General features: G+C 40.4%; 1 protein-coding gene and 1 long non-coding RNA gene across 2 annotated transcripts; both read right to left on the bottom strand.

Moving 5' to 3' along the window:
• Nucleotides 1–75185: 75185 nt before the first annotated feature.
• Nucleotides 75186–138490, bottom strand: LOC136863155 (hemolymph lipopolysaccharide-binding protein). The gene is made up of 4 exons (XM_067139505.2): nucleotides 138368–138490; nucleotides 111240–111372; nucleotides 99826–100107; nucleotides 75186–75438 (listed from the first exon to the last, which is right to left on the bottom strand). The coding sequence occupies exons 1-4, from the start codon at nucleotides 138473–138475 to the stop codon at nucleotides 75284–75286; spliced, it is 678 nt and encodes a 225-aa protein (XP_066995606.2). The 5' UTR covers nucleotides 138476–138490; the 3' UTR covers nucleotides 75186–75283.
• LOC137503051 (uncharacterized) lies at nucleotides 127101–134123 on the bottom strand. Its single transcript, XR_011019026.1, has 3 exons — nucleotides 133671–134123; nucleotides 132907–133160; nucleotides 127101–132466 (listed from the first exon to the last, which is right to left on the bottom strand). It is a non-coding gene; the product is annotated as an uncharacterized lncRNA (long non-coding RNA).
• Nucleotides 138491–144179: the final 5689 nt, after the last annotated feature.

Below are 144179 nucleotides of genomic sequence, written 5' to 3'. Positions count from 1 at the left end.
AACGGAAAACCAATAGACTTTCTTACATAAATGTTACCTTTAAATTAAATGTGATCGATCACGGATAGTTAAATAAATTTTTTTTAAAAAAAAATTAAGTTAACAATTATTCAATAAAATGAATCTTCAACGCGGTCGCTTCTCATAATTACCAAATTTGAAATCGTTCAGTTTCCACCAAGGACAGTTTCCAAGACAAACAGAATTTTACGTTAAAATACCTCCTCACGCGGGCAAGGAAATGGAAACACAAGGTAAAAGGAGGAGAAAATAAATAAATTAATTTAAACAGTAAACGATACACTCAACCCCGAAATGTATATAATTCAAGATCCACACAGGCTCAACACGCCAGACAACTCTTGACCCGACAACAATACACACACGAACCGTTGCCAAGGTAACCACTAAACAAAGCAACGCCTCCTAAAACACGGAGGAAACCAGGCTAGAGAAAAATAATTCACCCCAAAAACCCCAGAAGGGGGGGGGGAGAAAACATACCAAACAAATTAGAAAACAAAACACAGGAAAGCAAACAGAAATCCGAAGAAAGGTAAAGCTCGGTACCTTGGGGACTGTACCTTGGTTTACAAAAAGGTTACAATTTAAGTGCCAAAAGTAGATCAGTAAAATTTTAAATTAATAATTCCAATTTAGTTCATGGTGAACCTTCCACATTACTGTGATTAGTTGCCGAAACTGTTTTTCAGATTTCCGATACCACACACACGAATTGATATTAATTTAACGACGAAGTCCAAATATTTATTATTATTATTATTTTTACTTTTCCAGAAATCTCCGAAAGTATCAAAATTCTCTTCTGGTCGACGTTTAGAATGATTTCAAACACAGGTACATACCTTTGGTGATGAAGAAAATGAGAGGAATTTTAACCTGACATTGTTGACGAAGAAATGCAGTCACGCCGCCGGCATCTAGACCTAGTTGTGAAGTATCCAGATGAAAAAATAAATCCAAAAAATGCTCAGAAGAAAAGGCAGGAGGTTTTCAACTAGTTCGTACGGGGAAAATCCCCGTTAATGGAGGTATCACGGGGGGTTTTCTAGAAGTCCACCTCTCCATGGTGTAGCACTCAAATACACAAGCACGCGTCATGGCTGACTGAAGCGAACTGTCTCGCGTCGGCAAGCGAGCAAGGAGCCAGACTGCCTGGAAGTAGGCCGGCGCATGCGCAGTTATGCGCAACCAACACCAGGCCAAACGATGGCCGCTGCGTACAGTAACTTAAAAAATGGTATGCTGGCGTAAGCCGTTTGACACAAATTATTCTAGGCCGCAGGGCCAGTTCAAAATGGTTATAAGGGGGAGGCTCACATTATTTAATACTGTCTCAGTTACCCACACCAGGATTACTTGGTAAGTACTCTGCCGCAAGATCTTGATTTGTTAACATGATCGACGGCTATTTATTTATTTATTTATTTATTTATTTATTTATTTATTTATTTATTTATTTATTTATTTATTTATTTATTTATTTGTTTGTCTGTTCTTATGCTCAGTCCTCAGCCCGAAGGCTGGTTGTATCCTCAACAGCTCAGCCATCAGCTGTCATAGATGACCTAGACATCACTAAAAAGGCGTACTAGGGAAATGAGAAGTGAGGTAGTTTCCCGTTGTTTTCATTAACGAGCCAGACGTTGCTACTACATATCAGTCCGCCTAGCCCACTGAAAAGCATGCACGAACTGACCCTATAAGCAACATTTTCACACCATTCATAAGAGGGACTGGCTGCATATGGAATGGATCGAAGAAACCACGTTAATCCCACGTTGGAAACGACGTTCGATGCAGCAGAATCTCACAACACTTTGCCAAGATTTCCTATGTTCTTTTAGAGATAAAATGGTGTTGAATATGTGACTTAGAATATCACAGTCTGTACTACAGTATAATTTGTAAGTCAGGTGAATGATGTAAGGACTTACGATCGTCTTCAACACGGAAAACAGTTTTTACACACACATACAGTTTATGGAATTAGGATTTAACACTGTTACAGTTCATAAGTCACTGATTATGTCTGAGGTTCGACCGTAGAATAATCATCACACTGGAAAAAATGTCATTAACAGTCTCTACAACAGTCTGTGGAATAATACTGTTCATAGATTAAGAAGATTTTATGACTGAATTTGCACAACACAAGTTCGTACGACTTAATATTGTCATAAAAAGTTCTTAATATTCAGTTAGTTTCTCGTAGTAGTGATCGAAAGTTCGATTAAATGCACGAAAAAGTAGTCACTTCTAGCCTAGCTATTTGTTGAATGTTTAGTGGAAAATGTCTCACACAGTTCACAATTGTACTAGAGTAGGAGAAATTTGTCTCAGAATCATTAAAATGGTCACTAATTAAAAGTTTAGTTTATCACACGCAATGTCTTAGAATACTGTCACAGTCACTCACAAAGTTCAAAATTACGTGAAAATGACAAAGTCCACAATATTGTTTAATGATAAATGAAATACCTAACACTTCAATTCACAATTTCTATTATACTGCACTCGTTTAACACACTTCTAAATATTATATAACGACGATTTAGTCGGAGAAAATTTTTGAACATTTCCTTCGTCGCGACGCGGCAGAAACTTTACTTGCGACCTCTTTGCACAATTTCAAAATGTTCGAGTGTGACTTCTACGTCCTCGCGGATCGTGACGGAGCATACTGTCCTTCTGTCATCATTGCAGAACACACACACTGTCTGTAACCTCAGTGCATTGACCTATTTATACCTGCCTGCGAGCAGCGCTCGGAATCAGGTGATGAAAGGGTGATAATAAATTCCAAATTTTAACTTGTTATATCTTGAGAACCACTGGACGGATTGATCTTAAATTTGCAGGGATTAACTTCTGAAATATTGACTACAATTTAGTGTTGGTCTCATGTTAATTGATTCAAGCGTTAAAAAGTTCAAAAAATGGTTTTGAGAGAATTCTGAGGGGAGGGAAGCTACAGGCTGTGCTGACGTCACTTGACCTTGCTTCACTCATGTGGTCTCCCGCACGCAGTGCAGTGAGAACGAGAACATTCTCTCGCACAGTTGTTCGTGTATCGGGACTTGGCCGTTTGCTCATGAATAAAGATTTATAACTCGTATGTGCAAGGGCCATTGCCTTCCTGGTACACTATAAAAGCTGGGAGTTCTTGGGCCATGTTGTATTCTTCATCCCTCCAGTCTAGAGTACATACGTTAGTGGAGGCAGAGGAGAGCTTTGCCCGCCGTCGAGATGCCCTCTAGCTCAAGGTAATGGCAGACATCTTTGATAGCTCCAGAAAGCTGACTTGAGGGAAAGGTTTCAAAATTCATTATTAACGTAAATTTCTAAAGTTTCACATAACCGTTTAAATGCAATGTAACTTAGGGAATTAAGAATGTTCAACCTCTTTTAATTCCCATTCAACTTAGTATGGGGTTACTATGATTATCTAAAACTCTAAATTTCTTCGAAAGATTTTTGGGAATTCATACTGTTTGCCATCTAGTCACCCTCTGTAGTATAGGCTTAGTCTCTGTAACTTAGAGCCATAAGCCAATACAGGATTTTAAGTATTTCAGAAGGATTGCAGTGGTTTCACTTCCTATTTTGTTTAAGGCCGATTTCTTAAACCTTTTCTTTTAACCACTAAGGACATTTAGAATGGGCAATTATTGTCTCTCTTTTTACAGTGCCATTCGTTACAAATGAATGTGTATAGACTGTCGAGCTGAAATGCTCTTTGTTTTACGTCGCACCGACACAGATCGGTCTTATGGCGACGATGGCACAGGAAAGGCCTAGGAATGCGAAGGTAGCAACCGTGGCCTTCATTAAGGTACAGCCCCAGCATTTGCCTGGTGTAAAAATGGGAAACCACGGAAAACCATCTTGAGGGCTGCCGACAGTGGGGTTCGAACCCACTATCTCCCGGATGCGATCTCACAGCTGCGCGCCCCTAAACGCACTGCCAACTCGCCCGGTGAGCTGAAATTACAGTGACCTCTGTTTTCAATGTTTATCCAGTGTTTGGATAAGAAAATTGTGCCTTGGAGAGGCTAGATTGTAATAACTTTGGGGCTCAGTCTCCTAGAGTGTAAATTGAATGGAGCAAAAGGTGTTCTTTGAAAATAGTGTAACCTTGGAGCTACAAGCTCATTTTGTACATTATTGTAACTAAATTTCGATTTTAAGTCAATGTTGTGATCAGAACTAATGAGCTCACCATTTGTCTATTCAACTGTGTTTTTGTTGTTGTTCATCAATGTTTAGAACATCCCGCTCCATGGCTAAATGGTTAGCGTGCTCGCCTTTGGTCACAGCAGTCTCGGGTTCGATTCCCGTCAGGGTCTGGAATTTTAACCATTATTGGTTATTTTCCCTGGCAGGGGAACTGTGTGTGTGTGTGTGTGTGTGTGTGTGTGTTGTCTTCATCATAATGCCATCCTTATCACGATGCGCAGGTCGCCTACGGGAGTCAAATAAAGAAGACCTGCACCTAGCGAGCCGAACCCTTCCTGGGATATCCCGGCACTAAAAGCCATACGACATTTACATTTCAATGTTTAGAATCACAAAAAAGAGAAAGAAAAGACCGAGCGAGTTGGCCGTGCGGTTAGGAGCGCACAGCTGTAAGCTCGCATTCGGGAGATAGTGGGTTCAACCCCACTGTCGGTAGCCCTGAAGATGGTTTCCGTGATTTCCAATTTTCACACTAGGCAAATGCTGCGGCTGTACTTTAATTAAGGCCACGGCCGCTTCCTTCCCATTCCTAGGCCTTTCCTGCCCTATTGTCGCCATAAGACCTATCTGTGTCGGTGCGATGTAAAGCAACTAGCAAAAAGAAAAAAGGAAAGAAAGAAACAAAATTTTAAATTTTAGTGTTTTAAATTATGCCCCCATTTTTCTCTGTTCACCCATTCAAGCCCGCTCCGTCTTACACCTCTGAAAAACCTACTCAAACACGATAATAATAATAATAATAATAATAATAATAATAATAATAATAATAATAATAATAATTTTGTTGGTATTAAGATCCACTAACTACTAGGCCTATTTACTATTTTCGGAGATGCGAAGGTGCCACGGTTGCCGTATATGAACTTCTACAAATACAGTAGGGCCCACCCTTGTACTGAACCAGGGTGGAACCTGTTAACTTGAACTTAAAAAGCCAGTCAGAATTAACCTGATATTTCCTTTACGTTGCACCGACACAAAGAGGTCTTATAACGACGATAGAGTAAGATCTAGGAGTGGAAATGAAGCGACCGTGGCCTTAATTATTACAGACTTTTGTGAAAATGGGAAAACATGAGAAACCATCTTCAGTCTTACCGACAGGGAGGTTCGAACCCACAACCTCCCGAATGCAAGCAGACAGCCACGTGATCCAAGCCGCGTCGCCACTCACTTGGTAGTCAGTGTTGATCATGGGAGATTGGATGGTTAATACGAAAGCAAGAAACCTGGTACAAGTAACTGCACGCAATACAAGACTCGGCTAGAGGCCCCATGATCGCTAACCTACGCTCCCAGTTTGAGAGATCCCAGGACTCACGTTTTAGCCACTTTTTTTTTTCTAGAGACAGGGACAGATTATACGCCCCCTATCCACAGCGAGGATGCTTTACGCTGCAAGTATCTTCTAATTGACCAGTCTCTAGGACAGCAAAGAATTTAGCTTTAGCCATAACAATCTGTTTTAACTGGTACACCGCTCAGTAGATGTGAAGGAGGAGCATGAAAGTAACTCAGTAAGTCACATTAATGTTTGATAACCCTCAAACTGTGCGGCAATCACCTGCAATAAATGTTGGTCGCACCCAACTAACTCAGCTGTGTGCTGTGCTCAACAGCCGGTGCAAACTGCCAAATGCGCTGTCAAATGGCGCGGGCAAAGTCCGTGTAATTGGCTGCAGTCGTTACACAGCACCAGCTTACGACAGCCCGAGCGAAAGCACTTCTCTAGCAATATTAACATTTTGGAGGTGAGTGATGATCGTTTATAGGGCGTTCCTAGAACTGTTAGGCAAAAGTTGTGGGTTTATATGTACTCAACCTAGCGACGAATACAACTAAGTACAGAATACACATGGTGGTGCCGGACTGAATGGCTCAGGCGTTTGGGGCGCTGGCCTTCTGACCCCAACTTGACAGGTTCGATCCTCAAATACTGTATGTCAGCTTCGTGTCGGTGGATTTACTGGCACATAAAAGGACTCCTGCGGGACTAAATTCTGGCACCTCGGCGTCTCCGAAATCCGTAAATAGTAGTTAAAGGGACGTAAAGCCAATAACATTATTATTATTATTTCACCTCAGTGGTTCAAAAGGTCACTCATCGTTCTGCGGACTTCATATTTAAGGATACAATCACTCTGTTACCGAGCGAGCGGATGGTTCGCCTTACGTGGCTCTCAGCTCACCATGCTTGCATTCGGGACTTAGTGGGTTCGAACCCCACTGTTATCTGTACTTTAAGTACGGCCACGGTAGCTTCCTTCCAACTCCTAGCCCGTTTCTATCGCATGGTCGCCATAAGACCTATCTATGCCGGTGCGACGTACAGCAACGTGTAACAAAAATATACAGGTACAGGGTTATTCACCTAACATGTTACACGAAAATAACTTCTAAATGATTAAAGATATCGGCATTCTGTTTTCATATTCGTAAATGGTACCCATGGACTTGTAAACCAACGCGCCACTTAGTGTCATGGGGTGATTAATAAGCGAGATATTGATACTAACTCCATATTTTTAAGTAGAACGGCACAAATTCATACAGCTGGACTAAAAGTTCACCAGCGTGCAAGTTCAAATATGTAACTATTTTCAAAATCGGCATGCGCGGTTTTGCATGCCGCATCAGACGGCATGAAGTCGGGCAAGCATATATTGACGCGCAAGCAGTTTCCTGGGAGTGCGTTCAGCCACAGAATGGATACGAGGCATGTAAGCACCTCGTACACATGTGATGGGTTTGTAAAGCGTGTATGACAAGCGAAGTCATGGTAGAACACGGAGGGTTAATGTGTTTAAAAGGAAAAAAGTAAGTACTTTACCTTGAAAGGAACATAACGAAAGCTATAATTGTCACTAGTTTTAGTGTACGTACTACTGTATCAGTTGAGAAATAAGCATAACACAAAACACCGGAAGAGCTCCTTCCAGAAAAGGAAATGAATAATGTCCGAGGTAGACTTCATTGGAAACGATCGTAAGGGCGTAGGAATGGGAAAATAACGTCTCGTCAGTGTAATTGTTATGAGGCGGTCATTTTGGCATTTTGTATGTAGAGACCGTGTTGACAACGAGTTCAGTACTTTATGTGGCAAAGCCATTCGTGGCCAATCGTTGATTGGCTGGAGGCTGAATTATCACAACAATAAAGATACGAGGTGGGTGATGTTTGAATACGTGCGTCTCAGTAAAATATGAAATGGCGTACGGCTTTTCGTGCCGGGAGTGTCCGAGGACAAGTTAGGTTCGCCAGGTGCAGGTCTTTTGATTTTATTTGACGCCCTAGGTGACCTGCGCGTGGTGATGAGGATGGAATGATGATGAAGACGACACATACACCCAGACACCGTGCCAGCGAAATTAACCAATTATGCTTAAAATTCCCGACCCTTCCGGGAATCGAACTCGGGACCCCTGTGACCAAAGGCCAGCACGCTAACCATTTAGTCATGGAGCCGGACTGCATCTCAGTGATCCGCATACACATTGTGTTTATTTAATTATGTGCTCGAAATATTGACCATCAACGGCAATGCACATTTGCAGTCGTGTCGCGAGGGATGTCACAGACCGAAGAGTTTCCCTAGATATTGCAGCACATGTTGCGATGATATGTCGCTTGAGATCCTGTGGTTTTGTTGGAGCTTACGCGTAGACTATGTCCGTGCACGTAACCCGGAGGAAAAAGTCCAGCGGTGTCAAATCAGGTGACCGTGCTGGCCACCTTATGGGCCTCCACGTCCCATCAATCGACCGGGGAATATCTCTTTTAAGACTTGCCGGGCCACAAGCGAATAGAAGGCAGAAGAACCGTCGTGCTGGAACCACATATCCTGTCGTATGTTAAGGGGTACGTTTTCCAGGAGAACAGGGCGGACAAGACCTTCCCCTCCCACGCCCTCTAATAGCAGCTACACTACCTTATCGTACTATTTCCATTTGTTTGCAGGACGTGTGTCATTCACACTGCGATTGCATGACAAAATCCACATTTTCAAACACTAAGTCTACTCCAGAACAGTAATGCTTATACGGTCGCACTTTCAGTAAAGCATCGCATTGTTCGGGTTCTTCTCCAGACGTTCGTGATTAAGACACTTGAAGGGGTACAGAGAATAGTTGTTGTTATTTCATTTCCGGGGCTTGGACATCGTGGTCGTGTAGCCCCATGTGCTTGGGTGTGTGTGTGTGTGTGTGTGTGTGTGTGTACTGTATGTGTGTTAGAATGTGTCTGATCGTCGCCGTAAGACCTATCTGTGTCGGTGCGACGTAAAACAACTAGCAAAAAAAGAATGTGTCTGATAACCTGTGTTATTGTGATGTCTGTAGTAGTGTACTGTATTTGTAATTCAGATGAGGAACTGGGACGGAGACGGCCGTTGTAGTAAGTAAGGAACCATCTCGACATTTGCCTGGAGTAGCGGTGGGAAACCACAGAAACACTTCCAGGATAGGTGAGATGGGTACCAAACCCACTTCTTCGCCGTTTTGCCTCATGGAGCTGAGTGTACCCCGTTCCAGCTCTCCAACCAGAATTAAATGGCTTATCAGAGCCGAAATTTAACCCGGACCACCGCGGCGAGAGTTACGAATGCTAGCCGCTACACGTGATTATAAAACTCGACAGACTGTTCTGCATTCGGGAGAGCGCAGGTTCGAGTCCTGCCTCGCCCAACATGAAAGTGATTTGCATGGAGTCCCATGTTCAACACCAGGCAAATACCAGATAGATACCTTTGGGATAGGCCACGACCGACGGCCTTTCCAAATCCTTCCCATTCCCATCCGTAGGGAAAGACGCTAAACTGAGCGCAGCCTATTACACATGGATGTCAAAACGAAACGAAACAAAACGAAACAAAAACAAATATTAATCTCCCTTCCCCGTTGTGTGTTTGCCAGTCATACAATAACTTTGCACACCCAGGGTATGTTACGGGATCATCAATCAATCAATCAATCAATCAATCAATCAATCAATCAATCAATCAATCAATCAATCAATCAATCAATCAATCAATCAATCAATCAATCAATCAATCAATCAATCCATCCTGATATGCATTTAGGGCAGTCGCCCAGGTGGCAGATTGCCCATCTGGTTTTTCCTAGCCTCGGTACATCACATTATGTTTACAATACATGCCTGATATCCGTTCTGAGGCTGAACTCACTCCCAGGAAACTGCTTGCGCGTCATTATGTCCTTGCCCGACTGCACGCCGTCTAATGCGGCATGTGAAATCGCGCATGTTGTTCTTATTTATATCTCAAAAAGCACTTGTCCGATTTTGAAAATACTTACATATTTGAAGTTGTACACAGTTGAACTTTTAGGCCAGCTGTATAAATTTGTGACGTTCCATTTAAAGATATGGAGTTAGTATCAATATCTCGGTTATTAAGCACCCCATGAGACTAAGTAGCACGTTATTTTACAAGACCCTGAACATCATTTACGAATATGAAAACAGAATGCCGATATCTTTAACGGTTTAGAAGTTATTTCCGTGTAACCTATTAGGTGAATAACCCTGTATATATACACATATATTTCTTTAAAATCGCTCTTATGATTGAGCGTACATGAGGTATGTATTTAATAGCTTCTTCCTAGCCTTTTATCAATTGCCCCCGGTTGGCTCTAACCCATTTTTTACAGCCGGATGCCTCTCCTGACACCAGTCTTATGTGGAGAATTGTTTTGACTACTGCCTGTTTCTGTGATGATTTGTGGTGTAATGTGCTTTATGTAAACGAAGATGTGTATGAAGGCGAACACAAATAACCAGTCCCAGAGATAGAGGAATTAATCAGAAGAAGTTAAAATCACTGACCAGGCTGGGAATCGAATTCAAGATCTTTTGGTCCGGAGGGCACGAAGTGGACTATTCAACCAAACACTTCGATCATGGACTCTATCAAGAATATAGAATACAGAAAGGAACTTTATAGCTCTCTGTTCTGGGCTCAGTGACGGAGACCCAGTCAGCTGGGTGAGCGCTATCAGTCGTGTGATTGTTACATTCAAGAACTGGTAGGTTCAATCCCACCGACGGAATATTCGGAGATCATTTTCCATGGTTTCTCATTTCAACACGAGGCAAATACGTTCAATGGCGCAACTATACCTCTCCTCATTCTTTCCCATTCTGGTGTCGCCAAAAACCAGCCAAGTTATTGTAACGTTGAAAATAGAAGTGGGTAGAACGGATGCCGCAGGTCTTCTGGGCGCAGAGTACGTCGTAATGTGCAGAATTTAGGTTTACTGCCCGGGCTCTCCTTGGCGAATGTCATCAAATCACACTATCTCCATTCTTCATCGATTCGATTACATTTCCTGTGTCTTCAGCCGTATCTCCCTCCATAGGCCAGCGGGGAACAGAAGACGTAAGTGGTTGCACCTTGCGGCGCACAAGTAGCTGAAGATACGGCGCGAAGTTTACGCTTACTAGATCTCAGATTAAGAAAATAATAAGGCCAAATATAGAATCCTCCTTAGCCACTCAACTGACTCTGGCACCCTACGCTTAAAACGGATCATAATGACCAAGGAGTCGAGCACAAGATTTAAAATCACTTATGACCTGTTTTAATAATGATGATGTCATTTTCTTTACGTCCCAATAACTACTTTTACGGTTTCCGGACACGTTGAGGTGCCGGAACCTTGTCCCGCAGGAGTTCTTTTACGTGCTAGCAAATCTACCAACTCGAGGCTGTCGTATTTGAGCACCAAAACATTTCACCGAACTGAGCCAGAATCGAACCTACCAATTTGGCATCAGAAGGCCAGCGCCTCAACCGACTGAGCCACTCAGGCCGGCGGACTTATTTTAACAAGATAATTATTACACCTGTTGGCCTTTTCCAAATTTAACAATAATTGTCACTAAATACCTAGAATATTGTTTGTTACGAAGCGAGATTTTCCCTCTATTTCGAAATTACTTCGACTCTAAATTGTAAAACTGAATTCGGTGATGAGGATTTTTTTCTGACTGGAGGTAAGGCTCCGCTTCTCAGATAGTTTATTTTCCCCAGCCGATGCAGTAAACAGACATCTTCCGACTTATCGGGTAATCTCGAAAACCGATGAGTAAAGGACATAGTTTTCTCTCTGAGATTCTCATTTACTCGCCCTCAACAAACAAACAAAACAGGTCAAGTAGTTGTCATTCAGTCCGCCTCTGTGGTGTAGTGGTTAGCGTGATTAGCTGCCACCCCCGGAGGCCCCGGTTCGATTCCCGGCTCTGCCACGAAATTTGAAAAGTGGAACGAGGGCTGGAACGAGGTCCACTCAGCCTCGGGAGGTCAACTGAGTAGAGGTGGGTTCGATTCCCACCTCAGCCATCCTGGAAGTGGTTTTCCGTGGTTTCCCACTTCTCCTCCAGGCGAATGCCGGGATGGTACTTAACTTAAGGCCACGGCCGCTCTTCCCTCTTCCTTGTCTATCCTTTCCAATCTTCCAATCCCCCACCAAGGCCCCTGTTCAGTATAGCAGGTGAGGCCGTCTGGGCGAGGTACTGGTTATTCTCCCCAGTTGTATCCCCGACCCGATGTCTGAAGCTCCAGGACATTGCCATTGAGGCGGTAGAGGTGGGAAAACCAATCCTGGACGATAAACAGATTAAGAAAGAAAGAAAGAAAGAAAGAAAGAAAGAAAGAAAGTTGTCATTCAGCATTCGGAGAACGTAGCAGTACTGTCAGTGACGCAGTTGGTGTTAAAGCATATACCACTCCTCGTCTTCTAAGAGAGAGAGAGGAGAATCAAAACCGTGCCACTTATTAATAAGATACAATAATAATACTGAACTTGTAACAGAATAATGCCGACAGCATACAAACTTATTTGTTACGAAACGTATTGTTTTGACAGTTCTAGAGTGCAGATGTGAAATATTGTACATCGTCTAGCGATTTTCACCTGTTAGTCTGAGTTCAGTTTTGTTCTGATACGTTCGTTTAACGTCATGTGCATTTGGCAGCTCTTATTTTTAAACAAAAACTTCATAGAGTGTAGATTCATTTTGCCAGCTTCATTCTTCAACCATGGTGAGTTCCGTGTTGATATATTGTGTACAATTACATCTATTTCAATATTCGAAATGATTGTCGAAGTTTCAAACATCATAATACGTAGTGCAACTGACGTATGAATAATAATCTTGTTTTATTGCGTACTGTAACTCATAAAGTCTTTTACACACATTAGAAATGCTCAATATACATGGCTTTCATTTAAAACCTCGTATGCCCCAATGTTCTTCCTATCCATTATATTCCTTAAGACTGATCACGCCTCCCAGCCACATATTTGTATGCAGTCTAACAGAATAAAATTTTCGCCGTGTTCATTTTCCTATGCTAATTTGTAAAGGAAAATGAACCTTAAATATATTATTCTGTAGGAGTGCATAAATTCGCCATGACCGAGCTCGATAGCTGCAGTCGCTTAAGCGCGGCCAGTATCCAGAATTTGGGATATAGTGAATTCGAACCCCACTGTCGGCAGTCCTAAAGATGGTTTTCCGTAATTTCCCATTTTCACACCAGGAAAATGCTGGGACTGTACCTTACTTAAGGCCACGGCCGCTTACTTCCGACTCCCAGCCCTTTCCTGTCTCATCGTCGCCATGTGACCTATCTGTGTCAGTGCGACGTAAAACAACTTGTAGAAAAATCCCATGCAATCAACATCTCAACATCCCTACAATACGGTATGTTGAGGTTCGTTTTCCTTTACACATTAGCATATATAAGTGAACACATTGAAAATCATTCTCACGGACTGCATGTAAATATGTGGCTGGGAGAGGTGACCAGTCTTAAGGAATATAATGGGTAGGATGAGCATTTGGATACACGGGGTTTTAAAAGAAAGACTTCGACATCTGCGCCTTTTGTCACTCCACAAACATCTACTCGACAGTCCATCTCTTCCCATACACGTCCCAACATGTCAGAGGCGGCTCGGATGCGCTGCTTCCTTTCCAGAATATTCACCGGTAGAGGAGGAAAGAAAACTTGATCTGCAACGCATCCCCACAGGAAGAAAACACATTGTGTTAAATTTGGTGAACGTGGTGGCCAGGGTAAGAGCTTCTGATCACATTCCGTTCCACGTTCGATCCATCGTTGTGGTAGTTCTTAGTTTAAAAACGCTCTGACCTCCCTGTGGAAATGAGGTGGTGCACCATCCTGTTGTAGCACGTAAACGTCACTGTCGTCATTCACCTGGGGTAATAGCTATTCTATAAGCATGTCAGGTAAGTCAGCCCTTACACTATCATTTCATTGAAGAAGGACTGGCCATAGACCTTCGTCTTCGAAACAGCACAGACCACATTCCCCTTTGGGGAATCACGCACATGTTCCACATAACAATGGGGGTTTCTTGCTCCTCAAATTCGAACGCTTTGTTTATTCATCTTTCCACTCGCATTGAAGGTTACTTCGTCCAAGACCAACTACAATTATATAAGATCATAACCCAGAAAAAAACCATGGCGGACATCGGTGAGCGACATGGGAGGTTAAGGGGAAGATTATATATTGTACCAGGAAAAGTTGTGGGCAAAGGGCATGAGTAGGACCTCAGGGAGTGGAACTGGGTTTTGGAGCCGATACAGAGAAGGATAGTCTCGCAGAGCGAATAATAGATGGTAAATAATTTTTTTTTCAAAACAATTTATTAATTTCTCACCCTGCGGTATGATTGTTGACTCAAAATTTATATTGAAATTAAATGTTGAAAATAATCTTCTTGAAAAAAAAAATGGCATAAATATCATAGGTTTCAAAATCTTTCATATGTGTGAAAATCCACCTAAAGTCTTTTTAAACCTAAGCACACTTTTATAATGGTAAATGGATATGAGAAATTATTAAAAGTTTTCAGTTCTTAGTTCGTCAATCTCGTTATACAGCACACTTGAAATCCTACAGTCTTTCTACGAGAAATGAAATTGAAATTAAATTTATCACTTTTGAGAAATTATGGAAATTGTTCACACGCGACACTGAAGTTTCACTGTTCAAAATAAATGAAAAAGTTTAGTCAGTTTGTTACTCACTTATGACAAGAACTGTTGTTACCAAATGTCGAAAGATGGACATCTGGAATGTTCCATGTAGAATCAGGATCGGCGATGTTGACGTTCCCGATGAGGTGATGACAGCTGGAACTGTTGAGTTTCGCACACGAAAATTCATTTAGTGCGACTGGTTATCACTTACACTGTTGAACACTATTTATGGCGTATGAAGAATCACAGTCCTTTCTGTACTAAATACTATTTACAGTCGTTATTGAAACGTTCTTAATCACACAGTTCACACTTGAAGAAGAAAAAAAAAAGAAAGCAAGTCGATAAGCACAGTCTGTGAACACAGTCATTAAGTTAGATTTTCTGCTAATCCTGTTATATTAACTCAGAAAAGTTCTTACTTTTTCATTCAAAATATTGATGTGACGTGAATAAAGAAATATAATGCAATACTCGAGAAAAAAAAATAAGTTCTGGTGATTCTTAAGTATTAGGCTCTGTAGAAGTTTAATGTTACTTGACGTTGCCTAAGTCCACACGTAATGAAATAGTTAATGTTTGTACTCCAATAAGTTCACTCGTGTTACAGTCTTAAATGTCTTTTTAGGATTATATTGTAATCGCGACGCGACATACTAACTGCAGTGCGACGTCCTTTATCGGCGATAGAATTTCGCGTTCTGGAGATACGACGACAGTACTTCTACCGTGACTGCGCGAACATACTGTACGCGGGCCGGTCTCTTCACTATCTCACTCACACAGTTGTCTGCTTGTCCTTGTACGGTACTGTACTGTACTGCACACTGGTTTGCGGGCTATTTGGCCTTGACATATATAGATACCAGCGCAGGGAGGGGTGGCAGCTCTCTCTCGGCCATGTGACCGTAATTACGTAATTTCGTTGAGACTTTAAATTGTTATAACTCAACAACCGTTTGATGAATTAATTTGAAATTTACAGGGATTAACTTTTATGATGTTTGCTATAATTCAGCGTTTGTCCCGTTGAAATTGGTTAAGGTGTTAAAAAGCTGTTAAAAGAAAAATTCTTTCGAGAAATATCTCTAGGGGAGGTGAGCTTCGAGCGACAGGTGACGTCACTTGACTCCGCCTAGCGTACTCGTAGGGTCTGGTACATACTGGAACATTCTTTACATGGATGTTCGTACGTCGGTCGGATCTTTAATGCTGGAAATAACATTTCTTTCAATTAATATGGACCAGGACCTAGGCCTTCCTGGTACATCTTCCCCTTGGTTGGACGAAAAGAAAATACGCAGGATTTTCTTTCCAGGCTTTACTCTTCCTGTGGTACATATTGTTTTAAATTGGCTGAGTTATAAATACCCTCGAAAGTGCCGTCCAATCTTACAATTTCATAAGCCCCGTTTCTCAATACAGTGCGGATACGGTAAGGACCTACGAATAGTGGACAGAACTTAGCGTAAATCCTTCTCTCAGGGTTGGAAGTAGCTGGTCTCCGTATTAAAATGAGGTCTCCAGGATTCAATGGTCTTCTGAACTTCCTATTACGCTGGCGTCGTTCTCTGATGGCGGCTGCATGTCTTAACCTGGTCAGCGCGTCGTTGATCTTGACTTGCTGCGGCACAATAGCATTTGGTAGGGCTGGTAATATTCTGTCCCAAGGTCGCTCTGGTTTTGACCCGTGATGTAGGCTGAGAGGAATGTCATTAGTAGATTCATGCACAATAGAGTTCATAATTTTTTGCATTACTGGCAAGACCTCGATCCACTTCCAGTGATGTTCACTGCAATAAATCCGACAGAATTTCGCGAGTTCTCTCATTATTCTTTCAGCAGGGTTAGCTTCCGGATGCCTAATAGAATTCATGATATGTCGAATGTTGAGTTCTTCCAAAGCCTGTTGGAATTCTACGGAAGTGAATTGCGTTCCGTGATCCGTTAGTAGGTATTCAGGCTTTCCCATCTCAGGGATGATGTTTCTTTTCAGCCTCCTTAAGATGTTACCGGCGTTAGCTTTCTGGATAGGCAATAGCATAGTATATTTGGAAAAGACATCCACAACTACAATGACATGTCTGTTCCCCCTGGTCGCCTTTGGCAAAGGGCCGTACAGATCGATTGCCATTATTTCTCCGGGCTTTTCCGGGATCAGCGGTTTGGGAAATTCCTTGAGGAGATAATTATTCGGTTTGATCCGCTGGCATAAATCACAGGACCGTAAAATTCTCCTAATGTCTCGCCTAAGATATTCCCATGTAAACCTCTCTTTAATAAGGTTGAGAACTTTATCCGTACCAGCATGGCCTGAAATTGAGTGACAATGCCATATGATAGCCTTCCTGATTTTAACAGGTGCATAAATCCTGCATTGCGTCTTGGCTAAGTCAATGTATTTCATAAGAATTCCATCCCTTAAACAGAAGTTTGAAGAAAGTCGTTGGAGACGTGGGAATTCATCATCATCGGCGGGAATCGAACCTGATAAAAATCGAATTAATTCCCTACAATTGGCGTCTCTTCGTTGCATCTGGGTAAGGTAACGAAGTTTGCGAAGACATTCTTCGTCATCATCAGTCATGATGTTAACTTCGTGAACTTCGATAACTTCAGCAGGGTTGCGGCTGAGGGCATCTGCTAGAGCATTCTTCCGACCAGGCCTATGTATTACAGTGAGGTCAAACTGTTGAATAAAAAGAGCCCATCGGGAAACTCTCTCATTTGTCATGTCGGATGACAGTATGAATGTCAGAGCTTTATGGTCTGTGTAAATCGTAATGGGATAGCCGTAGATGATTTTTTTCCAATACTGGAGAGAAAAAACAACAGCCAAAGCTTCGAGTTCGGTTATAGTATAAGACTTTTCGTGAGGTCGTAGTTTTCTACTTAGAAACGAGATGAAAAGTCTGTAATCGGGATTTTCAGGTCTCGCTTGATATAGCACTGCGCCTATTCCTACAGAGCTGGCATCACACTCTATGAAGAATGGAAGAGAAAAATCCGGATAAACTAGTTTAACAGAGTTTTTCAACATGTCCTTGGTGGCAAGGAAAGCTCGCTCACATTCTTCAGTCCACTTCCATTTATTATTCTTAAGTAGTAGTTGTTGAAGAGGAGCTACCGTCTCAGTGTAGTCTGGACAGTGTTGAGAAAAGAACTGACAAAGTCCTAGAAACTGTCTCACGTTTCTAATGCGCTGAGGTCTAGGAAAGTCAATGATACTCTTAATCTTGGCAGGGTTGGGTTGAATTCCATCACCACTAATTACATGTCCTAAGAATAATACTGATGTTTGGAAAAGTTGACTTTTCTGGGCATTTATCTTGAAATTCTTCTTCTCCAATTCCTGCAGGACCAGATTGACATCTCTCACGTGCTCTTCGAAAGTTCTCGAGGCAATCAAAATGTCGTCAACATAAATCGTAGTTATGTCCTTTACATCATCTGATAAGTGTTTTTCCAAGGCTCTGATCAAAACAGCTCCCGAGTTCTTAATTCCAAAGGGCATTTTGTTAAAAACATAGGTCCTATTTTCAAATAAGAAGCCTGTGAATAGCCTACTTTCAGCATCCAATTTTATGTGATAGTATGAAGAAGTTCCGTCAAGGCAACTAAAGAAATTCATGCCGTGGAATCTTCTGATAATATCCTTAAGTAGTGGAGGACGGTCATATTCTAAGGTCAGTCGGTCATTTAGGACCCTTGCGTCAAGGCAAATTCTAATACTGCCGTTAGGCTTACGTACTATGGCCAATGGATTCAAGTACTTAGTTACGCAAGGCGAAATTATCCCATCATCTGTCATTTTATGAATTAAGTTACGAACTTCTTCTCGATATTTCTCGGGTACGGGATATGGTTTCTTCTGATAAGGAGACAAGTCATTTACATCAAGATGATATTCATAGTCAGCTATCTCTCCAGGCTTATCATCGAATACACATGCAAATTTCTGTAGAACGTCATTTTTAGCCTCCTCCAATTTTAATTTAATTTCCGGGTCTTCAACCACACTGGCTATTGACATTATATAATCCGGACCTATAATGGAGTTCTCATTGAATATGGACTCTGCATCGTCCTCACTTTGGTCACCCTTTCTACTTTCTGCTACGGCTGGCGCAACCTCGCTCACAGCGGGCTTAATAATGTCACCACCGGCTGCTTCAAAACGGGCTCCCTTCTCTTGAACTTCCAGGTCACCTCGTCCTACCAGCTGTAGTTCTACGGAATTATTCTGTAATCTTACGAGGTTGGCATCATAGTCAATGGTTCCTTTGTATTTGATCATAAAATCTGATCCAAGTATTAAGTTGAAGTTAAGACGTGATACTACCAAAAATATGTGTTCGAACATCTGACTGTTAATTTCAAACTCTAAAAATGCCTGGGATTTACATTTAACAATCTTATCAGGAACTATCCCTCTTACTTTAATTTGAGCTGCAGGTAATAACAAAACATTGTTCTGATCTTTAAGCGAGTCTACAAGCTTATCAGAAATTAAAGAAGCTTGCGCTCCAGAATCGATGAGCGTAATCACCTGTAGGTTGCCTATGCGTACTGTTATGACAGGTAATGAACGTGTAATAATTGGCCTTAGTGTTTGTGCGTCTTCGAATAGTAATTCGGAATCGTCAATATGCCAGTAATTGATAACAGCAGTACAATAATTTGACGTTTCGACCTCATCGTGTTCTATAGTCAATCTCCCTATTGCGAGATCGGCGTTTTTTTTATAGCGCCTGTTGGGTCAGGATCAGGTGATCTTTGTTCTCTTGGTCCGAATTGACGTTGATATTCCAGGGATGTAGCTCCAGGCTCATCAGGATTACGGTTTCTCTCCCTGATGTATTCCCGTGTGTCCTTCCATCTACTTTCGAGTTCTCGTCGTCTGGCCTCACGGTTTCCTTCAGGAGTGCTTTCGCGCTGTCTCCATGTATTCCTAGGTTGGTAAGGGTGTCTATCCTGATTCCTCTGACGTCTAAAATTCCGGAATCTGGTTGGGTTAGTAGGGCTTAATCTGCCTTCTTCACGTGTCCTGGGTTCCTCTCTCTCCGGCGGTTTTATTTCCGCAGAATTCGTATTTACTTCTCGACTCCTGTTAGTTTTCGGACTAGATTGGGTATTAGCCGTATCTAACCTACGCAAAGTAGCGTCAAAATGCTCCAATGTTCTAATGTTGGCAGCGACTAGTATTTCTTGCACATGAGGCGGATATTGAAGTGTCAGGATCTGAATAAGTTCAATATCTGGCAAAGGTGGATCTAAAAACTGGAGCTTCTTTAATTGCATTAGGCAGTAATCTGAATATCGGGAAGTATTGACTGAAGTATTGTATTTGCTAGAGTAAAGTTGCATCTTTACAAGGTGCTGTCTTTCTGAATCCCAAAAGCGTTTAAGAAGTGCCTGTTTAAAGTCGTCATAGTTTTTAAAGTTGCTCTTAAAAGCTATGAACCATGATAAGGCTCGTCCTTCTAGAAGTTTGGATACTACTCGAAGTTTCCTATCGTCCTCTACCCTATTTTCCTCCAGGTAATCGTCGACATTTAACAAAAATTCTCGAGCAGTGTATTCATCACGTCCTGAAAATTTGACTGGTTTGTCATCTGGTACTTTAATAAGGGTTGTTGTATTGTGTATTTCCCTCGACGAACCAGGAATTGTGACGTCAGTTGTCTGTTCTTTAAGTTTAATTTGATTCATTTCTTCGGAAAAATTTTTAATTTTAGAATTAATTGAGGTGTCTAAACTTCTTATTTCATTTCTCAAGTCAGTTTTAATGACTTGTACGTCTTTACAGAAAGCAGCTATCTGGGTATGCGTGCTATCTAGCTGTCCTGTAATACGCTTGTCGAGTTCTCCTTGCGTGCTCTTAATTAATCCTATCTCGCTTCGTAATTTACCCACGTCGCTCTTTAATGCGTCTCGCAAGGTTTCCTGCACCTGAGCTAACTTTGCTTGAGTTTGTGAGATGTTACCATGGGATTCTTGAAATTCAGTTCGTAAATCTTTGAGTTCAGTAGAAAATGCTTGAACGGAAGGAAGAACATTTCTAAGATCTTTGTCTAAAGACTTGACGACCTCTGTCTTTATTTCTTCCTTAATAGACTCTAAGTTTTCAACAAACTGATCCCGCATGTTTTTCAATGTAGCTTCGACTTGTGCACTAGAATCAGTAAGTTTCTTTTCGAGGCGAGTTCCAGCTTCACGGAATCGTTGCTCGATAAGGGCACTAGATTCAGTGAGTCTTTTGTTAATGACTTTATCCGCTTCAGCAAACTTAGTATCCAAGGTCTTGTCAACCTTACTATTTGACTCAGTTAACTGCGCCTGTAGTTGAGAATTAGAGTCAACTATTTGAGCCTGCAATTGGTTATTAGACTCTACCATTTGCGTCTGCAATAGTGTTATCTGGTTATTAGACCTATCAATCTTAGCATTCTGATCATTAATGCTAAGCCTGAGAGCTTCGATTGCTGCAAGTAAGTTATCCATGTTTCCGGAATCTTCGAATAAGTCAAATACAACAAATTCTTTGCAGTCGAATCCTGTGCTCAAGATATAATGACTTGAATCGAACCCTGAATGTTGCGATTATTACAAGTGCATCATTTATTATTATAGCACGGCTTCAAAATCGAGTCCTTGAAATTGCGATGTCATCTATTATTATAGTATGGCTCCAAAATCGTGCCCTTGAAGTTGGGGCGCCATCTATTATTATACTATCCTCTCTGTACCAGGAAAAGTTGTGGGCAAAGGGCATGAGTAGGACCTCAGGGAGTGGAACTGGGTTTTGGAGCCGATACAGAGAAGGATAGTCTCGCAGAGCGAATAATAGATGGTAAATAATTTTTTTTCAAAACAATTTATTAATTTCTCACCCTGCGGTATGATTGTTGACTCAAAATTTATATTGAAATTAAATGTTGAAAATAATCTTCTTGAAAAAAAAATGGCATAAATATCATAGGTTTCAAAATCTTTCATATGTGTGAATTTCCACCTAAAGTCTTTTTAAACCTAAGCACACTTTTATAATGGTAAATGGATATGAGAAATTATTAAAAGTTTTCAGTTCTTAGTTCGTCAATCTCGTTATACAGCACACTTGAAATCCTACAGTCTTTCTACGAGAAATGAAATTGAAATTAAATTTATCACTTTTGAGAAATTATGGAAATTGTTCACACGCGACACTGAAGTTTCACTGTTCAAAATAAATGAAAAAGTTTAGTCAGTTTGTTACTCACTTATGACAAGAACTGTTGTTACCAAATGTCGAAAGATGGACATCTGGAATGTTCCATGTAGAATCAGGATCGGCGATGTTGACGTTCCCGATGAGGTGATGACAGCTGGAACTGTTGAGTTTCGCACACGAAAATTCATTTAGTGCGACTGGTTATCACTTACACTGTTGAACACTATTTATGGCGTATGAAGAATCACAGTCCTTTCTGTACTAAATACTATTTACAGTCGTTATTGAAACGTTCTTAATCACACAGTTCACACTTGAAGAAGAAAAAAAAAAGAAAGCAAGTCGATAAGCACAGTCTGTGAACACAGTCATTAACCCCTCAGCGCCGACCTCTATACGTGGTATAGACCCCTTTTTCTTCCGTAGCCGCCGACCTCTATATGTGGTATAGACCCATACATGGTTTCGCATTTACGGCTATAGCGCGAAGAGTTTTGGTGTTATGGATATGCAAATTGTTTTGTTTCCAAGAAGACATTTTCGGGTTTATCAGTGTTCTAAATAAGTATTGAAAATCGTTAAAGTGTAGCTGCTTTTGCAAGGATAAGTATATGTCAATTATGTCTGAGCACCAATCCCTGCTTTTTTAATAGTCCGTTTGCTTCATTCTTTCCCACAGAATAAAATAAAGAAATGATGATCTGAGAAGTTTGTCTTTTCGTGTGATGTTCTTTGCTCTAATTTTGTATCAAGAGTGCGGTTTATTTATTATATTTGTCTTTATTTCTCAGCTTGTAGTCTTTTCGTAACTCTCTACGAGTACTCTGTATAGGCATCAGTTAGTGCTGCTTTCTGTCATACGACACGAGAAGCAGTTGTGCATGGTATATATCTCGTTTGAAAGACGATGTATCGACCTTTTAATCTGAAATATGTATCCAGTTGTTTTGATTCGTCATAAATGTTATTCCCCTCATTCAGTTTCGTCCTGCCGCTTTCGGTCCCACTGCAGCTTCATCAGCTTGTGTGACGCACCGCGCTCAATGGCTAGCTCCTGCTGAGTGTAGCGTGCTTGAAACATTGTATAATTCAAATGAAAGTTTAGTCGGAAGTAGTAGTGGCAGTATTAGCAGTAGTGATAATGAAATAGATGATGTAGCAGTGGTAAATGATGAGAGTGACGATGAGGAGGAATCAGTACTTGGAAATTTCGTGTAGGAGGCTATAGATATGCATACAGGTCAAAGGGAAGCTTTCAACAGTGAATTATGATTCCTAGATTTTCCAATAATATTTAGACAAGTCACAGGGACAAACATTTAGCAGTTATCTTATCAATTTCAGCTGATGGAAGGTTTGTTTACGTAGTACAAAATACGCTTCTCGGGCGGGAAACGAAATATTCAAGGCCGGCGCGCATCAGATAATACAGTTCCAAGGTTGCAGGAAATACGTTTTATCAGGAAATTAGCACCCAAGAGTGAGAAATCCAAACCTCAGAGACGTATCGCGTGTTAAAAACACGGTGAAAAGAAGACATCAGTGTACTGCTGCCAGGAGTGTGCCTTGGGTCTCTGTCTCGAAGAGTGCTTCGAACTCTATCACACGGAACTAAATTACTAAGGAAATGTGAAACAATTATGTAATTATCTTCATGTACATAGTTCTACCATAAGGAATTCCAAATTTCGTGAATATCGTGCCACTCTTATACTAGTAGTAACGCTTTAAGTGAATCAATGTATTTCAGTCGTGTGTAGTTGAAATCTCATCCGGCCGAGGGATAGGAAGCTCTTTAAACGGCTGCGACGCTGAGGGGTTAAGTTAGATTTTCTGCTAATCCTGTTATATTAACTCAGAAAAGTTCTTACTTTTTCATTCAAAATATTGATGTGACGTGAATAAAGAAATATAATGCAATACTCGAGAAAAAAAAATAAGTTCTGGTGATTCTTAAGTATTAGGCTCTGTAGAAGTTTAATGTTACTTGACGTTGCCTAAGTCCACACGTAATGAAATAGTTAATATTTGTACTCCAATAAGTTCACTCGTGTTACAGTCTTAAATGTCTTTTTAGGATTATATTGTAATCGCGACGCGACATACTAACTGCAGTGCGACGTCCTTTATCGGCGATAGAATTTCGCGTTCTGGAGATACGACGACAGTACTTCTACCGTGACTGCGCGAACATACTGTACGCGGGCCGGTCTCTTCACTATCTCACTCACACAGTTGTCTGCTTGTCCTTGTACGGTACTGTACTGTACTGCACACTGGTTTGCGGGCTATTTGGCCTTAACATATATAGATACCAGCGCAGGGAGGGGTGGCAGCTCTCTCTCGGCCATGTGACCGTAATTACGTAATTTCGTTGAGACTTTAAATTGTTATAACTCAACAACCGTTTGATGAATTAATTTGAAATTTACAGGGATTAACTTTTATGATGTTTGCTATAATTCAGCGCTTGTCCCGTTGAAATTGGTTAAGGTGTTAAAAAGCTGTTAAAAGAAAAATTCTTTCGAGAAATATCTCTAGGGGAGGTGAGCTTCGAGCGACAGGTGACGTCACTTGACTCCGCCTAGCGTACTCGTAGGGTCTGGCACATACTGCAACATTCTTTACATGGATGTTCGTACGTCGGTCGGATCTTTAATGCTGGAAATAACATTTCTTTCAATTAATATGGACCAGGACCTAGGCCTTCCTGGTACAATATGTTTATTCTGAGCCGCCTAAAGAAAACGTCACAAGTCAAACGTCATGAAATGAAACTCAAAGTATGAATAATCATGCATCAAAAGCAACGTTATCACGTAATTATAATTGTAATTTCAGTTGGAAAATAACGAAGGAAGAATTATTTTATCAACGTCAGGTTGAAACACACACACACACACACAGACACACACACCATAAAAATATTTCAGGTATGAAACTCCGGGCAGTAAATAACATAAATAGATGCCATCGAATAACAGTATTAACTTTGCATAAAATACCATAAAGCATTATCAACCATAGTCCATTTCGTAACACGTGCAACCAAATAAATGTCTTGAACAAAATTCAACTATCCACAATCAACTTGAATTGTTAAGTAGGTGCAGTGATATTAAATATCACAAATTTTGCATAATACTCTTAAACATCTAAAGCACTAGTCATCTTAAAATTCATCGGCATTGATGGCACTTCATCCTCTTGTAATTTATATAAAAATGATTCAATTAAATTATTCCTGTACTCGTTAGAATGTTTCATGTCTCAGTCGTAACTCTGAGTCAGGATTTTTCGGATCTTTCCGGGACCGATTTAATTGTGTTGTTAGGTACGTTGGTTGATTGGGGAAAATGCTAGGATAGGCATCATTAGGTAACTTCAGAAGTTTGCGTGGCACCCGAACTGGATCACCACCTATTATGACTATAATGTCTTCCCTAACAATACATTTGGTATCAAAATGATTAATGCACGCAACACCATTCGATAGATATATAGAGGATTTATTGAACCAAACAGGCCTTCGCCTAATACAGAGTTCAAATCCACAAGAATAGCCCTCCACCCAACCATATAGAAATTGAAATCAGGTGGCCAGCGGTCAACACACTGCCGGAGAGCCGTTGGCCCTGTGAGTAAATCTAACCTACCGTTAATAAGTACTAAACATGCTATAATAAGTATAGTGGTCCCCTCACGCAGTGACCACCGCCCGGCGAGGCCTGAGACCACGAGGCTGCTCTTGGTAACAGGGTTGGTTCACCAGGCAATGCCCACCGCGCGCATGAATCTGGTGCTTACCAGACGTGCGGTGATTGCAAGGACTCGGGAGGATGCTCAAGAGACTATAGGAATTATGTACTAATAAGGATAGTTGTAATATCTCCTTCCAGCAGTGCTAACTGCTGAGAGGAGCCGGTGCTGACCAGTTAACTAGGAAATGTTGCGCAGCCTGGTTAGGTTACGTAACATATAGCTGTACAACTGCACAAAGGTGCATGGCTACTGCAGGTGACACCCGACCTTGTTCCAGATTTACTTTGCCTGGGTATGCCAGTCTGGCAATAAAATAACCTCCTATTGAAGCCTGTCAAGATCACGCTTCCCGCTGTATGCACTGACTTACTGCTTACTCAGGACAGTCCTCTTACCATTTCAATTCCTTTAAGTCCCCACTGCACTTACTCAGTATGCTGATCTCTGCCTACCTATCTTACCACAAATGCACTGTACAACTTAAAGTTCCAATTCCACTCAATTACACAATAAGAAGACAAACACCACGTTTCCAACTCTTAATCGCCCTCCACCCAACCAGATTTTCATAAAGCAAATCTTCTTAACTATAAACCCACGTCCAAAACACATTTTTCCATTACATTTACTATACAAACACATACCACCATATATCATCTTAACTGTAAACATACCTCCAAAACATACTTCACCACTAAGTTCACTGTACAAAAACCTACCACCTTGTACCATCAACTCCACCTCATTCTCATCCTCTTTCTAACTGTAAACACACCTCTAAAACACACTTCACCATTAAATTCACTAAACATACACATCTACCATATACCATCAACTCCACCTCATTCTCTTTCTCTCTCTAACCATTACCCAGTAATATTTTACAGTCGCTATACATTTCAGCTACAACATCACTAATAAATACACACACTTCATTACTAATCATTACACCAATTATTCCCTTTTCTGTACTTTATGCTTAATCACTCAGACAGTTACTAACTTTCTTTACTTGATTTCCTACTTCTTGCCACTACGCCCTCTTCCTTTCTGTATTTTTTAAACCCACAACTCTTTTAATCTTATAGTTCTCCCTTTCCTCAAAGTTTCTCCTTGACTAAGTGTCAATTTTAACTTTCTGGCCTTCGCGGTACTTCGCCATCTCCGCGTTCACCTCCGCATAGTCTTCTTATATGCTTCAGTGATAACAGTCCTGAGTGCTGTACTCGGCGACATATTCATCAACCTCTCTTTATCAATGTTTCTGTCCACTCCGTCACTACAAACATTTCTCTTTCTTCCCTCATCACTTGTCCCCTCTGAAGCATTAACTACGTCCTCATTGGACTCTGTTCCTTCCCTTTCCTTATGCCTCTCCTCACCAGGTGGTTTTCCCTCATCCCGCCTTTCTCCCGCACTCATCTCCGTATCTTCCTCCTGTTTTACCTTTTCTAGGTCCAGTAATTTAATCGCAGACCAGATTCTTCTCCACCTGCCATTCGTCTCTACTAATTGCTGCCCCCTAATGAAGGCTCTCAAACCTTGGTGTCTAGCTCTTACCAAATGTTCCTTAAGAATTTTTGCTTTCTTTATCCCTTCACTTCCTATGTCTCTCTTAATCCATATTTTGTCACTCTGTATATTACCCACATTTCTAACCACTATTTCGGCCATCAAAGTGGATAACAGGTTCACTTTGATAGTCCTATTTCTTTTTACGTTACCTATTCTCTCCACATCATCTATGTCTACTTCAATAAATTCATTTTCATTTTGCCCTGGATTAAGTCCACCACTTTGTGAATCATCATCATTTTATCCTCTCTCTTCTCCTCTGGAACACCACATATAAATAGGCACCAATCATCATCACTTTGTACTCTCTCTTCTCCTCTGGAACACCATATATAAATAGGCATTTCTTTCGAAGGTTTTGACTACTGGCTTCTACTTCTGATTTAAGCTTGGACGCTTCCTCTTCTAATCTAATTTTCTCCCTTAATAATGCAACTTCTTCGTCGTTATTTCTCACTTTGGATGATGTATCGTCTGCCTTTTCCTGGAACCATTTCTTCATTTTCTCGAACTCCTTCGTTTGCTCATGTATCATATTTTTAAGTTGCTCGAACGGGCAGACTTCTTACACCACATCTTTTACTACCTAATTACTTTCACGTCTTCCCAACTCATACTTCCACTGGAGGTCGTACCGAGATTCAATTCAACTCCCCCGATCCATAGCATTACTATAATCACCGCCGCTGTCAGCATCATCTCCCCCTTCATTCTCAATTCCATTCTGCTTCGTCCAACTTTCACTTCTTCTTTCTTCTTTCTCCCCTGCCTTCTTCCTATAACTGCCCTGTATTGTTCCACACCAATCATCTTTCTTAAACTCTTCGTTTCTTTCTTGCACTCCCCTCTCTCACTACCGGGATCCTCTACATAACACGTCTGCACTTGTCGCTCGCTCAGGCTATACTGACAACACTATCATTACTTGGTTCGAAGTTTTGCCTCTGAATGCACCTAACCAATTTACCTTAATATTAGGTCTTTTGGAAATCAGAACACTGAAGCCTTTGTTCTGCCCCTATAATTGGACTTACATCCAGACACACAGCACATACAACCCATTTGATTATACTACAAACATACTGCAAAGGTAGTGAAAATATAAAAATACGGGTTCTGAAAAGAACATGAGGAAAATCACCTTATCACCACCGGAATTGTTCGAATAAATGCTGTTTTTTATGAACAAACAGCTTCTTACTGCACTAAAAGAAGCTCTATAGCATTTTAAAAGATATAAATAGCTAAAATTTTCAATGAATAATATTCAAATTTCCGTTAATATTTGGTAACAACACGTTTTACACAAATCCAAACAAACACATGCTAGCACTCCAATTGCCGCCATTGTGGGCAGTTTCGATAGGTTGGTTAAGGTGTGAAATATTGTAGTTGGTCTCGCTTCGTGGCTAAAAACTAGTCTGTCACGAAAACCATCATCTTCTTCACAACGTTCTTGCAGTTCGATACCAAATTTCGAACGTAGGACTATGTGGTTACCTGTTAAAGATTGACCCAACTGTAAGCGATATAGCTTTATCTTCAAGCGCCTTCGCAACACACGCCATTATGTGGTTGAGGTACATTCAGTTCCCTGCTACCTAATGTGGTTGATTTCTTAGAGCTACGGAGATAAGCGCTTCTGACACAGAGGGACGCCCACTGCTTTTCCCTTTACACAGACAACCTGTGTCCACAAATTGGATGTACCATCTGCGAATAGAGTTGTTGGATAGAGAGTCCTTCCTATATTTCTTTCGAAAATGGCGCTGGACTATGGTAACGGTCCGAAATTGATGATATTCAAGAGTATAAAACGCTCTCTTCTTACCACTGACCGCCATATTGTAAACACTGCTCTAGCTGCCATCTGATGGCAACTGATGTCACTGTAGTCGATGCAGAACAATATTTTGAGAGTTTGTCTAACCATCACTGCAACAATAATAGTATGTTGTCCATTGTTCCTAAAATAAAATCACGAAACCCCGGCAATCGTTTTGAATAACGCTGCATTTCATTGCATCCATGGATTTTCCTGTTTTGTAAAATGGCGTACTTATTGCTTACAAAACCCGTTAACTAAAGTACGTGATTATTGTGTAGCCTAGGTGTAATGCTGGGATGTGGCTCGGGCACAATAATTTTCGTTACACAAAATGAAACAGATGTTGCCGCCAGCAGAGTCAGAGGGTAGTAGGGAAATAAAATACCACCGTGAAAAAAAAACTGGTCCCTTGCCAGGGTTACGGCGAAGACTGGTAAATGACCAGAAGCCAGAAAACATCTTGAGGCAACCTGTAGGGCTAACAACCCTAGTTGCAAAAGGATGGGTACCCGTCCGAAACAATGTCAAGTCAAGACGCATGATGGCACAACATTTCAAGAAACATAACCTAGGGGGTAAGTCTTCGGATAAATATCTCGTCGTGAACGCCACTGCACACGAGTCTAGTTCGGATTCTGGGAGAGACTCGACATCATGCAAGAGACGAGTCGGAGCATCTCGGTGTACCCCAAAGAGTCAAAAACTCAGGCCAAAATCCAAAACACAAACTGGCAAGCTGAAAACCATCACCAAAGCTCTTCACGAAAATCAGATATCCATAATGGCCCTACAAGAAACAAGGTACCCGGATGAAGAGATTTTTGAATCTGAAGGCTACCGATTTTTCAAGAGCAAAGCGCAAAAAGGAATCCTCAATGGAGCTGTGATGCTTGGAACCGCGTTTGCTGTTAGAACCAAGATCCATAAATCGGTTGCAAGTTTCGAACCAGTGAATGACAGATTGTCTATACTAACAATTAAATGCGCGAACAAAACCTACGCACTACTTAACGCACATGCTCCGAAAAACTATAAGAACAGGTCTGATCCAGACGAAGTTGATAATTTCTGGGACCTATTAGATAAAAAATTAAACAAAATTCCCAAACACCATGTCAAGCTTCTTTTGGGTCACTTCAATGCCCAACTGGGTCGTGAGCAGAAGTACAAGAAAGTTATAGGAAGTTACCCTGCCTACAAAAGAACCAACACCAACGGCAAGAGGCTGGTGTCCATTTGCGAAAATCACAACCTGCAAGTCATGTCAACCCACTTTCGCCATCTACCCAGAAAGCAAATGACTTGGCGTTCTCCGGTCCAAACTCTGGGAGAGTTCCAAATTGATCATGCGGCAATCTTCAGGAGTTTATGAATGTCAAGGTAAAGAAAGGCATCAATGTGGCCTCAGATCACTATATGTCTCTGATCAAATTCAAACCAATTCCTGCAAACGCAAGGAAAATAGCCAAACAGATCAAACGCTTCGACAACTTTACACTTCGGCAAAGGGTCGAGGATTTCCAGGAGAAGGCTAGATCAGATGACTGTGACTTTAACAGCACCAAAAGTCTCCTTGTTGAGGCCGCCAAAGACGTTTCAGAAATCAAGAGAAGCAGAAAGCATACCTGGTGGAATAGTACCTGCAAATCAGTCCTCAAAGAAAGATTCAATGCGTGGAAACAGTACTACTCTACGAAATCAGAAACTGATTGGGAATCCTACAAAACACAACGTGCCCAAGCACATAGGGTGTTCAGAACTGAGAAACGTAAATACGAAAAATCTCTCATTGATAAAATAGAACAAAACTTTAGGAAGAATGAAAGCAGAGAGTGTTACAGAGCCTTCAAACGCAAGCTCACTGGCTATAAACCCCCATCTCTATGCTTTGAGCGAGAGGTCGGCACACTGGCGACGTCAGATGAAGAAAATTTTAGCATTCTGGCAGACTACTTCAAGAATTTACTCAATTGCTCTGAACCGCAAAGCCCTATTGAGACCAAGGAACCTTTACTCAGGAACCCATATTCCAGACCACCCGACAAAGATGAAATCAAGCGCCACATTGCCCGTCTCAAAAATAACAAAGCGCCGGGGGAAGACTCAGTAGTAGCAGGACTATGGAAATATGCCCCAGAGGAATCACTTGATATCTTGCAAAAGCAAATAGAAGAAATTTGGAGCAAGGAGACCCTACCCGGAGATTGGAAAATAGCTTTGATCCATCCATTACAGAAGAAAGGCAGCATGAAGAACATCAACAACTACAGAGGAATATCTTTGCTACCCGTGGCTTACAAAATTCTATCACTTGCCATCCTGGAGCGTTTGGAAGCACAAGTCGAACATCAAATAGGTGAATACCAAGGAGGGTTCAGAAAAAGTCGCTCAACAGCCGAACAGATCCAAAATCTCAAAACGATCAGCAGATATTTTACACTAAGGTCCAAGCAGTGTGTGTCTGTCTTTGTGGACTTCAAGAAAGCGTACGACTCCATTGACCGGGAAGTCCTGCTAAACATCTTAAATGAATTTGGAGTTGATTTGAAACTGTTGGCATTAATTAGAGCCACACTGACCGATACAAAATCCAAGGTGAAGTTCCATGGATTTCTCTCGCATTCTTTTGACATCAAAACAGGAGTCCGACAAGGTGATGGGCTATCCCCGATACTCTTCAACTGTGTTCTTGAAAAGATCACCAGAACCTGGTGGGTGAGATTACAGGAAACCAACTACAGTCCATTGAGAATAGGAACCAAATCCAAGGGAATCACAACAGACTGCTTAGCATTTACCGATGATATTGCTGTTCTCTCAAACGACATAGAAACCGCTAGAGCTCAAGTTGAAATTTTAAAGGAAATTGCCGAACAAACTGGTCTGCAGATATCGTTTGAAAAAAACAGAAGTAATGACTAACATCACAGAGGTCCCACCAAAACTCCACACAAAATACGGGGACATCAGCCGAGTAGACAAATTAAAATACCTGGGTGAGATCATCATGAAAAGTGGACTGGACAGAGAAGCAGTTCAGGAGCGAGTACGCAAACTGGAAATAGCCTACCAAACATCCTGCGCAATCTACAACAAAAAACGCCTTTCCCAAAACACCAAGATGCTTCACTATGAAACAGTCCTGAAGCCAGTAGTTCTATACGCAGCCAAAACCCTGTCTCTAAATGCCAACAAAGGACTCCTTGAAGAACTGGAGAGAAAAAGAGCGCAAAATTGTGAGAGGAATCTTTGGAACAAAGTACAGAAATGGAATCCATCAAAAGAGATCCAACGAAGAAGTCTACAGCAAAATAGAGAAAATTACTGACACAATCCGGATACGGTCATGTGAAAAGAATGGACGGAAGAAAGTTAACTAAAGAGATCTTTCACTTTTTTTTATTCAAATCCCAAAACCACAATGCCCTGGTTTTGAAATACAAAGAAGACCCGCAAATGCTGCATATCTAAGCAGAAGAAGCACTTAACAGAGATCGCTTCCGCAAGAAAATATTGACGAACGGGCTCAACCTAGACGAGTAACCGAAGAGAAGACACGGTGCCCCTTGGACAGAGGAGCGTAAGCAGGCCCACTCACAAAGAATGAGGGAAATTTGGGCTCTAAAGAAGGCCAAGTTCAGTGTCAAATGCAAGAAGACTTAACGTAGTCCTTGATGGCCCCAGCGAATTATATATATATATAATAGTACACAGAATTTAAAATGATTAAAATGTCGATTGAAAACAATTCTAATAATGACTCCCCTTAACAACGTTATGCCCACGCTACTGTGTCCCTGAAATTACCACATAATCCTCACAGGTAATTAGCCAACAAGCAATGGGATGTAAAGTAGCAGGCATCAGACTAAGCTCTTTCTCGAAAAGTAACTTCCACACGATAATTCACCTAAATGATGCGGTTTCACCGGTGGCCTTACAGATCTTCTGTTGGGATTAAGTTCTGTGGGACAGGCTCAACAGTAATGTCCTAATTGTATTCGCTGTGTTACTCGCAGGTATACTAAGCTCGGTTTATTCTGCATATATCATTCAAGAACAGACTATTAAGGCATACCTATATGAAAAGGATCACCACAGACAGTTCAAAACAATTTGAGCTGGATTCATAAGCCTCTTTTGGCAACTGCAAAATAAAATAATTAGTATACCAGCTGATTCACGGCTCGTTTTACGTCTCTTTGAAAGTAAAGCATGAACGTTAGAAAGAATTAGACTGTGAAGACATGTAAATGTTTAAAGTGTCTCCTTTTTGGGGGCAGGTACTTCAGAGTTAAGAAAATCCCTTATTAACTTTTCTCTCGACTTTTGCTTCGTTAGAAACATCCCTATTATAGAGATGAGCTGCCATTTATACGGGGTTCCTCTCCGTATAAGTTTGCAATGAACAGAAGTAGGAAATTTGACATTGCTGTCGCTACCACAAGCGGTAAGTATAAATGCCCCATCCTGATGTTACGTGTTTACTTTTCGATCTCCGAGGCCTGCCTCATCCATTACCTCCGCCTAGATATTCCATAACCGAAACAGTTGACGGTGCGGTTATGGTCGCGCAGCCGTGAGCTTGCATTCGGAAGATAGTGGGTTCGAGCCCCACCATTGGCAGCCCTGAAGATGGCTTTCCGTGTTTTCCCATTTCCACACCAGGATGATGAACTTTTAAGACCACGGCAGGTTTCTTCCTACTCCTAAACCTTTCCTATCCTATCGTCGCCATAATACTTATCTGTGTCTATACATACATAAACACACACTACTTAACTTTTATGCCTTTCAACGTTCAGTCTGCACTCCTCTGTGAATGAAGTAAATGCTTTCAAATTCCTCTTTTTTAACTTGCTCTATGGCCTCGTTTACTTCTTTCTCTTCAAGAGAAACTCAATTCAATCATCATCGCTTTGCTCTCCCTCTATTTCTCTTACCTTCCATGACTATGCCCACTTTTCACATAGGTAACCTTTCCTCCTCAATTCACCTCACATGACCCCAAAACCGAAGCTAGATTATGAGCACAGTTCCATCCATCGAGTTCAGTCCTAACTTAGCCTTTATCTACTCATTCCTATTACTCTCATGTTAGTATTCCCACCAGTTTTTGCCAGAAATAATTCTTACTTCTTTCATGTCTGTTACTTCTAACTTATGAGCAAGATATCCTGAGTCTACCCAACTTTTACTCCCGTCCAGCAAAATCTGTGTAAAGTAAGTTTCATCCGTGAATGTACTTCTTTCTTACAGAACACTGTTGACCGCAACTTCGAGATCACTGCATTAGCTATGCTGCACTTGATTCAATTTCACTTACTATACTATAGCCTGGGAGAATACAGAATCTAAATATTTGAAATGGCCTACCTGTTCCAGCTTTGTATTCCCGACCTAGCATTCAATCCTCTTAGGTCTTTTTCCTATTCCTTTAGTCCTGAAATGCTCATTTTCTTATAGTACTTATTGTCAAGTTTCAAAATAACAGATAGCAAGATTTTTTGCGCAGTCTGCCGTTAATACCAAGTCGCAAGCAAAGGTCAAACTGCTTACTGCATTTTCAACTAACTACATAAAACCCTCCCTGTCATTTTATACCATTCAGTAAATGATCAGTGAAAAATATGAACAACAAAGTTGGAAGATTATAGCATTGTGTAACCCTGTAAGTACCTTGACCCAGGGATTCATTCTACCATAAATTTTCGCGGCAGCCCAATCGTCAACTTGATGCCTTTGATAACAGTTTACTTCAGACTCAATAGCAGACATTGCTCAACTTGAAGAATCTTCGAGATAGCTTTGATCTGCTCCTCAAGACATGGCTAATCCTCAACAGAGTCCATACTAACTATGGGAGATGCGAATCAATGATGTTTAGTGGGATAATATGAAATTCTCCACCCTGTAACTGTGGTGCAGTTAAGCAGGTTATCAACCATATTGTCACCGAATGTGTTGGCAGGGCATTCGTTGGATCAACACAGGACTTCATGAAGTCTTCTACTGAGACCATAAGAAATGTAGATCTAAATTCTGAATAGACATTTGCTTGAATGATTGTTTCAGCTGCTATAATGTGTATATTTTGTACTGATCGAAGTCTAAAAACGGTCTAACACCGAGGTTAGCCGGTTCGAGTCCCGTTGGTCGAAAAAATTTTCACCATCAGAATGTTGGCCGGCAGGGTAGGGGAGGTGGTGGTATACAATTTCTAATCACTAGATTGCGTGCCAAAAGCCTGGATTAAATTCCAAACCTCTCCGCAGTGCTCATATGGAGTGAGGGCATATGACGCTGTTGATGGTGATTCGTCCGTCGGATGGGGACGTTAAGCCTTGAGCAGACCCCTTGGTGCTATTCGACAGGAGTAGGCTATGTGCCGGCACCGGGTTTCACCCTCTCCCTACTATCATATATCACGTCATTAATTTCATCTCCCATTAACTCCTCTGATGAGGTTGACGTCAGGAAGGGCATCCGGTCATAAAAAAAACCGCCAAGACAAATTCATCTCACCTCATACCCGACCCCGTAGGGAAACGGGACAAGGGTTGGACAAACAAACAGTGTATAGGCGCCTATGTCTGTATTAGTGCTTTTAGTTTATGTATGTTGTTTTGTGTTCTGTACCATACGGTAATAATAATAATAATAATAATAATAATAATAATAATAATAATAATAATAATAATAATAATAATAATAATAATAATAATAATAATAATAATAATAATAAGAATAAGAATAAGAATAAGAATAAGAATAAGAATAAGAATAAGAATAAGAATAAGAATAAGAATAAGAATAAGAATAAGAAAAATAAGAATAATAATAATAAAAAGCCACCCCAAATACAATAATCACTCACAGTGGCCAACCACCTTTCCCTCGGTACTCTGCCATATGCCTTCCCTAGATTTACGAAACATGAACATTCCTCCGTAGCATTTTTCAGTTAATAGGTGGAAATGGAAACCTACAACCTGTTTTCCAGTCATAGACCGGGTCAGGGATGTAATGAATGAAACATACTGTATATAGGCTAGTATTACAATTGGGCCGCCACTCCCAAGGTGATTATTAATGACTGATAGATGCAATTAAATGATAATAAAGAGTGTTGCTGGAATGAAAGATGACAGGGAAAACTGGAGTACCCGGAGAAAAACCTGTCCCTCCTCCGCTTTGTCCAGCACAAATCTCACATGGAGTGACCGGGATTTGAACCACGGTATTCAGCGGTGAGAGGCCGACGCGCTGTCGTCTGAGCCCCGGGGGCTCTAGTTAATAGGTGAATACGGACAATTTCGTCTTGCCAGCACCTCTGTGGTCAGAATTCACACTGGATTTCATCCAATTTGCTCTCAACCATTTATCGTACCCTCCTTTCCCAAATGCAAGTGAATGCCTTGTCTGGGATGAATAAAATTCTTCTATAGTTGTAGCAATCCTTCCTGTTCTCTTGCTTACAAACAGGGACAATTAGCATTCCATCTAATTGGAAGGTACCTTACTAACGTTATATGCAAATGTTACCACTGGAAATGAAATGGCGTATGGCTTTTGGTGCCGGGAGTGTACGAGGACAAGTTCGGCTCGCCAGATGTAGGTCTTTTGATTTGACGTCCTTAGACAACCTGCGCGTCGAGATGAGGATGCAATGATGACGAAGAGGATACACACGCCCATACTCTGTGCCAGCGGAATTGACCAAGTATGGTTAAATTCCCTACCCTAAAGGAAATCGAACCGGCGACCTCTGTGACCAAAGGTCTGCATACTAATTATTTTTCCATGGAGCCGGACAATGTTATCACTCTACTAGCTAAAGTACCCGTTCTTCGTACTAATTTATGAGCAAAGATTAAAGTGTCTTGCAAGTGAGTGTATGTGTCTTACAACAAGCTCTTATAGATAATATTTACGACCTTCTCATAAGAGCACGCAAATATATAGGTTATGTCCAATCAACACTCAAGGGTTCGCCATGTACAGCTGATCGTGACTCAAGCACTGGTTCTCTAGGTGCAGTCTTACTAAATTCAGTGTCTGGACTTGCGACTTGACATCGCAAAGGTCAATCTGATAGGAAACTGTAATCTCTCGCAGCTGTATGACAAGCCTTATAGCATTCGTTGGAAGTGCGGGAAGGAAACACCCTGGCCTGTCGAAGAGCCTGTCAAATTAATGTCCTCAATAATATTCAACCCGATGGCTTTGGCAACCAGTCTGGTGCCATTACACTGTCTGGTTGCATCCAAAGTACGCATCGACCTGAATGGTGCGCCCACTAGATGGGGTTTGTATGATAGAAAGACAGATATTTCTAACGAAGTTAAAAAAAAAATCCGTTGGAAAACTAACTGCGTAGTCATCGTCTATGATGATGTAAAAGGAAAGGAGTAGTGCTACCCCGGGTGACAAATCCATGATCTTCTTATTGACGGAGTTAACGTGCTCATCTTTTGGAACAAGTATCGTCCGATCACACAACGAGTCAGGTGACAGGTAATTGTGGCGTATATCAGGAAACACTCAAAAAATGAGGTTTTCGGTAGAATTGACCAGGGTGTCTAAGTTCGAAGTGAGTATAATTATCTGCTGGCCGTCAGTGGAAAATTTCCCTTCACCTATCTTAAAGAAATCCGCGAAAATGTGCCCTTAATTTGTGTCTTGCAGATGCACCCTCATGTTCTTCGCCAGATTGAGCTTAAAGACACGGTTCCTCAGAACAGATTTTCTCAATCAGGCGTTGATATCATCAGTAGCGGTACCTTGTTGTATGATTGACAACGTCTGTCTTAAGTCTCCGGCCAACAGAATTACCAGGTCTCCCATCAAGTAGTTGTTGGCCGTCAGGTTCCGCAGTGTGCGGTCAAGTACCTCTAGAGCGTGCTTGTGAGTCATGACGGATTCAACCCAGCACCTTACATTGACGCAGCACGTAACCATCGGTCTTAGCCAAATATAGCGGCAGTTTGAAGGTGAAGTGTATCGTTCGTCCACCAAGTAACAGTGAGGACGCGATTGCCAATGACGCTACAACTACGGCAATATCGTTATCTTACCTAACGTGAGCCAACAACAGGTTAATGAAAAAAGTTTTGCCAGTACCCAATAGGGCGTTTAGAAAGTAAACGGTGCCTCCTGACTTAAGATTTTACCAATAATACAGTTGAAGACAACCTGCCGCTCAGGAAGAAACTGTTCCAGATTAATTTATTATACGGCATTATTGCTCTTATTTCCTCAACGCTGGGTTGTTCACCCCCTTGAGGTCTCGGTAACCCAATGTTACGTCTTTCCCACATATTCTGCTCATTGTCAAGAAGTGCTTCGTAGCTGGTCATGTCGTTTGCTTTCACTTCTGACGCCTCATTCCAGAACCAGTTGAGGACGCCTTTAGGCATGTGGTCTTTGAATTAGTCCCAGTGGTTTCGAGGTTTATGGAGGCCACATGAACTGAGGAGGATTGAAACAGCTAGCGTATACCAGAGGATAATCGAATCGAAACCGCTTCTTCCAAGGTGGCGTCTTGAAGACCCTCAGCTTCACACGCCTCCCTGTAGGTCTCTGCAGGTCTTTACGCTTCTCAAGTCTCGAAATGACGTGGGGCCATGCACCTTATGCAAGAGCAAGCGCAGAGAAAATCACTCTAAGTTACTACAGCATACTGCACGACGAGTCGCTATATTTGACATCTGGGCTCTCGTCCACTGGTGCTCCGATTATACGGCGTTCGAACTACGTGTAGACCTATTCAAGTGTAGTAGTGAGGTACCTCACAGCACAGAAGCGACTTGGTGAAAGGATCATTCTCGTAAATTTAAAAAAGTGCTGTGAGTGTTGTATTAGAATGGTCTTGGATCCATTCTTGCACGTTTCCCTCGTTAAAACTAACACGCTGGCAGTTTTCTGGGTGCACACCCAATTATGTAATCGTGGGTTGTCTTACGTATACAGTGAATCCAAGTATCTTCCATAATGTTACTAATATACGGCCCAGACTTCGTCTCGCCGGTTCTCTCGATCACCTTGCCCCTAAAGATTCATGTAGCCTGGTCATTGACCTTGTTGGTGTACTTACAGGTGTACTAAAATATTTCGAAAAATTTTCAAAATTTCACATTTATTTGGGCGTTGAAAATTTTACAGACATGTGGACTGTACGGGAATATCCAGGAATTGTCAATATCAACAGGTCTGTTGCCGATGGCCACCATATTGGCCTGAGACGTGCATCCGTAGTCTGCCTGGCTTCTTCATCGGTACAAAAATAGCCTTTCTCATTGGTCGGAGGTTCTTTGATGAGAGGTTTGGGGTATCCTTTTTTTCACTTGCCCTCCTTTATGCAAGTATAAACATAAAAAGGACCATGGACTACGTTACCAAGGATTATTCCACTCAGGATAGGGTCAATGTTTCATTGCGGTATTTCGCTTTTATAATGTCTTGAAAGTGGTGGGGGTGAATTTTAACTGAAAGCCAAAATATAGGCATGTATATGCGGGAGATAGCGTTTTTGTCGCTCTACTGTGTACATCCAGCATTTGACTGGACAAAAAATTTCACCCTTTGTCGAAATTACTATACATTTTATCACTTTCTGTCGGAACCCTGTTCGTTTTTGGCCTGCCAGCAACTCTGATAAAATTAATGTGCACCTGGGATTGCAAATCATCTTTATACACATGCCTAGCCGTCCATAATATTTGACGTATTCTTACGCATCTTGAGCATTCTCATGCTACAGGCTACTCGTGAATGATGATGGTAAAATGGCAACCTGGCCTAAGTTGTTGGCAGTGGCGGCGCTGTCAGAGGCTGTGGTGTCTTGTACGTTGAAGTACTTTTCAATTTTCCCCTGTTTCGCTTCTCTCCAGCTCAATTTTTGATAGCATGTCAACAATTACTTGGTTAAGGAGCTCTCTGTAACGAATAATAGCGTTAAATTCAGAAGGATGTACCATGTAGAGGAGAGGGCATATAATAGCTTTACAAACACGTTGCCAAGTAGGGCCGGGAAGAAAGAAGACAAGCTGTTCGACTAAGTGGTATGTTCCGAGCTGTCAGTGGAGAGATGGCGTGGAATGTCATTAGTAGACGAATGAGTTTGAGTGGTGTCTTTAAAAGTGTCTTTAAAAGTATGAAACATCAAAATATGAATATTCATTTGGAATTCAAGAGGACAAATTAGTGCAAATATTCGTTTATAGGAAGCGGAGTTAGGGACTGGAATAACTTACCAAGAGGGATTTTCAATAAATTTCCAATTTCTTTGCATTCTTTTAGGAAAATGCTAGGAAAACAACAGGTAGGAAATCTTCTACCTGGGCGACTGCCCTAAATGCAGATCAGTAGTGACTGATGATGATGATTGATGATGACATAAGCATAAAACTCAAGAGTTGAGACTTGAAATAACAATGACATAGCAATTTAGAAACGAGACTTAGAAAGATCCAAGGCTTCAAAATTTTAACACACTTGGGCTATAGCCTCTAGTTTTACAATTTTTAGCTCCAAGCTCAAACTTTATAAAAGATTACAATTTTACATAAAAGGCAGAAATCTCCTAATACATGGAGCAATTGCTCCCAATTTTCAATATCAAGCCTCCCAGAGGCATTCTTACAATACACGAAAAGAGCTGACGCTCTCTCAGTTCTCAAGCCTATTCCAGGCAACACAGTATGAAAATCCAATAATCACTGGCCTTACAAGGCACTACTTACAAAAGCCATCTTATTACACAGAGGTATCTAGTACCCAACCTACGGGGCCTTAGTGAAAAAAGAACAGGTTCAATAAACGGCTCGAGCAAACTGGAATGGAGTCAAAGATTAAATCCACCAAAAAACTTTAAAAACCTATAGGGCACTTGGCTAACGAAAAAGGGGCTAATCCCAAACTACTGAGGTTGCTCGGATGGAAATAACTTTAATACGTGGTAGAAACAAGTGCGGTACCTCAAACCAAGATGAAGGGGTGCTCGAGAGGATAATTCACTCTCTATCCCCGATTACAGTTAAAGATTTATAAAATTTTACAAGAGCCGAAATTAGATTTACATTTTAGAAGGTTTGTTACATAGCTAAGGTTTCGAACCTTTCCCTCGGGCTAAACTGCAGAGCTAGCAAGAAATAAAGATGTTAAACGGCCATTACCTTGCCGAAGAACTGCTGCGTGAAGAAAGAGGCGCCTCCCGCCCCCTGTGTGACACACACACTTAGATGTTGATCAAATGGCCAAGAGCCGTGAAAACCCGCAGTTTATAAACGCTTGGGGAAGGCTCGAGACCTTTCGTGAATAATCAAGACACACCCACAGTGTTTTATTGGTTAAATTTAAGTTACACACCAAATCGAAGAAGAATCCTGTGATAGGGTGAAAATTAATTACAGAAATTAGGGATTGGCTGAATTCAAAACTGGCGGAAAGAAAGATCAATATTACCAACTCAAAAATGAATGAACGAAATTTAGTAAAGATAAAACTTATGAATACTAGGTTTCTTCAAAAGGTTCCTTCACTTCGCACCAGGGTGCATGATCATAGTTTTTTAGCGGTGACATCTATGAGAGAATGTTAAAACTTCTTGATGAATGGAAAACAAAAGCAAGTAGAATTTCACGCAGTTCACACAATAACAAATTTTAATGGTGCCATCTTCAGAGAAAAGGTTTAAATTTGTCTAGTTCCAAGTTCAGTGTTTCTCCTGTAGAGGAGTTCTTTTAGGAGCAAGATTTAAAAGTGCGGCGTAGAGCTGTACCTCCCGGTAAAGTTATTATTATTATTATTATTATTATTATTATTATTATTATTATTATTATTATTATTATTGTTCCGAGGTATCTGTGGAACAGCAGAGGTGAAAGAAGGTGCGGGGGTGAACGGGCCTCAAAATACGAAATTAACGTTAAGATAAAATTTAACAAGGTTATATTTTCTTTTCAAAATCAAGAAATAACAAGCATGGCAGGTACAGAGTAGCAAGGCAACAAGGTACAATTACAGTATTTACAGGATTTGGGCTTCGAGCCCCGAACTCACAATTCTTGAGCAATTAGCCCAATTTTACCCCAAAACAAGTTTCAACTCAGGGGCAGAAAACCCCATTCATGCCCCGGAGCACTTGCTCCAAATTACACAGTAAAGCCTCCTTGAGGCGCGCAGAAAACAAAATTTTCAAGAAAGAGCAACTCGCTCTCAAAATTTAAGCCTGTCAAAGGCCACACCAAATTCCACTTTCAAGTTGTCCTCGAAGGACATAAACACAGGGGTAAAATACCCAACCTACTGAGGCCTATTAAGTGAGAAAAGGTTAATTACATGGCCTCTAAAATACCAATTTGAGAGGAGGCGATCTGCACCTCTAATACATTTTGTTTAAAACCTAATCTGGCTCTAGGCCGCTAATGCAAGGGCTAATCCCATACTAAAGAGGTGACTTATAGAAGGAAACAATTTACATTACGTTAAGGAAGAAACGGTTGAGAAAAAAAATAAGTTCACCTCAATGCAATATGAGTGGGAGCTCGAGAGGGTTAAGCACTCTCTGTCCCAATATGTAGTTAAAACAGAAAGAATTGACACCGAGTGTCTTTACATTATTAAAGGAAAGTTACATGGAAAAGGCTTCGGACCTGCCTTGAGAGTTAAACTGTTGAGCTAGCAAGAAAAGAAGTTATTAAAAGGCCATTACCTTGTGGTTGAACTGCTGCCCGAAGAAAGAGGCGCTTCCCGCTCCCTGCTACGTACTTTACACACTGAAAGATGTTACTGAAGTGGCGCGGAGACCCGAAAATCAGCAGTTTATATACTCTTGCGGAAAGTTCGAGGCGTTTCAGGAATGAGAACACCCTCCCACAAGAACTTTATTGGCTAGGGTTAAGCAGCATATCCCCGTTGAGGAAGATACACCTGATTGGTCATAAATTAATTAAAGAAATTCGGGATTGGCTAAATTCAAAACAAGGGGAAAGAAAGGGTTATACAGCCAACTTAAACAATAACAGAAAGAAATTTAACAAGAAACAAACTTTTGAAATAAAAATTTCTCCAAAAAACAGTTCTTTCACTTCGCACTAGGGCGCACCATTGTAGTTCTTCAGTAGGGTCCTCTAGAAGAGAATGTTCACACTTCTTACTACAGGCAAAACAAAAATACATCGACAACCCAGTTCAGAAACTTCAAAATTTCCAAGTAGTGACATCTTCTGAGAAACTTGAAAATTAACACATTAGATAAAGTTCAGACTTCCTCCAGTAGGGGAGTTCCACCTGGCGCAAAGTTTGAATTAGCGACGTGGGGGTGTACCACCCGGTACAATTATTATTATTATTATTATTATTATTATTATTATTATTATTATTATTATTATTATTATTATTATTAAGACGGGTACACGAGATAGATTGAATAGCGGTTTAACATTAGGATGAATGAAGGTAAGGGACATTAAAATCATAAACATGAAAGACTCACTAGGCTGCTCAAGCCTCGTATTATCAAGGTTGGAAATATAGAATTCAGGACTTGATCAGGGATATTGGACAAGAGAGATTAAATTCCCTGGGTTAAATGGATTGAGACTGCGTTGCTACGGAAGCCGCTATTTCGTCGTTACAAGAGAATTCTGACTCTATAATTGCGTTCTTCCTTTCGACAAGATAGACTTTTGCACCGAGAGAAGTGTGTCACATTTCATGTACTCCTACGCCCGAGTGATCAATTCAGAAAGACCTCGTCACTAATTACGGAAGTGGGTTTCAAAGCCCTTCTCTGTTGCCTATGCGATTATTAATACTTCCTACGCTCTCCTTCATACCGTTATATGGAGCGTGTAAAAAACATTAATTACAAGTTGTCGGAGTATTTTTAGACACGCACACGATAATCAGAACTGATAATGATGAGTATTTTATGTAACGTTTCACTTCCTACGTCGTCGTTAGGACGCTCTCTGCTTGGAGTAGTGGCTGGACCTCGGAATATTAGGCATGAAAATGTTACGTTTTTGTGTGCCTAAAATCGGCTACAAAATACTAAATAAGATGATAATAACTAAGAATAGGCATAGAGAATTCACGTCAAAAATTAATACTTCCACCATAAACACCGTAGTCTTATTCATAATACAATTAGAACATACTCCTTCAACATTTTCATCAACTATCTGTCCGAATCGTTGGCTGAACGGTCAGCGTACTGGCGTTTGGTTTAGAGGGTCCCAGGTTTTAACCTTGATTGGTTAATTCCAATGGCTCGGGGGCTGGGGATTTGTGCTGTCCCCAACATCCCTGCAACTCACACACCACACTTAACACGCAGTTACCTACACTTGGCAGATGCCGCCCATCCTCATTGGAGGGTCTGCCTTACAAGGCCTGCACCCAGCTAAAAATAGCCACACGAAATTATAACTAAAACTAGCAACTATACCCGTGGTTCGCTACGGTATTCTACATTGTATACGGATTTCTCCGTAAATTACTGTAAAGGAAGTGAGTAAGACTATATTAAATTGCGCCTACAAACGGACTTCACCATCAGACGACTCGTTCATTGTTCTACATGGTTGGTCCTATAATATTTTCCCGTATCTCCTATATTTATGGCTTAGATTCAGTTATTCATTGAATGGGGTGAAATTTGGTACAGTTTCGACGTACTACTTTATTTTTTTGATACTCATGTGACCCTGGAATCATAAAATTTTGCGAACATATGGCCACTGGTCATCTCAATGTGCGTGCCCAATGTCATGATTGCATCTTTCTTATAAGTGTGCCAAACGATAACATACAGGTGTAAAAGGTACAAAATTAACTTGAACTCGAGAAATGCTGTACTGTTTAACGAATAAGAGATAGAGATAGTACTACAAATTGTCATAGGCCCAAAGTTGTACTGTAGATCTCTCCAAATTAAAACGCGATATTTTGTGATACGACTTACGGTTTAGCCACCAATTAATCCGAAAGGAAGGTCTACACCATCGTTAAAATTGCATCCATATATTTTCCGGGGCCAAAAGTTATACATTTGCATAGCCTGGAAGATGTAATACCTCCAAGAAAATGGATTATAAGTGAGGATAGCCGGATGACGACAAATATATAAATACCAAGTGAATGTATTGGAAAATCAAATGCCCCTCAATAAATTATGCTGGTGTGAGTTATGGATATAAGAAAGCGGTAACAGAGGAGAAATTTAGGCGCAGGGATTCTCAGGTAAACAGATAAGAAGATGACTAATAGTTTTATTACTTGACTTATTCGGGGACGGTTATAACCTCCAACGATATTCCGCCAATATACCGCAGAATGGCCGATTGACGCCTCTCTTGCCTTCTACCCAAGGAACAACCACGAATTTAAAGGCATGATGAGGAAAATGGCGATACGTTACTTCCCTCCTGGCATGCAGTCAGAGACGTTGTCATTGTAACCTGTAGCTTCGTTGTCGGTCTGTCGGTCACTCAATACAGAGCATGATACCCGCAGAAAATATTAAATTTCTCCGTCATTTGAAGAGTAAGGTAAATTATGAACATAGCAAAAGTTGTTTATGATGGAGATGCGTTTCACATACTGTCCACGGAGTTTACAAAAAACAATAGTATAAGAGAAAATGGAGGAAAACCGTTGTGGTTTTCCTATAAACCCCCATTTGTTCAAAGATTTAAATGTGATGTGCATATCGGAACCTTCCTCGGGATGAGTATAATCTACATATGAAGTTTGGTTGAAATCTATCCAACCGTTTCGCCGTGATGGTGGAAAAAACAGAGAAACAGAGAGACACGAGAAATAAAAACTACCGATTCGGTCTTGAGTTGGCCTAAAACGGATAAATATCTGAAAAATTGGCAAAACAAACGAAATTAAAGACAGCGACCCCCTACAACTTTATTTATATAGATTTATCAACTATCTGACGGAGCAGCTGATGACAGACCTGGCGAGGACCATACTTTATGCAGACGATATAGTTTTGGTTGGTGAGTTATGTCGGGAGGTTGAGGCAGTCTTGGAACGATAGCAATAGGCAAATGGATTAAGAATAGGTCGCAAGAAGACAGAGTATATGTTTTTCAACTGTGTGCAGCCAGGCAAGAGGGCCCACACCACACTGCCTTCCTTGCTGAAGAACTACTGATGGTGACCGACAAGTTCAAATATCTTGGATCACTCATCACAACTGATCGTAATATCGAAGCAGTTGTCAAGCACTGCATCAGTGTTGGTTGGATGAAATGGCGGTCTCTTACTGGTGTTCTGTGTGATAAGCGGATGGCAGTCAAGTTAAAGGGCAAAGTGTACAAAACCACTGTCCGGCCTGCCTTCATGTACGGCTCCGAATGTTGGACAAGGAGAAAGAGCATTGCCAGAAGAAGAAATGAACACCATTCAGTACAGAAAGCTAAGTGCAGAAAAGAACAAGAGGGCGCCCTAAGGCAACATGGAAAAGAACTGCTGAGACTGCCTTAAGGAAAAGTGAAGTGCCATTAGATCTTGTACAACAATATCGGACATATTCTCTCCGAGTCAAACGAACCGACCCTGAATGAGCTCGGGAGTGCCTGTTTTATGGGTACATATACGGCGAGGAAAGAGAAAAAAAGAACAAAACAATCATCCTCGTCCTAGACAGGCCATAGTGGATGTCCCTGATTTCTGTTTATGCCTATAATAATAATAATAATAATAATACTAATAATAATAATAATAATCAGTGCTCTCTTTCTGGGAGAAAATGTGCCGGTACTCACGATGTAGGTACTACAACAGCAATTTCCATACTTATAACATAAACCCCAACATACCCTCGACGTCACCACCTCCACTCCCTTCTCTCGCAAAAGCTCTTCATTTCTCTTTTTTTTTTTTTTTCGCGAAAGTGTGCCACGTTCTGGTCTGTCATTATCAAAATCGGATACCCTTTCACCCCGAGGGTTTTCGTTCTTGGTGCTAGTTTTGTTTCACGGGATCAGAAATAGAGTTGACAATTTTTGCTTCTTTATTCTTCCTCATTTTACTCATTGACATGAAGTACTACAGTGTGTCCCGCTCGCAGCGGGGCCATCCGTCGACATGCACATGCACGCTCCGAGCGGCGTATTCATAACCTCATGCTGACTGTCTGCATAGCCACATGGCGGTCAGTTACTGAGTTTGTATGTGGCTGCAAGCCGTGAAGTGATACGTCTGTTTCAAGAGCACGTGTGGCTGAATTACAGTAGAATTAATTGGATTAATTACACTATTACACCGCTGAAATGCCAGTTCACGCTTGAACAAAGGGTTTTCATGTATGACACACATGTAACAATCGAGTCATGTTGAGAGATGTGTAGGCGATTTCACGGGAGATTTACTTCGGTTCTACTACTAGGTAGAGAAACAGTTAGATAACTCGTGAATAAATTAAGGACAACGGGATCACTTAACGCTGTAATTTCTAAACCGAAACAAGGGTTTTTTTCTTTTTGCTAGGGGCTTAGGGGCTTTACGTCGCACCGACACAGATAGGTCTTATGGCGACGATGGGATAGGAAAGGCCTAGGAGTTGGAAGGAAGCGGCCGTGGCCTTAATTAAGGTACAGCCCCAGCATTTGCCTGGTGTGAAAATAGGAAACCACGGAAAACCATTTTCAGGGCTGCCGATAGTGGGACTCGAACCTACTATCTCCCGGACGCAAGCTCACAGCCACGCGCCTCTACGCGCACGGCCAACTCGCCCGGTAACAAGGGTTCTAAAGAAAGAACAAATTGACAACATTAACACATCATTCGTACGATCTCCCAATAAATCTGTACTACGTGTTGCACGACAAGTCGGTATCTCAACATCCTCAGTACATAGGGCTACAAAAATATTGAAATTAAAACAATATATAACAAGTTTGGTACTCAGGATAAAGGCTACTGGTTGTATAAATAAGCAATAAAAGTAATAATACCGGTAATAAAATACGCGGGAGGTTATGAATATTCCGCTCGTAACATTCATGTTATCTTCTGGCCCCGCTGGGAGTGTGGCACACTGTAAATTTTTGACTCATTTTGAACAAAAATGCACTTATGTAACTAACAGGAGATTTAAAATTCACACGAAGGATCCTCGCAGAGTGGATATAGAATTGATTATCTGACATTGGTAACAGTCGGAAGTGAACACAACTTCCTGTTACCGGCTGCATTACCGACTTATGAAGCCTCACGAAACGTGTTAGCATGGTACCAACTAGCGAGAAACAAGACTGAAAATTCAATTCGTGAGCACAGTACCATCTGATGGAATATCTTTAAATTTATATATATATATGTACAGTTGCAGCGGGTTCGCTGTCTGTAATTTCGTTTATTCCGTTAATTTTTCAGATATTTATCCACTTTAGTTCAACTCAAGACCATATCAGTAGTTTTTAGCTTTCGTGTCTCTTTCTCTGCCCGTTTGTGTGTTCCACCATCACGGTAAAACGGACGGAAATATCTCGACAGAATTTCATATTTTGAGTATGGTCATCTACGAGCAGGTTTTGAGATGCATATGGTTTAAAAATTACGTAACAGACTAGGGGTTTATAGGGAGAACAAACGAGTAATTTAATATTTCCTCATACACTATTGATTTTTCGTAAGATAAGTAGAGTATATCTGAAACGTCCCTTCATTTTAAATAATTGTTATCTATATAATGACGGAGAAAATTACTAATTAATACGCGTATCATCCTTTGCGTCGAGTGACGGACACCCTCGCACACCGACAATGAAACTACCAGTTACCACGGCAACGTGTGTGGCTGCTTGCCAGCAAAGAAGTAACGGACTGCTATTTTCATCATTCCCGTAAACTCGTGGTTGTTCCTTGGGTAGAAAGCGAGAGAGACGTCAAGCTGTCATTCTGCTGGATATTTACCGAATACCGTTGGAGGTTACAATCGTCTTCGAATAGCACTAAGGGTGGCTGTTAATATTTCACAGTACCACGGATTGTAGCCCATTATTTCACACCGTAAAGTGTTTTATGTCTTTTGCTATCATTCTTAGTGCATATCTCTTTTACTTCCGTTTTCTATTCTAACTTCTTGTCTCTGGCTTGACTCTTTAGGCTTAAATAATAACACCATAAGTCATATTGTCATCTGTTTACCTGAGAATCCCTGCTTCTTAGTTTCTTCTCTGTTACCGCTTTCTCCGTAACTCATATCATCACCATTTAGTGAGGGGCATTTCATTTTTCCATTTGTATTTATGTAAATATGTCCGGCTATCCTCAGTTATCCTATCTTCAGTTAATGCCAAATTTCTTAATTATATTACTTCCTGCCCGCCTCTGTGGTGTAGTGGTTAGTGTGGTTAGCTGCCACCCCCGGAGGTCCGGGTTCGATTCCCGGCTCTGCCACGAAATTAAAAAAGTGGTACGAGGGCTGGAACGGGGTCCACTTAGCCTCTGGAGGTCAACTGAGTAGAGGTGGGTTCGATTCCCACCTCAGCTGTCCTGGAAGTGGTTTCCCGTGGTTTCCCACTTCTTCTCCAGGCAAATGCCGGGAGGGTACCTAACTTAAGGCCACAGCCACTTGCTTCTCTCTTCCTTGTCTATCCATTCCAATCTTCCCATCCCACACCAAGGCTCCTGTTCAGCAAAGCAGGTGAGGCCGCCTGCGCGAGATACTGGTCATCCTCCGAGGTTGTATCCCCCGACCCAGAGTCTGAAGCTCCAGGACACTACCCTTGAGGCGGTAGAGGTGGGATCCCTCGCTGAGTCCAAGGGACAAGCCAACCCCGGAGGGTAAGCAAATTAAGAAAGATATTACTTTCTTCCTCAATTTATCTGCGTGCATGCGAGTGCTAATCCCGAAAGCTGGACTCTGTTTCTTATGAGTGATTCTTTCTTTCTTTCTTTCTTAATCAGATTTCCCTCCAGGGTCGGGTGTGGAAATCTTCTGGGCAACAATGTCGTTACAACGGTTTCGATTTCTGAGTCGTGCTTTACGATTTGATGATTTTGAGACACGACCGGAAAGAAAACCTTGGACCGCTTAGCCCCGATTCGTAACTTTCTTCAGGATTTTGTGGATCATTGTAAGAACAACTTTTCAATTGGAATGTTTACTACTATAGATTTTGGGGAAGATGTAAATTCCGCATGTTTATGCCAATGAAGCCTGCCAAGGACGGGATAAAAGTGACCAGCCTTATTCATTCAAGATTAATTTATACCGCAAACATAGAGGTGTACGCCGGCCAACAACCGGAAGGACCATTTACGACAAATAATCAATTTACGGATCGTCTCGCAATGTGACATTCGGCAATCGGTTCACCAGCTATGATTTAGTGAAAACAATGGTAAATGACCACAAAAACACAATTGTAGGTACAGTCTGCAAAAACAAGAAAGAACTCCCCTCCGTGTTTGTAAACGCTAAGAACAGAGAAGAACTCAGCAGTCTTTTTTGGGTTTCAAGATGATTGTACTATTGTGTCCTACGTCATCATCATCATCATCTGTTTACCCTCCAGGTTCGGTTTTTCCCTCGGACTTAGCGAGGGATCCCACCTCTACCGCCTCAAGGGCAGTGTCCTGGAGCTTCAGACACTTGGTCAGGGGATACAACTGGGGAGGATGACCAGTACCTCGCCCAGGCGGCCTCACCTGCTATGCTGAACAGGGGCCTTGTGGAGGGATGGGAAGATTGGAAGGGATAGGCAAGGAAGAGGGAAGGAAGCGGCCGTGGCCTTAAGTTAGGTACCATCCCGGCATTCGCCTGGAGGAGAAGTGGGAAACCACGGAAACCACTTCCAGGATGGCTGAGGTGGGAATCGAACCCACCTCTACTCAGTTGACCTCCCAAGGCTGAGTGGACCCCGTTCCAGCCCTCGTACCACTTTTCAAATTTCGTGGCAGAGCCGGGAATCGAACCCGGGCCTCCGGGGGTGGCAGCTAATCACGCTAACCACTACACCACAGAGGCTGTGTCCTACGTACCGAAGAAAAAACGATATGTTGTGTTGATATCCAGCATGCACCATGGTACTAAAAGTGATAGCACTACTGGAAACAAGAAAAACTCTGAGTTGGTAATGTTCTATGATGACAAAAAAAGGAGGAGCCACGGAAACTACTTCCAGGATGGCTGAGGTGGGAATCGAACCCACCTCTACTCAGTTGACCTCCCAAGGCTGAGTGGACCCCGTTCCAGCCCTCGTACCACTTTTCAAATTTCGTGGCAGAGCCGGGAATCGAACCCGGGCCTCCGGGGGTGGCAGCTAATCACGCTAACCACTACACCACAGAGGCTGTGTCCTACGTACCGAAGAAAAAACGATATGTTGTGTTGATATCCAGCATGCACCATGGTACTAAAAGTGATAGCACTACTGGAAACAAGAAAAAATCTGAGTTGGTAATGTTCTATAATGACAAAAAAAGGAGGAGTGGATTCTGTTGACCAGATGTGTCAGGAATATAATACTGGTAGAAATACAAGACGGTGGCTCATGGCATTATTTGGCTGCAATAAATGGTGGATTTATCCATTCAGTAAACACTAGTACTAAAATGCAAAGGCGAAAGTATCTAAAAGAATTGGCCAAATCCTTAGTACAAGATCATATACGCGAAAGAGCACAAAATAAACACAATCCTGTGGATGTAAGAAAGGCAGCTGCTAGACTGGGTGGAATTACCTTGGAAAATTATGCTCTACCAGTCCCCCAGCAAGGAAAGGATTGATAAAGAGGACGCTGCTATCTGTGTAAAGACAGCAAAACACGTTATTGTTGTCAAAAGTGCGATAAATGGCTGTGTTTGGGTTATGCTCTTTACGCTGTGTGCTGGTTGTTTCGGAAAAGACGACTGAACTTCTGCCAATTTTTCTAGTGCTGTGATGTGATATCAGGCTAACAGTTACATAAACGTTTCTTTCATGTGCGATATACACTTAACAGATATTCAAATGTGTGCAGGGTTTTTCGAAAAATAGACAAACAAAAAACTGAAATCTTTCATTAAATATTACGAATAATTTTTCTTAGGTTTCTCAAAGAAGATCCCCTTTATCATCATTAAAAGTTTTATGTCACATTTTTGGGTTGTATATTTAGTTTTTCCAGTTATTTTTGCTTAATATAGGTATGATTTAAAACCGTTTGTAGTTGTTTCACTTCATATTCAACAAGAAAATCAAAATGGGTCTCACAGACCCAACGTTACCATTGATGAAATTTTTATTCACGTACCACTGTAGGGTTAATTACTGAAACCTATGGTTCATGAATATATTTATAGAATAGAAACTCTCTATTAAATAAATTTTCATTAATGTTCAATTTATTTCACATTGAGTTTTTTAAGAAATCGTGACAGCAGGGAAAATCCCCCAGTTGCCACAGAACAAGGGAGTCACCATTTCCATTCCTGTTTTTATGTGGTTCGTCTCTCAGTAAATCAGTGCTGTTCTACTCACAAGTGCGTCGTGTAGTGAATAATTTCAATTAATTCTTTATAATTGATATAGTAGATATAGATAGATAGATAGATAGATAGATAGATAGATAGTCCTGTGTGGAGTTTTTTTTACGGCTATTGACAATGAATATGCCAAGTGTGATATCTGCAGCCATAAACTGTCTTACCGAACATATGTTACTAATTTAACAAAACACAAAGAAAACATCCAACTATATCTTATCCGTATAGAAAAACAGAAATCAACAGGTCCAGTACCAGTACTGTACGCCAGGATGAGGTAATTATATTATATGCATTATGTTACATTAAATTAGGCTCATTACATACCAATAATTCCATGACATGGGTACCTTAATCTATTTTTCATTATTTTTATTCAGCCGCTGTCATTGAGCCTAGCAGTCGCTACTCACCCTTCATCAACCAGCACAGCTTCAAGAGTACCTACTCCGTCAACCAGCACAGCTTCACCAGTACCTACTCCGTCAACCAGCACAGCTTCAAGAGTACCTACTCCGTCAACCAGCACAGCTTCAAGAGTACCTACTCCGTCAACCAGCACAGCTTCGACGGAAGTGCAAGAAATCTGTCAGGTTCAGCCGCGGTTATGTCAAAGTTCAATTACAACATACATACCGAGAAAAGTGACCTTCTTAAAAAAAAAAGGAACTGGATGAACTACTTGCTCAAATGGTTAATATATGACCTTCAACCTTTTCCAAGAGTTGCAGTTCTAGAGAGGCGCCATGCCATCTAAAGAATGAGGTTTAAATGTACTGACCTAATATAAGTGAATGGCGGGGAACTGTGTTGAATACGAAATACGGAATGAACAGTGAGATATGTGATGAATAATGAGACAAATGATGATAATAATAACTGTTCGGGGCTTTCCGGGTTTTACAGAAGTGTAAGAAGCCTCTTACATTATATGTTTCCCAGTAGGGAATAGAAGAGAGTCCTCAGACCGGCCAAAAAATCTAAATTTAAACCATCAGATTTGGAAGTGTACATAAAATGAAAGTGTTTGTAAACCTTCCTTCTAGGGCATAAGTTAACACAATGAAATTTGAAATTGTTTTCTTTACTTTTTTAATTAAAATTTGATAATAGAAGATCTGAATAAACAATAACAATATTATAATGAGCTCGTCAACTCCAACAACAATGACTTAGTCACAAAATTCAGGTATAACTTGAGAGAATTACAAATAGTAATTTCCACAGAAAGGAGCTGGATTGCTCCTGGCAGGTATAAAATTTACGAGAATTCTATTTGCTCCTATCCTTCACACTACAAGGGAGCTTGAGCTCCAAATATATCATAGTCCAGCGTCAATGAGGCACTTACAAATAATCGGGTTGTCTTTAATTAAGGTATTTACATAAGGTAGCCCCAAGGCGGATTTATCTATTGCTCAACAGTATATCACTTTCCGTTACAGAAACAAAAAGAGGGGCAATGAGTGCCCATACTAAATGGCATTAATATAAAAAGGAAGGGTTGAACATGACTGGCCACGGACAGAAGACCCTAAGTGGGCTAAGTGGATACCGAGGCTAAGCCTATTCTACACCGGGGTGACTAAATGATAAGCATTAAATACCAAAAGAATGTTAAGAATTTTAGAGGATTAGAAACTTTAGTCAACCCATACCAAGTTGAACGAGAATCAACAGGGAGTTGTTCTCTTACATTACATGTTTCCCAGTAGGGAATAGAACAGAGTCCTCAGACCGGCCAAAAAATCTAAACGTAAACCATCAGATTTGGAACTGTACATAAAATTAAAGAGTTTGTAAACCTTCCTCTCAAGCTATCTGCCGGAGCTATCACATGTTATGAAAATTCTGTCATTATCATGAGTTGCTGGGTCTTCCGAACGCCGACCGCGGCCCCTGCCCCCGAAGAATACGTCGCACTCAATAAACTGGAGCGATCAAGATCACAACACGGTCCTAAAGAGCCCAGCTATAATAGTATTTCGGGGAGAAGTTTCCAGAACTCTTTACAGATAGGCTGGAATTCTGTACACACTCCCAATTTTAATTGGCTAGCGAAAAATGTTGATAAATTTCTGATTTAAAAACATGGGTTTTGGGGTTTGTTTTAACCAAATTTTAGATTGTCTTTCGTAAATTTAGCCCAATTTTTGAAACGCCCAGCTGGCATAGTTTCGGTGTAACATAAAACCAATAAAGAATCTAGTGATTTAACATCGTCTGTAGAATTATTAAACACTATTCGTATGATCATTGAATGAAAACAAACATCGTGCTAGATGGTGCAATCACTAGTGTAAAAAGAGTCATTTAATGGCATGTTTCCGAATTCATGTTAAGAAATATAAACCATGTGAGCCTATTACTTTACACTCGGCTGAAATCTTGTAGAAGGACAGAGCATTTATTCATACTAGGCCTATATCGCAATTTACCGGCCATAAAACCCCTCGTAAACAGCATCCGTAAGATAAATGAACGTTATTTGCTGCAGCACTGCACACTTGGGTAATCAGGTTAGCCAGTTACTGTGGCTTGTCATTAATTCTGCGAGAGAATACTCAATGAGGAATGTGGCGTTGGGTCAGATGCATATCAATCTAGCTGTTCAGCCGTAGTACAAATATAATGGGCAAATCAAAGACAGGTACTGTGAAGACAATGCATCATCTAACTCACACAGGACATGTTCTGAATGAGCTAATTAGATCTACACGCACAGAATACCGTCAGCAATTGTTGCAAATGCAATAATCGTAGCCACTAATAACACGATGGACATTGCCACTGGAAAATATGCTAAACATACGGAGACTCTGGAGCTATTTCATATTTCAGATGGAGAAAAATGTACTTTTGGGTAGTGAATAGGTTTCCAACGTTCCTATAAATTTACTTTGCTCTCTATAATTTTATGGCTCCTTTATTCCTGAGTCGCATTGCCGATTTTCGTGCTGTATTAGAATACCATGGAAAAGTAACCATAATATAACTGGATTGCTTCCCGAGTGTTAAAAAGGGTGAGTTGTCATCCACATATATTCACCAACTTTGTGGAGACAAACTATTTTTCTCCTGACTCGGTGTGAACTTGAAATAATAATAATAATAATAATAATAATAATAATAATAATAATAATAATAATAATAATAATAATAATAATAATAATAATAATAATAATAATAATCGTGACGTGGTATTAACTTATGTTATTTTGTTATTTTATTATTCCCTTTTCTATTGTTTCCGGTATTCTGGTCGACATTATTATTTCATTCTTGTGATGGGTTTCAGACTTTGGAATCCTCTGCCTGTCAGTGTCAGAGATACCACCTCATTATTTAAATTTAAGATTACTTGCCGAGGCTGCCCGCTGAATGCACCTGACTTAATATTTGTATGACGGAATGAGTGAATGACTGTTAGAAAAGTGAAATGTGTTATTGAGTAAATTATTTTTTACTAAACAGGGTGGTCGGAAACCAGGTGAACCGGGTATATCAGAGTTAGAGGGTTGGTCATACTGATAAATAATTGAAAAGAAAATTAGATGTCCCGCGCCGTTGTCATTTTAGGTACAGAAAATAGCCGATCAGATAGCTTCATGAGCCACTTCAAGTGCGATTTGCGAAGCGGTGATGCTAAATCTGAACGTGGCTTAGGACTTGCTTGAGAGCGTCAAACTTCTCCAGGGGAGGAACTTGAACCAGGATCTTCCTGCTGATAGGCTCGTCCCACAGCAAGCATGCTACGGTGGCATTGGCTGAAACTCACCGTGTGTTTAGTGTTTGATGTTCATTCCTGGGCATGGTTCTCAAGCCCGACCAAGCTACATGCAGATTTAACAAGATCGCCTCGTAAATCCGTTTTGAATTCGCCCGCGAAGCGACCTGATTGGCTAACTTCGGCAGCTGATAAAATGACAACGGCGCGAGATAACGACGTAATGTTTTCAAATTATCTATCATATGGCCAACGCTTATATACGGGGTTCACTTGTTTCCGACCACTGTGTATATTATTAGGTAGGCCTACTCTTAATCTCTGCTCCTAGTGATGTATCATTACTACTTCGCCACTTACAAGAGCATAATAAAAATAAATGAATAAAATAAATAAATAAATAAATAAATAAATAAATAAATAAATAAAAATAATAAATGTACACGTTTTGCCCTACGAACAGATGTATCAATCATTCAATCAGTCAATCAGTCGCCCAGGTGGCAGATGCCATATCTGTTATTTTCCTAGCCTTTTCATAAATGATCGCAAAGAAATTGGAAATTTATTGAACATCACCCTTGGTAAGTTATTCCTATCCCTAACTCCCCTACCTATAAGCGAATATTTGCCCCAATTTGTCCTCTTGTATTCAAACTTTATCTTCATATTTTGATCTTTCCTACTTTTAAAGACGCCAGTCAAACTTATTCGTCTACTAATGTCATTCCACCCCATTTTCCGCTGACAACTCGGAACACACCACTCAGTCGAGCAGCTCGTCTCCTTTCTCCCAGTTCTTCCCAGCCCAAACTTTGCAACATTCTTCTAACGCTACTCTTTTGTCGAAAATCACCCAGAACAAATCAAGCGGCTTTTCTTTGTTTTTTTCAGTTCTTGAATCAAGCAATCCTGGGGAGAGTCCCATACACTGGAACCACACTATAGTTGGGGTCTTACCCGAGACTTATATGCCCTCTCCTTTACATCCTTTCTTTACTATAACCCCTAAGTACTCTTAAATAATCATGTTCAGAGATCTGTACCATTTATTAACAATCATATTTATGTGATCACCCAAATTAAGATCTTTCCTTATATTAACACCTAGGTACTTACAATGATCCCCAAAAGGAACTTTCACCCCATTAACGCAGTAATTAAAAGTGAGAGGACTTTTCCTATTTGTGAAACTCACAACCTGACTTTTAACCCCGTTTATCATCATACCATTGTCTACTGTCCATCCCACAACATTATCGATGTCATTTTGCAGTTGCTCACAATCTTGTAACTTATTTATTACTCTGTACAAAACAACATCATCTGCAAACAGACTTATCTCCGATTCCACTTCTTTACACATATAACTGATATATATAGGAAAACATAAAGTTCATAAAGTTCCAATACTACTGCCTGGAGGAATACCCCTCTTAATTATTACAGGGTCAGTTAAACTTCCGCCTACTCTAATTCTCTGAGTTCTGTTTTCTAGAAATATAGTCACCCATTCAATCACTCTTTTTTTAGTCCAACAGCACTCATTTTTGCCAGTAGTCTCCCATGATCTACCTTATCAAATGCCTCAGATAGGTCAAGGGCAATACAGTCCATTTGTCCTCCTGAATACAGGATATCTGCTATATCTTGCTGGAATCCTACAAGTTGAGCTTCAGTGGAATAAGCTTTCCTAAACCCAAACTGCCTTCTGTCAAACCAGTTGTTCATTTCGCAAACACGTTTTATATAATCAGAAAGAGTGCTTTCCCAAAGCTTACATGCAATGCATGTCAAACTGACTGGCCTGTAATTTTCAGCTTTATGTCTATTACCCTTTCATTTATACACACGGGCTACTATAACAACACTCCATTCATTTGCAATAGCTCCTTCATGCAAACTGAACCGGGAGATACACCTCAACGCCGCGCATTCAAAATAAGCGCCCTTATAAACTCCCCTATCGATCAAAACGTGAAACTGATAATACCTGAACTTGGAACTTTATTCGGAAGAGGTCACCACTGAAATATTTAGTAATTGTTTTGTTGTGAAGTATCCTAAACTGACTGTATTTCTCCTTGTTTCTTTTGCTATGCATCAAGAAGTTTGGACATTTTTCTACAGCTGACACTACCAAAACATCTATGATCATACACCCTGGTGCAAGATATAATAACTTATAACTTAAAGAAATTTCATATTCCTAGGTTTTCCATAAATGATCTATGTTCATTTATTTTTGGGTTGGCAATACTTCCTTTTGTTTCCGCCAGTTTTGAATCTAGCCAATCACGAATTTTTATAATTAATTTTCAACCAATCCCACATTTCTTGTTCACTTTGAATCTGCCAGTAAAAATTACGAGGGTGTGTCCTGATTCGTCTTGAATGCTCTCGAACCTTCCCTGATGGTTTATAAACTGCGGCTTTTCACGTTACCTGGTCTATTGATCAACGTCTGTATAAGTGTGTGTGTTAACACAGGAGGAGGGTGCGCCTCTTTCTTCGGTCAGCAGAACATCTATAAGGTAATGGCCACATAAAATCATTCTTTCTTGCTACGTCCGCAGTTTAATTCGAGGGGAAGTTCCGAATCTTTAATTATGTAACCCGACTTTTCTAAAATGTAACTTTTCTTTCGGCTAATGTAATAACTTCATAAAATCCTTAAATGTAAATCGGGGATAGAGAGTGAGTTAACCTCTCGAGGTCTCCTTCATCTGGGTTTGAGGTGACCACGTTTTGTAACTGTTTTTCCTTCTGTAATGTGTTAAAGTAATCTCCATGCGAGTCACCTCAGTAGTTTGGAAATAGCCTCTGTTTCATCGACCGAGAGCCCTGTAGGATTTTATATTTCATTATCTGGAGTGCAGGGTACGCCTCCATTCAGTTCGTGTTTTGGACCGTTTACTTAACCTGTTCTTTTCCGCAAAGGCCCTATAGGTTTGGGTACGACATACCGCTGTTTCAATTTGTAGGTTGGACCATGGAAGGCCAGAGAGTGTAATATTTTTGATGTTGCTTCGAGTAGGCTGGAAGAAACGGAGAGCCTGTTAGCTATTTTCGAAATTTTGTAATTTTGAAGGTGCCTCCGGAAGGCTTGACATTGTAATTCAGGGAGAAAGTGCTCTTAATTTAGGGGATTTCTGCCCTTGATTTAATGGTTCCTTATTTTTAATTCAAGTTTTGTAAACTGGATCCCGTATCTCTGGAATTGTAAAACTACGGGCTTGAAGCCCAGAATCTGTAAAGTTCACTGATCTTGGATTTTCCTATTCTTGTTTCAAGATTGCTTTTCTACCTGATGTGTTGTTATGTTCACTAAGTGAAAAAATGTTACGTTGTTGTTTTCTGAAGAAATATAACCTTCAGTTCAAGTTTTCAAATAATTTTGATATTGTACATAGACACATTCATCCCAGCACCATCTTTAACCTCTTTCTGCTCCACGGGTATGCCCGTAACACAAACAATAATCAGTTAAGCACTTCAGATATGGTACTATATCTGAACCCAGAAATCTTATCAATTCCAGCCTCTTTTCCAGTTTTTAACTTTTGTATTTTACTGTAAAAGTCATTGTTATCATAGGTAAATTTTAATACTTCTATAGTATTAGTCAGTTCCTCTATCTGGACATTATCCTTCTAACCAACAATCTTTACATAATGCTGATCGAATACATCTGCCTTTTTAAGATCCTTGCGTACACACTCCCCTTGTTCATTAATGATTCCTAGAATGTCCTTCATGGAACCTGTTTCTGCCTTTACATACCCTTCCATTTTTCACTAAAATTTGTAAGACCACTAATGTAAGCTACCATGGTGCACTAAAGGCGTTTCCTGCTGTCATCCAATACTTCGATTACCAAAATATGACATTCGGATAAACATTCTGAGTTACAAGCATGATCAAATGAGAATCCTGAAAGTATTGCCTCCTATATTTCAGATACTCTAAAAAGAATTCACAGCATTACTTCTAGATGCATTGAATTTACTGGAGACAACAGTAATTTTGGAGGTCTTTCATGCAGGGCAGTGAAGAACGTGTTTTCTGACCTCAAAGGAGACTTGAATAGGTGGTGGATGCCCTGCTCATATTCTACAAAATTGTTTGCAAGATGGAGCTGATGTTCTTCCTGTTGATACTGAGTCTGTGGTGATGAAAATTTCCAACTTCTTTCATGTATATGCAATGCGCACTCAGGAACTGAAGATATTTGTGAATATGTTGATGTAAATTATCTGCATCTTTTAAATCTTTGAAAATCTAAGTGGTTAACATTCTATCCAGCAGTAGAAAGGATCCTTCAATAGTTCCCATCTCTGAAATCCTTGTTCCCTTCGTAGGAGAAGAAGTCGATGCTTTCATCAATTAGGAACTCCCTTTGAAACCCCACATAAACATGATACGAATCGTTAAACATAGAGACATGGCTGGACTACACTAAAGGCCGTGCCGCTGAAATGTAACAAAACTGTATTGTTGTCACCTGTAGTCTTTCTGAAAACATGTAGGACGTTAAACTTACATAGTATTTCTGCAAGCGTTTTCTTAAGAATGTCAGTGGTAATGCGAGTGTTGAGAAAGGTGCACTAACGTTATTAATTATGGCTTCTGTTTTATTTCTTGTTACTTCAGAACCTGCGAACATATTCTCATTCAATTTAGCTGTGCAGCCCCCTGATTTGTATGATAGAATTGTGTGAAATGACAGTGTCGTTTCTGTGCTTGAATTTTCTATCATATGCAGAATATTTGCAAGACACCTCATAATCTGCAGGCCTTCGGGATGAGCAGCAGTCGTCTGGTAGGCCATGGTCCATTGGGCTGTTGCGCCATGGAGTTTTGTTTGGATTTTTGGAGAATATTAGGAAATAACAATAATAATATTGAACCTTATACTGGAATAAATATTACCGTATTTGGAATTTTTAACTGTTAATATATCTTTCGAAGTCATCAGCAACTTTATATATGGCACTACGGTAACAATTCACACTGCATATTTCGCTTCACTTTCAATGCATCCATGAATAAAGCAAGAATACTTATGTTTTTAGTATATATAAAAATGTGCACTGTCTTTCTTTAGATTCGCTCTATTCTGCTTGCGAATATGTCATACTTAAGACGATGCAATGAGACAGAGTTATGCTACACTGAAGGCTATGACACTTAAACTTAGCAAAACTGTATTGTTGGTCCTTGGAGTCTTACTGTAAACATGTTTACAGTTAAACTTACATAGTATTTCCTCAAATAAAGCGTTGCTGGAAAAGCTGTTTTCTTTCAATACATATAAGACAAGGTGAAATACAATAAATTCGTTAATGTATATGTAAACATAAACAAATATCATTGAATATGCTTAACAATTTTATTTAAGCGCTCAATTTATTCGCGAGGCGGGTAGTGAAAGAAGGAAACCTGAATGACCATGCTACAGGTTGTGAAAACCCCGTAGTGCTCCGGTAGGAACGAATTCCTCTGGTGGACCTCTGCCGCAAGCTGTGATTTAAATCATGTAGACCCCAATAGTTGCGTACCCAAGCGCACAGCAAACTCTGGAGGGGATGAGATTTAAACGATGGGATGTATTTTGTCACAGGTTGAGAGACTTCTCTTTTCCAGGATTGGAATCACCTACATTTAAATCAATTAATTCGCCATGAAGCTAAATTCCACAGATCTGGCACCAAACATAATTAAGATTATAATTATATAGTAATCGGAGCCGATAAAATGATTTACTTGTGCTAAACTGAGAAATATGCGCATTTACGGGGGTACCCGGTTACATCTGGCGAGCTCGTACAAAAGGATAATCGAATGTTTGCCGGTGGTTACCCTTGGAGCTCAAGACCTCGAGAGACTATAAAATGTGCGGTGGGAAGGTAAGGGCACTCCTTCTACCTTTGAACACCAAGTGTGACGTGTCGTGATTCGACAAGGCAATTGCTTTCTGAAATTTTTTAAAACTAAAATAGAATCGTTGTGATTTAGCTCTGATGAGCTAGTGGCGATATGCATTTATGAATAATATCTAACGCGTACGCGAACCGTGTGATTAACGTGTGCGAGTAGTTTAAAATATAACCGCTGACAAAGACGGATAGCAACTGGGCCCATTCCCCTTAATTTAGTGCTGCGTGGATCTGGCTAATATATGTACGGAGGCTATAGTCAAGTAATAGCCGGTGCTAAGATTGTAATCGTGAATTAGAGCATGCTAAGTGAAGAAGTAGATGGTTCTAACTTAACAGTTCCAGATACGACCGACATCAAGGAGACAACAACCATAAAGTATCCAGGACTATATATCTAGCAATGCTGTGTACTGTAGTCATGGGCTAAGCACGAATGACATAGCGGTTATGTGATTCGTCACTGATAGGGAGGTTGTTGCCAAGTTAAGTTCTTTTGTTCTATAAGCATGTGAAGTGATATCTAGATGCACTAGTTTAGGGCTCATTTAAACAAGTAAATTACTCTTTAAATGTAAGCCAGAGTGGCATTTGTTTTGTTAATTTTAGTAAAGATAAATACGTTCAGGTCTGTTTGTATTTCAAGTTCCCGAGCTACGTGTTATATATATTTAGATGGGAAGAAAGGAGAGAATAGGTTAGATATAGGTGTGTGTTGTAGTTGTTTGTATTTTATTCCAGTGTGTGTTGATTTTAGATAGAGTTGTATGGCTAGATTCTTCATAGAAACCCAATAGGCTGTACGCCATCAGCGTCATAATGTGAAAGAAGATTAGACTAGAGGCAGTAATATATGTTAGAATGATTTTTCTGCATGATGCATGAATTTCAGCTGTGAGGAGATCCAAAGGGAGATGTATCAACGTCGAAAGTAGAATACAGTCCTTAAGTGTGGTGGCAGGCAAATTCATGAATATTCCGGGCGTTGAACCGAGGATTATTTATACACGAGGCTAGAGAATTGCCGATAAATACTTACGGGGCTGAGATGACAAGAGTTAGGCAGTGGAAGCCATCATGTTATATTTCGAGTTATGATATTAATGAGTTAAAAAGCCAGCTTATTTTAAGCGAGATTGTGGAAGGCTGTGAGATGTATTTTGCTGGATAGAATTGCGTGTCATTCTGAAGCAGTGAGAATGTTCGCTAGGGCCGACGTAATATTGTTCTTACCAGGTAGTAATAAGCCCCTGTTTTCGACTCAGCTGTAGGCTGAGGGAAGGAGTGAAAGTTGTGACAAATGATCCCGTTATCTTCGTGAATTGCCTGACAACAGAGCCCAGTTATTTGAAGTTACGTTGCCAAACAGCCGATGCTGCCCATCGTGTCAAATTCTATTGCTATGCTGTACCTATGCGTGAGATATGCTATGCCCAGTGGCCGGATATGTTGGGTTCTTAACCCGACAGCTCTGTCAACTTCAGTGTGTTTATTCGGTGTGCTTTGTTTGCAGGTGTGGTTAATGTATTTACCCTGTGATTTGTATTGTTGAGTCCAGTGTATTATTTCTGTGTAGTGATGTTGCCTTTTGTTTGTTAACGGGGAGACATAGCCCGATGGGTTATCCGTGCTCATGGGTTCGGACCCGTTTGATAAGAATCTTTGATTGTTTTATTAAGTGTAATTCAGACGCAGTCATGAACAAGTATTTTATATATTTATGTGCGGGTGATTGGAATGTGTATATGTAATTTAGCCCAATTACTAGTGTATCGGATATTACTATTGCATATCATGAACGATTAGAAATCGAGCCCTCGGGAAAAGAACTCGGGACTTAACAAGGTTGTCCACACACCTAAATAAAATGTAATTCAGGCATATTTCATGTAACGCAAAAATGTTATTTAAATTTCTTTGGTTCGTTACCCGTTTTGTTTTTAAATGTTTTGTTTAATGATGTTAATTCATTTTAATGTACGTGTAACGTTTCCTTGATTAACACAACCAGAGGTCGGTTGTTTATCTGAATTATATATTTTTTATTTAGTATGATTTCAGTTCATGTTTTTAGTTTTAATAAATCCATTCCACCCAATTACGTGAGTTATCATTCACTAGATTTGTATGTTCGTATTACCTGTCCATATACTCGGTGCATTTTATTAGTTAGACATTTTTATTGCTTACATCCGGATGCACCACGCGCTTCTACCCGTGAGCTAGGCCGAAATTAGGACAGGATACGGTACAGTACATTACAAGAAACAGCCTCTCTATGAATAACGGAAACACTGACTTATAATTAAGAGTAGCGATGCGCTGCCCGGGTACTTTTTTGAACGTTTATGTTTAGGATTTGTATTACCTGTCAGTATGTGTAAAGTGAATTTTTGTACATTTCTTTATTGTGATGTTGATTGATATTTGACGAACTTTTTTGTAGTTTTATAGTTATTGTTGTGTGTTCCATTTAAAGTTTTAGTTCTATATTATGTTGTTTTGTCTGAAACATTGTCCTTGTGGGAGCTAATATTGGTTGTCAGGTAGTTCAACCGTTCAATTAAGTAATGTATTTTTTTTCTCTTTTGCTATTTGCTTTACGTCGCACCGACACAGATATGGCGACGATGGGATAGGAAAGGCCCAGGAATGGGAAGGAAGCAGCCGTGGCCTTAAGGTACATTTGTGACATTTACCTGGTGTGAAAATGGGAAACCACGGAAGACCGTCTTCAGGGCTGCCGACAGTGGGATTCGAACCCACTATCTCCCGATTAGTGGATACTGGCCGCACTTAAGTGACTGCAGCTATCGAGATCGGTATTAAGTAATAGAAAAGAGTAATTGTATATATTTACGCGTCGCATTTTAGATATAATATTCACGATTCCTACTGTCACTGGGACTGTCAGCAATCAGCCTAGCGGTCCCGAGAACTGGGAACTGAATACTAACCTCGGTCATTTTGGACATTTTCTTCCCAATCCCTTCTGACCAACATGTTGATGGACGGTGAACTATAAATTAAAAGTCACCCACAGTGTCACAATTCATCTCAGTGATCCCGAAAAGTATGGATTCGTCATTAATATTGGTCGTTTTCGATTATTTTTAAATTTCACTCCCCCTCAAACCCCAACCGTAGGGGTGCTAGGGGTGTCTTGCCCCAGACTGTTTTTTTTCTGCACATAGTAAGTGATACGTGTACCAAGTTTGGTTGAGAGCTATGCTGGAGCATACGCACATACATGATCTCGGTCATTTTTGACATTTTATTTTTCACACCATCTCTCCCACTCCCCACTCCCTTCATGCCAATGGTGGCTGAATTTGGGCTTCAGTGTCATCCGGAGTATCACTATTCATTTCAGGGACCCAGAAAACTATGGGTTCAACACTAATATAAGTCGTTTTTGACTTTGTTTACATGTCACACTCGCTCCGCACACCACCCCTAGGGCTGCTAGGTGTGTCTTGCTCCCTGAGTATTTCTCTCCAGATAGTATTAAGTTATTTGTGTACCAAGTTTGGTTGAAATTGCAGGTTTGCCTATAGTCACCGACAATTTTCATCGTTTAGCGTCGCCCACCTCTTGACGTAAAGATGTTGCTCCTTAACTATGCAACCCACCAAGTATAGCATGCATTGCGGGCTAGGATAAGCCTTCGCCTGTAATTATGGAGTAATCATTTAATGATTTCTTTTCATGATCACTCAAAGTTGACTGAACTTAGAAACCTATCAATTCCTGATGGTTTATCGGTAGATAATTCCGGAATGAATAAAATAAAAATGAAGCAACTTGGTCCAGCAGAATGAACGGACGTATTGTACAAAGCTGTGTTTAGTATACTTTTTTAATATGTAGATTTCTGGCAGATTTAAGAAGGCGAACAGTATGAAACAGAAAGTAAATAAGAAAATCGAATTTTGGGTTGAACAATTTATAATATAAATAAATCTCTACCTAGAAGGGAAAACATGTTGCGATTTGTGCGTTTATAATCAGGAATAATACTGAGCACAGTAAAACAGAAATTTTTGCCAAGTTATCTGTTACTGGGACCAGTGTAACTTACAGCAGAAACACTTCCCAAAACAGAACTTAACATAAAAACTTGAATGTTTCTAGCTGACTTTACTCTTTGATTCTGAAATGAAATGAAATGGCGTATGGCTTTTAGTGCTGAGAGTGTCCGAGGACAAGTTCGGCTCGCCAGATGCAGGTCTTTTCGATTGGACACCCGTAGGCGACCTGCGCGTCGTGATGAGGATGAAATGATGATGAAGACGACACATACAGCCAGCCCCCGTGCCAGCGAAATTAACCAATTAAGGTTAAAATTCCCGACCCTACCGGGAATCGAACCCGAGACCCCTGTGACCAAAGGCCAGCACGCTAACCATTTAGCCATGGAGCCGGACTCATTGATTCTGAGCATAGTCATACACACAACTCGACTTAAGTGTCAGTACGAGTCCACATACATTTCATGTAGAAGGAGGTTTACATATCGTTGTCGTACAGAATGACCACGTGCTATACTCTTAAGAAAACTGTGATTTTTTTCATCCGGTTTAATGTATTTGTTATGCCTTTGAAATATCTAGACTGAGGAAGGAACATAATTTATTGATCGTAATTTGCAACATAACAGGAAGAAGTCTTGTAGTAAATTAGAAATGAAAGCTGAAACAGAAGGCAGAAGTATAATTACTTGGACACACACAGGAGTCGAAATTGATGTTGTAAAAGCATTGCCTGCTTGGAGTCGGGACATTTTTCACCTCAGTGAGATTAAATGGAAGTGTCAAGATTTGATAGCTGGCCTTTAATGTGGTTAACCATTTTCTTGTAACGCATTTGAGGTTCCACCTCATTATTTGCTTGATATACACAGTAATCGCTCAGAGAGTCCCTAAGCTGTGACAACTTCTGTACCTTTTCATTTTAGGGGATCATCCTTACCCATAATTTTCCCTCTCGCAGACACTGATAGCTCCAATGTGACACTTTTACTGTTTGATAACTCACTGTTTGACACAGTGTAAAATATGAATTCTTTTCACTATTTTCTGCCAACTTTCTCTTTCATATTACGGTCAGATGCTTTCACAATCTTTTAAGGCTGAAATATCTGCAGTTTTGACTTTCTCTACAAGTTTATGAATTTTTCGTCGTCTCTTTTCTGAATTTCTTTACGCCTGTCATCTGCAGTTCTTCTTGTGAATGGGCTGGGCTCAGTTAAACAATTTGTGATCAATGTAAGTCACAAATATATTAACATTTTTAAGGGACAAGTGTTTCACGCAGACTTTACTAGGTGAATAAGCGTTTTCAAGTTGTCTCTGGTGATGCATTTCAACCATGAAATTTTCAGTGTATAATCTATACACTGAAAGGTATTCGTGATTAGACTCACGGTTGCTGGAGCAAGAGGGACCACGGCATTGCCTTGACATCTGAAATTAAGCCTGAATTTAGTTGTCGTTGTCATATTTGTGAAAATATATATATATATAAAATAAACTAACACAATCACGATGTGCTTTTTTAAAATTTTGTTTTACGTCGCACCGACACAGATAGGTCTTATGGCGACGAAGGGATAGGAAAGGGCTTGGAGTGGGAAGGAAGCGGCCGTGGCCTTAATTAAGGTACAGCCCCACCATTTACCTGATGTGAAAATGGGAAACCATGGAAAACCATTTTTAGGGCTGCCGACAATGGGGTTCGAAGCCACTATCTCCCGGATGCAAGCTCAAAGCTGCGCGCCTCTAACCGCACAGGCAACTCGCCCAGTTCGATGTGCTTTTAAACTACCACATTTTGAACAATAGCTTTAGAAACGATGTAAGTCATCACTACATTCTACACATGAGAAAGCTCTCCTTTGCCTTAAACCACTGCCGTTCCACGATGCCAAATGGTGTGTAGGTTAATGTTTAAAACTACAATACACAATTTATCTTCAGTATACTCTGAATTTTGAACAGAAGCGTCAAGTTCATTCACGCACAACACAAAGTATGAACTATATATCTATACCCCACGTTAGACTTGTTTATAAATTACGGATACACAACAGGCTTCACTCCAAGCGACGTTGTCGGGTCTTTATCGTCTCGGCATTATAGTGTAGTCTGGCCTCGAATGATAATAATTTCACTCCACTTGGTACATACTCACCAAACGATACCTCGTAATCTGCAGGCCTTCGGGCTGAGCAGCGGTCGCTTGGTAGGCCCAGGCTTTTCGTGTCTGTTGCGCCGTGTGGTTTGTTCTTTTTGTACATACTCACACTACGATTAGCGAAGACAACCAGGTAACCAAAGAGATTACTGCAAAGCACATTGCAAGCACGTGAAATTTAAAACTCACGGCACTTCCATTTTTTCTTCAATATGAAGATGGAGATTTTTAGAACGAGACTAGCGCTTTGATTGTTTTGTTGATACCTGGACTTGGAGTGCGATATATCGAATGTTGGTATTAATTATTTTCACTCTCGAAAGTAGCGCATGAAGTTGGTGTACAGTAACATGGTGCCTTCAGCCTAAAACCTAAATAAGCAATTTTGTAACGAAAACTGCCGGATAATTTTGATAAATATTAGATATGGCTGCTGGACATAACCAAAAATGAATGAAAACCAAAAGCCGGATGCTATCAGAAAAATCTTCGAAGAAGAAGAGAGAGTAAAACCACACGATATTCACAGACGGAGGAACGTAAACACACCCACTTGCTGCGTACCGTATGAATAATACAGGGCTAAAAGTACAACCAACAAATGTTGACTCCGCGTATTCTTAAGTGATTCATTCGCGAATAACAATAATACCAATAACCCAAAAAACATGGCACAACAGCCCCGAAGGGCCATGGCTTACCAAGCGATCGCTGCTCACCCCGAAGGCCTGCAGATTATGAGGTGTCGTGTGGTCAGCACGACGAATCCTGTCTGTCATTATTCTTGGCTTTATACACCGGGGCAGCCATCTCACCGTCAGATGGATCCTCAATTGTAATCACGTAGGCTGAGTGGACCTCGAACCAGTCTTCAGACCCAGCAAAAAATCCCTGTCCTCGCCGGGAATGGAATCCGGGTCCTCCGCGTAAGAGGCAGACACGCTACCCCTAACACTCGGGGATTAATAATAATAATTATAAATATCTCTAGCAGATCCCAAATTATCAAATATTATGTAAGTCTCTTTTCAATATCAACAGCTGAAATCATCTAGTCCATATTATTCATAATCGAATGAATTATTGTAGACTTGTATTGTCAGACAGTATATTATAAGTGCACTGGTCCATAATAATTGCCAATTTAAATTAACAATGGGGTTTCTAGGCTGAGAAGTTGAACAGCCTAATTTGCGTACCGAATTTGTGTTGTTTTGTCCTGGCGATATGGATGGTTATGAAAGCTTTATTGTGTTATAATTAATAGTTTTATTGCAGCCAAGTGGCCATGTAAGTAAGTACATTAATTCTAACATTTCCACATAGGTCTCATTCTTCTGAACAGAATTTAGTCAATGATTTCCCTCTATTAGGACATGTCAAGACGTGGTATCTATCACATTCACGATCGCACAATTTACACATGCATCCGAATTCAGGTTCATGAAATGTTTTGGTTTTGCAAAGCTTAAAGTGAAAGCCATGAACAGCCAATCTAATTACAATATGTCTTAATTCGTAGTTCGCTTCCATCCATCCCCGCGTTGTCATAGCATCCGTTGCATAGAAATCTAACCAAATGTCTTCTCTTTTCTGCTTCAGTTCCGTAAGTAGTCGATCGTAATTTGTCGTGGATGGTAGTGACATCTTGAAGCGTAGCTCTTCGATCAGGAAAGATTCCCTTGTCAGAACATACACAAGTCGAGATAGTGTATACTTCGAAAGCCCCAGAGCTCTCTTTAAGTATGCGGCTTTGACTTTCTCTATTAGTCGTAGACTATTAATATTTAGGTATTCCCAGACGAGTTGTAGGCCATAGGTGATTATAGGCACAACTTTAATATTGAAGAGCTCTATCGCTGCTTTAACTGACATCTTACATAAATCTTTGATTTCATTCACTGCTTTAAATGCCAAGATAGTCCTATTCTCTATGTGTTTTGTGAAGACATCACCTCTGGTTTGGAATATGACTCCCAGGTATTTGAAGTGACTAACCCTTGTTAGTTCTTTACCATTGTAATGGACTCTGTCAGTCACTGCTGATCTTCCGCCTTTTCTGAAAATCATGTGGACAGTCTTTTGGTCATTTATGCTGAGATCAATTTCATGTGCCCATGCTGCCAGAAGATCAAAGGACTCTTGCAGGTCCTCCAGCCGTTCTGCAACGAGAACCATATCATCTGCATATACATACAACTTTACACCATCCTTGATGCATCGCGTCACATCCGAAGTGATTATTGAGAACAGAAGAGGACTTAGAGGATCTCCTTGTAGTACACCGTTGGTCTGTGCTATTGCATCTGATATTGATATGTTATCCTGTATAAATACTGTATTGTTGGAGAGAATGTCTTTGATTATGACTGTCAGGTAGTGACTCTTACCAATTAATTGTTCCAACTTTGTCAGGAGTATGTTCCTATTGAGCATATCGAAAGCTTTAGAGAAGTCAACAAAGATTGCGTGGAGCTTTCCACCTGGTACTCTTAGTGCTTCCTCGATATCTTGTTTTAAACACTCCACCGCTTGCAGGGTAGATCTACCTCTTCTGAAACCAAACTGTTGCTCTGGTATATATTGATCCACAAGTGTTGTTAGCCTGTCAGTGAGAATTTTGGTCATTACCTTAAAAAGAGTGCATTCGAGTGCGATACCTCTGTACGAGTCTGGATCTCCCATATCCCCTTTGCCCTTGTATACCATTTTGATGTAGGATCTCCTCCAGCTATCTGGTATTCTACCTCTCCGAAGACATTCGTTCATCAAATAAGACCACGTTTCTTTCAAAATTGAAGTCACAGTTTTTAAATGTTCGTAGTAAATCTGATCAGGTCCACAAGCCTTTCCATTTCCCATGCTGTGTATAGCGTTCTCGATATTCATTACAGTTATAGGCAAAAACTCAGTTACATCTTCTAATTGTGCCTGTAGCGGTCGAGTATCTTTAACCTGAAGCACTTGACACATATGTTTTTCCCAGGTTTCTATTGGTATGTCCCTAGGGAATTTTGGTTTTCTTGGGTTCAGTATTTTATAAGGATGTCGTTCAGCAACTTCTATCTTCTTTATATCTAGCATTTCTTGGTACTCTTTCTTCTTTTGTTTTATTAGCTGCTTATAGAGCCTGCGAGAGAGTGTGTATATTTCAAGGTTTTCTGGAGACGGAGAATTCAAGGTAATGTGTAATTTATTCAGCGTTTCTTTCCTAGCAGCATAGCAGTCTGAGTCGAACCAGGGCTTTGCTTTCCGTTCGTATGGATCTGTATACTGTATAGCCTTCTGCATCTGGCGGTCTAATTCTAGAACAGCTTCGTCCAACATACCGTTCCTGATCAGTTCCTGTACTATTTCAAAATTTGCTTCTTGTATTTTGGCAGAGTCAAGTGTCCTTGTGGGGTAGAGTGCTGGCATTTTCTTTTTTCCATCTTGCAATAAAAGATTAAAGTTTGTTACTACTGGCAAATGTTTTCTAATAGCAATAGGGATGACCTGTTGGTGCGTTGGATGGATGTTTTGCAAGTTCGTAAATACAAGATCTATTGTACTCCTCCCGTTATATGCTACGTATGTAAACTGATTCCGCTGGTTGATTAATTTTAAGCCTTCTTCTTCCAAATATTCCATCACACACGTAGTTTTAAAATCTGGCTTGTCAATTCTACAATTCATATCACCAGCAAGTAACAATGGTTCATCTGGGTCCAACTTGTTTAAGATAGTACCTAATCCTTCTATTATGTCATTCACTGGAGAGTGTGGTTGGTAGTATAGGCATGCTATGGAACATATTTTAGTTCTTATAAACAAGATGTGCTCTGAAGAGTGTATTACTTGAAAAGGCGAGAAATCGCATTTTAATAGGCACGTGATTCCACCTTTTGGTCTGCCTACATGCTCCTGGGAGGCAAAATTATTGTGTTATTGGACGCAATTCATGGCTATAATCGAACATACACTGCAAGGGAGATGCACTAATAAATTAAAGAAAAACTAAACTCCAGTATAATTGGGATAGTTAAATAAAATGGACACCAATCACGCTCCCATTAGCATTTTTATGCCTGACAGGAAATAACTCCAACAGGGAATGGTTTAAAATCGTTTATGTGGGATCTATTACTATTATAATATGAGCTAGTTTCAGAGCTCCACTTGCGCAACGATGTGCGTGCTATGTGGTGATATGCAGATGAATACAATAGGTGAACTGGCAGCTGTAATTACCTTTTATTATACCAATATGACTGGCTAATGACCTGCGCAACCACTGTGGCGTAATCAAAATATCTTGCTCTCAATCCCAACACCCGCTTCACAACCACAGCTTAAACCACCACAAACATTACTAGCAACTGCGTCGGTAGTCTAGTGGTTAGGGATTTAGCTTCTTGAATCAGAGGTAGCGAGTTCGACAACGGATATAATCTCGTACCAAAGAAGGCTCATCCTGCACTAGAGATGGTACGCCGAAAGGCTGCAGTGTTCGTGTTTCATGATTTCCATCCTAGAAGTAGCGTGTCGGTAATGACAGGAAAACTTCCGTGGAGGACGTTTGGGACCAGAAGGGAAAGAGCCGGGGAAAATTGAAGGGAAGAACAGAAAAGTTCTATTAAGACTGATTATTCGAATAAAATACGAGGAAAGCCACAAAAAAACCCCTATTGTAAATATTTGTTTGTAAATCTGGGAACTGATAATTGGAATGCGTTAGCTTCAACAGTCTTACATATTTTCCCCAAAATGCCATTTGCTTCAAGGAAAAAAGGAAAAAAAAGGAAATAATCTATATATATAAAATAAGAGTTTTGTCTGTACATTGCTCAGAATTTAAAAAGTATGGTATTTCTGTAACAGTCGTGCCCACAGTAACAAGGAAATGCACTTTTTACTTTTCCGTAATTTCTGTCTGTCTGTCTGTCTGTCTGTCTGTCTCACGGATCACGAGAAAACGTCTTAAGAGAATTGAATGAAAATCGGTATACAAAGTCAGGTAATAAGTCGCTACAATCTAGGCCATAAATAATTTTATTCACGCCGACTGAAATGGTAGTTTAGGGGAAGGCCTAAAATTTAATTCTCAAATATTTATGTTATTCGTAGTCATATCTTAATGAAAATCGGTATACAAAGTCGATGAATAAGTCGCTATAATCTAGGTCATAAATAATGTTACTCACGCTGAGTGAAATGGTAGCTTAGGGGAAGGCCTGAAATTTAATTCTCAAATATTTGTTATTAATGGTCGTATCTTAACGAAAATCGATGCGGGAAGTTGAGAAATAAGTCGCTACAATCTAGATCATAAATAATTGTATTCACGCTGAGAAAAATGGTAGTTTAGGGGAAGGCCTACAATGGAATTCTCAAATATTTATGTTAGTAGTAGTTGTATCTTAAATGAAAATCAGTATGCAAAGTCGGGAAATAAGTCGCTATAATCTAGGCCAAAAATTATTTTATTCACGCTGAATGAAATGGTAGTTTAGGGGTAGGCCTTAAATTTAATTCCCACATAATTATGTTATTACTGGTCGTATCGATAAATACTATATAACTAAAGTTATATACTTTCCGATCATTTATGTCTTATACATTGTTACCATACCAGCTATGATCAGGGATATTCATGAATTTGGATTTTTGTTACTACGTCTTTACTGGCCGAGTCACGAGAAAATGGGTAGACAGGATTTAATGACAATCGGTATGCAGAGTCGGAGAATAAGGAACTACAGTCTACGCTATAAATACTTTTATAAGACGCCCTAAGATCACAGAGTCGAAAGAAAACTAAATGTTGAGGCCTAAAATGTAGAAAGGTCATAAAATTGATCAACAATAACATTACATTGACCATTGTTTGTTGTGACGTGCTTTGTCTTCTGTTGCCACTCATCTCCGATAGATAGGATTACTGCTGTGTACCGTGTATTATTTTAAAATTTGCCTTACGTCGCACCGATACAGATAGGTCCTTAGAATTTTAATAATTACCCGTCAGAAGAATTCTGCCCAACGAGAGAAAGCTCATCTTTGTAAGCAGACTTACAAGCATTAAGTATAACAGTTCAACAATATCACATAACTGTACAGTGGAAGAGCTAAAGGAGCTAAGTGTTAAATAGTTAGTTTAGAGATATTTAACAAAAACTATTTACCTTTTTTTAAAAAAATATTTTGAATCGAAATTAGTAATATATTAAATTTGATTAGTTTACGTAAGTCTTATATATCCTAATACATTTGAGGAAAGAATAACCATGCATTTTAAAATTGTATTGTATTTACAAAACTTCCGTCAGTTGAAGGCTGCTACAATGGACGTAGTATAACGAGACGATTAAATATACAAGTTTGTCTTGCAATAATCAACTTTTATTAAATTATTTTTTTGCTAGTAGTTTAACGTCGCACTAACATATCGAAGGTTTTCAGAGAGGCAAGGATGGGAATAGGCTATGGTTGGGAAGGAAGCGACCGTGGCCTTAACTGAGGTAAAGCCCAATAATTTAACAGGTTTGAAAATGGGAAACCACGGAAAACCATCTTCAGGTCTGCCATTTAACCATTTATTTCCAAATTGTTTTACAATGTATATTCAATGCGCAAAAATATACAGCTAGTGATTTTTCTGTCTATTCTTATTAATTCCGTTCAATGACTGTTGTACTGGAACTAAGATACATATTTCTTATATCAACAAGTTTCCTTCCCGGAAGTTCTTATTTGTCGGCAGAATACTCACAGCGCTTTTTGTGTGTGCAATATATAGCTACAGCATTTGGTTGCCAGGGATACAAGTACGGTTTAAATAACAATGGCAATTTTATTGTTGCACCTTTATTGAACTGAGACATTGACGTATGAATAGCATTTAATGAGAATACGCTAAATATTGTATACCATGTGTTCATTTTTCTAATACAATACGTCAAAATAATCTTTAAATAACATTCCTGTTTGGATCAAACATTATCATATGCTGGAAGTATCCAATTTTTCCATCCGAAGTACAATTTGATTACATTTCTGAAAATACATTCTGGTAAGTTTAATACTACTACTACTCTTGCTACTACTACTATTAATAATAATAATTTTAACGTAGAAATGGGTATAATGTATCACTCAACTATTGCCCTGAAATGCTATAAATTCAAATTTATTTGTGGCTTGTCACAAACTGCATACAGAGAGAAAGTGGAATTTGAGAGAAACGATGAAGATATTCGAACTCTCAACTTCTAGGATTTATACTCGCAGATGTACATGAGCTTCCAAGAGCATGGAGCGTCCCAGTAGATGGCGCTGGAATCACTCACGAGGCAGTTCTCCTGAGCTCCTCCACTAGGCTGGTTATTACCCCAGCGAACATAGCCGGATTTTGAAAGTGGCGAACCTGTACAATTTAAAATAACATAAGTGAGGATGTCACTGTAAACACTATACTGTATATTATTGGTGGATGCTTAGTTGTAGGGGGCAGAGGGAATAGATTTAGTTTCAAAAATAAAGGGTATCCGTAGGTGATGCATTTCATACGAAAAGCTTAAAACAGCTCTATTCTTGTACTATGTTATATGACTGGATAGTCTTACCCTATACAACGTCGTTATGACTCGACTTCGTCCAACATCATCTAGTCGCCGATTACATGTTATATTACTTTTGCCTAAGCTATATGGTCGAACACGTTCCATGACTGGCAAAAAATCAAACTGTAGCATTAAAATCATCTCATATGAGAGCTACATAAATTTCAGGAAACTCAATCGTCAAAACTTACCAGTGTTTCGCCCCGGTGCGGCATGGGCTCATCAGTAGGATACCGCACCTTCATAAGACACTGGCCGGCTAGCAACGCCGGTAGTGACACTACTACTGAAATGTTTTCATTCCTCCCCTGACGGGGGAGGCGGGCCCCTTAGACGGTGACGCCGTCTCTCAGGCCGGGAGATTTGTTACGGTGAAGGAGATGCTCGGAGAAGGTGAGGGGGTTGGCGGCCGTGGCCTATACCCGGAACTCTCCCGACATTCGCTTTAGTGGAGGAGAATGGAAAACCACGGAAAACCATTCTCAGGACAGCAGACGGTTGGGGCAGCCATGAGGGCCAGCTCTGTCCGTCTCCCGAATGCAAAGGCGTAGAACCAGCCGTGGCTACCCCTCATCTGCTCGGTTGGCCGGTCAGAGTGCAGAGCTATTGGACCACGGACCAGCCGTGACCACTCATGGGCCAAGACCCACTCTGCATCTACCAACCCGACACTACTACTGCTACTGATTCTAAAAACGTTTTCATTCCTCCCCTGACGGGGGAGGCGGGACCCTTAGATGGTGACGCCGTCTCTCAGGCCGGGAGATTTGTTACGGTGAAGGAGATGCTCGGAGAATGTGAGGGGGTTGGCGGCCGTGGCTTATACTAGGAACTGTCCCGACATTCGCCTTAGTGCAGGAGAACGGAAAACCATTCTCTGGACAGCCGACGGTTGGGGCCAGCCATGAGGGCCAGCTCTTCCCGTCTCCCGAATGCAGAGGCGTAGAGCCACGGTAGAACCGTGGCCACCCCTCCTCTGCTCGGTTGGCCGGTCAGAGTACAGAGCTATTGGACCACGGACCAGGCGTGGCCACTTATAGGCCGAGACCCACTCTGCATCTACCGACCCCCGACACTACTGCAAGCTATCCTGTAATAAGCAGTGCCGACGTACTAGGGGAGAACAAAATGTCCTCTTGCTGTATATGGCCTCCCGGGCTAGCATGACCAAAAATATGGCTTCCGATTGAGATAGCAAAATATACATTTTTGGTTATACGAGAGTTGTTCAAGTTGAATATAGAGAAAGCTGGTTAAACTATAAATAGCTGACGATGCAGCCAAGCGGTGGCAGCTCTGCATGCTTTAGCGTTGGTAATAACAATTCAGAACGTGATGAGTCTGCGACAAGCGACCGCTAAATGGAGGAGAAAGCTGATTGTGGTGAAGTAGATGGCGTGTTTACTGTCTTAAGGCTAGTCCACACCAAAGTTAATAAACAATGTTAACGAAAACATTTCTGAAGATGTTAATAAACTTTTGTAAACAAACTTCTTTAACTTTGTGTCCAAACCAAAATATCTGTTTGTGAGGTTACAATGGATAGGGTCAGGAAGAAGAAAATACTTACAGCTGCATCTTTCATTATTTTAATGAGTGCAATTAGAGAAAAGCGCAGACGCAAAGTGTGGCAAAGAATATTGGAAAAGCGTTCAGAATTAAGTTTGGAGAGGACACTTATGTCAGAACTTTTAATTCATGATGCAGCAGGCTTTCAGAATTTTCTGAGAATGTCTCCACATGACTTTCAGTTCTTGTTGACAGTAATTGGGCCTGAAATTGCAAGAAATCATACAAATTATCGGAATGCCATCTCCATTAATGATAGGCTTGGTATAACTTTAAGATTCCTAGCAACTGGTGACTCCTACACTTCACTTATGTATTTGTCTAGAGTATCAAAACAAGCAATTTCAGTTCTTGTGCCTGAGGTGTGTGAAGCTTTATACAAAAATCTCAAGGAATTGGTAAAGGTAAGAAACAAAGATAATATATATGTAATCTATTTAGGCTAGTATTATTCGATTATACACAATCCACAATCCATTTTAAAAATAAGTTTCATTCACCATATATATTCAAATTACATTAAAACATTCCTAAAAATTACAATACAAAAATAAAACTACGGTACCTTAGAACATATCTAGAAGAATACAAAATTAAGAAAACATTAAAACTTACATTACACCCGTACATACACTTCCAAACTCGTACTCTCAATCCCACACTTGCCCCCACTCACTCACTCACTCACTCACTCACCCACTAACACTCACCCACACTCGGAGTCCCACTCAACCCCACCCTATACTACACCAAGACGTGTAACATTTCAAATTGATGATGCACAAGTGGACTTCGACCCTGACGATACCTCACAACAAATTCAACCCAAAAGAAAAAAGGAAAAGGACTGGTAAAAGCACTGATGATATAAAATCAGATGCTTACAGTGCATTTCAGCAAGTGGCACAAGCACCAGTGACACCAGAGGATGATTTTGACGTGTTATAACATGTTACTACATGTGTGTTTGATGTGAAATGTTACATGTTATGGTACAGGATTACAATGCAAAATTTTTAAAAAATACAACATAACAAGAATAGAAATACATTAAAACATAGCAGAATATAGAATTAGAATATAGCATAAAAATACTTCACATTATGCACATTATGAAGTTTATTCGCTTGGAATTTCTAAAACTATAGCTTCACCACCTTCATTAGGAAATTGTTCCATTGACGCTTTAAATATTATATTATGCATTTCAAACTTCACTCTTGCCAGAAGATGAGGATTGTTTTTAAATTGGCGCAGTTCATTGCCAATGAAACGTCCATAAACATCAAATTCATCCTCTGGTGTCACTGGCGCTTGTGTCACTTGCTGAAATGCACTGTATGCCTCCGCTATGATATCATCTGTGCTTTTACCAGTTCTTTTCCTTTTTCTTTTGGGTTGAATTTCTTGTGAGGAGGTACTGCTTCCTTGAGTACTCCCCTCCATTTCCATCAGTAGAGGAAACTGACTTTCAGTGTTCACATCGTCAGGGTCGAAGTCCACTTGTGTATCATCAATCTGAAATGTTACAAGTTTTGTTATAATAAATGTTGAAACATGATTGGTTCTTGACATTTTCATAGGCATACTATTTTCTTTTGTCTTAAATTAAATTATTAAAAGGGCACTCAACCATAATTTTTGAGTGTAAGTTAAGGTACTATGAAACCTTTATTTCTTTGCTCATTTCAGATTCCACAAGTTGACACAGACTGGTTAAGAATAGAGAGAGGATTTTCTGGAGTATGGAATTTCAGTCACTGTATTGGGGCAATAGATGGTAAACATGTGGTACTACAATCCCCTCCAAATAGTGGTAGCCACTATTACAACTACAAAGGCACCCACAGCATAGTCCTTTTGGCTGCAGTGGATGCAAATTATATGTTTACCTATTTTGATGTGGGATCTAATGGAAGACTATCAGATGGTGGAGTGTATGTGAATTCTAGTCTATATCCAGCAATTACGAATGACCTATTAGATATTCCAAAACCCTGCCCACTTCCTGGGAGAGAGACTGATACTCCATATGTATTTGTAGCCGATGAAGCATTCCCATTGTGCACGAATATCATGAAACCATTCCATGGTAGTTTTGAAAGGGGATCACCTGAAAGGATCTACAACTATCGGCTTAGCAGGGCTCGGCGGGTGGTTGAAAATGTGTTTGGAATAATGACAGCAAAATTCAGAGTATTCAGAAAACCACTAATGCTTGTTCCAGCTAAAGCTAGAATTATTGTGACTGCATGTATTGTACTTCACAACTTTTTGCGTAGAAATAAAGCTGCAAGAAATACATACATTCCTCCAGGTTCATTTGATAGTGAAGATACTGAAAATGGGACAGTCACTCCAGGTTTATGGAGACTGGATGAATTTGAACTGCAACCTATACAGGAAGGACAAGGCAGGCCAGCACAAGATGCTAAGAAAGTGCGCCTTGAATTTACAAATTACTTTTTGAGTGAGGAAGGAAGTGTGCCATGGCAAGATCAATGTGCATAAATCTGTTTTGATTAGTGCAATGGGATTGTTATTCTTCTATGGTATATTTGTTTACATAGCTCATTAGTATAAGAATGTAATCACAATACTGTTCTTATGATACATCAATTTTTATTTGACTCTTACATGCTAATAGAAAAATAAGTATGCTACTATTACTACGTTGTTAACTCTTTTCAAACCAAGGGGTCACCTGCATATTGAGTTCCCTGACAGTAATGCACATTATTTATGTATGGATAATCTCAATGTTAAGAATTATATATGTGTAAAGTAATAAATAGCCTACATGTTTACTTACCTCTACCTGTAAATTGCTTATTGTTGTCTCGCTATCTTCTTCCCTTACCATAAACGCTAGCATGCTCTTATATGCAAACCATTTTAATGTGTAAACACAATCCGGACTGCTCCCACTTTTTTTACTTTTCTTGACTTTCAAAAATTCTCTGTGTAACTGACCTCTGTCCTTTCGAACATTCCTGTCCTTGTGGTTTGGAAGCCGACTGTCCCACAAAACAGGATAATTCTGGTAGGATTCAATGAGCGCCAAGACCTTTTCATTTGACCACTCCATTTCAACAAAATAAAATTGTCATATACTTCCTGGTATTTCGTAATTCCGCGCAATATACGAGTTGCTTGCGGTTCGATAGTCGATTTCGAGAAACAAAAACGTATCGTATTGCGCGCTACGAGTTTGCGTGTTCCAATTACGTCTTTGCTCATGTGCGAACCGAAATGTTAACGAAAACACGAAAAGTTAATGAAAAGTTTCATTCACAAAAGTTAAAGAAATTTTGTTTATCAACATGCTCGAAAAGTTAATGAACACGCTATTTTGTTTATTAACAGACAGAAATGTTCATTAACATTGTTCATTAACAATGTTTATTAACAAAGTTAACGAAAATATCTTGGTGTGGACGTACCTTTAAGAGGAGGCAAACAGGGCAAATATCCTCTATTAATACTAATGAAAGGGAAAAAATAAAAATATCGGTGAGAGAAAGGAAAGGACTCCCTAGGCCTTGTAAACCTGTTACCGTCGGGGTGGAAGGTAAAGGCTTCCACCATTCGTAACCTCGGCACTTGGTGGGGTAGAGTGGTTAGCTCTACGCCCGGCCGCCTTTGCCCCCAGGAATTGGCCTGGTACTCATTTTTGGTGTAGGCTGAGTGAACATCAGGGCCATATGCACCTCCGGAAGTGGATATCTCGTTTCTAAAATTTTACGATTTCTTGACGGCGATTGGAACCCACGTTCTTCCGGGCGAACCGAGAACGCGTTTACCGCCTCGGCCAGGCAGCCCCTAAGAGAGGTCGGATAGGAAGTGAGGAGACCAGCACAAGTAAGTGGAAGCAATACGAGACTCAGCTAAGAGGACTGTGGTCGCCAACTCACACTCCCAATTTGAGAGCCCCTGGTTCCCTTTTAGTCGCGTCTTACGACAGGCTGTGGATACCGTGGATGTTATTCTATGGCTCCCACCCATAGAGGGTTAACTGAAGTCAACATGCCTCCAACGCAACAATGGACAGTCAGAGCTGTTTTCTCTCGGGTCTTACGAATTGTGAATCACCCGTCATGTCTTTGGTCCGTTGAACAAAGCGAACAAGCGGCTCCTGATACTGTGGAAGAGTGGCTCAACCAGCGACTAGGGTTCAAGGGTATAGAGAGATTTGTATAACGTTGGGACAGGAACTTGAACGTTGGGGAAGACTGTCTTTAGGCTCTACCAACGTAAGATCAGTATGCTGTTTTTTTTTTAATACAGCACAGTATATGTTGTCCAGTACATGCAGTGTCGTTTCTAAAATCCAGCCCATGTTTCTTTTGAACAACTCTTATATTCTCTTAATCCCATGAGGCTTTGTAAGTTTTATAATCCTCTGATTTCACCATCGAACTGTTCGCATTTTTCATCCGGATTATAAATAGCTGGATCAATAAGGCCTACTGTATCAGTGTTATAAGCACGTTTATGTCTTTACTTTAATTTTAAGGAACATTGTTCCGATTATGGTTCAAAGTCTAGAATTTTTTTTTGGCATCATCTGATAGCCTACGCTGATTCCAACTCCCCACATATGAAAAATTGATTTATTTCCTGAATAATACCGTATATAATCGCACACTGCATCCTATGCTGCCCTGTCCCGGACCACAAAATGTCAACTGCTTCAATAATATACGTTTCCAGTTTATAGTTTTTCTTCTCAAAAAGCCGGGCTGAGTGGTTCGGACGGTTGAGGCTCTGGCCTTCTGACCCCAACTTGGCAGGTTCGATCCTGGCTCAGTCCGATGGTATTTGGAGGTGCTCAAATACGTCAGCCTCTTGTCGGTAGATTTACTGGCACGTAAAAGATCTCCTGAGGGACTAAATTACGGCACCTCGGCGTCTTGGAAAACGGAAATAGTAGTTAGTGGTACATAAAGCAAATAACATTATTATTATTATTACCTTCTCAAAAAGTCAGCCGCCTTGAACATAGGGAACAGATTTTATAGGCAATGGCCCCAAACCTTAAGAAGAGAAGCCATCTGATGGCTTTCGGTGACATTTCCTCCACAGGGGGATTAACATCCCTCCTAAAAGGAGACTACCTGCCCAAAGCCACTGATTTGCTTAGGCAATCAGGCTATTTTTTGCCTCCCACCATGCAGCGTAGAAGCCCTAGCACGCATTAGTGGCGATTGGGAATTAGAAATAGGGGGGCACAAAACTGTATAGACCGAGCTCAATAGCTGCATTCGTTTAAGTGCGGCCAGTATCTAGTAATCGGTAGATAGTGGGTTCGAACCCCACTGTCGGCAGCCCTGAAGATGGTTTTCCGTGGTTTCCCATTTTCACACCAGGAAAATGCTGGGGCTGTACCTTAATTAAGGCCACGGACGATTCCTTCCGACTCCTGGCCCTTTCCTGTCCCATTGTCGCCATAAGACCTATCTGCGTCAGTAAAGCGACTTGTAAAAAAAAAATTTAAAAAAAACCTGTATAGAGAACAAAAGGTTCCCGGTTCCAAGGGATATCGGAGAGGGTGGGGGTGGAATATGAGGTAGTCGTCAAAATTTAAAAAAAAAATAGCTATGAAATTGTAAGCTTTTAATGTCCTCAGAGTGAATTTGGATAGAGAATAAAGGTTGAGTCTACCAGCTTAGTGCGGTAATAATCGTACTATGCAATACAACTTTCACCAGAGGAACAGTAAATATACGTGTAATTCAATTAAACAGAAGTAAGGCGTGATTATACAATTAAAAAGTCATTTAGTGTTTGACTACACAGTTATAAAGTAACAGACATTTGATAGAACTGAACAGACACATTGACTGAGTGAGATTGACAGACTGCCGAATGCGGGTAATCTTGGTAAAATTATACCCCTGATACCCTTCGTCGCAGGACATGCTACACATTGCTCCGCGGGTCTTCACCACTCGCTGTGGTACTGTAGTCTACAAATCAGTTACCTGCGACGAACGATATTTTCTGCGTATTTCCGCTAAGATTTTTTCCTAGTAATTAAAGACAAAGGAAAGAATTAGCTGAAAAAACAACAGGGTTTATACAGATTGCTTTTTTTAATAATTCCCAGTTTCAGGCGGCTAAAATGGAATAAAAAATATATTTTTCTCCGCAAAGTGGGGGTGAGGGCTGGGGAGGGAATGAGTGAGTCCCCGCTACTGCCTGACAGAACGGCGTACTCGATTGCCGTAGCATAATGCGGGAGGAGTATCTCAATAAACACAAATTATCTAAATTCTGCTGTGGAAATAATCACAAAAATCTGAACTCTGGGATAAATAACTTATTCTCATACGCTCATCAGCACCCTGATTACCAGCCCCGAATTGGGTTTTAGGCTTATTTAGCACAACCATGAACAACATCCCAAACTGCAATTCACATATCACATTTCAAAGGCTCATTGGCATCACTCTGGACATCACTATACTGGGACAAGAAGAAATCCCCTAAATTCTCCCACACGTTCAGACACAACACTACACAGTTCGAAATTGGCGAGTGTAACCTCATTTTGACAAAGACCCTACAAGCCTACATGTCTGTCTGTTAGGTCATCAGCCCAGAGGCTGGTTGGATCCTCAAAAAAGCACCACCAAAGGTTATGCGGTTATAAGAAAACACAAAAAACCAATGGCAGCACCAAAATGAGGCGTACTAGGCAAGATGAGGATTCAGGTAGTTTGCCATTGCTTTCCTCACTGGGTCAGAAAGTACTATTGCAGCACGACTGACCCAATGGGCAGCACCTTTCATAAAACTCAGATGCACTAGTCATGCTCTGAATGTCATTACTCGGCACTACTCATACCCCAGCAACTTCCATATTGTCACAGCCATGGATGTTGACTGGGACTTCGGTGGAAGCCACACTTTACTCTGGCCTGTGCCAAGAGATGGATGCAAAAGTACTGTATCCATCAAGAAATGACAGCACAAGCCTACATATACACGACTTAACATTGAGCCTCAGACCTACTTTGAAGTGAACCAAAAAAGATCCGTTAATATTCTTAATCGTACTGATGTCGACGATGTGAAGTCAACACCATCTATTTTTTTTTCTGTAGGACACAATTTTATTCTTTCATTCTTCATCCGTTTACCCTCCAGGGTTAGTTTTTCCGTCGGAATCAGCGAGGGATCCCACCTCTCCCACCCACCTCAAGGACAGTGTCTGAACCGTGAGACTTTGGGTCGGGAATACAACTGGGAAGGAGGACCAGTATATCACCAAGGCGGCCTCACCTCCTGTGATGAACAAGGGCCTTGTGGGGAATAGGAAGAATGGAAGGGATAGAAAAGGAAGAGGGAAGGAATCTGCCGTGGCCTTAAGTTAGGTACCACCCCGGTATTTGCCTGGAGGAGAAGTCGGAAACCACTGAAAAGAACCTCGAAGATGGCTATGTGGGAATCGAACACCCCTCTATTCAGTTGACCTCCCGAGGCTGAGTGGACCCCGTTTCAGCCCTCGTACTACTTTCAAATTTCGTCGCAGGGCCGGAAATCGAACCCGGGCCTCCGAGGGTGGCAGCTAATCAGACTAACCACTTCACCACAGAGGTGGAATTATTATTATTATTATTATTATTATTATTATTATTATTATTATTATTATTATTATTATTATTATTGTACCGGCTGGCACACCTCTACGCCGCACATTTGAATTTTCCGCCTTAAAGTACTCCTCTACAGGAGAAACTGTGAACTTAAAACTGGATCTACTTAAACTTTCGCTCTGAAGATGTCACTGTGTTAATTGCGTTGTGTTTATGTTTACTATTTATCAAGAAGTTTGGACATTGTCTCATAGATGTCTCTACTAAAGAACTATGATCATGCACCCTGGTGCGAAGTGAAGAAACGTTTTTGAAGAAATTTTGGATTCATAAGTTTTCTCTTTACTAAATTTCGTTCTTTCATTTGTGGGTTGGCAATATTAATCTTTTCTTTCCGCCAGTTTTGAAGTTAGCCAATCAATTATTTCTGTAATTAATTTTTGACCAATCGTGTCTTTCTTCTTCGATTTTGTGTGTAACTGTGTTCTGTCACCAATTAACGCCTGTGGGTGTGGTTTAATTATTCATGAAAGGTCTCGAATCTTCCCCGAGGGTATAAAAACTGCTGATTTTCTTGTCTCTCGGCAACTTCATCAACATCTAACTTAGTGTATGAACGTGTAGCAGGAGGCGGGAAGCGCCTCTTTCTTCAGGCAGCAGTTTTCAGTAAGGTAATGGCCACTTAACATCTTTATTTCTTGCCAGCTCAGCAGTTTAACCCGCGGGGAAGGTCCGAAACTTTTACCATGTAACCTATCTCTTAAAAATGTAAATTTCTTCTTGTTTATGTAAAAACCTAATATATCTTTAACTGCAAATCGGGGATAGAGAGTGCTTTAACCTCTCGAGATACCCTTCATTTTGATTTGAGGTGACTACGATTTTCTACTCTTCCTTAATGTGTTAAATTTATTCAGTAAACGAGTCACCTCCATAGTTTGGGAATAGCCCCTGTTTCATCGGCCTAGTGCCTCTTAGGTTTTAGAAGTTTCATGTAGGAGTGCAAATTCACGCCTCCATTCATTTTGCATTTTGGGCCATTAACTTAATCTATTATTTTTCTACTAAGGACCAGTAGGCTGGGTACAAGATACCCCCGTTTCATGTTGTGTAAATTGTGCCTTGATGGCAATTTAGGGTTGAGCCTGGTATTGCCTTTCATAGGCTTGGAAAACTGAGAGCGGGTCAGCTCTTTTAAGTATTGGAAATGTGCCTCTAGGAGGCTTGACATTGCTTGGTGGGAGCAAGTGCTCCATATTATTTGGGGATTTCTTCCCTATGTTAAATATGTGTTTGTGAGCTGAAAGCTCAGGAATTGTAAAACTTGGGGCTTGAAGCCCAGATTGTTAAATTGCCTCTAAATCTTGGCTTTTCCTGGTCTTGCACCTGATTATCGGTTGTTTGTTGAATTATTGTGAATATTGTTAAGTTTTGCTTTTTTCGAAAATATAACCTTTAATGCAATTTTAATTCATATCTCGGCCTTGTAGTTAGACCCATTCACCCCGGCACCTTCTTTCACCTCTGCATTCCACGGGAATCCCCTAATTATTATTATTATTATTATTATTATTATTACCGTGTTTTGGTGGATCAGCAGAGGTGAAAGAAGATGCGGGCTGGAATGGGTCTAACTACAAGTCCGAAAGATAAATTTAAAATTTAAATAAAGGTTATATTTTCAACAGACAACAATATTTAACAACTTTTCACTAGGTGGAATAACAATGAGAATTCAGGTAGAATAATGCTTTTACAAACGAAAACAAGAGTTTCGGGTATTAACAAGTTCTGGGCTTCGTGCCCCAAGTTACAACTCCTGAGCCCTCAGCTCACAACCACAAATTACCAAAGGGTAGAAAACCCCTAATTATATGGACCATTTGCTCCCACCTCGTAATGTCAAGCCTCCTAGAGACACCTTTTAAAATCCCAGAAACAGCTGACCCGATTTCAATCGTCCAAGCCTATTAAAGGCAAGAACAGCTTATTACATTTAACTGCCATCAAAGCACAACTTATAATGGCACAGGGGTACCTCGTACCCAATCTACTGGGCCTTCTCGGGAAGGAAAGCAATAAAGGGGTAAAATTAACGGCCCAAAATACAAGATTGAATGGAGGCGAGTACTTGCACTCCTAAATACACCTTTTAAAACCTAAGAGGCACTAGGCCTATTGCACAGAGGCTAATCCCAATCTATGGAGGTGACTTGTATACAATTTTTTTTTTTGCTACGGGCTTTACGTCGCACCGACACAGATAGGTCTTATGGCGACGATGGGATAGGAAAGGCCTAGGAGTTGGAAGGAAGCGGCCGTGGCCTTAATTAAGGTACAGCCCCAGCATTTGCCTGGTGTGAAAATGGGAAACCACGGAAAACCATCTTCAGGGCTGCCGATAGTGGGATTCGAACCTACTATCTCCCGGATGCAAGTTCACAGCCGCGCGCCTCTACACGCACGGCCAACTCGCCCGGTACAAAATAAATTTAACACATTAAGAAGGAAGAGAAAAACGGTTACGAAAACATAGTCACCTCAAATTCAAAATGAAGGGGAGCTCGAGAGGGTAAAGCACTCTTTATCCCCGAATTACATTTAAAGATATATGAAGTTTTACAAGGTAGGAAAAAAATTACTTGTTTAAAGGTTACATATTAAAGGTTTCGGGCCTGCCCCGCGGGTTAAACTGCTGAGCTAGCAAAGAGGAAAGAAAGATGTTAATCGGCCATTACCTTGTTGAAGAGTTGCTGCCCGAAGGAAGAGGCGCTACCCGCCCCCTGCTATGCTTCCATACACTAAGCAAGATGTTGTTGATGTGGCGAAGAGCCGAGAAAATCAGCAGTTTTTAAACCCTCGTGGAAGCTTCGAGACATTTCATGAATAATTAAGACACACCCACTCAACTTTATTGGCTAGCTAAAAGTTATACATCAACATTGAAGAAGAAAGACGCTATTGGTCAAAAATTAATTAAAGAAATTCGGGATTGGCAGAGTTGAAAACTGGCGGAAAGAAATATTAATATTGCCAACGCAAAAAATGAAAGAACAAAATTTAGTAAAGACAAACTTTCGAATACAAAATTTCTTCAAAAGGTTCCTTCCCTTCGCACCAGGGTGCATGATCATAGTTTTTTAGTAGAGACATCTGTCAGAGAAGGTCCACACTTCTTGTTCAACCAAAAAACAAAAACAAATCGAAATATACACAGTGGCATCTTCTGAGAAACTGTTGGATTAATTCAGTTGTTAAAGTTCAGAGTTTCTCCGGTAGGAAGTAATTTAAAGCGGAAAATTCAAATGTGCGGCGTATAGGTGTACCAACCGGTACAATTATTATTATTATTATTATTATTATTATTATTAAATTGTTACGTAGCATAATCCTATAAACAAATCATTTCCTCGCTATTTCTGGAGATACTGGATTCTCACTGGCAACCCCCAATCACAAAATTTACTTTAAATACCCGGTATTCCGTATGCGTCTACTACATGAAAACGTAGCTTTATTACACTACAACCGCGATATCAAGGTAGTCACTTGAACATGTTAATTAACGATATTTATTTTTCACCAAAACATACATATAAAGGATAATTCTTCATAGACCTTATACGGATCATCAGGTCATCATGACCAATCAGCTAGTTACCTAATGGATATTTAGACAGTCATCACAACTGCTGAGACGTTCATGATTTCAAGTCTTGCTGATTGATGTGACAGAACTCAAATAAACACACAATGTTCAAACGTCGCACTGGTTAAAACTACCGCTCGATATCTTACATAACACAGAGTCACTATATGAAGAGGGACAAGCGAACTCATTAACGGGCAAAACAGACCGACGTTGGTCACAAGTACAATAACTTTCTCGCTCCGCAACTTGACTACCTACACGTTGTGAGACAAAGCAGCGTCTCTGCTTGGCAAGCGGTCCTCTGCCCTGACCATTAATAACTGAAAAAGATTTCCCAAGTGGAGTAGCTCGCTTTCTTTGAAGGCATGGAGATTGGCACATTATTTTATATTCTGACGAGTTAATACAGTATATTTTACACAAGTTATTATGGTAGTAATACCATAGCTGCAGTCACTTAAGTGAGGCCAGTATCCAGTATTCGGGAGATAGTAGGTTCGAGCCCACTGTCGGCAGCCCTGAAAATTGTTTTCCGTGGTTTCCCATTTTCACATCAGGCAAATGCTGGTGCTGTAATTAAGGCCACGGCCGCTTCATTCACACTCCGAGCCCTTTCCTGTCCCATCGTCGCCACAAGACCTATACCGTATGTGTCGGCGCGACGTAAAAAAAATAAATAAAAAAAATACAGAGAGTTTGGATAAGCGTTCACTGGCTTTGCCAACAACAATCCTGTCGTACCGACCGAACGGCTGAATATAAATATATATTTACTAAGTACTTTCTAGAGTCTAGTAGCCGTAATCTGAACACGCATTTGGCATAGAGATGCCTCAAAATACTGACGAAGAACGAACATCGCGTCCTATGTTCTTGTTCTTAAATGGTAAAACCAACATACGGTACGCCATATTTACGGTGTGCTTTATCAATGATGGTACGTTTTTTTTTTTCTTTTCCTAGGGATCTCACAACTTCAAATGATGCTTACGCAACTCACTAAGTCAAGGTGACGTTATACACACAAAGTAACGCCGAGCACTCAATTATTAGGGAGCCAATGACCTTCGATGTTAGGCCCCTTAAAACAACAAGCAGTCAAGCATTCAATTATTAAAGTACATTTCTCCCTTGGCGTCATGAGGACTTCGTCTCGCCCGCACAATTATTATCTGCGTCTGACGTGGAGTAGCGGCAGCTTGTAACGACGGCAGTTTGTAACGACGGCACGAGTAACACCATGAGTAAAAGCATTAATTCTGATAGTGCGAGCTCTCTGAAACAGTAATTGCGTGTTCTTCTTCTTATTCTCCTTTATCTGTTTACCTCCAGGATCGGTTTTTCCCTCGGATTCAGCGAGGGATTCCACCTCTACCGCCTCAAGGGCATTGTCCTGGAACTTCAGACCCTGTGTCAGGGATACAACTGGGGAGGATGGCCAGTACCTAACCCAGGTGGCCTCACCTGCTATGCTGAACAGGGGTCTTGCGGGGAGATGGGATGATTGAAAGGGGTAGACAAGGCAGAGGGAAGGCAGTAAGTTACGTACCATCCCGGCATTTGCCTGGGGGAGAAGTGGGAAACAGCGGAAAACCACTTCCAGGATGGCTGAGGTGAGAATCGAACACACCTCTACTCAGTTGACCTCCCGAAGCTGAGTGGACCCCGTTCCAACCCTCGTACCACTTTTTAAATTTCGTGGCAGAGCCGGGAATCGAACCCGAGCATCCGGGGGTGGCAGCTAATCACACTAACCACTACACCACAGAGGTGGACGTAACTGCGTGTTCATTATACAGTATTTACGGCAAATGCGTAACTGAAGCACAATTGCACTACAACCTTTAAACTTCACATCAGCACCTCAGTTCGCAAGAATAAATATTCAAGAATTATTTAGCAAGAATCAATAATGAAGAATCACAATAGAGAAGTCCTCCTCGTGAACGCGCAAGATTTCCTTCTGAAGACGCGGAGCAAAGTTCTTTACGAAACGTAAGGAATTTCACCTTGGTTTCTGAAATGGCAAAAACCAGAAGCTTATTATCATTTCCGCAGATACAGTGGTGGAAATATTTATTGCATCACCATGAATTACTTTGTATTTTTGTCTTTTACAGCTGTTTGCTTAAGTTTATTCCAGTCCCATTGTTGTTAAACTTTGTTGACATATTCTTACCTTGATATTTCGACATCTTCTCATATTCTTTTCCAACAATATACAACTCTTTGTTGTTTTTGTTTGTTTTTACAATGAAGCCAGAGTTTATATAGTCAGTTTGAGTTGAGACTTTGCAACGAGAAAATGGGTAGGTCTGTTGAATTAACGCCAGAAATGAAAGGTGCTGTATTTCCTTATTTGTCTGTCGGTCTCGGCACCAGAGAGATAGCCAAACTACTATTTCGAGGTTACTGAAAAATACAGGGAGAAAGGAAATGTTGATCATGAGAAAGGAAGAGGTCGGATAAGGGCTTCTATTGCCAATCAGGACAGGGTATTGAAAAGGCTTTCGCTCAAGGATCATCGCCTGTCATAAACTGAACTGAAGCGAGACTTGGAAGACATGTGCGACATCTTAGTAAGTTAACGTAATAAATTTCATTTTTGTCAGCACTGAACTGAGAATTTCAATAAATAAACTTTTAATGTCCACCTATTCAATACAATAATAATGTTTTTTGTTTATAGATGTAATTACGACATTATTTATATATATATTGTGCCATTTCACTGTGTATAAAGGTTTATCCGGACATAGAGCGTCAACGTGTGCTTGAATGATAAGGAAATGATACTCCCGTCAGATAAAAGACGGGAAGAAATTACAGTAGGCGGTGAGAATAGATGACATCGATATATTGTTAAAATATGCTGATTGAAAGAAAAAAATTCGTTGAGGAATACACAGGACGTTTGGAGGAAGACTGATTGAGAAGAGGAAAATAGATAAGAGTTGGATATAAGTAATAACAAACGTCTTCACAAGCAATAGAAGTCACCGGCGAGATCGAATTTGTAACATCTCTTAATATAAAGCTACACAATTTAATTTGCAGAGTACCGTAGTACTACATCAAGGGAGACCAGCAAGAACTTGTATACGACGGAAGGAATTCAATATTAAGAAGTCGCAGTAGAATAATAATTGTAGTGCAAGAAATAGAAATAATTATATTGCGGTTTAATTGAAGCTTTAACAGACGTAGAGAAAGATTCTAAAATATCATAAGCCACATAAGAAGCAACAATCAGACTAATAAGTAGCTCATAGTAGGCTTTTTCCCAGCAGATGACGAAATTGAGCATGTTGATCGGTTTTTCCATGTTCACCACGCAAGAAACCGGCTACGCCATGTGCTAGACGTACAGAGCCAGAGGCTACCTAGATAATGGTATCACGATCGACAAGTCCAGCCCATGAGAGCCGGAGACGAGCGAAGACCATCCCAAACGTTCCCGACAGGCTAATGTGATACCGTGAACCCGGAGACCACATGTCCTAATCATCTGGACATGTGACAGCAGTAACGAGAGCGGGAGGAAAAGATAAGTCTTGTCATTCTTTTAGTAAATAGTTTAGATATTCGTTATTTGGAAAGTGCCATTTATATTTGCATTCTTTACTCGAAAGTGCTATTTTAAGTGTCCTATAAGAGTGATGTTACGTGAATGGTTATCTGAATTCACAGTATCAGAGGTTAGTAGATAATCCTCTAACATGCAAGGCAAATCCATTCATGTAGGAAGTGATTATCCAGTGATAACTTATTTTCTTTTTGCGTTCGTAATGTTGCCCTTGGTGAAGGAAAGGAGGTTAGTTCATGTAAATGCGATATTAAGCCATATTGTGTTTGACATTGGGTCTATGATAATGCATGTACAATCAACCTGAGGTATGATGTGATCATGGAAAGGTTGTTACAACATCGTAGCAAGACATAACGAGATAATTTATGGAATTCGAAGAAAGTTTGAGAATAAAATAGGACATTTGATGGATAAATAACGGCGAGGATGTAATGTGCGTCAAGTTAAGGTGAAATGTGATGTTGTTACAGTATTAAGATGAAACATGAGGCGTGTTACATGAAATAAATGAATTGTATAGGAAGAATAGTAATATGGTAGGAGTAATCATGATGACGATGATCATTATTACATCGCAGATGAAGAGAGAGATAGTTTCTAGAAATGAAATGAGGTCAATTCATGCTATTCGAGATAAATAATAATATAATTGGTTCTCAAACATATGTTCATCTTTCAGGAAGCTTTATACAATGTCAATTACAATCCAAATATCGTATCTAAGCAACTACTTATATGATCATCGAAAATGATTCCACACATAGATGATATTAGGAATGCAACTTACGTCTGTAGAATTTCGTATCCATAGGTTTTTTACTATGGTAAACTAAGCTCAGAAGTTTATTTACTTACATCATATGATATCACTGGTAACATTCATAATTAAAGGTTTATGATAACAGAGTCTTCTCACAAACCCGATTGCCTAATATTTAATTGAATTAGTTTAGATACTTGTTAGATATGAGTAATAATTTGAATATTCTTTATATATATTGTGCCATTTCACTGTGTACAAAGGTTTATCCGGAGCAAAAATGGCGGCTATGTCGCACGAACGCCAGACATAGAACGTCAACGTGTTCTTGAATGATAAGAAAATGATACTCCCGTCAGGTAAAAGAAGGGAAGAAATTACAGAAGGCGGGGAGAATAGATGACATCGATTGAAAGAAAAAGACTCGTTGAGGAATACACAGGCCTTTTGGAGGAAGACTGATTGAGAAGAGGAAAATAGGTAAGAGTTGGATATAAGTAATAACATACGTCTTCACAAGCAATAGAAGTCATCGGCGAGATCGAATTACTTACATCGCAAATGAGAGATAGATAGTTTCTAGAAATGAAATGAGGTCAATTGATTCTATTCGAGATAAATAATAATATAATTGGTTCTCAAACATATGTTTATCTTTCAGGAAACTTTATACAATGTCAATTACAATAAAAATATCGTATCTAACTTGGCAACTACTTATATGAACTGGCACTTAAGGGTATATATATTTCTTTTGAAATTAGTATTTCTTTAACGAGCAACTTAATTAATAATTATAATAATATTTTTATTATTTATGTTAAATAGAAGAATGACGTAGAGAGTTATCTTTTCCTGAATGCCTACAAGATTATCCAAAACTCAGGAAAGTTAGACAGGTGAAATGCTTGGGACACTTGGAAAGAATGTTTTCTCTGATAATTGATATCCCTGATAATTGAATGTGATAATTACTAGCAAAAATGAGTTTACCATACCGCGAATTAAGTTGGGAAATGATTAATTAAATCGAGTGAAAGTTTGTAGGAACAGATTATGTAATATTGGAAGAATGTTGTAAACGTGATCCTTTTAAAAGAATGTAAATATCTTGCGTCATATATTTTAAACTACTCCCAATCAAAGGTGTAATGTTTGAGTTCTCTTTCTTGTTAATTACTTGGAGGCCTCCAAATTTAAAATACTATGAAAGCATTTGATGAGATGCGACATTGGTGAATTATTGTTCATTACTTTAATGGTATTTCAACGCACTTAAAGTTGTTTTTCAAGATTTCATTCATTCTTTTTTAATAAATGGCATTGTTTAAAACTGATAATTCTTTCAATGACTTACTAGATTATGGACTTAGTTTGTAAGTAGACATAGATTAAGAATTGTGCTACTTTATTTGGATACGAACCGATTTCGCGATTTGGAGACGTCCGTTTGCGTAGGTTTGTTCATCCGATGGTTTACCACAACGGTGTTTTCTCTAGTTTCGCGACTCATAGCCCAGAATTTTGCGTTATATTTTGGAAATTGACATTGTCTTCAAGCTAGCCTGGATCTCACGCGACCCTACCTGGACGCGGGACGGCGCAATATATATACATCTTAGTAACCAGTAGAATTGTAAGAAATAGACTACTGGCAGCTGGACTCTCAGCCCGTCATCCAAGAAGGAAGTCTATATTGACCAAAAACAGCGGCTAAAATGGGTAAAAGCACATGCGACATGGACACCAGGGATGGGGAACAGAGTTATCTTTACAGACGAGTTCAAATTTAATCTGCATGGCTCAGAAGTTAAACTTTGTGTGTCGAAAGAATGGTGAAGAACTTTTGCTATCATGTATAACACACACAGTCAAACAGCCACAAGGACACATGGCCTTGGGGTCCATTTGCGGTCATAGAGTAGGTCATCTGGACTTCACAAATGGCAATGTCAATGCGGATGCCTACATACGCATCCCTGCAAGAAAGTTCATGCCAACGATAAGAGACCAATTTGGAGATGTTTCCAATTGCATTTTTCAGGATGACTCCGCTCCTTGCCACAGAGTTTTCGAGGTGAGTCCTATGATTAATAGTTGTATCAAGCACGAAGCGGATGATGTTAGTAGTTAATTGTCACGTCTTTCTACATTTCAGGTAAAACCCTTCCTTAGATAAAATGGGGTTTGAGTGTTAGCGTGGCATGGGAATGGCCCTGATCTCAATCAATTTGAGAACTGTTGGAAAATTATGGGAAATGCTGTCACCAAAAAGAAGCCACGAAATAAAGGGGAACTGTTGGAGACTCTTGTGCGTATGTGGTTTCATGATCTGAGTGAGGAGTATATTATAAAGTTAATTCTTTCAATGCCTTCACGATGCTAAGTGGTTATTAAGGTGCGTGGTGGAACTACACAGTATTAAATGGCAACAGTGAATTCACAAACACTAAAATCAATCAGCGTTATGTTACAGCATTAATATGCAGTTTTTCTTTCGAAAATAGGATTCATATTTCAGAAGAGCAAACAGAATAGCTCACATATCTACTTACATCCATTTTTCAAGAATGTTAAATTATTAAACAACAAATCATTTTATAAAAAACAAACATTAAGAATAAAATAGACTAGGCAAAATGATTGCATACCGAGCTCGATAGCTGCAGTCGCTTAAGTGCGGCCAGTATCCAGTATTCGGGAGATAGTAGGTTCGAACCCCACTGTCGGCAGCCCTGAAAATGGTTTTCCGTGGTTTCCCATTTTCACACCAGGCAAATGCTGGGGCTGTACCTTAATTAAGGCCACGGCCGCTTCCTTTCAACTCCTAGCCCTTTCCTACCCCATCGTCGCTATAAGACCTATCTGTGTCGGTGCGACGTAAAGCAACTAGCAAAAAAAAATAAAAAAATGATTGCATACATTATATTCTGATAGAAATAGAGAGAAATCAGGCCAATTCAGCTCAGTTATTCAGTGATTGAAACAAAAATGATTAATCATATGGTGATGCAATAAATATATCCACCACTATATCATTAGGGCCCGAGACCTGAGATTGGCGCAGCCCCCACATCCACAAGATTTCTCGTCAGAACTCCATAGGAAATGGAGCTTCAATTGGAACAGGTGGTAAACACACGGTAGGCACGCATAAATCTCGACATACATGTTTCAAATTAATGTTTTGCCGTGTGAAGAAAGCAACGGGAAACTACCTCACTCCTCATTTCCCTAGTATGCCTCTTCAGTAACTCCTAGGCTGTCTATGACAGCTTTTGGTGGAGCTGTAGTGGATCAAACGGGCCTTCGGGCTGAATACGCAACAAAAACAACAACAACATTTTGCAGTGAAAATTTACATGAAATTTTAGCACATTGAGTTGTTATCAGCGTCTTTAAACAATCCAAAATAGCATTTTTTCCTTCAGATAAAAGTTCTTGTTAGCATAAGACAGCTGAACAGTGACAGTTCTTATTGGTTGGCACTCATGCAAGGAGAATGGCATCTTGAAATAATCTTATCGTACCATAGAGAATGGAATAGGATGTTCTCTCTGTAGCGAACGGGACACAAACGAATGACACACATTATTCATTATTTATTTACCATAAACCTTTACAGAATCTATGGAAGACCGGGGGAGAAGGACAAGCCCCTTACATGTAGTACCGGGCGAGTTGGCCATGCGGTTAAGAGCGCTCACCTGTGAACTTGCATCCGGGAGATACTGGGAGAACCCCACTGTCGGCAGCCCTGAAGATGGTTTTCCGCGGTTTCCCATTTTCACACCAGTTAAATGCTGGGGCTGTACCTTAATTAAGGCCACGGCCGCTCCCTTCCCTTTCCTAGACTTTTCCTATCTCATCGTCGCCATAAGACCTATCTGTGTCGGTACGACGGAAAAGCAAATAGCAAAAAAATAAAATAAAAACCCTACACGTAGTGCCCCCTGATGGAGAAGTATTGCTCGGTGAGTGCTCAGGTGAAGAGAATAACACCTTAGAGCAATCTACGCTACTCACGGAGATTGGGATATGGCACTCTCTCTCTAGCAGTTCAAATAATGCGTTCAGTATGAAAGTAAAGTAGGTATTTATGTAACAAGAACGTGTATTGTTCCCGTGTAGCGATTTGGGTTTGCGGATGAAGTAAATAAAAATGAAATGTCGTATGGCTTTTAGTGCCGGGTGTGTCCGATGGCAAGTTCGCTCGCCAGTTGCAGGTCTTTTGATTTGGCTCCCGTAGGCGACCTGCGCGTCGTGATGAGAATGAAAATGATGATGAAGACGACACATACACCCAGCCCTTGTGCCAGCGAAATTAATCAATGAGAGTTAAAATTTCCGACCCTGTCGGGAGTCGAACCCGGGACCCCTGTGACCAAAGGCCAGCACGCTAACCATTTAGCCATGGTGCCGGACGCGGATGAAGTGAGATGACATTATATGGCATGATTTTACGGCCAGATGCCTTTCCTAACGTCAAACTCAGTCGAGGAGCGAATGAAAAATGGAACGAATGATGGTGAATTAAAATGGGTAAGGAGGTAGAAATGATCGATTGTGATCTATGAAAAGGAACTTTCTCAGAATTTGCCTGGAATGGAAAATGGGAAACCAAAGAAGGTCACTTTCAGGTTTCTAATCCACTCGCCTCCCGAATTCAGAGTTTGGTTCTAAAGCCGTAGAGCATTAAGGAGAGTATCAAAGGCCTGTCCTGGTAATGTTAAATTTAACAGACTTATATCGTGGTTTCTCTGGATCTAACCAAGAAAATAAAATGAAATTTTGACAGGTTATAGATTCATATCTAATACATTTACTGATTTGCTTTACTGTTTCTACCTATATTTATTTTTAAATGTCTTTATGATCAAACTACACTGAGTAGCCAAAAGTCATGGGAAGACACTGAATGTGATGTTAATAAATAGTTGCCCTTCCGCGAGATCTCAAAACGGCAGCAGTACGGCGAGGCATCGACTCTACAGGGTGTTGGAATTATTCTGGAGGGATTCGGATCCATGCATCTTGCACTGCTACCCACAATCGGCATTGTGTAGTTGGTGCGCGGTTCATGAAGCCTTCAGCAGGATCGACAGCATCCCAAAAATGCACGATTCCATTAAGTTCGGGGGATCTGAATGGCCAATCCATGACTAACTTCACTGGAGTGCTCCTCCAACCACCTGCCTGCCACCACAGAGCGGTGACATGGCGCATTGTACTGTTGAAACATTGCATCTCTATCAAGGTACTCTAGGGCCAAAAATGGATGCAGATGGTCTGAAAGAATGTCCACATAACGTGCATATGTCAGCGCTCCCTGCAGCCAGAAAATGGAGCATAACTGCGACCGTGAGAACGCCGCCCTGACAAAAACTGAGCCACCATCCGCCTGGACGCAACCTTGTTGACAAGCAGGATCCATAGCTTCATGGGACATACGCCACACTCTCACCCGCCTATCAGCTCGATACACCTGGAACCAGGATTCATCGGGCTATACTACACGCTGCCACTGTTCCATGCTACATTCCCGAAGTTCCTGGGCACATGCACTTGTTGAGCTCTGTGTCGAGGTGTCAGCAAAGGGACACGAGTTGGTCGTCGACTGGTTAAACCTATGCGGTGCAGTTGCCTCCTTACAGTCCTGGTAGAAATGGGTTCATAACTCCCAACATTCCAATTGGGCGGTGATCTGACTCACAATAGCCCGTCGAGCTCCTAGTATGGTTCTGTGGACGTGACGTGATTCCGTTCGTTAAACACCTGTGGTCTTCCCGTGCGGAGGTTCACGCGGGTGGTAACATTCTCTCCGCGATATTGAAGATCCACTCTCGATACTGTTGACCTCGGAAACGCGAATTTGCATATATTCTCCCATGAGCCATGAGCCGATGATCATTCCACATTCCAAGTCGGTTAACTCGCGACGTGTTGCTATCTTCATGACACTAGTGTCTGTGACAGACGGCTGAGCTACGCCGCAGCTAGCCGTAACGGTCACGGGTGATACACGGCACGTTTTCTAATGGTACACCTCTTCCCTTGACGTTAGGCCACTCAGGGTATGAGTGGTATCTCTAAGATTGTAGATCGATATAAAAATGTTGTTAAGTAGAGATAAAATATTCAGAGCTATGGCTTAAGTAGTTTGTGATAAAATGGGAAACATTCGCACCAAAATGCAGTTTCTTAGAAATCACACTTGAAAGTGTAATGCCACTTACAAAGCATGGGTACTACCATGTTTCTTACCACATAAACATCAGATAGGAAGTGATATCGTAATAACCAGTGTAGCCAATTTATGCAGCAGGATGTTTACTGTAAATCAAAATAAATTACTGCCTTCTAAACCGAATAGTTCCCGAGATTTCTTGTCTTAACTAAACCAGAAGTCGCGAAATCTGGAGAAAGGGCTTATGCATTAACACTTTTTTTAAAAAATTATAAATACTCGCAGTCGTCCCAAATCAATGAAACATACATCACCCCCCATGGCACTACAGCCCTTGAAGGGCTTGGACTACCAAGTGACCGCTGCTCAGCCCGAAGACCTGCAGATTACGAGGTGTTATGTGGTCAGCACGAAGAATTCTCTCGGCCGTCATTCTTGGCTTTCTAGACCGGAGCCGCTATCTCACCGTCAGATAGCTCCTTAATTCTAATCACGTAGGCCGAGTGGACCCCGAACGAACCCTTAGGTCTAGGTAAAATTCCCTGACCTGGCCGGGAATCGAACCCTGGGCCTCCAGCTAAGAGGCAGGCAGCCCTACACCACGGGACCGGCTCGAAACATACATCAAATTTAAGAGGAAAAACTAAATAATAATTTTCCATATAAAACTAAAAATTGACATTTTGTACTAATATCACCTTTTGTACTCCCCTTAACACGCGCGGTCCCTCCACTCGGTTAGCAAGAATGTACGTTGTCTGCATTAAATAAACAGCTTAATAGCCTCGGATTGCAATGATCAGAATTTATCTGAGATTGAAGTCAATACTCACCTAAAACAGAGACAAATTGGCCTTCTTGCTGGTGATCGTGGAACCCAACGTAACAAAGATGCCCTTGCTTAGGTGTTGCACCCTCTGGCTTAGGCCCTCGGGAGTAAAGCGTCGAGATAACATCGGCCTCCTGGGCAGAATTAACGATGATTAGATGAGCTCCTTCCTCGGTGCACTTGGTCTGCGCATCAAGCCAGGTAAGAGCTGCAGTATGGAGTTTGTAGTATCCCAGGCCAAAGAACTGTTCGTAGTCAGCAGGCACGCCACCAACATTACCACTCACTGTGAAAAAAAAAATACATCCCAGATGGGGTTATTTAAAACGTACTTTGAGGCGTGGGTCCTCGTTTTATATAATACCACTCAAAGAACTCCCTCTAATGTAGCAACACCTCCATGTTATATATACAGTATATTGTTTTTCTTACTTATGGAAACTCTCTGGTTGTCCGTTAAGTTATTAATTTTATTTACTCATTTACTTAATTTCACAACTGTTAGGCTCCTCCCAGTCTGCCGAAACTGACTTTGAGTAAATACATTTATAAATTACCTGGCAGAGAAAACATAACTGGTAACAGTATTACACCTGAAAAAGAATCAACTTATTTAAAATAGAGTGACATGTTTCGTTCTTAAAAGAACATAATCAGATTCTTTAAAATCACACTCAGATATTTATAAATAATATTAATGTTTATTTACGGTTAAATGCAGGGACATTATTTTATGTATTCGGGGGATACTCACTCGACCGTTCGCCTGCGCTGTGAGCCTGTCTCCCGCCAAGCACTTTGCCGTTAGGTGCTTTATGAAGGTATTATGAATATGCACGCGCTCACGTAATGAAAATGGCATTGGAATAACACACTGAGCAGTAAACACGCGAACACTTGAATAAACTGAACCTTACGCTGATAAAGCTCTCAACAGACTGCATAGCAGGGCAGCTTGTGGAGCCAAGAAAGGCTTAAATCATAAATCGGTAGATGTAATATACGCCGACTTTGCAAAAGCGTTTTATAAGATTGACCACAGTGTACTTCTCAGAAATATTTCCATTTTCGGAATTACCACTCTTATATTACACCTTACATCTTCATATCTGCAAATAGAAGTCAGTTAGTCACGTATAAAGAGACCAAATTTTTTGTATTCAATGTTAATTCAGATGTGCCTCAGGGTTTAAATTTAGGACCACTTCTGTTTATGCTATTTATAAATGTTTAATGCGATGTAATCAGAGGTTCCAAATGTCTCATGTTTGCTAATGATCTTAAATTATACAAAGATATATCACAAAATATTGACTATATGTCTTTGAACAGGGACATTAGAATAATTACTCTTGGAGCGTCATCAATAAAATCCAATTTAATATTAACAAATGCTTCGTGATGACCCCGTTCTACGGTTTTGTAGTACATTTCAGTATGATTACTTAAATGAACTGTCAGAAACTGAAACGAGTTGACTCAGTAAATGATTTAGAACTAACAATGAGTTACAATCTATCATTCACGTCACATATTGAAATTACTGTAAATGCGGCATTTAAGCTGTTACATTTGTTATCCGAAATGGAAAGGAACTAAATAACATTAACACACTAGTTATTCTCTATAATTATTTCGTGAGGTCGAAATTAGAATATGCTTCCGTTATTTGGATGCCGTATTATAAATCATATACAGGGTGAAGCGTAATTCGCGCACTCGGGCGTCGCAGCGCGACTCCTCACATGCCAGCAACAAAAAAATGTATCTTACAAAATTTCGTCTTGCGAGTATATTCGGCAGAAAAACGACGTTGAAGAGTAGCAATCTGGCAACACTGTAACCACATGTAGGGTAACTACCTGTATCAGCAGACGTTAGTCGTACTGTACAGTTGGTGCAGTGGGTAATAAATATATTAATTCACAAAATTTCTCCGTTAGTAAGAATGTTTTTTTATTTCGTAAATGTAGTCCAGGTGGTATGGTATATGGCATCTTAATCGTCAACAGCGATTGCAGCGAGTCCTCTAGAAACCATTTGCACTTGCATACTCATCATCATCATCATCATCATCATCTGTTTACCCTACAGGTTCGGCTTTTCCCTCGGACTCAGCGAGGGATCCCACCTCTAGGGCAGTGTCCTGGAGCTTCAGACTCTTGGTCGGGGGATACAACTGGGGAGTATGACCAGTACCTCGCCCAGGCGGCCTCACCTGCTATGGTGAACAGGGGCCTTGTAGGGGGTTGGGAAGATTGGACGGGATAGGCAAGGAATAGGGAAGGAAGCGGCCGTGGCCTTAAGTTAGGTACCATCCCGGCATTTGCCTGGAGGAGAAGTGGGAAACCACGGAAAACCACTTCCAGGATGGCTGAGGTGGGAATCGAACCTACCTCTACTCAGTTGACCTCCCGAGGCTGAGTGGACCCCGTTCCAGCCCTCGTACCACTTTTCAAATTTCGTGGCAGAGCCGGGAATCGAACCCGGACCTCCGGGGGTTGCAGCTAATCACGCTAACCACTACACCACAGAGGCGGCACTTGCATATTACGATCCTAGAAATGGACGAACAATCGTTTTCATTGGTCAGCTTTGAAAGGCGCCCTTTCCACGTCGTGGGCGTGAATTTATTCGCACCACTTCATCTACTAGATGTGAAACCTGTTTGTTTCAGCTGTCTATTTCTTATTAGTCTAACCAGGTATTTGTTGTTTCAGCGTTACAAAATGTTGTAAATGTAGGATACATATGACCTCAGAAACGGTGTCTTACTGTATTACAGTAGGTAATGTCAGATGGAAATTAGCAAATAAAAAAAGCGCCTCAACCCAGGATCGAACCATCGACCTCCTGCATACCAACCAAAAACTCTAACCACCGCAGCAACTGTACAGCACGACTAATGTCTGCTGATACAGGTAGTTACCCTACATATGGTTACAGTGTTGCCAGATTGCTATTCTTCAACGTCCGTTTTCTACCGGATATACTTGCAAGACGAAAATTTGTAAGAGACATTTTTTTTATTGCTGACATGTGAGGAGTCGCGCTGCGACGCCCGAGTGCGCGAATTACGCTTCACCCTGTATAAATAAAATTGGAAAAGTTCTAAAGAAATTATTAAGGTTTATATACTGCAAAAACACCGTTAGTCAGCATATAAGCTGATAATTCCTTATTGTCGGTAATTAGAAGAATTCAAGTATATATCATTAGAGACTCGTCGAGAAATATATCAAAATATATCATAAAATCATAAATGGCAGTATAGACTGTGGTAATTTGCACACCAGGATTAATTTTAACGCAAAAAAATCAATTTCACGTAGCCGAAAGTACTTCTACAAACCCTTATCAAATATATTAATTCACAAAATTTTTCCGTTAGTAAGAATGTGCTCTAATTTTAGTATACTAGTTACGAACCACGACTTAGATTTCTCAATGTTTCTATCAGAGTTCAAAATATGCCTACTAGATAATCTCAGCAAGTATAAATAAAATTTTCTTTACAAAAGCAATGTTGTTTAAAAAGAAAATAGGATTAACTATTCAAACTTATTCAGAGCCATCATAATCAATTTCAACAGTGTGTAATCATTGATGCATTACTTAATTACAGTAACTAATCATGCACCTTATCTGTATTTAAACTTTTGCGCCTGCCCATATATACATATTTGTAAATATATACAATATAACTTATAGAAGTAATAGTCAATAATTTTATTTTTATTTTCAAAATTTCCCTCCATTCGGAGGCTGCTAGTGACAAAGAATACACAAATAATTTCATTCAAAAATAAAAAAAAATAAAAATTGAATAAATTATGTCTCAGTCTGGCGAATGGAAGTGGTGTCTGAGTATCAAAAGAGAACCCCTGAGCACTTTCAGCCCCCATTCGGTGAACTCTTTGGTACTGATGTTAAAGGTCTTCGTCAGTTCTATCGTCTTCTTAGGGACTGTCCCTTTCGCACAGATCATGAGACCCCACACTTCTATGCCGTCCAGTTCGTATTTATTCTTATAATGCGGCATTATAGGCAGGTAGATACACTTCTTTTCTCGGTCCACTTCGTCTGGTTGGTCGGAGTGTGTAAAATCTTATCCTGGCCAGTGTATGCCATTTCCTTTCAATCTATTCTTTATTATTAAGTTCTTTTTTCAAATGTATTATTTTAATGTCAACTATGTAATGCTTGTTGAAATTGGAGTACAACTCTGTTACAGGCATAAATAAATAAATAAATAAATAAATAAATAAATAAATAAATAAATAAATAAATAAATAAATAAATAAATAACGGCAAATTGCTTAGCGGGAGACAGGCTCGCAGCGCAGGCGACCGGGCGAGTGAAAATCCCCCGAACAGATAAAATAATGTCCCTGTACTTACGAACTTGACATGTGGAACTCATCTCAAATTTATCCTCCTTTGTCTCTATTTCAGCATTGACTACATTATTAATATAACTTCCAGATTTCAAGTTCTTAAGTATTGAAATATATTTCTAAATACCTGTGATTTGATAGAATCCGATGATGTTCTTCAAAGAAAGTAACATGCCATTCTCTATTAATTGAAATGATTCTTGTTCAGGTATAAGATTGTTACCATACGTTTTCTATTTCAGGTAGTTTATGAATTTATTTATTCAAAGTGATTTTAGGCAGACTGGAAACTTCTTCCTCTTCTTCTTTGTCTGTTTACCCTCCGGGGTCGGTGTTTCCTTCGAACTCAGCGAGGGATCCCACCTCTACCGCCTCAAGGGCAGTGTCCTGGAGCTTCAGACTCTGGATCGGGGATACGACTGGGGAGGGTGACCAGTACCCCGCCCAGGTGGCCTCACCTGCTATGCTGAACAGGGGCCTTGCGAGGGATCTGGGGATCGGGAGGGATAGACAAGGAAGAGGGAAGGAAACGGCCGTGCCCTAAAGTTAGGTACCATCCCGGCTTTTGCCTGGCGGAGAAGTGGGAAACCACGGAAAACCACTTCCAGGATGGCTGAGGTGGGAATCGAACCCACCTCTACTCATTTGACCTCCCGAGGCTGCCTCGTTGCAGCACTCGTACCACTTTTCAAATTTCGTGGCAGAGCCGGGAATCGAACTCGTGCCTCCGGGGATGGCAGCTAATCACACTAACCACTACTCCACAGAGGCAGATAGACTGAAGAACCTAACAGTTATAAATTAACTGAGTCGAAACAGCAGTGGTGGTAGTGATGATTATTTTCTAAGAGGAAGCACAACTGGGCAACCATCCTCAATATAACACTAATTAGAGAGAAAAATGGAAGGGATCCCACATTTCGAAAATTGAACGTAACAGCCGAAGGAAGACAAGGGCCACGAGGGTGTGCAAATGAAAAGGTCCCTAGCCCTCGGAAACCTACTAGAGTCGGGGTCGGAAAAGAATAAAAGTTGGTCACCGGAGGTCGGATAGGATAGATGAAAGTGAGGAGCCTGGCACATGTAAGTGGAAAACAGTACAGGACTCAGCTAAGGGTTTAGTGGTCGCCAACCTACGCTCGGTGCCCCTTGGGCCCCTATTAGTCGCCTTTCACGACAGGCAGGGGATACCGTGGATGTCATCCTACCACCCCCACCCATAGGGGGACAGTAGTGGTGATGTAAAGGTTCGTAGCCGCCACTTACTCTTGAGCGAACCGGAACGTTTTTTTATTATAATAATAAATCCTCTTGAACATATTGTTCACTGGTCATGGCAACGAATGAAGTAGCGATTGTGTTGTTTGTTTTAAAGCTAAAATAACGCATGATCATGAGTCCTATCGATGAAGATAATGAAGATGACATTGAAATCAGAAATACGTGAGGGATGATCACTCGAAGAATGAGAAGAGAAAGGGGTCCTGAAATCCTAATCACCGAATGCCCTGATTTTTGCTAACTCGGAAGGAAACTAGATTACAGTGGCCAACGGATCCTAAAACTGATAATCTATTACATAATAATGACTGACTCTTCTTAGAGTAGTTATCTCTTCTTCTGCCACTCATCTCCATTAGTTGAAATTTGCAAGTACATAACTAACCCATAAATGACGCGTTCACAACAGCTAGTCTGACATAGAATTCCAGAGATTTATAAAAGTGGAGGTACATACCTCCCGAAGTTCACCGCCACTGTCCTGTCCTACAGATCAGGCTTGCAATGTTGTCTGAAAGGTGCACTAGCCGCCAGTGACTTGGAAAAGTGTGGCAATCCAATCGATAAGTCCGCTTCCACACTGGGGCGAAACACTGGTATTTCAAGTCTGAAAAGCCTTGAGAGCTTAAATAGTATAATTTTTTTACCGGTCGAGTTGGCAGTGCGGTTAAGGGAGCGCAGTAATGAGCTTGCATCCGGGAGAAAGTGTGTTCGAACCCCACTGTCGGCGGCCCTGAAGTTGATTTTCCGTGGCTTCCTATTTTGACACCAGGCAAATGCTGGGGCTGTACTTTGAACAAGGCCACGGCCGCTTCCTTCACACTACTAGCCCTTTCCTATCCCATCGTCGTCATAAGACCAATCTGTCTCGGTGCGACGTAAAGCCAATTGTAAAAATAGTAATAGGCCTATATAAGTAATCTCTTGTCCTCATCCTGAGATGGTGAAACTCTTTTCAGGCTCATCCCCAACGGAGGTGAGCTGCACGTGTCATTTCAACCACATACAAGCCCTCCTGACATTCTTAAATTTCTTAAAGTGCCGAGAATCGAACCCAAGCCCCCAAGGACGGCAGCTAATAATGCTAACCGTTACGCTTCGGAGACGGGCGTAATTTTTATTTATGTATATAGTTATCACCTCTGCTTATTCAATTATCACCAGTTTGCCGCATAATAATACGACCACCCTCCAGGGATATAACTGTACATGGGTCAACATTGCAAGATAATTAAACGCTATTGATCAGGCAAAAATGATAGTTCAAGGCTAGCCAATGCATTCAAGTTGTGTTGACATACACACTTGTTGTTTCCGTGGCAACGCAGCGTCAAAGTAGGCAATCATGCATCTCCTGTAAACACAGTCTGATGTATCCCATTATCATAGCGTGATTCCCTATTGAACCCATAATTCTACCTCGTTGAAATTTCAACTACAAGATGAAGTGCATCCATACTTTTCTTGCAGGCTCATATTACGTTCTGTGGCTTGACAACTCACAGCGGGAAGCGGCCCACCAAACATCGAACGAGGTCGGAACATTTCGGAAGACCTCGGGTAATTAATAATGAAATTCTGGATAATAAACCTCATTGCGAGAGATTTCGGCACTGTCATTAACAAATAAGTAAGTAATTAAGAATTTTAGGAAATATTTGATGAAGGTAAATTCCACAGGGTGGAAATGTATTTAATTAGGCCTGGAGAGAAAGTCGCACTAATGAATTAATAATGCCCGTTAAAAAGCAGGAGAAATTAACAAACAACACCATCATGACTGGAAAAATAAGTGGAATCTTTGTGGTGAGTCTCGAAGAAATCGGTCCAGCAGTAATCAATAGGAATGATTGCGCCACAGTAGATAACGCCAAGCAGAGCGTCCCTTCTACATGCATAAATACCCCCTCCTCAGGCAAGAGCGTCAGTCATCATTGTCCGAGGGTGTGAATCTGCGTCAGGCGACATTAGGAAGAAGGCTTAAAGTGGGCGCAATAGACTTGTAGAATCTCTAAAGTCATTTGGCTTGAGGGAAGAATATATTACCAAGTGGTAAATGGTGAACAGAGACAAATTAGATATTGATAACTTTGTATCCACGATACCCATCCCGGTCGGGGAAGAAAATCATAAGTTAAATAATTGTAGGATTCCGGAACTTCTGCATAGGGAGACAGCAGATTCATAGATGATCTTTTGAATTACTGCGGACGATGTTTTGGTAATCGGTAAGGGAGGACTGTTGTCGTCTGGCAGAGATAAGCTTGTGTATCACGGTCAGTCACACCTGTGAAACATCTGGAGAGGAAGGAATCTGAAGATTCCGCAAACTGTATTAGTTGAGTTCTCGACATGAAGCGGGGTGGTTTAACTGTTACATGTATACAGAATATAATTTATGGTAAAGTGTAATATAAAAATTTTGTGTGTGTTGCTTCAAGCCGAGTGCAGAATCAATGTGGGTGACGGTTCTATTTGTTACCAGCGAAGTACATTTCGTGATAGCCGACCTCACGAACAAAATACATTCTGTCACATGGTCAAGAGAATACTTGATTACCGAGACGAAAATATCGCTGACTGGAAACACTGCGGGTGTGAAAAATAAATGTTTATTAGAATGAGAGTTTTGCTTGCGTAGATCGATAGGAAGTTACTTCACTGGACAGTTCACGATGATACATGTTTGGAGTGTTGGGATTGCAGGTCAGTTGGAGCCTCACACTCGAATTATTCCGTGAATATCGTGATGGTAGTGATTATTGTTTTCAGTGTTGTTACGTAACATCAAACGAGAGATGAGTTTATTTAGCGAACTTCACTTCATGTGTTGAGATTGTATTGAAGATTAGATTAAACTATTCGGACATGTGGGTTAATTTCGATTCCACGCTTTATTGTGTGAAATAGACACAGTAATACAGTATTTCCTTGTTTGAGATAATTTTTGTAACGAACTTCACTACATGTGTTAGTTTCAACGAGGATCAGATTTCAATATTCGGACATTGTGTTAAAAGTTTTGACTTCGCCTGGCAGTATGAATGATGTGTAGATACTATAACGTTGGCTCAACGATGGATTTAGGATGCCGCGTGCATTATATAACTTAAGGATGAGTGCACACTGTTACGTTGGCTCAACGACAGGATTAAGGCGTCGTCTGTACATAGTCAAGTCATAAGTTAGGCATTTTTGGCGAACCGACTTGAATGATGTTAGTGTTTGCAGGAGTGGATACGAATGCGAAAGGTATTAGCAAGTACTATTTAGGCCATGTTTTGGCATAATTTATTCTTACTATCGAGAATATGTTCACATAATAGCGTTGCATCAGTAGCGGCATGAATGTAAGGGTTAACCCACGTGGAAACCTGACTAATGGTGTGTTCAAGTTCGATGAACTTCCGTTTTCTTTTTACGTTTTCTTTATTTTAAGATTCATTGTTCGTGTGTCCGATATATTATGATAATGCTATGTGTTGACACTTAGTTGATTTTTGTAGTATTTACACTACTAATGCAGTTTCGATTCATCAGCGGTTAATATACTTTATTTTCATTTTTTGTTATTATTTTTGTGAGACGTTTATTTACCGATCACTTCTAGTTTGATTTAATGGGACAAGTGTATGTAGACAGAATTCTAATGATAGTGGTAGTTATAAAAAATTGGAAAGATTTCCTTTTGTTTGTTTTACATTGTGGACTTGTATTTAACAAATTTAACGACGTAACTGTTTCATAAGTTGAAAGTTGGTTCACTGAGAACATTTTCAAGTGATTTGTCACTTTTCTTTAATTTCAGTGTTTGGCATTTCTTCTAAATGCATAATAAATTAATGTTTTCCTGCATTTCGCAGTTTTGTTCCTTCAGAACGATGTAACGTAAGATCCCATCGGATCAAGTGCTGTTGGTTCCTTCCGACATCTGTCTGGGGTGATGCATGTTCAGCATCGGGATTCCCCGGTAACTTAAGGGTGTCACGAGATGACAATACATGGTGGAATTTTTATTTTTATTTTGACAATTGCTGTTAACTTGTAGTGAACACTATGTTTTCAAGTAATTTTTCTCAACCTATCCAAAGCAACTGATAGTCGATTTTGTTCAATTAAGGATCCATTCGAGGAGTGTTCCAATATCCGATAGGATAGTCGACTGGTGGATAACCTTAATTAAATGTAGATCTGGAATTCTTCTTGTTGAAGGTAAGAATTTCCACGGATCGTGTGGATTAATACTTAGTTATAATTTGGATCAATGTTGCCCGATTTTCAGGTTTTATTCTTTTCTGGATTTTGCTGTCCACGAATGTTACACTACATATTCATTCTTTGAAAGACATTAATAAACAACTTCAATGAAACTTTACCTCTCACGTTATGCGTTGTGACAGCGTTAAAACATGTTGTGAACATTTTAAGTGACGTTTATTGCCTATTTAATAAATAAATTATCGTGATGTAAATTGAATAAATATTTTAGTAAGCACACTTTTGAACCTCATTTGAAGTAGTTATGCTGTCATCTGAACTCTATCGTTTGGTCGATTAAGTGGCAAAAAAATCTCGCAACGGCCCCAAGATCCAAGAGTACGATATTGCTCTACCGAAGCAGCTGAGGCAGACGACCAACGATGGAAGTTCAAGGGTTAACTGTGCCGTTATTTAAAAGTGACCGGGAGAGTTGGCCGTGCAGTTAAGGGCACGCGGCTGTGAGCTTTCATCCGGGAGCCCTGAAGATGGTCTTCCGTAGTTTCCCATTTTCACAGCAGGCAAATGCTGTGGCTGTACCTTAATTAAGGCCAAGGCTGCTTCCTTCCAACTTCTAGGCCTATCCCATCGTCGCCATAAGAACTATCTGTGTCGGTGTGACGTAAAGGCAGTAGCAAAATATATACATATCTATATATATTGAAGAGTGAGGCACCCTACGGTGGCCTATGGCGCCCATTCGCCTGGTTCTGCGGAACTAATATTTAAGAGTAGTCAATATGTAAGGTGACAGTGTTTGATTGGATTTTGTCAAGAGATATGCTAAATTTCAAACTTTATACGTTATAATGTCATGGAGTAAAAATTAGAGAATAAATTAAAGAATAAGTCATTTTTGAGAACGGAGAACAGAACTCACATAATTTAACCCTGAAACAGCATTCGGCATTCACACTGTATTATTGAAGAAGTGTTTACAAACTCAAAGCAGTGAACTCCTCAAATTACCCTCTAAATTAGATTAGAATTTCAAAACATTGAACAGAGCTCATCAGGAAACACAAATATAATAGACAATCTGCTCCTTTCTAGCTATTTTCTAAATATAGGATACACATAAACAGATATCAAGAGAGGTAAGGTAATTCTACAGTATGTAAGCTCAAAAGCGTACCATTAAAATTCTTGAATAATACCCGTATACACACTATCCCAAAGCTCTACCAATATTTATAACCAGACGTGCTTATGCATACCCTAGTAAAGGCCCCTCTATCCAGAATGTTGGTAATAAACGTAAGCATTAAGTGTTTTTCCCAGTAGTCAGCAACATATGATGGTAGGCCAACACACTCTCATGGTGGTTTAAGGTGGAAATCACTCTGTCGTAAAATAAGGAAATCAGACGGACGGTTATCGCAAAGTTATATGGTAATCGGATATACAGTATATATCAAGACTAAGCAATTTTAAAATGGCCCACACAGAAGATAAATTCTACCCAGTTTTTGCTTATTCTTACCTGTTGCTTTCGCAGATATGTGTACTGTCTCGGAATTGTCACAGGTAGCTGTTTCATGGTCGATGAATAGGCCTATTTGTTTCGGTTTCCGACGTTGCAGTTCGCCATATGGATCTTCTTTTGCCAAATCAATCTAAAACGAGTTGGAATGAATCAGACAGAAGTAAATAAATTCTCATACTACTTGAAAGCAATTTTCAAAATTATATAATGATGAACATGCGTTAATTTTTAAATGCTGAATTTAATATTTAGGTTTATAAGTAACGAATGAGTATGTTCAGTATTCAGCCCTAAGGCTGGTTGGATCCTCAACAGCTCCGCCATCAGCTGTCACAGATGGCCTAGGAATCACTGAAGAGGCGTACTAGGGAAATGAAGAGTGAGGTAGTTTACCGTTGCTTTCCTCACAGAACCAGAAGTTGCTATTGCATATCAGCCTGCCAAGCCCACTGAAATGCATGCACCAACCGACCCTATGAGCAACATTTTCACACCATTCATAGCAGGGACTGGCTGCAGAAGGAATGGCTTTACTAGCAACGCTCATACCTCAGTCACGTTCATATTGTCAAAGCCAAGGATAGGAGAGAGACAGTTCAGTGAAAGTACAAAATTGCTCTAGCCCATACCAGAAGACACAGTGCACTGTAAAAACTAGGTTCTGCCAAATGGAAATTTACAACATTTCGTCAATAAGACTAACAGAAATACTGACGACAAATTTATATTTGTTTACCTAACTTCATCTTCTTATAAATAAAGTTGTTCGTGTCTGTTTGTTTGTCTGTTCCACCATCACGGCGAAACGGCTGGATAGATCTCAACCAAACTTCATATTTAGAGTATAATGACCCCGGGGAAGGTTTCGATATGCATATCATTTTAAAATCTTTGAAAAGACGGGGGTTTTATAGGAAAAACGGTTTTCCTCCGTTTTCTCTTACACTATTATAGGCAAAATATCGAATTTGTCGTATAAGGACGAGACAAAGCTCAATTTAATCCTCTTGACGCAAAGAACAAAACTCGGTAAGCCTACGGGCCCGAAAACCATGTTTTAAGGCCCTAAAACCAACCGTTACGGAGATATTGGCACCACACTACCCCTGCTCTAGGAATCGGATAAAGAAATGAACTGCCGTAACCATGGCAACGTCAGCTCCAGGATTCTAGAGCAGTGAGATTATGCATGTACGTTTGGGCATAGCTGCCAACCAAAATTGGTAAAAATAAGACTTAATATCTGGAAAAAAATATACTGTTGTGTAAGGCACTCATAGGACTCCTTTGGGCGGGAATGGAAAGGGGGTGAAGTACGAGTGTAAAAATCTTACTATATATAGAAATGGAAGTGTGTGTGTAAATGACACATCTCCAACTAAACCACTGGAGCAATTTCAACCAAACTTGGTACACGTATCACTTACTATCGGGAGACGAGCACTGAGGGGGTTAAGCCATCCCTAGCGCCCTTAAGGGAGAGGGTCGGGGGGGGGGGGGTAGTTACAATAATAATCGAGAATAGTGTCGAATTCATAGTTTTCGGGGTCGCTGAGTTGAAAAGTAATACTCTAGAATTTTTTAAAGTCCAGCCCCCTTTTAGGCGGGGAGCAAAGGGTGGGGGTGAGATATAGAAATAATTAAAAACAGTTTCGAATCCATAGATTTCAGGGTCTCTGAGATGAATAGTATTACTCCGGATATTTTTGCAAATCCAAGTGGGGAGCGAAGGGGGTGAGATATAAAATTAATCGAAAAACTACATATAAAAATGTTATCTTCTTCTTCTTACTATATATAAAAATTGATGTATGTGTGTGCGTGAGTATGTGGGTGTGGGTGTGTATATGACACATCTCCTCCTAAACCACTGGAGCAATTTCACCAAACGTGGTACACTTATCAATTAGTATCAGGAGACAAACCGCGTGAGGGTAAGACACCCCTAGCACCCTTATGGGCAGGGGGCGAGGGGGTGGTATAAAAATAATCTTATAAATAAAGTTGTTTGTTTCTGTTTGTCTGTCTGTTTGTTTGTTTGTTTGTTTGTTTGTTTGTTTGTTTCTTTGTTTGGCTTAAGTGCGGCCAGTATCCAGTATTCGGGAGATAGTAGGTTCGAACCCCACTGTCGGCAGCCCTGAAAATGGTTTTCCGTGGTTTCCCATTTTCACACCAGGCAAATGCTGGGGCTGTACCTTAATTAAGGTCACGGCCGATTCCTTCCAACTCCTATCCCTTCCCTGTCCCATCGTCGCCATGAGACCTATCTGTGTCGGTGCGACGTAAAGCAACTAGCAAAATAAAACAAAATAAAAAATGTTTGTTCCACAATCACGTCGAAAGGGCTGGATAGATCTCAACCAAACTTCATATTTAGAGTATACTCACCCCGGGGAAGGTTCCGATATGCACATCATTTTAAAATCTTTGAAAAGACGGGGGTTTTATAGGAAAACCACAACGGTTTTGCTCCATTTTATCTTATACTATTGATTTTCTGCAAACTCTGTGGACCGTATGTGAAAGGTCTCTTCATCATAAACAACTTTCGTTATGTTCATAATTTACCTTACTCTTCAAATGACGGAGAAATTTACTATTTTCTGCCGATACCATGCTCGGCATTGAGTGACCGACAGAGCGATAACGAATATATGGGTTACCATGGCAACGTCTCTGACTGCTTGCCAGCAGGGAAGTAACGTATTGCCATTTTCCTCATCATTCCTTTAAATTCGTGGTTGTTCCTTGGGTAGAAAGCAAGAGAGTCGTCAATCGGCCATTTTGCGGGATATTGGCGGAATATCATTGGAGGTTATAACCGTCCTCGAATAGCTTAAGTAATAACACAAATATTCATCTTCTTATCTGATTACCTAAGAATCCCTGCGCCTAAATTTCTCTCCGATTACCGCTTTCTTATATCCATAACTCACACCGGCATAATTTATTGAGGAGCATTTGATTTTCCAATACATTCACTTGGTATTTATATATTTGTCGTCATCCGGATGTCCTCAGTTATAATCCATTTTCTATTAATTTCAACTTACTAAACTGTATTATTTTCTTCCTTAATTACCACGTATGTATGCGAGTGCTAATCCCGAATGCTGTACACTCTTTCCTTTGGGGAAATATTCTAAGCTATACAAATGTATAACTTTTGGCCCAGGAAAATTCCGAAATATGGATGCAATTTTAACGCAGGTGCAGACCTTCGTTTCGGGGTAATTGGTGGCTAATCAGTAAGTCGTATCACAAGTCACAAAGCAAATGGCGTTTCATTTTGGAGAGGTCTACAACTTTTGTCCTATGACTTTTTGTCGTATTTCTATCCCTAATATACTAAATACAAGTTGATTTTGTACTTTTACACGTATATGTTATCATTTGGCACACTTATAGGAAAGATAGAATCATGACATTCGGCACGCACATTGACATGACCATTGGCAATGTTATAGCCAAATTTTATGATTCTGGATGTCACATGAGAATCAAAAATATAAAGTAGCATCGAAAAACTGTACAAGATTTCACCCCATTCAATGACTAACTCAATCTAACCCATGAATATAGGAGATACGAGAAGATGTCATGGGACCAACCATGTAGAACACTGAAAGGGGCGTCTGATGGTGAAGTCCGTTTGTAGATACGTCGTACAGTTACAAAGCAGTAACTATCGAAATAAAGGTCTGCACTTCTAGAGTGTGTCTGTACATTGACAATTTTGGCGAAATTTCCGTACAGTTATCCGTTTCAGGTGTAATAATGACCATCTGCATATATTCAGTTTTGGTGTCTGTCTGTTTGTTTGTTTGTCTGTTTGTCTATAACTTGGAAACTACTGGATATATTTTCACCAAACTTGATATTTAGAATCCACCTGTCCTTTGGTAGGTTTTAGGGCAAATATTGTTTCTAAATCCCTGAATTGACTGGGGGATTATACGAAACCGAAACCGTCATTTTGCATTCTCACAAAATTTAGACAATCAAAATGTAAATTTACCTGCCTTAATGGAAATTCATTTCTAAGCCTTTTTCCTCATGTGCATCATTTCAATACGAGGATTAATAAGGGAGATATCATTAACGGACCGTTTTCCGGTACAAGTCCCACCGGATTTAACTCAAGAGCTGGCGCGTGTAAAGCGTATGTTTTACAACTTGAAAACTACTGAAGATATTTGAGTCAAACTTTACATTAACATCCACCTGTCAAACGCTACGTGTTAATCGTCAATAACATTTCATGTTCCCGGAATGGACTGGCGGTTTATAGGGAACCGAAATGGTGATTTTACTCTTACACAATATATACAGTACAAGACCAACCTGACTGGAAATCGACCAAACGTGATGGAATTCCATCTCTAAAACTTTTTTCATGTGCATTTTTTCGACAGGAGGATTAAAAAGGGAGATATCATAAACGGTCCGTTTTTCCCGTTAAGTCCAGCGGATATAGCCTACAAGGTGTTGTTCGTAGAGCAGGTTCCTTATTTATCTATGTAAATAAAATCGTAACTACTGTGTGCCTTTACATTGACTATTTTGTCGAAATTTTCGTACAGCTACACGCTTAAGGGGGAATAATGATCATCTGCATATTTTTTGGTTTAGTTTCTTGAAAGTTCTACTTTTTACACTTCTCACCGAAAACCCAGATTGCGGCATAATCTGCCAGTCGAGAAAGAAAACTGAAATTTGGCAAAATTTTACGTTTTAGCCTGTAACGGGCGGAAAACTTCCAAGAGCTTTAAATTTTTCCCTTTCTATCCCGAAGAATATCGAAATATGGAGGCAATTTTAATGATGGTGCAGACCTTCGGGAAGTATTATCACATAACGGATGGCACAATCCCCGTTCAATTTGGAGTGATCTACAACCTTGGTCTTACGACTCTTTGTCGTATTTATATCCATTTTACGTTTGATTTTTCTCTATTTCTCGATGTTAAGTAAAGTTGTACTTTTCACATACATAATTCATACCTTCCATCACTTAGAGGAAAGATAGAATCATCATACTCTACACGAAAATTGGTCCACCCAGTAGCCATATGTGAGCCAAATGCTATGTATGTAGCTGTCACTTAATTATCCGAAAAGCAATGCAATGTGAGATAATCTTACACAAATTTTACCCTATTCCAAGTTTCTAACTCAATCTGACTCATGAATAGATGAGATATCATAAGACCAGCAATTTAGGCCGCTAAATCCGGCGTCTTATGGTACAATCCTTTCTCGATATGATGTACCGTTTAGAAGCAGTTAATCTGTGAATGAAGGTCTGCAATATTGTAAACAAGCACATACTTTCGTATGTCGAACTATATATATTCACTGACGTCGATTTTGTAGCGATCGAGAAAGGGTGTGTCTGCTATTTATTTGTTTATTTGATTGATAAATAGGGTTCCAGAGAGCAAGAGCTCTGTCAAGAGGAACAATACATAGATAATCACAACAATGGCGGATTAACGCATAAGGTCTAAAAGTGAAAGAGTAATAATAGTGGTTTTACATATACTTTAAGTATCACAATTTACCTAATGGATAGGATTATATTAAGTGGATTATCATCAGAGTAACAATACAGGAGGAACAACTTTTTGACTTTTACGATTTAGAAATGAAAATATCAGAGAAATAACTGTTACACATTTATAGTGCCTAACAGGTACTTCTTAAGCTTATTACGAAATGGCACAGTTTTAGAGATGATTGCTGTGTTGTCAGGAATGCTGTTATATTCAGATATTAGTAAGTGTTGCACTCCCTTAGTGCCAAACCTTGTTGTATAATTTTGATGAACATGTAATTTATTTTTTTGCCTTGTCTTATATGAATGGATGTCAGTGACTTTAGGAAATTCAGAGTTGGTGAACATTTTGTTATGCAAGACTTTATGAATAAGAAGTGATGCGTTTAATGAGATTAATTTCTTAAGAGGTAATATATTTGTTTCAGAGTACATTTTATTTCGAGAATATAGTTGATGAAATCCATACATAAATCTAATAACCCTGTTTTGTAAGACCTCCAAAGTATTTAAGTTATTTTGGGTTGCTTTGCCCCAAATGAAACACAAGTAAGAAAGTCGAGATTGTATCATTGTGAAATAAATTAGACGAAGAGTGTCAATTGTTAGTAGGTACTTAATCTTGCCAATGATACCAACCAAGACAGAGATTTTATTTTTTACGTTTAATATATGAGGTATCCAGGAGAGGGCACTATCAATTATTAGTCCAAGATATTTAACTTCTTTAACCCATTGCAACTTCGTAGTGCCAAATAATATATTTGTAGTTGAATTTAGGTCATTTTGTGATTTATCGAACATCATACACACAGTTTTTGAGTAATTGGCTGTTAGCAGATTTTTTCTCAGCCATTCATCTAAGATATAACAGTCATGCTGGATATCTGCAACTATTTCATCTTCAGAATTTGATGAATAGAACAGTGAAGTATCATCTGCCAAAAGTGATATTTTACCCTTAAAAGAACACAGGGCTATGTCATTAATATATATAAGAAACAAAAGTGGACCCAATATGGAACCTTGTGGTACACCAAAGCAGATCTTTCGTAGCTCACTTTTATTCATGCCAATCTGAACATATTGTTGTCGATTTGATAAGTAATCATTAAACCAGAGCAGCGAGGGACCTCTCACACCTGCCTTTTCCAGTTTGTATATCATAAGTTCATGGCTAACAGTATCAAAAGCCTTTTTTAAATCAATAAACAGCCCAGCAGTCTTGTAACCTTTAACAATATAATTTTGAAGCTCAATTATAATGTCCATTAAGGCAGGATTCACCCCAGCCTTTTCTCTGAAGCCATATTGAAATCTGGAAAAATAATTGCATTTTTCGAGGTAACTAATAAGCCTAACTTTGACAACAGTTTCTAAGATTTTAGATAATTCAGGTGGTATTGAGATGGGTCGGTAGTTTCCAGGGTCTGATCTATCATTCTGTTTGTGTATAGGAACCACTCTAGAGATCTTTAATGAATCAGGGACAATGCTTTTTGCCAAAGAGCAGTTGATAAATTCAGATATTGGACCAGATAGTGCTCGATTACAGATTTTGATAAGTTTACTGGAAATACCATCACTAGCAACTGAGCGAGCATGTTTGAGAGAATTGATTATTGTAGACACTTCTTCTGGAGAACATGGTTCTAGGAAAAGGGAATTAGGATTATTATTGATTGTAGCAGTATGTTCGGGATGTGGAACAATATTTGAAGATAGTGTGGCAGGGACTGAGATAAAATTATTATTCAGGGCATTACAAATGTCACTTTTGTCTTCAAAACATTCATTCCCTAGCTTGATACGTGTAATATTGATTGTTGACTTTGAAGGTTTACCAAGAACTTCGTTTATGAGTTGCCAGGTGTGTTTAGTGTTGTGTAGATTGTTTTTAAATTGATTATCATAGTACGACTTCTTGAGAGTCCTTTTCAGGGTTGTAACTCTATTGCAGTAACTTTTATATTCTCCTTTAATTATACTGTTGTGTGGGTGTTTTCTCAATTTACTGTAGAGAAGTGCTTTATGCCTGCAGAGTGATGCAAGTTCTGGTGTGCACCATGCATTCAGAATGGTGTTTGCATTTTGATGATGAAATTTTCTAACTGTCGATGCATAGTCAAGACCACTATTGTAATCAGTACTCCGCACACCGACTATGACTGGCAGTAGGAATGGAGTCCTCCGATTCCTGTGTAACTGGCATTAATGAGGCAGGCCTACCATTCTAATGAATAATTCACTTCTCGATTTGACTTTCAGAAGGCAAGGGAGCATGCAGCATACAGTCTTTGGCTGTAGGCAAGCGTTCCCGCAGTTATAAACAGATGTATCCATCTAAAATGTGACTGGCATTAGGCATACTGGCCTGCAATTTTGATGGAAACTCATCAACTTGGTGTGACTGGCAGGAAGCTGGCTGGCAGTTGGAAAAAGGGCCTATCATTATAATGATAACTGCACAACTCAATTTTGACTGGTTGTAGGGAAGTTTCCTGCCATTATAATAAAAACTCCTCAATTTGTAATATGTCTAGAAGTAGGAAAGGGGGGCTGCCATTGTAACGGAAACTCCCCAAATCGATTGTGACCGCGCAGTAGGCAATGGGGCCTGCAATTATAATGTAAACTTCCCAACTCGATTGTGAATTGCAGTATGCATGTGAGCCTGTCGTTATCATCACAAATCCGTAACAAGCACTTTACACTTGAAACAACGTATGGGGACCTCTCCATATTGTTTCTCGGATAACGCTAAGAGAAATGCTATTTTAAAACAATCTTATTTACTGCATGTACAGTATTTACTTCAATATTCGTATACAATGCAGAATACCGTAGCGAAGCACGGGTATATTTGCTAGTAAGTAATAAATTTAGAACTCATGATTCCTTATTACACTTAGGCATATCAACAATTATTATAAGGAAAATTAGTATTTTAAACATTAGAAATCATTTAAATACTAATAAATTAAATTAATTATTATAATTATGAATGACAAGTAACAAATAAATTAAATACATAAAATAAATAATAATTTAAATTATTTTAATAATACAAATCTACAACTTGCAAAGGCATCTCCATGCAGAAGAAATATTCTCTATGCATTTCTACTTGAATTCGTACACAGAGTGTTCAGAAATTCACATACTTCATCTGGATGGATTGTACCTCTGCGAGTAGGATGGTAGAATACAGCCACGGTATCCCCATCGTGTCGTAAAAGGGGAGAAAGAAAAGAGGACCCTAGGGTTTTCATCTTGGGAGCGTGAGACGACGACCATGTAGGGCCTATACCCTAGCTGAATCTATATAAATAAAGTCGTAACGATCGTGTGTCTGTTCATTGATTAATTTGGCAAAATTTCCGTACGGTTATCCGTTTCAGGTGTAATAATTACCATCTGCATAATTTTTTGCTATGGTGTCTGTTTGTCTGTTTGTTTCTCTGTTTGTCTGTACTTCTATAACTTGAAAACTACTGGATATATTTCCACCAAACTTCATATTTAGAATACACCTGTCCTTGGGTAGGTTTTAGGGCAAATATTGTTTCTAAATCCCTGAACTAATTGGGGGTTTATACGAAACCGTAACCGTGATTTTGCACTCCCTCAAAATATACAAAACCAAACTTAATGGAAATCTACCTGCCTTAATAGAAGGAAACCGTGATTTTGCACTCCCTCAAAGTATACACAACCGAACTTAATGGAAATCTACCTGCCTTAATGAAAATTAATTTCTGAACCTTTTTTCTCACGTGCATCATTTCGATAACAGGATTTAATAATGGAGATATCATTAACGGAGCGTTTTTCGGTACAAATCCCAGCGGACTTAACGCAAGAGCGGGTGCGTGTAAAGGCGTTTTTCTTACAACTTGAAAACCACTGAAGAAATTTCAACCAAACTTATTTATAGCATCCATCTGTCCAAGGGTAGGTTTTCCTTGGTGTCTGTTAGGTAGTTAGTTAGTTTGTTTGTTTATTTGTTTGTTTGTTTGTCTGTTTGTCTGTTTGTCTGTTTGTCTTTCTATAACATGAAAACTACTGGATATATTTCCACCAAACTTCATATTTAGAATTCACCTGTCCTTGGGTAGGTTTTAGGGCAAATATTGTTTCTAAATCCCTGAACTAATTGGGGGTTTATACGAAACCGAAACCGTGATTTAGCACTCCCTCAAAATATTTACAACCAAACTTAATGAAAATCTACCTGCCTTAATGGAAATTAATTTCTAAACCTATTTTTTCTCATGTGAATCATTTCGATACCACGATTAATAACGGAGATATCATTAACGGACCGTTTTTCGGTACAAGTCCCACCGGACTTAACGCAAGAGCGGGTGCGCGTAAAGCGTATTTCTTACAACTTAAAAACTACTGAGATATTTGAACCAAACTTTATATTTAGCATCCGCCAAGCCAAGGGTAGGTTTTAAGGTTTATACCATTTCAAATTCCCGGAATGGACAAGACCAACTTGACTGGAAATCGATAAAACTGCTTGGAAATCCAATTCTAATTTCTTTTTTTCACGTGCATTTTTCAACGGGAGGATTAATAAGGGAGAAAACATGAAAGGTCGGTTTTCAGGCTAAGTCTAGCGGACATAGCCCAAAAGATGTTATACGTGGAGCAGATTCCATCTATCTAGATAAATCATATCGTAACAACCGTGTGCCTGTGCATTGACTATTTTGGCGAAATTTTCGTACAGCTATCCGTTTAAGGGGTAATAATGAAAATCTGCAAATTTTTTTGCTGTAGTTTCCTGAAGGTCTTTTATTTTATTCCCCTCACCCAAAATCAAGATTTGGGCACAATTTGCCAGACGAGCTAGAAAATTAAAATTAGGCAAAATTACACGTTTTAGCTGGTAACCGACGGAAGAGTTCCAAGTTCTTCAAATTTTTCAGTGATCTACAACCTTGGTGTGATGACTCTTCGTCGTATCTGAATCCGTTAAATTGGTCATTATTTCTCGATTTTAAGTAAATTTGGACTTTTTACACGCATAATTCATACTTTGAATCACTTGTAGTAAAGATAGAATCATCAAGTTCTACACGAACCTTGACCCACCCAATAGCATATGTGAGACAAATGCCATGTTTGTAGCTGTCACATGATTATACGAAACGTAATGCAATGTGGGATAATCTTACCCAAACTTCACCCTATTCAACTTTTCTAACTCATTCTGACCAATGAATAGATGAGATGCAAGAAAATATAGAATTAAGAGAGGATGGTAGCTTAGGTGTATTTCCTCTTAAAACAATAAGCACTACCACCGCAACCACCACTATACTTAATTTGGATGGACAGTATTATTTTCAGGAGTTATATAATTATGTTATATATGGCACATAGCGTAACGGTTAGTGTTATTAGCTGCCGTCCTCGGGGGCTCGGGTTCGATTCCCGGTACTGCCACAAATTTAAGAATGGCGGGAGGGCTGTTATGTGGTTGAAATGGTACATGCTGCTCACCTCTATTGGGGGTGTGCCTGAAAAGAGCTGCACCACCTCAGGATGAGGACACGAGTTTACTTTTATGTTACTTGTACATGTATTTACGAGTAAATATTACACTGCGAAAGCCTGGTTTGAAAATTATTTAATAGAAATGGATTACTATGGAGTCTCCGTGACTCAGTCGGCAGCTCGCCGGCCTCTCGCCGCTGGATTCCGTGGTTCAAATCCCTGTCACTCCATGTTAGATTTTTGCTTGACAAAGGGGAGGCGGGACAGGTTTTTCTCCGGGTAATACGGTTTTCCCTACATTTCAGCAACACTTTCCAATCATTTCATTAGATCTGTCAGTCATCAGCCCCAGAGGAGTGTGACAGACGTCGGCAGCCGATACAATTCCTATCCTTGCCGCTAGATGGGGCTCCATTAATTCCATTCCTGACCCGGTCGAAAGACTGAAAACTGGCTGTAGATTTTCAGAAATTGATTATAAAGAACAAAGTAACGATTGTCCAAATTTACCTCTGTACCGAGGATAAGTTTGATACAGTTCTGCGATTATTATTCATCCTCGATACAGTGAATCTAGATAGCTTTCAGATCGAGAATCTCTTTCGGATTAACCTTCATGACGTTTTTATTTTTTTCGAGCGCTTTACGTCGCCGTGGCCTTAATTAAGGTACAGTCACTGCATTTGCTGGATATGAAAATGGGAAACCACGGGAAACCATCTTCAGGCTGCCGACAGTAGGGTTTGAACCCACTATCTTCCGAATATTAGATACTGGCCCCACTTACACGTCTGCAGCAATCGAACTTGGTCTGACGTTTTCCTGGCCTAGAGGATGTTGATTACCTACTTTCTAAAGAGTCGAGCCATCTGCAGACGCACCTCTACAGCCCATCCAGTGCGATAACTGCCCAGGTACAATCTCCATCCGAGATCCTGAGATCGCGATGACATAGGTCACATGTAGTACTTAGCGTATACAAGCGTTCTGGTGGAGGGGGGGAGGGGATTGTCAATAAGAGTAGCAGACACATCGCTGTATAACTCATAAGGACGAGCTGACTGTCGAAGCGGAAGGACGTACGTGCCTCTCGCTCCACTTTCACTCTCCTTGCCAGGCGCTCAGTACTTCTCAAGGGATAACCAGGCAGCTGTACTTATTAGTACGACTTCGGAAGAGCATTTGTCTGAGCTGAGCACTTCTCAGTGCCCGCTCTTTCTCTTTCAGAGTTTATTACAGGAGGACCAGGATGACTACGGCGTACGACGACGAGATGGACTGGGACGCCTACAGGGACGGGTGCGACCCCCCTGACGGCTTCGAGTTCCGAGAGAGCTCCGCCACCCAGGCGGACCCGGCTCTCCTCGTCTACTACCGGCCGGGGGAGGACGCAGCCAAGGAGCGGGACGGAGTCCTGAAATTCATGCACCACACCGTGTCCAAAGGGGCCAGGATCTCCCCTACGCAGAGCGTCGAGAGCTTCCTCCCGGGAGGCTTAATCATCAGGGACCCCAGGCATGAGCGCCTGGATAATATCGCGAGAGATCTCTTTCAGATATACCCGGTCATCCGGCTACCAGGCAGAGACGACGCACCAGGGATGTACGACGCCTACAAGTGGAAGCCCCGTACCAGCACGGCCGCCACCCAGACGGACAGGAGGGACCGATGGACGAGGAATAAGGCGGTTAATACCGACTTAGTACTCCCGTCCACGCCGGGGACCAGCGACGCCACCACGGAGGCGGAGCATGCCGCCCCCTGGCGCCGCGACTGTGCGACCCAGGCTGAGCGGCTCGGAACTGCGAAGTGGACGCAGACCGCTCCTCCAAGGGCCACCTCCACGAAGTGGTTGCAGACCCAGGCCTACCAGGAAGGGTCTGTCACCCGGACGATGGAATGGTGAGGAACGGGTTTATGTTTTGTGCTTGTTACCTGTTCCTAACTAACACAACCTCTGGTCTTTTTCCAGCCCACATCCTTGCATGTGCCATCAAAAGACGTCAGGTTTTACATGTAGGCCCTTTCTTCTTTCTGCCTATGTGGTTTTTCCCTGACCCTTCAATACCATACATCAACACCACCTTATCTAACACAAACTCTTGCCGTGGTAGCGAGTCTAACTCGGAAACCGGCAGATACTCCTTGTATTACTTCCCACTCCTCCCTGCTATCTCTTTCTTCTTCTTAGAAATAATAGCATGTCGGAGGCCATGTAGATTGAGTCGATGGTCACGCGGGGGGAGCGGGCTTCGGGGCCCCCCGAAAAAAAGCTGTATAACGCATAAAGGAAGTCGTAATGAGGAATCACTAGTTAGGATGTAGCGGAACGGTTAGCATTATTAGCTGTCGTCCTCGGGGGCCCGAGTTCGATTCCCGGTACTGCCAGAATTTTAAGAACGGCAGGAGGGCTGGTATGTGGTTGAAATTGTACATACAGCTCACTTCCATCTGGGGTGTGCCTGAAATGAGCTGCACCACGTCGGTATGAGGACTCGAGTTTACTTACTCACCAGTTAGGATGTAAGGCGCTATTTTAATACTGTATGATTAGTCCGGCAGGTTTGCAGAATGGTTAGTGTACTGGCCTGCGGTTCAAACGGTCTCGGGTTGAGAATTTCAGCCCCACTATAGCTGAGGATGCCATTACCCTGTCCTCATGTTACTCAAATATTCCGAGGTCATCTGGCTATGTGTGATCTTGGCAGATATGGCAATTTTCTGTTCTATGTAAAAAAAAAAAGCTTTCTTCAGGTTATCCCGATTATTTCTGGGGTCACTGGAGACACCTCGGCTTATTTTTTTGTTTTGGCCGGAGGTTTAAGGCCGGATGCCCTTCCTGACGCCAAACAATTTTTGAGATAATAATTTAATCGAGGATCAACCGGGATTCGAACCTCAGCCTTCTCGGTGGTAAGCCAGTAGTTAAGCCAATGCGTTTATCATGCCTCCTTCCCCTTTTTACTTCTCTATGTACTATGGGCTTATTTCTTGTTGATTTTTTCTTAAAATTTCAGTAATTTTAATGAAATACAACAGAGAAAACATCTCCGATTACAGTATACATTACAAATATAAGACATAGCAGTGCATGTACTGATTAAATGTATAGATGATGGTGATCATGATAGTGAAATTGGATTAATGATAATGATAAATGATAAACGAACATAACGATGGCAAGGATGGTAACAACTTCGTGTTGTGTTCTTAGTGCATTCATATTGTTTTTTGGCTGCTAGTATTAACGCACTACGACTATGGAGCATTCGGGAGACGAATGGCTTGAAATTCCATCGTCGGCTATTCTGACAAGGGTGTTCCGTAGTTTCCCATTTTATCTTCCAGGCAAATGCCGAGATAGTTTCTATTCATAGGCTACAGCCGATTGCTCTCGCCTCCCGCTGTGGGCTTATATCCGGAAGATAGTGGGTTCGAGCCCCACTGTCGGTAGCTCTGAAAATTGTTTTCCGTGGTTTCCCATTTTCAAACTAGGCAAATACTGGGGCTGTACTTTAATTAAGGCACGGCCGCTTCGTTCCCTATCCAAGCCCTTTCCTATCCCATCGTCGCCATAAGCCATATTTGTGTCGGTGCGACGTAAAATAAATTGTAAAAAAGTCATTCATCATCATTCTTTTCATCTTCATTATTTCCTTAATTGTGGTTGTGGTTGGGAGGGCAACCCGTCGTAAAAATACACCACATAATTCTATCCTACCTCATCCCCGACGCTGTATCAAGAAACGGAACGAAGGGGTATACATACAGTGCAACACATTATAGTGTAATGTAATAACAGCAGAAGAAATGAAGTTGCTTGCATCTACGTAAACAAGTTGCCCAAAGACACAGCATATCAATTTAATCATGATGAATGGCACAATATTGTGGAACTGAAAAAAGTATTTACGCCAATAAATTAATAAAATAACATGCGTGTTTTTATTGGAGTAAATGTGATGCTGAAGAATGGCAACACTGAGAGCAATAATGCCTTCCACTAAAGAGCACAGATTCCTTTTATGCGTGCCTAGTGACGGCAAATATATCAGCTACAAATGGATATATAGTTCTTCGCGCACCAAGCAAGTGGTCATAGAATACAAAATTCTGATCGAAGCGTGCGCGATATTTCTCCTTCAGGAAAGGAATGCCGCCTTCATATAAACTTCATATTTCACTTGGTCGGAAGCGTTTGTTGTATCTGATTGTAGGATCTATAATGACGGCTGTGTTGGACTTTTTCTTGAAGGCTACAGCGTTCACGAATCTGTCAGCTGCTAACTGATCTAAAGTGTGAACGTTTTCAAGATATTCGTATTCCTGTTTCCTCAACTGATCGGTGAGTAAACGTGGTCGACAGTTGCAGAGTAAGCTTCAGCTTGTAAGTGGCCATAACTGGTTCGTGATCCGACAGATCAGCACTCCGCCCAAAGAGAATAAGTAAGAGTCGACACTCAACGTTATTTTTAACTTCCGTACACAGCGGCTGACGCAACGTCTACCAGGAATTGCACGTTAGCGCTCGTAGTGGTCGTAGGGAAAAACTAAAATTACCGGGCGGGCGATTTAAATCGTTTAGCGCGGGTCGCGTCGGGTACCCAGGTTCTCACCCTCCCTCCCACCCCCTCTCTTAAATATATTCATTTCTTTTCTTTCATATCTTTCTTCTTCTTTCCTTTCTTTCTCTTACCTTTTTTTTTTGGAATACTTCATTCTGAACAATGATACACCTAAAGGTTGGCCTGTGCTTTATTATTATTATTATTATTTCTATTTTTCTTTTTTTCTTGCTGGAGAAAAGAAGCTTACCAGCCTGTGCTGCTTATTATAATTTTATTTTTACTAATTCACAAAGCCATGAAGGAAGGGATTAACTGGACTGACCTGTGCTGCTTTTTTCTGCTGAGGAAAAAAGAAGCTAACTTGCAAAGGGTGGGAGGGAGGAAGTGACCAGAAGGTGAGTGGGATTGGCAATAATTATCTCTGATTATGAACTACGACAGAAATAGACACTAACATCACCTCGTACCTCGGTCCCCTTTAACACACACTGAGCCAACCTCAATAGTCAATAGTATTATGCAGAAAATGAAATATAAATACAATGTAAGAAAGAAAGCTATACACAGGAACCAAAATGATTAAAGGAAACTCATATGCTAAGGAGGGAGTTTGTAGGATTCAAAGGTAAATTGAAATTAAACATGATCTTTTGATTTATGGAGCTATATTCTACCTACTATCCACAGTATTACAGGTATAAAAATTGTGTAGAAATTGCCACAAATTTTTTGTGATCATAGTATATCATAATTTCATTAAGTTACATTCAGTAGTGTTAATCATGAATTAATATTCATCAGCCAGAAAACAATACAATACAACACAAAATCATTCATTTATGAAAGAAAGACTGGAACTGTCAAGTTACAACATAATAAATACTTTTCTCTCTTTTTGGAGTCTAACACAAGTCAAAAGCTTATGGCAACATCATTTGTATTATCTCAAGAAACTTACTATATGATACATCTTTCAGTCTGTCAAATGAGGCATGTAGGGCCACACACTGAGGAATATTGAGATTTGTACTTTTGTATCTGCTAGAGGATGGCAAGTCTCTGGCAGAGTAGTGTTTGAAGAAACCAAGACAGGATAGCACATACTCTGTTCCTACATATTGCATCAAAACACAGCATATCATTCAATCAGTCATCTGCATTTAGATAATAAACCATGTCAAGCTACAAAAATGTATGCAATCCTTGTATTTACAGTACTTAAAAATGTTCTATTTCATGTGACAGTAAGATATATCTATATTTCTCTGTTACATGGAAAAGGATAGAATCATGAATATGTTTATGGGCTTAAAAGACAAGAAAGCGATTACAGATTCTGTGATTGTTCCCCTCTTACAACATGCAGGAAGTACAAATAATGCTTCCTTTCAGTCCATCCGCAGGGGAGGAGTTCCAATAAATTGAAAGAAATATGTAGCATCAGGATCTACGTACAATAATATGGCAGCTGATCCAGCACAAAACAATCGCATGCCACGTCACAAAATAGCTCAACCCATTAAGATCTACGTTCAAGGAATTGGTCGCTAATTTATGTACAGTATTATGAACAACATGCTGCTACCTTCCACAACATTACCGTGTGCAAGGGGCTTTGCTGTGACCTAATCAAAATGCCAGTCAAAGGCGGTGGAAATTCACTTCAAATACGGTGCCATTTGTACCTACTGTACATCAAAGGCAGAAATCTGTGTCAGTGGTTGCAGAGTAGGCTAATCCGTGGTCTGACAGCACTGCACTCTGACCGGCCAACCGAACAGAGGAAGGGTGGCCATGGCTTTACACCTCTGCATTTGAGACACAGAAAGAGGCTGTTTCCCTACCACTGGCTGTCCTGAGAACGGTTTCCTTTCGCCTGGAGTAAGGCGAATGATGGGACAGTTCCTAGTATATGTCAAGGCCACCAAACATCTCGCCTTCACCACAAATCTCCTTGCCATGATGCTTGTTGTTTAAAGGGACCTAACATCTAGGTCATCGACCCCTAATGGTATGAAATGAGATAAATATAATAACAATTTCAAAGTCCAAAATCATCTACTAACCAGGGTTCAAAACACAATGACGAAGAATGAATGGATGGATATGAATTTAGAACAATCAGTGGATTTGACCTGTAATGCCCCACATTGCCAGCAACTAGCGTTAAGCAGAAGTATTACTGACCAAGGGACTGCTTCTAAAGCACAATCCTGAATCGATGATGCTTGTAATCTAAAGGGGTCCAAAAACCAGGTCATCTGCCCCTCATAATGGTATTTATCGCTGGGAAAGTACAACCACGGTATTTGTCATGTTGCGATACTAATCAAAAGTAGCGTAGACTCGCGGATGGTACTACTCACAGGTAATGTAATGCGCACATGTAACACACACCCATGGCGTTTCTCACATTGCGGCGCCATTTACAGGCAACGCAAACCTATGGTGTTCATTACCTAGGTGTACTAATCACAGGGACTCGTACTATCCGGGTGTTAAATTTTCATAATTTCTGTCACAAGAAAATGGCTGAACAGAATTCATTGAAAATTGGTATTTTATGTCGGGGAATATGCCACTACAATGTAGGCTATAAATAATTTTATTCACCCTGGATGATTGGTCCTATTGAAAAGAACTACATAACAAAAGTTATAAAGAATGCAATTTCCGATCATTTATGTCTTAATCAGTTTTATCGCACCGACTACGATAAGAGTGGTGGTGGTGGTGGTGATTATTATTTCAAGAGGAAGTACAACTAGGCAACAATCCTCTAAATATTAATCGGAGAGAAGAAATCGAAGGGGGTCGACACTACGAAAAAATGGAGGTATTGGCCTAAGAAAGACCAGGGCCATGAAGGGCGTGAAAATAAGACTCTCTAGGCTTCCATACGTAATACAGTCAGGGTCAGAAAAGAACAGGTGGTGACCGAGGTAGATGGGATTTTGGTAGATGAAAGTGAGGAGCCTGGCACAAGTGGAAGCAATGCCAGGATTCACCTAAGGGCTCCACGGATGCCTACCCAAGCTCGGAGCTCCCATGGCACCCTTTATAGTTGCCTCTTACATCAGGCAGGGGATGCCGTGGGTATTATTCTACTGCCCCCACTCACAGGGGGAGAACTACGGTAAGGAAAGTTTGCACAATTGTTACCATCACATCAAATGAGTTACCAACATCACAAAATTCACAAATACTAATTTAGTTACTTGCACACTGAATACATACCAGTACACATTTCAGTTGAGGAAGATGTGCATACAAATTGCAAATAAGAGAGGAGAGAGATCATAAAATATTTCCTGTGTTCTGATGAGAAATTGTTTCCAAAATACAAAATTTTCAGTGAAAATACCTTTGTTAGAAATGGATGCTTAAACCAAAACTAAGACTTCTTTATAAAATTCATCCAGACAATACCACATGACACTTCCACTTGAGTATTTGATCATTATCACACAATTCTACAGAAATTATGAGCTCATATAAAGGAACAGACTATGAGGACAGTAAACCACACGTTTGAAACTTTCATTGTTCTGAAAAATAACGTCACAGTTTTTCACTTCCCATTTAGCAGATATGCTTAATGCTCCTTATAATATTAATAATAATAAAAAATGTCCCATGAAGTTTAAATAAAATGTTCGATTATACAAATCTACGGCAGGAATTTACAAAAGTCATTATGAATGCAATTAAGACAAATGGAGCCTGAAACATGCAGATGTTTGGCATATTTTGAATAAGAACACAGAACATGAATATACTTGTTTTCCACCTTTATGAACAATTATAATCATGTTATGGGCTTCATAACGATGTCTCATTTTTTTGGCTATGAGTTTTATATAGCACCGATTGATGGCAACGATGGAATGGGTCTCAGAAGGAAGCAGCTGTGGCCTTAATTAAGGTACGGCCTTAGTATATCTGCCTGCCTATTGCAAAGAAGGGAAACCATCTTCACTGTTGCCGCCAGTGGGACTCGAACACACCACTGCCCAAGTGCAATCTCACAGATATGTGACCACACTGTGTAGCCTACGTGCTGGGCGTTTTGTAATACAAAATTAAAAACTTTAATACCCAATCATTACGATTTTGCAAATTGAAATTGTTTAATTTTAAGTCTTCAACAATATTGAACCCATACACAGTGCTCTCCCTAGGACCTTTCACGGACCGCCCGGCTATCATAACCTAGATATCTGCTAATTATACAATATTTCAGGTTAATTTACATCACACCGACACAGATAGATCATATGGCGATGATGGGATAGGAAAGTGCTAGGAGTGGAAAGAAAGCAGGCATGGCCATTAATTAAAGTACAGCCCCAGCATTTACCTGCTGTGAAAATGGGAAACCACGGTAACCATCTTCAGTGCTGTCGACAATGTTTTTTTTTTTTGCTAGTTGCTTTACGTTGCACCGTCACAGATAGGTCTTATGGCAACGATGGGATAGGAAAGGCCTAGGAATTGGAGGGATGTGGCCGTGGCCTTAATCAAGGTACAGCCCCAGCATTTGCCTGGTGTGAAAATGGGAAACCACGGAAAAACATTTTCAGGGCTGCCGACAGTCGGATTCGGGATGCAAGCTTACAGCCACGTGCTTCTGACCACATGGCCAACTCGCCCGGTACAGTGGGGCTTGAACCCACTATTTCCCAAAAAACAAGCTCACAGCTGCGTGCTCCTAACTCACTTGGTTTACATAATATTAATACATATTTCAGTCATTATGTGTTCCAAATTAAAATGTAAACACTGTAAAACTGTTTATTTAAATGAAAAATCTTCATCATTGTCAGCATAATTGCACGAGTTACATCGGTAGTGTCGTGCGCGAGCAGTGTCTGGATTAGCGTGGAATAGCATGCAAGCAGTCGATTTCGCGGGACGTAACTTTTTTTGTAAGTTGCTTTACGTCACACCGACACAGAGAGGTCTTATGGCAACGATGGGGCAGGAGAGGGCTAGGAGTGGGAAGGAAGCGGCCGTGGCCTTAATTAAGGTACAGCCCCAGCATTTGCTTGGTGTGAAAATGGGAAACCACGGAAAACCATCTTCAGGGCTGCCGACAGTAGGGTTCGAACCCACTACCTCCTGGATGCGAGCTCATAGCTGCGCACTCCTAACTGCACGGCCAACTCGCCCGGTGGCATGACAGCAAATCCATTGGTACATCCTAGGTGTCCATAGTCTTTGTACCCACCAATTTAATCCAAAGTAACATTGTAATGAAGTCTAGAAGACAAAGAAACTTCATTACAAATGAGGGACCAAACTTTTTGATCACTAGCCTACTCACAGTTCTGACTCGAGATTCTAACACTTAGAAGAAAGCCGTGCCAATGCCTGTAGGAAATGAAAAGGAATTAAGCATTTTGGTAAGGGTTCAACAGTATCACTATTGGCTGTAGTAGTAGAAACAGCAATACTACAAGTGATAGTAACAGTGGTAGAAGTAGCAGCAGTACCGGTAACAGGAGTGGAGGCAGTGGGAGCAGCAGCAGCGGAACTCATAGCAGCCGAAGGACCTGACCGACGTCCAGACTTATGTCGAGGCACATCTATATGGAAAAAAAAAAAAAAAAAAAAATCACTAAGATATGAATTTTTTTCTCCCCTACTACAGTGAATGCAATCATCATTCATTTATAAATATATCTATAGGCTAGTTATTATGGTCTTCCTACAGTTCTTAAGGTAGGAATAACAGGAATAAAATTACACTGAGCATGCTGTCCACCAAAATTCGTTAAGCACTTGACTGTATTGAGGGATATTAAAGGACTGATTTTGCTCTTTTCAACTTGCTAGGTAAGGCAAGACTAGGTATGACGGACATTACAGTGACTTTCATTATGAGAAACGAGGTTCAACCTTGTCTGCCACTGTTGAATTTACCATAATTACCTCCAGAGAGCAATTTGAAATAAACAACAGGAAAATTTGATATGTCACAGTACTGTGACCATTAATAATATTAATAATGATAATAATTACTTACTTCTATCTGAGACAGTATCTTCGATAGAGGTCCTGGATAGCTGGAGCAGCGAAAATGTCTCAAACACATAGTGTGGTTCCTCAGCTGCTTTGAAGAAAGCTGCCGCAACTTTCGGATTACCACAATGTCCAGCCACTTTTTGCAAATATCACGTCTAGGAACAGGGAAATGGTGAAAGAAGATAAGATTCCCTGCTGCCAGAACTCTTCGCTATTGGTGTATATCCCACAAATTTGGCACTTTCCATGCATGATCTAAGGAATAAAAAGAAATAGAAGGAAATAATTAAGAGCACTATCTACAGTTTATACTTTTACTGCTAAATTCAATACCATCAAAACGACAGTGGCTTATCAGAAATAATAGGACTACATCAACTGAATTTAATAAATTAAGAATTTATTGCAGCCGAAAGGCCACAACATGACATAAATAAGTATGATACACATGTTATTGTTATTAATAACAACCACCACGAAAAAATACTTTAAAAAAAGATATTTTTGGGAACAGAAACAGCTATCAATCATCAACTTAATAACTTACATAACCTCCTGTGGCCTAGTGTTCTTTTAAGAGGACACTGTTTAAAATAGAATCAAATATCCCGCAAAAAATATTTTAAACAATAAACTAAATATAACTCTGAGTAGGCCGAAAAGTTGGTGTTATATTTATTGGAATTTCATTTTAATTGGTGTGATATGCATTTTATATTCCGGCCTCAGGAGGTTAATAAAACAAGAATAATAAGGAATTCTTACCTCAAATATCTTCTACTTCTTCAAACAAGAAATTCCACTCAGAATTTCACTGAAAAACACCCGCAGAGCATGAAAACGAAAATAAAGATAAACAAAGATGACAAAGTAGACTGGTCTCACACGTGGTTATCAAAGCAATAATTACGAATTTATTTCAGCCGAAAGACCATAACGTGACATAAATATGTGTTACGCATGTTATTGTTATTAATAACATACCCGCATATAGTGAAAACGAAATTAAAAACGGGTTGGCAACTTCAAAACACATAATTACAAACTACGACAGCCACAAACTGCCCCATCGACCGGGAATTCTCAACTCGAAATCGACCAATAGCAATCGGGAGTTGTTTCTACCAATAGGAGCTCCCGTATTTGTCACGTGAAGTTTGGTGAAGTGACGTCAGGTACAACCTCGAAGCATGTTGGTCGTAGGGAAAAATTACTCAGTCTGGGCTTAGCCCTCGGAAGCGTAGGGTCTATGCGACTGTCACCCCCCTGACTCCGCCTACTGACCAAACGAGCAGCGGACCGGTGGTGACAGCTCTACCGCGACCCTACACCTCTACAGTCGGGAGACGGAGAGGGACTGGTCCCCACCATTGGCTGTCCTGAGAATGGCTTTCCGTATTTTTCATTTTCCTGCACGAAGACCATAGCCGGGACAGGTGCTATATGATTTTTCACGAGAGTTTAATCCTGATGTAAACAAGGCATGTCCACGCCTCAGCCAAAGAAAGAGTTGTGATTCGCTGAGCGTGTAGTATCGACCTCCGCCCCGTCAACGTCTCGTGTTCGGACATACAGTGCTGCGCATATTACCTAAAATAGACGAGGAACAGTTTTTGAGCTGTGCGAAACTAAACAGAGGGGTCTAAAGGGAGATCTACTGCTGAAGATTAGGGCCTACGTTATTTATTTATTCATTTCTGAATATTAAAGAAAGCTATCGTAGGCTAGAACACCTCTTGCTCCATTTCTCTCACTGTGAATACTGACACTGACAGCTGCTGCAAGGTGCAATACCTTATCTCCACACTGTACAGCTTGGGACTTTCCCTCGCTATGAGAAGACTTCCTGCATTACACCACGCCTTCTGCCTTCATATCTCGTTATTTAATCACTGTTTTATTTAAAAAAATTATAGATACACACCGGTATATATGACAACCATATTTTAATTTGATTACGTACTCTTTCAGACTATCTAAATGTAATAAACTAAGATAAAATTAAATTAATGCCACGTACTAATTTTCTTCGAGCTCGCATTCAGTCGAGTGAGTGCGACGGTTGCTTCTCCAATCAACTACGTCTATGTCCACGTGCAAAGCCAAGGTGCTCCGCCTATTTGTTTACATCAGGATTAAACTCTCGTGAAAAATCATATAGTACAGGCCAGGGCCGCCAGCCCCTTCATGTTCACCACACATCTCCTTGCCTGAGAGACAGTGTCACAGTTAATAGGCCAGCCTCCCCCTTCCTGAGGAATGAAACAATTTAGTAGTAGTAGTAGAGTACTAGTAGTAGTAGTAGTAGTAGAGAAAATATTTTACTTCATGGTGCGTCTGGTTGATTATCAATGAACTGAAGGGGCAGGACCAGAGTATATGGCCTGGTTTTTCTTTCTCTTTCTTGTATCTTTTACGAAATGATGACCCGTTCATTTCACGCCACCAAGACTGGCTTAGCTTACGTCGAGCTTCTGGAGGGCTGTCCATTCAGATGAAATATTTTCCGGAATAAAATTATTGGCTGCCGAGAATTCCTTGAAATGTAACACTCTTATTCCATGTCACAGCTTTACCGACCAGTCATCGAATAACTTTGTTCTCAAAATTCGGCGAAATTTTCTGCTTCTTTTACTAACTGTAGTATCAACTCCCAATGGTTTTATTCGATCAAGAGATATCTCGATTTCCTTATAGTAGCTGAACACGAGCATGAAACGGGGACTGTCGTATTTATTTATTTATTTATTTATTTATTTATTTATTTATTTATTCATTTATTTATTTATTCACGAAGCACAAGATACAGCTACACTGAGCAAATTTCACTTGCACTGTCAACAGACTATTTAACAAACGTAAACTTTCATTATAAAATATAACAAACATAACAAAATATAACAAGATCAGGTATACATCCTACTAATAACTGTCCAAATCGAAAACCATGAGAATGTCCATGTTCATAGCCAAGTCGTCGTGGGTCAAGATGGCGGTATAATCCCTTCACATCAACTTATCTTTAAGATTACTATTTACACACCTCTCGAATACACTTTTATTTGATGCTATATCAAGCTCTTAGCTATTAGCTTGTAATGGAGTTTGAATAACTACTCGTCATGGTACTATGTTGTCTCTATTACATTCATGCCTTCAGATCATTTGTCTGCATCTCCGAGTGTTGAATATCGTAACTGTATGGGCTTTTCATTAAATTGCTGATGGTGAGCCATCTAGTGGTGGATTTAGTACTAAATCAATTCGAAGTCAGTAGTTGGTGCTGCTATCTGGGCGCCAAGAAGATAAGCTTGCTTGGCCGTGAACCGTGCTCTAACAATTAACGTGAGCAGTTGTTCTGTTTCTTGGCTTTTAAAACTGGAAGACGCGTTGAGCTAATCTCTGCTGGTTGTGCCTTAAAGATACAAATTATCTTACAAGAAGGGAAGATGGTGTGGATATTTGATGCCGGCTGATGGATTCTCTATCTGGCATAAGTGCCAAAGATGTGGTTTTTTTTTTTTTGAAATGATTTAATTTTTCGTAAACACCGACCTCGTAAGTAGCTTCATTGGATGTCATGACTGTTTTAACTGAGGAACTAATCCTGTTATTTTATAGTGCTAAGATGCTGAGCACTTAAGTCTACGATATGTGAGAATTTCTAAAGGTGATGTTCGGATTATTTGTGGGTTAAAAAAAAAATTAGAGTCGAAAACAGGTCATTGTTGTTAACTTGTAATGTGAAAATATTTGAGGTTTCAATTTAATTTAAGAAGATAATTATATGTTAATTTTTGCTTCTGCATTCAATTATATTAGGTTTCGTGCACGAAAGGAATAATTATGTTCAAGGAGCTCCGACATGATGATGTACGAATTAATTGTATAACCTTAAAAGCCTGGTTTTATTTCTTTTCTGGTTTTAAAACATAATCAAATATTTATTATTTAAAATATTTTCAAACCATTTCGGGCTGTTAAAAGAAAACTTGTGCTTTAAATGAAAGCTGATCTAATGACTTACTCGGTACATCGTGTTCTCATTTTAATCATGGCGGTTGTCCTGTGTAATAGAATGCAAACGCTATGGGGGCGTTGCTGTGTTGAATCTGACATTTGAGTGTCTGCTTATTATTGTGATCTTGACGTTCATCTGTATTGGGAATAGTTGCGTGCATTGGATCATTTCTGCTGTATTTGACTTACTCCTTCGATTTTATTTATCGCCTCTGGGGGATTTTGGATTATTTAATCCTACTTCTGTGTTTTATTGCATGTTCGTGAATTATTTCTTCGATTTGTGATATAGTGTGTTTGGTTGATCCTTACTGTTTTCACGCAACCTCCGAAAACCGAGATAGTCTATTAGATAGGTTTTCATTCTCCATTCTATAATGGTGGATTTAATTATTTAATTTTCAATTGAACCTCGTTCATTTATTATTCTAAAGTGGTCTTCTGTTTTCATTCAGCAATTATTGATATAAGGATTTTACTTTCCGCTGGGTTATTCTTTTAATTGATCTAAATAGAATTCAATATTTATCGCATTTTTAAATCAATTAAAAAAATTATTTTGAGGTCGGTAAATTATAAATGTTTTGGTATTATTAAAGTTTTCTTAAATGAATCAAGGAATTATTATTTCAGTCAATTAGTTAAGCTAATTTTTAGTTGATTCGCTAGGCCTCTTGAGTCCAGTGCTTCCTCAATCAGCGACGGCCTTTTGTTGGGATAATTGTAAGTATTTCCTTTAATTTATTTATTTATCCCTGGTCGTGCTAACACTCTTGACCTTTACTTACGTTGTGAGAAGCTTTTAGCTTTTAGCTATTGATAGATGTTGCAGTTTAATAAGCCGAATACTGGCATCTTCTGTGGTGCACAGAATATATAGTTCTGTTTCTGGTTACGTTTGTGAGTCCCATAATTTCTTTGGCAGTTCGCCGTATGATTATACCCAGGCCCCCAAAGGATAGACAGCAGAATATTAGGTCAGTGCGGAGGAAAAGATATATTGGTTGATAATATTACGCTTATAATCCTGCGTTAACAGAGGTAATTAATCTAACTTTTCTAAGGTTTTGAAGAACGGTAAGAGCGCATCTTTATTAAAGAAAACTTCCTCGTAATTTTCCTCTTACATGGATTAAATTAAGATACCATAGGGAATATATTCAAAGAAGATCAATTAATTTGAAGCCAACTTCTTCGAGAAATCAAGTTACTTAGAATAGGTACATACATGGATGGAGCATTCTTGAAATATCTTCGAAAAGAGTCGTGAGTGGGAGTTGAACAAAAGGAAATAGGAAAGAATAGTAATGAGGTGTATTGAGCACCGGTATTAAAAGAAAGTGCCCGGTCGTAGTCCAAGCACATTGTCATCAAACTTGCACGGACTGAGTCTTCCAGGATAACAAGCTAGGACAATTCCAGTGTCGGTCAAATAAACTTACCGCCACATTCCAGTGTCCTGTCATATTACGGTGGCTGCTAACGGACAGGTTGAACTTAGAACCGCCACTTATTCCACAGGACCCTGAGGCATTGCGGATGATGGCCATCAGCAACAGAAGTGAGAAGATCTGTGGAAGAGAAATGAATAACTTTAATCTATTTAGATCAGGTCTAGCTCCTTGGTTGCATGATCAGCGTACTAGCGTTCGGTTCATAGGGCCCCAGGTTCGATACCAGGACAGGCTATGGATGTTATCCATGTTTGGTTAATTCCTCCAGATTGGAGGCTGGGTGTTTCTGTTCGTCTTAAAATTCATTTGCATACAACACATCATACTACCGACCACGACAAAAATACACGCAATGGTGAATGCAGGGTGCGCACAAAGTCCGTATACCCCTATATTAAATTACACTAAGCTCCAACTCACACGATATAAAAGTACATATACTCATCATTTATTTATTTCTACTTACATCGCGCATCTTAGAAATCTAGAACATCTGTATGTGTCCCTCCATGGTCTCTGCAGTGCTGAATACGCCCCCATGTTCTGTTGTTCATATTAACCAACATCCCTCGGGTCACTGTCTGGAAATCTTCGCGCACTGCATTTTTCAGATCGTCAATTGCAACATCCTGCTGCTTCCTCACCTGCTCCTCGATGAAACCCCGGAGTGCGTTATCGGGTGTTATAAGGTCAGGGCTCCTTGGTGGCCATGGAAGAGGAGCTAGATCATTGTCCGATCCTCGACCAATCCAGCGATTCCCAAAGACTGCGTTCAGACGTTGTCGAAGAGGCACTGCGAAGTGAGCCGGCTCCCCATCGATCATGTTGAAACCAAACAACGTCTAAGATTCCCGTACTTTTCAGCTGCGGGATGAGCCAGTAATTAATCATCTGGAGGTAAATGTTCTGATTGACAGAACAATCAAAAAATATGGGCCAAACAGATGCGTGTGTATCATTTCAGCCCAGATCATGACGTGAGGTGGGTTTCGCTCGATTTCCTGAAAAAAATGTGGATTTCCTTTTCCTCCAAAGTAAACATTGCGACTACGGGAGCTGCGATAAATGGAACATTCCTCAGTGAGCATGACTTCTGCCTTCTGAGCCATTGTTTGGAAATGTTGCAGCATCCGACCACAAGCTTCAACACGTCTCTCCAAATCATCATCTGATTATTCATTGACGTTCAAAGGACGCCAACACCTCATTTTCAGATCCACTTTGATGTGTTTCCTCATGGTTGATTCCGGTATCGCCAGCTGTGACGCAGTTTCCGTACGGATTTAACCAGAGGTTGTTCGATAGGTTTCTCGACGCCAGCACGAAGATGAAGTCTAGTGGATGTTCTTCCACTTCTCGGTGCGTCCTGAACACTGCCCATTAAAAAGGCTTTCTTTTCCCATACTAACAAAGTCTTCTTTGTCGGGGCTGCTTTCACAAACCGCGCAAGGAAATATCGTATTCCCTCACATTTTTAATTGATTTTCCACTAATTTTACGCTGATGAATCCACATAGTGGCTATCAAACGTTCCTCAGTCGTTAGTCACTTGTATGAGCCATTCTCCCAATATCTTGGCACCAACTGCTGCCAAGAATCGAACTCGATAACAATTGGGTATCTGACAATAGATATAAGTAAATAATGAGGAGGGGTATACGGATCTTGTGATCACTCTGTACATCTCTCCACACAAAGTCGGCCGTACAACTGAGCTTATTTGACATTAGTGCCGACCCCATGTAGTTGAAGGAAGGCCACGGACAAGAAGAAGAATATATTTAGATCAGGCATCCATCTCTCCGGTAAATACATTCCAAACACTACACCACCATCAATGACCGAATACCCTCTGAGAGGAAAATAGACTCATCCCATACGTTACTCTAGCATGTAGTGAGCCTATACAGACTGTAACAGAAATTCAGCACAAAAGTTCAGGTGTTGAATCTTTATAAATATAGGACATTTTAGGTTATATCAACTTGGGTCTGCTTTTCAAGTATGATCTTAGTATATTAAAATATAGTTATTTTCTGGAGTAATGATAGACTATGTTTCCATTTAAATATAATACTAAAAATGTCCACCCTCTTTTTATATAACCCTCAGGTCGTCACTTTGTCGACTTCTGAACAAGCTCCGACATCACGGAATTGTCTGATAGGACTTAGGCCTATAGTTCATTCTCAAACGGCTGATGTAGCGTCGTTCAGTCTAGTCAAAACAGATACCGGTCCACATCAAAATACATCAGTGTCTCGAATTCAAGTTCCAGTCAATGAACGCATAGAAAACACCAAGTTCCAACTGTTAACTCAGAAATTAAGCACTTTCGGGCGCATATTGATATGACTTGTTATCTGACTACTTGGCTGAATGGCCAGCGTTGAGGCCTTCAGGTCAGACGGTCACGGGTTCAATTCCCGGCCAGGCCTGGGATTTTAATCGTATTTGATTAATTCTTCTGGCTCACGGACTGGGTATTTATGTTTGTTCCAACACTTTCCTCTTCATATTCAGACAACACACTACACTACCCACTACCAAGGAAACACGCAATAGTGATTACATCCTTCCACATAAGGTCGGCGTCAGGAAGGGCATCTGGCCGTGAAACAGGGCCATAACCACATGTGCGACACACTTCGCACCCGCGACCCCATACGTGTGAGAAAAGAGGTAGAAGAAGAAGAGGAAGACGAAGAAGATGCCCTCCGCTTCTCATAGAGCTTAAGGGTATTTTTCACCAACAGCGGAGTGTGGCTTTATCTTACTGTAGCTATCATCGGCTACTTCCAATAAAATTTTGTTATATTGACTATTTAATTAATGGATCATTCAACCCCGTGATTTAAGGGTAGGGCTTCTGCCTCTTACTCGGAGGCCCTAGTTCGATTCCTGGACAGGTAGGAACTTTTACCTGGACCTAAGTACTGGTTCAATATCCACTCAGTCTACTAGATTATAATTGAAAAGCTATCTGACGGTGAAATATCGGCTCCAGTCTAGAAAGCCAACAATAACGGCCGAGAGGATTCGTTGCTCTGATCACGCGTCACCTCATAATCTGAAGGTTTAAGGACCGAACAGTGGTCGCTTGGTACGCAAAATGCCCTTCGGGGCTGATAGCGCCTGGAGATTAATTAATGTGCCTCTCATTTCAGCCAGAGTCAGACTTTCACTACAGAACGTTATCACGAGAGTCCTTCACATGTCTCCACTCGCATTTTTTGCTTCCAAATCATGAAAAATATTTCCTGGATCCATTCAGTTTCACACTCGAGCAGCCAAGTAAATATGAATAAGGAGTGATGTAAATGTAAGTTGGTCTGCAAAATTGACTTGTTTCATACAGAATGTTATTGATATAGCGTTGCTATACCTTGATTTAATTCCTCTTATTATACTACAATCTTCGGAGGTTTTTCAGCCTAACGACTTGAACTGTTCCACCTCCTTCAGTTTTTCAGTTGTGTATTTCCTGTCCGGAAATCAATGCTCTTTAATATATGGAATCATATAAAGGACTTTAAACCTAGATAAACCTCACGCGTACTTTAAAGAGACTGAGAAGAAAAAGTAATTTGTAAACATGTACACTGACTGTATGATTTTATTATTATGACATTGTAATATATCTGTATATGTCTTTGAAGGATGGACCAAATACTCGGGTCATCACTTCACAAATGTTGGCAAATAACGCGGTATCAAGTCGGACGAATTTATTGGCCTCAGGCTACGGGCAGGCCTCCAAGAAATGCGATCATATTTACGAACAAATTAATGGGGTTTATTGGTCTACTGGTGAATGTTCAAGATAACAACTCAGTAACACTACTGAACAGTGGTGATGTAAAGCGGCTCTTCCATACTGTAGGTGGGAACTAAATAGAAATAAATAAGAGGGAGTAATATGACTGAGGACGTATGGGGAAAATATAATAATAATAATAATAATAATAATAATAATAATAATAATAATAATAATAATAATAATAATGTATGTGTATGTTCAGTCTTCAGCCCTAAGGCTGGTTGGATCCTCAACAGCTCTGCCATCAGTAGTCATAGATGGCCTAGGCATCACTGAAGAGGCGTACAAGGGAAATGAGGAGTGAGGTAGTTTCCCGTTGCTTTCCTCACCGAGCCAGAAGTTGCTATTACATATCAGTCTGCCAAGCCCACTGAAATGCATGCACCAACCGACACTATGAGCAACGTTTTCACATCATTCACAGCAGGGACTGGCTGCAGAAGGAATGGCATTACTAGCATCGCTCATACCTCAGTCACTTTCATATTGTCAAAGCCAAGGATAAGACAGAGACAGATCAATGAAAGTAACAAAATTACTCTAGCCCATACCAGAAGACAAAGTGCACTGTAAACATTAGGTCCTGTTAGCAAAGGCAAAATAATAATAATAATAATAATCGTATGGCTTCAGCTAATATGTGCAAGCATTTTTAATTTCACGGCATCTAGCTGCCTGCTCGTCAAGTTACGACACCCCGTTTTACTCTAAGCCTACTAGATGGCAGAGTAAGCCGAATCTCTCTTGGGCGTTCATGGCTCAATTTTAATGAATTTCGATGGGTGAACACCAAATGCGTCTCTGAGATCATTTACAAGCCGACATCGTACAATATGGAGTGACGAATGGACTTTATTCCACCCTTCAAAAATCCATCTACCACTGAGGGAATTGGACCTGCGATCTTGCAATCCGGAGGCCGACTCTCTATCACTGATCCTCAGAAGGAACGAGCGACACTGACATACAACCTGGAATTGTGACTTGAAGCTTTGTTCTGTTGTTTGAAATACATTGAAATACTATACTTCAGGCAGTCAAAGTAAGTTCAAATTATGCATTATATTTTACTCAGAAATGTCAATCACTGTAGAGAACAATGGCAACAGCAATCCGCATTACCACATCACCACATCATTGAGAACCCATGCAAGTGCCCAGATGGTTTTTCTCTTCCCAGACGGCAGTGGAGGATGCTAAATCGAATTAGGACCGGCCAAGGTAGATGTGGAGCCACTCTCTTCAAATGGGGATGGAAGACATCACCGCAATGTGACTGCGGACAAGGGGAACAGACAGTGGAACACCTTGCATTTGAGTGTCCTTTGCGTAGTTACAGAGGCTCTATTGAGGACTTAAACTGTGTCTCAAACGAAGCTCTTCTCTGGCTATTAAATTTTGACATTGAACTTTAGTTACGAGCTTGAGATGGTAGTTGTATGTATTGTAAATAATATTGTATTCATCATACGCTAAATAAAAATAAATAATACTGTAGAGAAATTTCTATTACATGAAGAAGACAAAAGGAGGTAATTATCCAGATAATTAACTAGGAAACTTTTGTACAATACAGTTGTATTCATGTGTGAAATTTTCTTATACGAATTTGTTAAGTTCAAGCATTAAAATTAGAGGGTTTTCTATGCAAAAAATGTAAGGCAATTTCCGAACAGACATTGAACGACCCATGGAGGAGTGGAAGACAAAGGCTTCCAGGTTCCGTAACCTCTGTATTAAATGGCATAAAGTGGGTAGCTATATGTCTGGTCAATTTTCCCCCAAAAAATTAAACCTTCTTCACTTTGGACACAGAATGAGTGAACGTCAGGTCCATGTGCTTCTCGAGAAGTGCATATATTTCGGCATCTTGGAAAGGTGTAGCAATCCAGCTGATGAGCCCACTGCTACACTGGGGCGAAACGCTGGTCATTTCACGATTGTAAAAGCCTAAAGAGCTTGAAAGTATTAACATTTGCA

This window comes from Anabrus simplex, chromosome 1 (assembly GCF_040414725.1).
Source record: "Anabrus simplex isolate iqAnaSimp1 chromosome 1, ASM4041472v1, whole genome shotgun sequence".
NCBI classification, from domain to species: Eukaryota; Metazoa; Arthropoda; class Insecta; order Orthoptera; family Tettigoniidae; genus Anabrus; species Anabrus simplex.
Note: the sequence above shows the minus strand (reverse complement) of the source record. Positions and strands in the feature narration are given on the sequence as shown.

Excerpts from the sequence above, each read along its gene's own strand:
- LOC136863155 (XM_067139505.2), bottom strand. The coding sequence starts at position 138,475 with ATGGCCATCATCCGCAATGCCTCAGGGTCCTGTGGAATAAGTGGCGGT. Across the intron at positions 111,373-138,367 it reads CAGGACACTGGAATGTGGCG|ATTGATTTGGCAAAAGAAGA; the intron begins GTAAGTTTATTT and ends AACTCGTTTTAG. Across the intron at positions 75,439-99,825 it reads CCAATTTGTCTCTGTTTTAG|GTTCGCCACTTTCAAAATCC; the intron begins GTGAGTATTGAC and ends TAAATTGTACAG.